This window comes from Homo sapiens, chromosome X (assembly GCF_000001405.40).
Source record: "Homo sapiens chromosome X, GRCh38.p14 Primary Assembly".
Taxonomy (NCBI): Eukaryota; Metazoa; Chordata; class Mammalia; order Primates; family Hominidae; genus Homo; species Homo sapiens.
In genome coordinates this window covers 56,707,833-56,850,198 of record NC_000023.11, presented here as the reverse complement: position 1 = coordinate 56,850,198, position 142,366 = coordinate 56,707,833, and the positions used below count along the sequence as shown (strand labels likewise).

General features: G+C 42.7%; 1 protein-coding gene and 1 pseudogene across 2 annotated transcripts, besides 23 other annotated features; one reads left to right on the top strand and one right to left on the bottom strand.

Moving 5' to 3' along the window:
* Positions 29,749–30,043: a silencer, noted in NCBI's record as "tiled region #15663; HepG2 Repressive non-DNase unmatched - State 24:Quies, and K562 Repressive non-DNase unmatched - State 24:Quies". NCBI's record gives its function as "represses a minimal TATA promoter and a strong SV40 promoter by Sharpr-MPRA in HepG2 and K562 cells {active_cell/tissue: HepG2 | K562}" and the evidence as "EXISTENCE:reporter gene assay evidence [ECO:0000049][PMID:27701403]".
* NBDY (negative regulator of P-body association) lies at positions 31,020–120,956 on the bottom strand. The gene is made up of 3 exons (NM_001348129.2): positions 120,610–120,956; positions 118,000–118,136; positions 31,020–32,879 (listed from the first exon to the last, which is right to left on the bottom strand). The coding sequence occupies exon 1, from the start codon at positions 120,843–120,845 to the stop codon at positions 120,639–120,641; it is 207 nt and encodes a 68-aa protein (NP_001335058.1). The 5' UTR covers positions 120,846–120,956; the 3' UTR covers positions 31,020–32,879; positions 118,000–118,136; positions 120,610–120,638.
* Positions 37,080–37,619: an enhancer, noted in NCBI's record as "active region_29700". NCBI's record gives its function as "activates an Ori minimal core promoter by ATAC-STARR-seq in GM12878 lymphoblastoid cells {active_cell/tissue: GM12878}" and the evidence as "EXISTENCE:reporter gene assay evidence [ECO:0000049][PMID:35858748]".
* Positions 46,617–46,756: an enhancer, noted in NCBI's record as "active region_29699". NCBI's record gives its function as "activates an Ori minimal core promoter by ATAC-STARR-seq in GM12878 lymphoblastoid cells {active_cell/tissue: GM12878}" and the evidence as "EXISTENCE:reporter gene assay evidence [ECO:0000049][PMID:35858748]".
* Positions 49,256–49,325: an enhancer, noted in NCBI's record as "active region_29698". NCBI's record gives its function as "activates an Ori minimal core promoter by ATAC-STARR-seq in GM12878 lymphoblastoid cells {active_cell/tissue: GM12878}" and the evidence as "EXISTENCE:reporter gene assay evidence [ECO:0000049][PMID:35858748]".
* Positions 66,751–66,830: an enhancer, noted in NCBI's record as "active region_29697". NCBI's record gives its function as "activates an Ori minimal core promoter by ATAC-STARR-seq in GM12878 lymphoblastoid cells {active_cell/tissue: GM12878}" and the evidence as "EXISTENCE:reporter gene assay evidence [ECO:0000049][PMID:35858748]".
* Positions 67,490–67,629: an enhancer, noted in NCBI's record as "active region_29696". NCBI's record gives its function as "activates an Ori minimal core promoter by ATAC-STARR-seq in GM12878 lymphoblastoid cells {active_cell/tissue: GM12878}" and the evidence as "EXISTENCE:reporter gene assay evidence [ECO:0000049][PMID:35858748]".
* Positions 70,440–71,338: an enhancer, noted in NCBI's record as "H3K27ac-H3K4me1 hESC enhancer chrX:56805294-56806192 (GRCh37/hg19 assembly coordinates)". NCBI's record gives its function as "activates a minimal SCP1, AML or CMV promoter by ChIP-STARR-seq in primed H9 embryonic stem cells {active_cell/tissue: H9 hESC(primed)}" and the evidence as "EXISTENCE:reporter gene assay evidence [ECO:0000049][PMID:30033119]".
* Positions 71,339–72,236: an enhancer, noted in NCBI's record as "OCT4-NANOG-H3K27ac-H3K4me1 hESC enhancer chrX:56804396-56805293 (GRCh37/hg19 assembly coordinates)". NCBI's record gives its function as "activates a minimal SCP1, AML or CMV promoter by ChIP-STARR-seq in naive and primed H9 embryonic stem cells {active_cell/tissue: H9 hESC(naive and primed)}" and the evidence as "EXISTENCE:reporter gene assay evidence [ECO:0000049][PMID:30033119]".
* Positions 76,780–77,371: an enhancer, noted in NCBI's record as "OCT4-NANOG-H3K27ac-H3K4me1 hESC enhancer chrX:56799261-56799852 (GRCh37/hg19 assembly coordinates)". NCBI's record gives its function as "activates a minimal SCP1, AML or CMV promoter by ChIP-STARR-seq in naive and primed H9 embryonic stem cells {active_cell/tissue: H9 hESC(naive and primed)}" and the evidence as "EXISTENCE:reporter gene assay evidence [ECO:0000049][PMID:30033119]".
* Positions 77,372–77,962: an enhancer, noted in NCBI's record as "OCT4-NANOG-H3K27ac-H3K4me1 hESC enhancer chrX:56798670-56799260 (GRCh37/hg19 assembly coordinates)". NCBI's record gives its function as "activates a minimal SCP1, AML or CMV promoter by ChIP-STARR-seq in naive and primed H9 embryonic stem cells {active_cell/tissue: H9 hESC(naive and primed)}" and the evidence as "EXISTENCE:reporter gene assay evidence [ECO:0000049][PMID:30033119]".
* Positions 77,963–78,554: an enhancer, noted in NCBI's record as "H3K27ac-H3K4me1 hESC enhancer chrX:56798078-56798669 (GRCh37/hg19 assembly coordinates)". NCBI's record gives its function as "activates a minimal SCP1, AML or CMV promoter by ChIP-STARR-seq in naive H9 embryonic stem cells {active_cell/tissue: H9 hESC(naive)}" and the evidence as "EXISTENCE:reporter gene assay evidence [ECO:0000049][PMID:30033119]".
* Positions 79,241–79,757: an enhancer, noted in NCBI's record as "H3K27ac-H3K4me1 hESC enhancer chrX:56796875-56797391 (GRCh37/hg19 assembly coordinates)". NCBI's record gives its function as "activates a minimal SCP1, AML or CMV promoter by ChIP-STARR-seq in naive H9 embryonic stem cells {active_cell/tissue: H9 hESC(naive)}" and the evidence as "EXISTENCE:reporter gene assay evidence [ECO:0000049][PMID:30033119]".
* Positions 79,758–80,274: an enhancer, noted in NCBI's record as "H3K27ac-H3K4me1 hESC enhancer chrX:56796358-56796874 (GRCh37/hg19 assembly coordinates)". NCBI's record gives its function as "activates a minimal SCP1, AML or CMV promoter by ChIP-STARR-seq in primed H9 embryonic stem cells {active_cell/tissue: H9 hESC(primed)}" and the evidence as "EXISTENCE:reporter gene assay evidence [ECO:0000049][PMID:30033119]".
* Positions 82,310–82,609: an enhancer, noted in NCBI's record as "active region_29695". NCBI's record gives its function as "activates an Ori minimal core promoter by ATAC-STARR-seq in GM12878 lymphoblastoid cells {active_cell/tissue: GM12878}" and the evidence as "EXISTENCE:reporter gene assay evidence [ECO:0000049][PMID:35858748]".
* Positions 82,870–83,099: an enhancer, noted in NCBI's record as "active region_29694". NCBI's record gives its function as "activates an Ori minimal core promoter by ATAC-STARR-seq in GM12878 lymphoblastoid cells {active_cell/tissue: GM12878}" and the evidence as "EXISTENCE:reporter gene assay evidence [ECO:0000049][PMID:35858748]".
* Positions 85,583–85,942: an enhancer, noted in NCBI's record as "active region_29693". NCBI's record gives its function as "activates an Ori minimal core promoter by ATAC-STARR-seq in GM12878 lymphoblastoid cells {active_cell/tissue: GM12878}" and the evidence as "EXISTENCE:reporter gene assay evidence [ECO:0000049][PMID:35858748]".
* Positions 85,938–86,439: an enhancer, noted in NCBI's record as "H3K4me1 hESC enhancer chrX:56790193-56790694 (GRCh37/hg19 assembly coordinates)". NCBI's record gives its function as "activates a minimal SCP1, AML or CMV promoter by ChIP-STARR-seq in primed H9 embryonic stem cells {active_cell/tissue: H9 hESC(primed)}" and the evidence as "EXISTENCE:reporter gene assay evidence [ECO:0000049][PMID:30033119]".
* Positions 85,938–86,522: a biological region, named in NCBI's record as "H3K4me1 hESC enhancer GRCh37_chrX:56790193-56790694".
* Positions 86,403–86,522: an enhancer, noted in NCBI's record as "active region_29692". NCBI's record gives its function as "activates an Ori minimal core promoter by ATAC-STARR-seq in GM12878 lymphoblastoid cells {active_cell/tissue: GM12878}" and the evidence as "EXISTENCE:reporter gene assay evidence [ECO:0000049][PMID:35858748]".
* Positions 86,543–86,592: an enhancer, noted in NCBI's record as "active region_29691". NCBI's record gives its function as "activates an Ori minimal core promoter by ATAC-STARR-seq in GM12878 lymphoblastoid cells {active_cell/tissue: GM12878}" and the evidence as "EXISTENCE:reporter gene assay evidence [ECO:0000049][PMID:35858748]".
* Positions 89,888–89,987: an enhancer, noted in NCBI's record as "active region_29690". NCBI's record gives its function as "activates an Ori minimal core promoter by ATAC-STARR-seq in GM12878 lymphoblastoid cells {active_cell/tissue: GM12878}" and the evidence as "EXISTENCE:reporter gene assay evidence [ECO:0000049][PMID:35858748]".
* Positions 112,615–113,411, top strand: UQCRBP1 (ubiquinol-cytochrome c reductase binding protein pseudogene 1; annotated as a pseudogene). Its single transcript, NR_002308.1, has one exon. The product of NR_002308.1 is annotated as a ubiquinol-cytochrome c reductase binding protein pseudogene 1 (transcript).
* Positions 116,477–116,556: a silencer, noted in NCBI's record as "silent region_20869". NCBI's record gives its function as "represses an Ori minimal core promoter by ATAC-STARR-seq in GM12878 lymphoblastoid cells {active_cell/tissue: GM12878}" and the evidence as "EXISTENCE:reporter gene assay evidence [ECO:0000049][PMID:35858748]".
* Positions 120,836–120,915: an enhancer, noted in NCBI's record as "active region_29689". NCBI's record gives its function as "activates an Ori minimal core promoter by ATAC-STARR-seq in GM12878 lymphoblastoid cells {active_cell/tissue: GM12878}" and the evidence as "EXISTENCE:reporter gene assay evidence [ECO:0000049][PMID:35858748]".

Genomic DNA, 142,366 nt, shown 5'->3' with positions numbered 1-142,366 from the left:
GTGTTTACAGTATTATCTGATGGTTGTTTGTATCTGTGGGATCAGTATTTGGATTCCCTTTATCATTTATATTGTGTCTATTTGATTCTTCTCTCTTTTCTCCTTTATTAGTCTAGCTAGTGGTCCGTCTATTTTGTTAATCTCTTCAAGATGACGAGTTAGTGGGTGCAGCGCACCAGCATGGCACGTGTATACATATGTAACTAACTTGCACGTTGTGCACATGTACCCTAAAACTTAAAGTATAATAAAATTTATTGAAGTGTTTTTCATGTCTCTGTCTCCTTCATTTCTGCTCTGATCTTAGTTATTTCCTGTCTTCTGCTAGCTTTTGAATTTGTTTGCTCTTGCTTTTCTAGTTCTTTTAATTGTGATGTTAGGGTGTCAGTTTTAGATCTTTTCCACTTTCTGATGTTGGCATTTAGTGCCCTAAATTTCCCTCTTCACACTGCTCTAGCTCTGCCCAGAGATTCTGGTACCTTGTCTCTTTGTTCTCATTGGTTTCAAAGAACATCTTTATTTCTGCCTTAATTTCGCTATTCACCCAGTAGTCATTCAGAAGCAGGTTGTTCAGTTTCCATGTAGTTGTGCAGTTCTGAGTGACTGTCTTAATCCTAGGTTCTAATTTGATTGCACTGTGGTCTGAGAGACTGTTTGTTATGATTTTTATTCTTCTGCATTTGCTGAGGAGTGTTCTTTTAATTATGTGGTTGATATTAGTATAAGTGCTATGTGGTGCTGAGAAGAATGTATATTCTTTTGATTTGGGGTGGAGAGTTCTGTAGATGTCTATTGGGCCCACTAGGTCCAGAGTTCAGTTCAAGTCCTGAATATCCTTGTTAATATTCTCTCTCGTTGATCTGTCTTATATTCACGATGGGGCGTTAAAGTCTCCCACTATTATTGTGTGGGAATCTAAGTCTTTTTGTAGGTCTCTAAGAACTTGCTTTATGAATCTGGGTGCTCCTGTACTGGGTGCACATATATTTAGGATAGTTAGCTCTTCCTGTTGCATTGATCCCTTTATCATTATGTAATGCCCTTTTTTGCCTTTTTTGATCTTTGCTGGTTTAAAGTCTGTTTTATCAGAGACTAAGATTTGAACCTCTGCTTTTTCTACTTTCCATTTGCTTTGTACATATTCCTCCATTTCTTTATTTTTAGCCTGTGTGTGTATTTGCATGTGAGATGGGTCTCCTGAATGTACCACATCAATGGGTCTTGAATGTTTGTCCAATTTGCCAGCCTGTGTCTTTCAATTGGGGCGTTTAGCCCATTTACCTTTAAGGTTAATATTGTTATGTGTAAATTTGGTCCTTTCATCATGATACTAGCTTGTTATTTTTCACATTAGTTGATGCAGTTTCTTCATAGTGTCTTGGGTCTTTATATTTTGGTGTGTTTTTGCAGTGGCTGGTACCGGTTTTTCATTTTCATATTCATTACTTCCTTCAGGAGCTCTTGTAAGACAGGTCTGGTGGTGACAATATCTCTCAGCATTTGCTAGTCTGGTAAGTATTTTATTTGTCCTTTGCTTATGAAGCTTAGTTTGGCTGGATATGCAATTCTGGGTTGAAAATTTTTTCTTTAAGAATGTTGAATATTGGCCCCAAGTCTCTTCCGGCTTGTAGGGTTTCTGCAGAGAGATCTGCTGTTAGTCTGATGGGCTTCCCTTTGTGGGTAACCTGACTTTCTCTCTGGCTGCCCTTAACATTTTTTCCTTCTTTTCAACCTTGGAGAATCTAACAATTATGTGTCTTGGGGTTGCTTTTACCGAGGAATATTTTAGTGGACTTCTCTGTGTTTCCTGAATTTAAATGTTGGCCTGTCTTGCTAGTTTGGGGAAGTTCCTCTGGATGATTTCCTGAAGTGTGTTTTCCAACTTGGTTCCATTCTTCCCATCACTTTCAGGCATACCAATCAAAAGGAGCTTTGGTCTTTTCACATAGTTCCATATTTCTTGGAGGCTTTGTTCATTCCTTTGCATTCTTTTTTCTCTAATCTTGTCTTCATGCCTTATTTCAGTAAGTTAATCTTCAATCTCTGATATCCTTTCTTCTGCTTGATTGATTTGTCTATTGATACTTGTGTATGTTTCACGAAGTTCTCGTGCTGTGTTTTTCTGCTCCATCAGGTCATTTATGTTCTTCTCTAAGGTGGTTATACTAGTTAGAAATTCCTGTAACCTTTTATCAAGGTTCTTAGCTTCCTTGCATTGGGTTAGAACATGCTCCTTTAGCTCGGAAGAATTTGTTATTACCCACCTTCTGAAGCTTACTTCTGTCAATTCATCAAACTCATTCTCTGTCCAGTTTTGTGCCCTTGCTGGTGAGGAGTTGCAATTTTTTGGAGGAGAAGAAGCATTCTGGTTTTTTAAATATTCAGAATTTTTGTGCTCTTTTTTTCTCATCTTTGTGGATTCATCTACATTTGATCTTTGAGACTGATGATCTTTGGATGGCGTTTTTGTGTGTGTGGGTGTCCTTTTTGTTTATGATGATGTTATTGCTTTCTGTTTGTTAGTTTTTCTTCTAACAGTCAGGCCCCTGTTCTGCAAGTCTGCTGCAGTTTTCTTGAGGTCCACTCCAGATCCTGTTTGCCTGGGTATCACCAGCAAAGGCTGCAGAACAGCAAAGATTGCTGCCTGCTCCTTCCCCTGGAAGCTTCTTCCCAGAGGGACACTTGCCTGATGCCAGCCAGAGCTCTTCTGTATGAAGCGTCTATTGACCCCTGCTGGGATGTCTCTTAGTCAGGAGGCATGGGAGTCAGGTTCCCACTTAAGGAGATAGTCTGTCCCTTAGGAGAGCTCAAGCTCTGTGTTTGGAGAATCCTCCTTGTTAGGATCTGCTGCTGTCTTCATATCTGGCAGGCAGAAGAGTTTAAGTCCACTGAAGCTGCACCCACAGCCACTCTTTCCTCCAGTTGCTCTGTCCCAGAGAGTTGGAAGTTTTATCTATAAGCCCCTGACTGGGGCTGCTCCCTTTCTTTCAGAGATGGCCTGCCCAGTGAGGAAGAATCTAGAGAGGCAGTCTGGCCACAACCTCCTTGCTGTGCTATGGCGAGTTCCACCCAGTCCTAACTTCCCAGCCCCCTTAGCACTGTCAGGGGAAAATCGCCTACCCAAGCCTCAGTAATGGTGGACACCCCTCCCCCTACTAAGCTTGATCATCCCAGGTCGACTTCAGACTACTGTGCTTGCAGCGAGAATTTCAAATCAGTGGTTCTCAGCTTGCTGAGCTCTGTGAGAGTGGGACCTGCTGAGCAAGATCACTTGGCTCCCTAGTTTCAACCCTCATTCCAGGGAAGTGAGCCGTTCTGTCTCACTGGGGTTCCAGGCACTGCTGGGGTATGAAAACAACAACAACAACAAACTCCTGCAGCTAGCTCAGTGTCTGCCCAAACAGCTGCCAAATTTTGTGCTTGAAACCCAGGGTTCTGGTTGTGTAGGCACATTAGGGAATATCCTGGTCTGCATATTGCAAAAACAGTGGGAAAATTGTAGTATCTGGGCCAGATAGCACAGTTCCTTATGGCTTTCCTTGGCTGGGGGAGGGAGCACCCTGGCTTCTTGCACTTCTTGGGTGAGGCGATGCCCCACCCTGTTTCTGCTTGCCCTCCATGGGCTGCATCCACTTCCTAACCAGTCCCACTGAGATGAACTGGGTACCTTAGTTGGAAATGCAGAAATCACCCACCTTCTGTGTTGGTCTTGTTAGCTGCAGACTGGAGCAGTTCCTATTCAGCCGTCTTGCCAGATCTCCCACACTTTTTTTTGTAAGGTGCTGTTAACTATATGGTTATTGGCTAGAAATCCTGAGTTATCAACTGTATATATCTATGGTTTGTAAAAAGAACAAAAGAACCAAGACAAACTCTTGATGCTCCTTGCTTGTTTGGCATTGAGGTTGTGGAGAAGATGCTTTTTGGAGGTGCTGTAGCTCAGGGTATCCACAAGGAGGCTGGACCTGTTGACTCTGCAGTGGGCATCCCTTTAGTCTCAGGTTGTCTTATTTCTGTATATAGTGATATAGCATTTTGCTGCCATCTTATCTGTGGACAGAGAGGGTGTCAACTTGCATGAGAAGTTTTATTTTGGTTTATTTATTTATTTAATTTTAATTAAGTGTGGTAGTTTTTAAACAAACTGTAGAACTCTTCATTGTCAGCAAAGTGAAGAGCCACATAATCAATGAAAGTTCAAAAGCCTTCTGTACTTAAACATGATTTGCAACGTTCCATTTTTTGTATGTTTAGAATGCTGAAATGTTTTTGAAGTTAAATAAACAGTATTACATTAAAAAGTAAAGGAGGGAGGGATATAAAACTACATATTGAGTACAAAGTACACTACTCGGGTGATAAGTGCACTAAAATCTCAGACTTCACCACTATGTGATTCATCCATGTAATCCAAAATCTCTTGTACCTTTAAATGACCTTTGAGTTCATTGATTTTTTATTATGCACAATTGACTCTGCCATTGAATCTCTCTTATTGTATTTTTAGTTCTGTTATTGTATTCTTCAGCTCCAGGATTTCTTCTTGTGGTTTGTAAAATGGTATATATTCAGTAAACTCATTTTTTTCATGCATTGTTTTCCTGATTTTGTTTAGTTGCCTATCTGTGTCTTCTTGCATCTCAGTGAGCTTCTTTAAGATTATTGTTTTGAATTTTTGACAGGCAATTCATAGATCTCAATTTTTTTGGGTCAATTACTGGAGGTTTATTGGTTTTATTGTTTTATTTTGTTTCAAGTGTGTCATGTTTGTCTGATTCTTCTTTGTGTAGCCTTGCATTGGTGCCTGTTCATTTGAAGGAGAAAACTCCTATTCCAGTCATTACTGACTGATTTTACCAGGTAAAGACCTTAGGTCCCTTTATGATGGATTTTCCTCTGAGACTGAAATTAAGTGGAGTTAGAGCTGTGTCATGCAGCTGCTGTTGGGTTCACAGTAGGCCTGTTATCAGTTGTGTAGATAGATATGACTCCCTCTGGGCCCCCAGGAGGCATATTTCTGGGACACTGGGTGGGTCACTGAATAGACAGAACTGGTCCCAGACCATGGTTTAGCAGAGCTGAAGCCATGACACAAGGCTGTTTCATAATCTGTAGTTGGATTGAGGTCACTGGGTCTGTCTCCAAAAAAACTAAAAAGTACATCTCTGGTGGGTCCTTGAGTCAACAGGATTACTTATTCTCTGTGGCTGGAGAGAATGGAGCTGGATTACAGAACTGCTTTGTACTGCACAAGGGCATTGAGGTCATTGGGCCTGGCTTTGAGCAGTGGTGTCTTCTGGAAGGTCCCTGGTCAGGCAACACTGCTCTTAAACAGCAGAAGAAAGAATCTGAAGCCAAGTAACATATTCGTTTGGGGATCTGCTGTAGGACTGAAATCTACAAGACTGCTTCTGGGGACATGGACAGGCATGACACCCTGCACATCCCTGAGCAAGAAAGACTACTTGTAGATGATGGCCAAGAGGAGATGGAGCTGGGTTACAGAGCCATTTTAGAGTTCACAGCTGGGACAAGATTTGGCAGGCCTGTCATCCAAGGCATAGTGAGTGTGACTCTTCCCAGGTCTCTTAGCAGGTGGTTCTGGTGGCAGCAACAGACCCAAATCATGTTATAATCAAGTCCACTTGAGGAAAATGTCATTTCTGGGTCGGTAGGTGAGACCATGGTTGGTGAGCCTACCACCTGGGTGCAAGCCTGTTCTCTCAAACAGCCCTCCTCAGTCTTGGGATCCACTGGGGTTTTGCAACATTCTAACTGGGACTCAAGGCTACAAAAAGGGCACTTCTCTTTGTGAATGGTTGCCAAATTTTTATTACTGTGGGAGGATGCTAGTGTTAAACATGCTACTGTGCTATCCTGCTAAAATTACTTCTCCATTTGTTACTTCTTAAGCTGCATTGTGTATTTTCCTTTTAGAAATCATTCTTTACAGAGAATGATGGCTTCCAGTCGGGAAGTGGGGGCCAGAGGAGAAAGAGCATTAGGACAAATACCTAATGCAGGTGGGGCTTAAAACCTAGATGATGGGTTGAGAGGTGCAGCAAACAACCATGGCACATGTATACCTATGTAATAAACTTGCACTTTCTGCACATGTATTTCAGAACTTAAAGTAAAATTTTAAAAAAAGAAATCCTTCTTTACCCATTTACCAATGACTTGGTGAAGTCGTCAATCAAGATACTGAAACTGAACTCTTCTTTCCATAATGGTAATTTCATAGCCTTAGGCTGACCAATCAGATCACCCACTCTGGTGGATTCATGAATTCATGAATGGTATGCAATCCAAGCAGGATCAACAACAGTATTATTTAAACAATTAATATGGAATATTGGGAAAGAGATTGCTTCTTCTCCTTAGTGTGTGAGCTTAATGTGATATAATCCTGAAGGTGCTGCAGGTGTCCTCTTTCTCACTACAAAGAGACAGCCTGGCAGAAAGTGAACAGTGAAAAAGTGAACTAAAAGATGTGAGATCTCTGAGTGTATAATTTTAGCACCTGAATTCAGCCATGTTTTATATCTTGTTTAATTATCTTCCCTCCATGTTATACTATAAGCTACATTGACTGTTATTTTACTCATCATTATACTCCCAGTACTTGATACAGCAATTGTGACATAGTAGGCTTTAAACTAATACATTTTGACAGAGTAAATTATTATTATCTCAGGGATTATACCTATCCTACAATAATATATTGACAAATATTATCTTTGTATATTTTTACAATTTGAGGCTGGGCATGGTGGCTCATGCCTGTCATCCCAGCAATTTGGGAGGCTGAGGCGGGTGGATCACCTGAGGTCAGAAGCTCAAGGTCAGCTTGGCTAACATGGTGAAACAGCATCTCTACAGGTGGTGGGCACCTGTAGTCCCAGCTACTTGGGAGGCTGAGGCAGGAGAGTCGCTTGAACCTGGGAGCCAAGATCGCACCACTGCACTCCAGCCTGGGTGACAGAGTGAGACCCCATCTCAAAAAAAAAAAATACAATTTGATGTTTTGCATTTATGCTTATGGTATGAGAAAAAAAACTAATTTGAGTTTTTCCCTATATGATTAGCCAAATGTTCTTAACACAATTTAATGAACGAAACAGTTTTCTCAATGAATTTGAAATCTCACCTCCATATCCTTATATAAGCTGATGTCCATTTCTGGGTTTTAGATCCTGTTGAACTGACTCATGTGCACATTTCTATGTCATTAATCCATTACTTAAATTATTGTGTCTTTCTTATATTTTAATGTACATAAAGATTTTTCTAAAATTAATTTTTTTGACAAAGGGTCTTGCTCTATCACCCAAGCTGCAATGCAGTGGCAAAATCTCGGCTCACTGCAACCTCCAGCTCCTGGGTTCAAAAGATTTTTGTGCTTCAACCTCCCAAGTAGCTGTGATTACAGGCGTGCACCACACCAGGCTAATTTTTGTATTTTTAGTAGAGACAGGGTTTTGTCATGTTGGCCAGACTGGCTTCGAACTTCTGGCTTCAAGTGATCTGCCTGCCTCAGCTTCACAAAGTGCTGAGATTACAAGTGTGAGACACCATGCCCGGCCTCCTAAAATTAGTTATAATTGTTTTTCCTTGACTATTTTACCACACTAATATTTGTAGTTAAAATTTATGGTCACATTGTTAAATTCCAAAACAAATCCTTTAGGCATGTTGATTAATATTTTAATTTGTATGATAGATTTTGAGAGAACATGGCTACAATATTATTTCTTTAAATTCAGAAACTTTAAAAATCTCTTCATGTAGCCTTGTTTTATGTATATTCATAATTTTTAATATTTTTGTTCCATATTTCTATAGTCTTGCATTTTATAAACTATATTAAATAATCAGGGGTGGAGCCAAGATGGCCACATAGGAACAGCACCAGTCTACAGCTTCCAGCATGAGGGAGGTAGAAGACGGGTGATTTCTGCATTTCCAACTGAGGTACCAGGTTCATCTCACTGGGGAGTGCCAGACAGTGGGTGCAGGACACTGGGTGCAGCACACTGTGCATGAGCCAATGCAGGGCAAGGCATCACCTCATCCGGGAAGTGCAAGGGGTCAGGGAATTCCCTTTCCTAGTCAAAGAAAAGGGTGACAGATGGCACCTGGAAAATCGGGTCACTCCCACCATAATACTGCACTTTTCCAATGGGCTAAACAAACGGCACACCAGGAGATTATATCCCGCACCTGGCTCAGAGGGTCCTATGCCCACAGAGCCTCACTCATTGCTGGCACAGCAGTCTGAGATCAAACTTTAAGGTGGCAGCGAGGCTGGGGGAGGGGTGCCTGCAATTGCCGAGGCTTGAGTAGGTAAACAAAGCAGCCAGAAGCTCGAACTGGGTGGAGCCCACCACAGCTCAGGGAGGCCTGCCTGCCTCTGTAGGCTCCACCTCTGGGGGCATGGCACAGACAAAAAAAGGCAGCAGTAAACCCTGCAGACTTAAATGTCCCTGTCTGACAGCTTTGAAGAGAGTAGTGGTTCTCCCAGCACACAGCTTGAGATCTGAGAAAAGGCAGACTGCCTCTTCAAGTGGGTCCCTGACCCCGAGTAGCCAAACTGGGAGGCACCCCCCAGTAGGGGTGGACTGACACCTCACACGACCAGGTACTCCTCGGAGACAAAACTTTCAGAGGAAAGATTTGCAGTTCACCAATATCCACTGTTCTGCAGCCACCACTGCTGATACCCAGGCAAACAGGGTCTGGGTTGGACCTCCAGCAAAATTCAAAAGACTTGCAGCTAAGGGTCCTGACTGTTAGAAGGAAAACTAACAAACAGAAAGGACTTCCACAACAAAAACCCATCTGTACGTCACCATCATCAAACACCAAAGGGAGATAAAACCACAAAGATGAGGAAAATCAGAGCAAAAAAACTGGAAACTCTAAAAATCAGAGTGCCTCTGCTCCTCCAAAGGAATGCAGCTCCTCACCAGCAACGGAACAAGGCTGGATGGTGAATGACTTTGACGAGTTGAGAGAAGAAGGCTTCAGAAGATCAAACTGCTCCGAGCTAAAGGAGGAAGTTTGAACCAATGGCAAAGAAGTTAAAAACCTTGAAAAAAATTAGACGAATGGCTAACTAAAATAACCAATGCAGAGAAGCCCTTAAAGGACCTGATGGAGCTGAAAACCATGGCACAAGAGCTATGTGACGAATGCACAAACCTCAGTAGCCGATGCGATCAACTGGAAGAAAAGGTATCAGTGATGGAAGATGAAATGAATGAAATGAAGCAAGAAGAGAAGTTTAGAGAAAAAAGAATAAACAGAAATGTACAAAGCCTCCAAGAAATATGGGACTATGTGAAAAGACCAAATCTATGTCTGATTGGTGTACCTGAAAGTGACAGGGAGAATGGAACCGAATTGGAAAAGTCTCAGCAGGATGTTATCCAGGAGAACTTCCAAAATCTAGCAAGGCAGGCCAACATTTAAATTCAGGAATACAGAGAACACCACAAAGATACTCCTCGAGAAGAGCAACTCCAAGACACATAATTGTCAGATTCACCAAAGTTGAAATGAAGGAAAAAATGTTAAGGGCAGCCAGAGAGAAAGGTCAGGTTACCAACAAAGGGAAGCCCATCAGACTAACAGCTGATCTCTTGGCAGAAACTCTACAAGCCAGAAGAGAGTTGGGGACAATATTGAACCTTCTTAAAGAAAACAATTTTCAACCCAGAATTTCATATCCAGCCAAACTAAGCTTCATAAGTGAAGGAGAAACAAAATATTTTACTGACAAGCAAATGCTGAGAGATTTTGTCATGACCAGGACTGCCCTAAAAGAGATCCTGAAGGAAGCACTAAACATGGAAAGGAACAACCAGTGCCAGCCACTACAAAAACATGACAAATTGTAAAGACCATCAAGGCTAGAAAGAAACTGCATCAACTAACGAGCTAAATAACCAGCAAATATCATAATGACAGGATCAAAATCACACATAAGAATATTAACCTTAAATGTAAATGGGCTAAATGCTCCAATTAAAAGACACAGACTGGCAAATTGGATAAAGAGTCAAGACCCATCAGTGTGCTGTATTCAGGAAACCCATCTCACTTGCAGAGACACACATAGGCTCAAAATAAAGGGATGGAGGAAGATCTAACAAGCAAATGGAAAACTAAAAAAGGCAGGAGTTTCAATCCTAGTCTCAGATAAAACAGACTTTAAACCAACAAAGATCAAAAGAGACAAAGAAGGCCATTACATAATGGTAAAAGGATCAATTCAACAAGAATAGCTAAGTATCTTAAATATATATGCACCCAATACAGGAGCACCCAGAATCATAAAGCAAGCCCTTAGTAACCTACAGAGACTTACCATTTGACCCAGCCATCCCATTACTGGGTATATACCCAAAGGATTATAAATCATGTTGCTATGAAGACACATGCACACATATGTTTATTGTGGCACTACTCACAATAGCAAAGACTTGGAACCAACCCAAATGTCCAACAACGATAGACTGGATTAAAAAAAATGTGACACATATACACCATGGAATACTATGCAGCCATAAAAAAATGAGGAGTTCATGTCCTTTGTAGGGACATGGATGAAACTGGAAACCATCATTCTCAGCAAACTATCCCAAGGACATAAAACCAAATATTGCATGTTCTCACTCAAAGGTGGGAATTGAACAATGAGAACACATGGACACAGGAAGGGAAGCATCACACGCTGGGGTCTGTTGTGAGGTAGGGGGAGGGAGGAGAGATAGCATTAGGAGATACACCTAATGCTAAATGGCGAGTTAATGGGTGCAGCACACCAACATGACACATGTATACATATGTAACAAACCTGCACATTTTGCACATGTACCCTAAAACCTAAAGTAAAATAAATTTAAAAAAAACAAAAATAATGGGAGACTTTAACACCCCACTGTCAACATTAGACAGATCAACGAGACAGAAAGTTAACAAGGATATCTAGGAATTGAACTCAGCACTGCACCAAGTGGACCTAATAGACATCTACAGAACTCCCACCCGAAATCAACAGAATATACATTCTTTTCAGCACCACACCACACCTATTCCAAAATTGACCATATAGTTGGAAGTAAAGCACTCCTCAGCAAGTGTAAAAGAACAGAAATTATAACAAACGGTCTCCCAGAACACAGTGCAATCAAACTAGAACTCAGAATTAAGAAACTCACTCAAATCCACACAACTACATGGAAACTGAACAATCTGCTCCTGAATGACTACTGGGTACATAACGAAATGAAGGCAGAAATAAAGCTGTTCTTTGAAACCAATGAGAACAAAGACACAACATACCAGAATCTCTGGGACACATTGAAAGCAGTGTGTAGAGGGAAATTTTAGCACTAAATGCCCACAAGAGAAAGCAGGAAAGATCTAAAATTAACACCCTAACATCACAATTAAAAGAACCGGAGAACCAAGAACAAAACACATTCAAAAGCTAGCAGAAGGCAAGAAATAACTAAGATCAGAGCAGAACTGAAGGAAATAGAGACACAAAAAACCCTTCAAAAAATCAATGAATACAGGAGCTGGTTTTATGAAAAGACCAACAAAATTGATAGACTACTAGCAAGACTAACAAAGAAGAAAAGAGAAGAATCAAATAGACGCAATTAAAAATGACAAAGGGGATATCACCACCAATCCCACAGAAACACAAACTACCATCAGAGAATACTATAAACACCTCTACGCAAATAAACTAGAAAATCTAGAAGAAATGGATAAATTCCTCGACACATATAACCTCCCAAGACTAAACCAGGAAGAAGTTGAATCTCTGAATAGACCAATAACAGGCTCTGAAATTGAGGCAATAATTAATAGCTTACCAACCAAAAAAAGTCCAGGACCAGATGGATTCACAGCCGAATTCTACCAGAGGTACAAGGAGGAACTGGTACCATTCCTTCTGAAACTATTCCAATCAATAGAAAAAGAGGGAATCCTCCCTAACTCATTTTATGAGGCCAGCATCATCCTGATACCAAAGCCTGACAGAGACACAACAAAAAAAGAGAATTTGAGACCAATATCCTTGATGAACATTGATGCAAAAATACTCAATAAAATACTTCAAACCGAATCTAGCAGCACATCAAAAAGCTTATCCACCATGATCAACTGAGCTTCATCCCTGTGATGCAAGGCTGGTTCAACATACGAAAATCAGTAAACGTAAACCAGCATATAAACAGAACCAAAGACAAAAACCACATGATTATCTCAATAGATGCAGAAAAGGTCTTTGACAATATTCAAAAACCCTTCATGCTAAAAACTCTCAATAAATTAGGTATTGATGGGACATATCTCAAAATAATAAGAGCTATCTATGACAAAATGACAGCCAATATCATACTGAATGGACAAAAACTGGAAGCATTCCCTTTGAAAACTGGCACAAGACAGGGATGCCCTCTCTCACCACTCCTATTCAACATAATGTTGGAAGTTCTGGCCAGGGCAATCAGGCAGGAGAAGGAAATAAATGGCAATCAATTAGGAAAAGAGGAAGTCAACTTGTTCCTGTTTGCAGATGACATGATTGTACACCTAGAAAAGCCCATCATCTCAGCCCAAAATCTCCTTAAGCTGATAAGCAACTTCAGCAAAGTCTCAGGATACAAAATCAATGTGCAAAAATCACAAGCATTCTTATATACCAATAACAGACAAACAGAGAGCCAAATCATGAGTGAACTCCCATTCACAATTGCTTCAAAGAGAATAAAACACCTAGGAATCCAACTTACAAGGGATGTGAAGGATCTCTTCAAGGAGAACTCCAAACCACATTTCAACGAAATAAAAGAGGATACAAACAAATGGAAGAACATTCCATGCTCATGGGTAGGAAGAATCAAATCGTGAAAATGGCCATACTGCCCAAGGTAATTTATAGATTCAATGCCATCCCCATCAAGCTACCAATGACTTTCTTCACAGAATTGGAAAAAACTACTTTGAAGTTCATATGGAGCCAAAAAAGAGCCTGCATTGCCAATTAAATCCTAAGCCAAAAGAACAAAGCCGGAGACATCACACTACCTGACTTCAAACTATACTACAAGTCTACAGTAATCAAAACAGCATGGTACTGGTATGAAAACAGAGATATAGACCAATGGAACAGAACAGAGCCCTCAGAAATAATGCTGCATATCTACAACTATCTGATCTTTGACAAACCTGACAAAAACAAGAAATGGGGAAAGGATTCCCTATTTAATAAATGGTGCTGGGAAAACTGGCTAGCCATATGTAGAAAGCTGAAACTGGATCCCTTCCTTACACCTTATACAAAAATTAATTCAAGATGGATTAAAGACTTATATGTTAGACCTAAAACCATAAAAACCCTAGAAGAAAAACTAGGCAATATCGTTCAAGACATAGGCATGAGCAAGGACTTCATATCTAAAACACCAAAAGCAATGGCAACAAAAGCCAAAATTGACAAATGGGATCTAATTCAACTAAAGAGCTTCTGCACAGCAAAAGAAACCACCATCAGAGTGAACAGGCAACCTACAAAATGGGAGAAAATTTTTGCAACCTACTCATCTGACAAAGGGCTAATAACCAGAATCTACAATGAACTCAAACAAATTTACAAGAAAAAAGCAACCCCATCAAAAAGTGGGCAAAGGATATGAACAGACACTTCTCAAAAGAAGACATTTATGCAGCCAAAAGACACATGAAAAAATGCTCATCATCACTGGCCATCAGAGAAATGCAAATCAAAACCACAATGAGATACCATCTCACACCAGTTAGAATGGCGATCATTAAAAAGTCAGGAAACAACAGGTGCTGGAGAGGATGTGGAGAAATAGGAACACTTTTACACTGTTGGTGGGAATGTAAACTAGTTCAGCCATTGTGGAAGTCAGTGTGGCGATTCCTCAGGGATCTAGAATTAGAAATATCATTTGACCCACCCATCCCATTACTGGGTATATACCCAAAGGATTATAAATCATGCTGCTATAAAGACACATGCACATGTATGTTTATTGTGTCACTATTCACAATAGCAAAGATTTGAAACCAACCCAAATGTCCAACAATGATAAACTGGATTAACAACATGTGGCACATATACACCATGGAATACTATGCAGCCATAAAAAATGATGAGTTCATGTCCTTTGTAGGGACATGGATGAAACCGGAAACCATCATTCTCAGCATATTATCGCAAGGACAAAAATCCAAGCACCGCATGTTCTCACTCATTGGTGGGAATTGAACAATGAGAACACATGGACACAGGAAGGGGAACATCACACTCCAGGTTCTATAGTGGGGTGGAGGGAGGGGGGAGGGATAGCATTAGGAGATATACCTAATGCTAAATAACAAGTTAATGGGTGCAGCACACCAACATGGCACATGTATACCTATGTAACAAACCTGCATGTTGTGCAAACGTACCCTAAAACTTAAAGTATAATAATAATAAAATAAAAATAAACTATATTCAGTCGTTTACATTAGCATGTTTAATATTCATTCCATATCCACAAAGGATTACAAAATGTTTCTGAGTGGAATTTTTTTTTGATTTAGAAAAATAATTTAATGCTGGTTGTGGTGGCTCACACCTGTAATCCCAACCCTTTGGGAGGCTGAGGCAGACAGATCACTTGAGCCCAGGAGTTCAAGACCCACCTGAGCAACAAGCAAAACCCCATCTTTACTAAAAACAAAAAAATTCACTGGGTGTGGGCCTGTAGTCCCAGCTTCTCAGGAAGCTGAGGTTGGAGGATCACCTGAGCCCAGGAAATGGAGGTTGCACTGAGCTAAGATTGCACCACTGGACTCCAGCCTGGGCCACAGAGCAAGATCTTGTCTAAGATATATATATATATATATACACACACATATACACATACATATATACATATATACATACATATATATATATATGATAATTTAATTCTACAAGAACAAGTTTCCAAGCTCAGTCTTGAATGGGAAGATTGCAATAAAGAAGACAAACCATTCCACAAATTACTGGTTTGGTGCAAATGTAATTTGCAGTTATTGTCATCTAAAGTAGTGTCAAAATCGCAATTACTTTTGCACTGACCTAATAAAAAGATTACTTCTCTGAGATGTAAATATTGCTGTCATATTTACTGATTTTTTTTTTTTTGCTTCCTTCTAGGTATCTTATAGTGAGTAGGGGCTTGAACTCTAAATAAGAATATGAGAAAAGTTTATATGAAGAGAGTGGTTTCAGGCACATGGCAACTCACTGAGTGCTAAAGATAGTCATGGCCAGTGGTCAGAGATGATCACTGTACTGGTTAGTTGTAAGCATCAACTTAACTAAGTTAAGAGATACCAACGTAGTGGGTAAAGCATTATTCCTTTTTATGTCTGTGAGTGTGTTTCCAGAAGAGATTGGAAGTTAAATAAATGGACTAAGGAAAATCTATCCTCACCAAATGTGGGTGGGCATCATCTTATTGGTTGGCGGCCCAAATATAGCAAAAAGGCAGATGAAAGGCAAACTTATCTCTCTTTTTTGAGCAGGGAAACCCAACTTCTTGTATGCTTGGAGGTCAGAACTCTACATTTTTCAGCCTTCAGACTCTGGTACTTGAAACTGTGTCCCCCCAGTGTCTCAGGCTTTCAGAATTGGACTGAGCTATAGCATAAACTTCCCTGGTTGTCCAACTTGCAAATGATATTTTGTGGGACTTCTCCATGTCCATAATCACATGACCCAATTCCCATAATAACTTCTTTCTTATATATATCTACTTTTCATTCTGTTTCTCTGAAGAACCATGAATAATACAGATTTTGGTACCAGAAGTGGTTCTAGAGCAACAAAATTTTAAGGATAAGTTTCCTGAATTGGCTTTAGAGTTTCTGGAATTTACTAATTTGGTTAGATTTTAAAATGCTAAGGACTCCCTATTCAAGATCATATAGAGAGCAGTAATAATCCATGGTGTGATCCGTCAATAGACATATGCAAAATATTACTATTTTATAGTTCTAATCAACCACATATAAGAGTCAAGGAATTTAGTGACTCTGTATATAATACTTTTGAACATTTGTGGAAAACTAAGAAATATAATGACATTGGTTGGTTTCTCCTAATGTCAATGGACAAAGTGATTAAAAAATTAAAGGATGAGCTCAGGGATTTGAATTCCTACCTTAGGAACTGCACAAATGACCTAAGAGCTTTAAGCTATGCTCTGAGAGAGAAGCTTATCTCCTGTAGCCACAGGACTGAACATAATGAAAATCAAACACATGTTCTTATCATGGAATTTCCTGAATTACAAAGAGAGTTTAAATGCCAGCCTCTCAGGGTATCTAATGTGAAAGTGAGTCACAGACTGGGAAAAAATGGGATCATGTAAATTGAGATGGTGATGCATAGAAAAACTCAATGACGCAAGAGACATTGAGCTTTTAAATTTTAATGAAGTGTTTTTTTGTTGTTGTTTTGTTTTGTTTTGTTGTTTTGCCGGTGGAAGTAGCCTTTCAATCTCCCAGTAGTAGCACTGTCCCCACTCATAGTGGTATTGGCCTTTCCACTTCTGTCTAATGGAATGATAATAGTCTCCATAGAGGCAGTTTCCAAGCATGACAATGCTGATTCTCCTTGGGACCAACCGTCACCACCCAACTTTGCTTCTAGATCCATAAATAGAATCAAGTTCCAGCAGATCCTTAAATGTATGGAATAAAGTGTGACCCATGAAGGAGTACTTCACACTTCAAAAATAAACCTAAGTTTTCTAATTGATACAAGTAGATATTCAGGGCACTTTTCTGGGAATGCATATTAAGGTATGAAATGGAGGTGGAAGAAATATAAAGTTGCATCAGGCTGAATTTGTTCATTTGTGACCACCAAGTAGAAATTCTGTATTGAATGTTGCAGCTTGGGGAGTTAGAAAGGGCTCTAACAGTTGGTGTAGTTTCCTGGCTGAAAAGTGGATCAAAAAGATAGACAATTGCTGGCTGGCAAGATGGCCAAATAGAAAAATCTCTGGTCTGCAGCTCCCAGTGAGATCAACACAGAAGTCAGGTGATTTCTACATTTCCGACTGAAATACCTGATTCATTTCATTGGGACTGGTTAGACAGTGGGTGCAGCCCATGGAGGGTGAGCCAAAGTAGGGTGGGGCATCACCTCACCTGGGAAGTGCAAGGGGTTGGGGAATTCTCTCCTCTACCCAAGGGAAGCTGTGAAAGACTGTGCCTGAGGAATGGTGCACTCCAGCCCAGATACTGGGCTTTTCCCACAGTCTTTACAACTCGCAGACCAGGAGATTCACTACAGTGCCCATGCCACCAGGGCCCTGGGTTTCAAGCACAAAACTGGGATGCCATTTGGGCAGAGACTGAGCTAGCAGCAGGAGTTTTTTGTTGTTGTTGTTGTTTTTTGTTTTTTGTTTTTTTTCCCCCCATACCCCAGTGGTGCCTGGAACTCCAGTGAGACAGAACTATTCACTCCCCTGGAAAGGGGGCTGAAGCCAGGTAACCAAGTGGTCTGGCTTGGCAGGTCCCACCTGCCAAGCAGTAAATACCCACAAGCAAAAGCAGGAAAGATCTAAAAGATCCCACCTCCACGGAGCCCAGCAACTAAGATCCAATGGCTTGAAATTATCGCTGCCAGCACAGCAGTCTAATGTCAACCTGGGACACTCGAGCTTGGTGGGGGGAGGGGCATCCACCATGGCTGAGGCTTGGGTAGGCAGTTTTACCCTCACAGTGTAAACAAAGCTGCCAGGAAGTTTGAACAGTGTGGAGCCCACCACAGCTCAGCAAGGCCACTGTGGCCAGACTGTCTCTCTAGATTCCTACTCTCTGGGCAGGACATCTCTGAAAAAAAAGGCAGCAGCCCTAGTCAGAAGCTTACAGATAAAACCCCCATCTCCCTGGGACAGAGCACCAGAGGGCAGGGGTGGCTGTGGGCACAGCTTCAGCAGACTAAAACATCCCTTCCTGATGGCTCTCGAGAGAGCAGCAGATCTCCAAGCACAGCATTTGAACTCTGATAAGGGTCAGACTGTCTCCCCAAGTGGGTCCCTGACCTCTGTGTATTCTGACTAAGAGACACCTCCCAGTAGGAACTGACAGACACCTCATACAGGAGAGCTCTGGCTGGCATCTGGCAGGTACCCCTCTAGGACGAAGCTTCCAGAGGAAATAACAGGAAACAATCATTTCTGTTCTGCAGCTTCCGCTGGTGATACCCAGGCAAACAGGGTCTGGAGTGGACCTCCAGCAAACTCCAGCAGACCTGCAGCAGAGGGGCCTGACTGTTAGAAATACAACTAACCAACAGAAAGGAATAGCACATCCACACAGAGTCCCCATCTGAAGGTCACCAACATCAAAGACCAAAGGTAGATAAATACAAGAAGATGGGGAGAAACCACTGCAAAAAGGCTGAAAATTTCAAAAACAAGAATGCCTCTTCTCCTCCAAAGGATCACAACTTTTCACCAGCAAGAGAACAAAACTGGACGGAGAATGAGTTTGACGAATTGACAGAAGTAGGCTCCAGAAGGTGGGTAATAAAAAACTCCTCCAGGCTAAAGGAGCATGTTCTAACCCAATGCAAGGAAGCTAAGAAACTTGATAAAAGGTTACAGGAACTACTAACTAGATTAACCAGTTTAGAGAAGAATATAAATGACCTGATGAAGCTGAAAAAACAGGACAGGAACTTCATGAAGCATATAAAAGTGCCAATAGCCAAATAGATAAAGCAGAAGAAAAGATATCGGAGATTGAAGATCAGCTCAATGAAATAAAGCAAGAAGACAAGATTAGAGAAAAAAGAATAACAAGAAGTGAACAAAGCCTCCAAGAAATATGAGGCTATGTGAAAAGACCAAATCTACATTGGATTGGTGTACCTGAAAGTGATGGGGAGAATGGAACCAAGTTTGAATACACTCTTCAGGATATCATCCAAGAGAACTTCCTCAACCTAGCAAGGCGGGCCCACATTCATCCCTTTACCACAATGGTAAAGGGATCAATGCAACAAGAAGGGCTAATTATCCTAAACATATATGCAGAAATACAGAAGCACTCAGATTCATAAAGCAAGTTCTTACCGACTTACAAAGAGACAGCCTTCCACACAATAATAGTGGGAGACTTTTACACCCCACTGTCAATATTAGACAGATAAATGAGACAGAACATTAACAAGGATATTCAAAACTTGAACTCAGCTCTGGACCAAGTGGACCTAATAGACATCTACAGAACTATCCACCCCAAATCAACAGAATATACATTCTTCTAAGCACCACATCGCACTTATTCTAAAATTGACCACATAATTGGAAGTAAAACACTCCTCAGCAAATGCGAAAGAATGAAAATCATAACAGTCTTTCAGACCACAGTGCAATCAAATTACAACTAATTACAACTCAGGATTAAGAAACTCACTCAAAACTGGACAGCAACATGGAAACTGAAAAACCGGATCCTGCATGACTACTGGGTAAATAACAAAATTAATGCAGAAATAAAAATGTTCTTAAACCAGTGAGAACAAAGAGACAAGGTACTAAAATCTCTGGGACATATTTAAAGTAGTGTAAAGAGGGGAATTGATAGCACTAAATGCCCACAAGCAAAAGCAGGAAAGATCTAAAATCGACACCCTAACATCAAAATTAAAAGAACTACTGAAGCCAGAGTAAACAAATTCAAAAGCCAGTAGAAGATAAGAAAAAACTAAGATCAGAGCAGAACTGAGGGAGATGGACACATGAAAAACCATTCAATAAATCAATGAATCCAGGATCTGGTTTTCTGAAAAGGTGAAAAACCATTCAATAAATCAATGAATCCAGGACCTGGTTTTCTGAAAAGGTAGAGAAGAATCAAAAAGATGCAATAAAATTGATGGAAGGGATATCACCAGTGATCTCACAGAAATACTAACTACCATCAGAGAATACTGTAAACCTCCTACACAAATAAACTAGAAAATCTAGAAGAAATTGATAAATTCCCAGAAATACACATCCTCCCAAGTCTAAACCAGCAAGACATCAAATCACTGAATAGACCAATAAGAAGTTCTGAAATTGAGGAAGTAATTAATAGCCTAGCAACCAAAAAAAGTCCAAGAACAGACAGATTCACAGCAGAATTCTAGATGAGGTATAAAGAGGAGCTGGTACCATTTCTTCTAAAACCATTCCAAACAATAGAAAAAGAAGGAATCCTCCCTAACTCATTTTATAAGGCCAGCAACATACTGATATCAAAACCTGGAAGAGATACAACAAAAAAAGAAAATTTCAGGCTAATATCCCTGATGAACATCAATGTGAAAATCCACAGTGAAATACTGACAAACCAAATCCAGCAGCACATCAAAAATCTTATCCACCAGTATCAAGTTGGCTTCATCCCTGGGATGCAAAGCTGGTTCAACATATGCAAATTGATAAATGTAATCCATCACATAAACAGAACCAATGAAAAAAACCACTTGATTATCTTAATAGATGCAGAAAAGGTCTTCAACAAAATTCAACAGCCTTCATGCTAAAAATTCTCAATAAACTAGGTATTGATGGAACGTCCCTCAAAATAGTAAGAGTTATTTATGACAAACTCACAGCCAATATCATACTGAATGGGAAAAAACTGGAAGCATTTCCTTTAAAAACTGGCACAAGACAAGAATGCCCTGTCTCACCACTCCTATTCAACATAGTATTGGAAGTTCTGGCCAGGGCAATCAGGCAAAAGAAAGAAATAAGACGTTTTCAAATAGGAAGAGAGGAAGTCAAATTGTCTCTGTTGCAGATGACATGATTGTACATTTAGAAAACCCCATCGTCTCAGCCCAAAATCTCCTTAAGCTGATAAGCAACTTCAGCAAAGTCTCAGGATCCAATCAATGTGCAAAAATCACAAGCATTCCTATACACCAATAATAGATAAACAGAGAGCTAAACCATGAGTGAACTCCCATTCACAATTGCTACTAAGAGAATAAAATACCTAGAAATCCAACTTACAAGGAATGTGATGGACCTCTTCAAGGAGAACTACAAACCACTTCTCAAGGAAATAAAAGGGGACACAACCAAATGAAAGAACATTCCATGCTCATGGATAGAAAGAATCAACATAGTAAAAATGGCCTTACTGCCCAAAGTAATTTATAGATTCAATGCTATCCCCATTGAGCTACCACTGACTTTCTTCACAGATTTGGAAAAAATACACTAAACTTCATATGGAATGAAAAAACAGCTCCCATAGCCAAGACAATTCTAAGCAAAAAGAACAAAGCTGGAGGCATCACACTACCTGACTTCACACTGCACTACAAGGCTACAATAACCAAAACAGCATGGTACTGGTACCAAAACAGATATATAGACCAAGGGAACAGAAGAGAGGGCTCAGAAATACCACCATACATCTACAACCATCTGATCTTTGACAAACCTGAGAAAAACAAGCAATGGGGAAAGAATTTCTTATTTAATAAACAGTGTTGGGAAAACCGGCTAGCCATATGCAGAAAACTGAAACTGGACCCCTTCCTTACACTTTATACAAAAATTAACTCAAGATGGATTAAAGACTTAAATGTAAGACCTAAAACCATAAAAATCCTAGAAGAAAACCTAGGCAATACCTTCAGGACATAAGCATGGGCAAAGACTTATGTCTAAAACACCAAAAGGTATGGCAACAAAAGCCAAAATTGACAAATGGGATCTAATTAAATGAAAAAGCTTCTACACAGCAAAAGAAACTATCATCAGAGTGAACAGGCAACCTATAGAATGGGAGAACGTTTTTGCAATCCATCCATCTGACAAAAGGGCTAATATCCAGAATATACAAAGAACTTAAACAAATTTACAAGAAAAATCAAACTACTCCATCAAATAGTGGGCGAAGGATATGAACAGACACTTCTCAAAAGAAGACATTATGCAACAAACAAACATATGAAAAAAGCTCATCATCACTGGTCATTAGAGAAATGCAAATGAAAACCACAACGAGATACCATCTTACACCAGTTGGAATGGTGATCATTAAAAGGTCAGAAAATAACAGATGCTGGAGAAGATGTGGAGAAATAGGAATGCTTTTACACTGTTGGTGGGAGCGTCAATTAGTTCAGCCATTGTGGAAGACAGTGTGGCAATTCCTGAAGGATCTAGATCCAGAAATACATTTGACCCAGAAATCTAAATACTGGGTATATTCCCAAAGGATTATAAATCATTCTACTATAAAGACACATGCACACGTATGCTGATTGTGGCACTATTCACAATAGCAAAGACTTGGAACCAACCCAAATGCCCATCAATGATAGACTGGATAAAGAAAATGTGTCACATATGCACCATGGAATACTATGCAGCCATAAAAATGGATGAGTTCATGTCCTTTACAGGGTCATGGATGAAACTGGAAACCATAATTCTCAGCAAACTAAAACAAGAGCAGAAAACCAAACACCACACTTTCTCACTTATAAATGGGAGTTGAACAATGAAAACACATGGACACAGGGAGGGGAACATCACACACGGGCCTGTCAGGGTGTGGGGGGCTAGGGGAGGGATAGAATTAGGAGAAATACCTAATGTAGGTGATGGGTTGATGGGTGCAGCAAACCACCATGGCATGTGTATACCTGTTCATGTGAAACTGCACATTCTGCACATGTACCCCAGAACTTAAAGTATAATTTTAAAAAATAATTATTTAATAATTACTTAATTGATCACTTAATTTAATCCTTATTAACAGTCTGTTACCACTATTCTTTCATTTTACTGCATAATCACCTTTTTGGTCACTTAGTTTAATCTTTATTAAGTCTGTGACCACTATTGTCCCATTTTACTGCATAACAGTCTACTAAAAGTAATATTTTTAAAAATTAATCATCAGATAACTATTTCCTGATTGTATTGCATTATCTATATTAAAGTCTTTCTCTGGGAATTTCCTCAAGTATGATCTTCATACCTTTGATACCTTTTCTCCTTTAATAACACTCATCTAAATTTTAGACTCACATATCTAATAAAACAGCTCATAGTTTTTCCTTCCCTACATTGCTCGCTCCTATTTCTTGAGCTGTCATTGCTCTTAAAGCCTATACCACACAGATACAGTCTCTGCTGTTTTTTAACTCTTTCATTTATGCAACTTCTGGAATTATGGGCTGAATAAATTCATGTTTTAAAAAAAAAGACAGCCAATTATGAGTGACTTGGAAATACCCAAACACCCTTGGTTTAATGGAGAAGAAGAAATTCACAGGATTAGGGAGATTAAAATACTAGAGTAGATTTGTCTTTTAAGGCTTAGTCATCAACACTGGAAGAGTCTAGAAAGTGTAACTTTCACCAGTGCTTTGGGAAATAGATTTGTGAGGGGATCCCCAGCATCCTTGAAGAGCTCCATGATTGCTTTTCTCTGTAGGACAGATCTTACGGTGAAACCTGCAATCACTCAATTGGAAAACTTAAATGCAATAGGTATAATTGGATCTTGAGATAGCAGGGGTGAAGTTGCGGCACACAATCATTAAAAGAAAGGTGAGTATAATTACTGTAATGGACAGCAGTGTAAAAGCCCCAATCAGAATAATCTGACTCACACAGAACTATGGTGTTGGCTAGTTTCCATAAGTGAAATAGATGAGAAAGCTACTAAGTCTTTACTTGATCTGTATAAGCAGAAAATGTCCAGGTCAAATAAACGAAAGTCTAATTTGAATCATAAAAGCAAAAAAAAAAAAAAAAAAAACACCACAACACTCAATTAATTTTCAGGCTTCATCCAGTTTACAAACACAGAAACCCTTGAATGAAGGGGAGGCTCTCTAGTCAGAGTAAGGGCTATGGGGGTCAGGTGATCAATGAAGTATTTGCTGAGGTCTATCTTGCGGTGAGTCCAGTAGGTCACTGATCCCATTCTGTGGTTATTTCTCTAGTTCCAGAATGCATCATTAGAATAGAAATAATTAGCAGCTGGAAGAATCTCAACACTGGTTTTCTAACCAGAAAAGTGAAAGCTATTATAGTGAGAAAGGCCAAATAGAAGCAATTAGAGTTGTGTATACCAAGGAAAATAGTAAATCAAAAGCAATACTGCATCTCTGGAAGGATTGTAGACATTAATGCCACCATCAAATACTTGAAAGATTCAAAGATGTTGATTCCTACCACATTCCCCATTCGACTCTTCTATTTTACCGTGCAGAAGAGAGATGGGTCTTGGAAAATTACAGTGGAATATCATAAAATTAAACAAGTGGTGATTCCAATGGAAACTCCTCCACTAGATGTGGATTCACTGCTTGAGCAAATTAACACATCTCCTGGTACCTGCTAGGCAGTTAATAATCTGGCAAACACCTTTTCTCCAAATTTGTCCATAATGTCCACCAGAACCAGTTTTCTGTCAGCTGCAAAGACCAGTAATAATCTTTATTGTACTATTTCAAGAGTGTCTTAACTCTATAGCACTACATCATAATTTAGTTTAAAGGGACCTTGATTGTTTTTCTCTTCCACAAGATATTTCACAGACCTATTACATCGAAGACATTTTCTGATTGGACTTAATGAGCAAAAAGTAACAAATACTTTGCACTTATTGCTAAGACATTTGCATTTCAGAAGGTAGAAAATAAATCCAACTAAAATTCAGGAGACTTCAACCTCTTTAAAATTTCTAGGGGTTATGTGGTGTGGGGCATGCCAAGATGTCCTTCCTAAGGCAAATAATAAGTTGTTGCATCTGATTCCTCCTGCAACCAAGAAAGTGGCAAATTGCCTAGTGACCTATGTAATTGGTCCAAACTACCAAGGAGAAGGTAGACTACCGTACCCCAGTGGAGGTAAGAAAGAGTATTTATGGAATACAGAAGATCTTCTAGGGAGTCTCTTAATATTACCACACCCTATGATTAAGGGTCAATGGAAAACTACAATGACCCAATCCAGGCAGAACAACAAATGGCCGAAACCCTTCAGGAATGAAGGTTTGGATCACACCAGCAGGTAAGGAATTACATTTGGCTGAGGTGCTTGCTGCAAGCAAAGAGAATACAGAATGGGTTGTAGAAATAGGTTGTTCAAAATACCAGCTATGACCACATGACCAATTAAGGAAAAAAAGACCATAATTGTCATGAGTATTTCTTTTCTATGTGTTAAAATTAAGATTATATATATGTATATGTATATTATGTATAATATACATTTATTAAGCAAATATCTTTGTTTCATTTCCTCTCTTATTCCTTTATAATGTAACAAAAGATGTATTGACTTTATATCAGTATGTGAGCTTGTTTTTTTTAATTATTATTCTACTTTAAGTTCTAGGGTACATGTGCACAACGTGCAGGTTTGTTACATATGTATACATGTGCCGTGTTGGTTTGCTGCACCCATTAACTCGTCATTTACATTAGATATTTCTCCTAATGCTATCCCTCCCTCATGCCCCCACCCCATGACAGGCCCTGGTGTGTGATGTTCCCTGCCCTGTGTCCAAGTGTTCTCATTGTTCAATTCCCACCTATGAGTGAGAACATGCGGTGTTTGGTTTTCTGTCCCTGTGATAGTTTGCTCAGAATGATGGTTTCCAGCTTCATCCATGTCCCTACAAAGGACAATGAACTCATCCTTTTTTATGGCTGCATAGTATTCCATGGTGTATATGTGCCACATTTTCCTAAACACTCATCTAATAATTTTGCATTCTCTTTAAGGTGCTTAATAGGGAAAGCAGGGTGTTTTCTGCTCAACAGACATAGCTGACCTGTATGATAATGGAATTTCTCATTATAAGTCAATAAACTTTTGTTCTCTTTCTGTGTCTTTCAGTCTTGTGATGTAATCAGTGTGATTCACATTATAGTATTTAAGTTAGAGGATATCAGAAGAAAAGTAAACAACACTCAGCAGTGAGTTTATCTCTCTTTATGGGGAAGGGATTAATATGTTTATATTTTCATATGTTTTTGTGTTAATAATTGGCATATATTTCTTTCAGATTGAAGAACTCCCTTTAGCATTTCTTGTAAGATAGATCTGGTGGCAATGAACTCCTTAAGCTTTGTTAATATGAGAATGTCTTTATCTCTTCTTTATTTCCAAAGGACAGCTTTGCTGGTTAAAATATTCTTGGTTAAGTTTTGTTTTTAGTACTTAGCATATATCATTCCACTCTCTCCTGGCCTGTAAAGCCTCTGCTGAAAGATCCACTTCTAGCCTTATTGAAACTCCCTTCTATGTTATTCGTTTCTTCCTCTTGCTGCTTCCAACATCCTGTCTTTGTCCATAATTTGTAACAGATTGAATATAATATGAATTAGTCCTCTTTAGACTGAATCTCATTGGAGACTTTTCACCTTCTTGTTTTTGGATATTTATTTCTTTTCACAGATTTGAAAAGCTTTCACTATTATTTCTTTAAATAAAATTTCTACTTTGTCCTTCTCTGCTCCTTTAAATCATATCACATGAAGACTTCTTCTTTTGATGTTGCCCTGTAAAATCTGTAAACTTTCTTAATTTCTTTTTTTTTCTGACTGTATATTTTCAAATAACCTGTCATCTAAATTCCTAGATCCTTTCTTCTGCTTCATAAATTCTGCTGTTCATGCGCTTTATTGCATTTTTCACTTAATTCATTGTATTTTTCAGCCACAGAATTTGTGGGCTTTTAAAAATAATTTCAATCTCTCTGTTAAATTTCTCATTCTGATCATTTATCTTCTGATTTTATTGAATTATCTGTAGTTTTTTGAAATTTGCTGAGCTTCCTTAAAATTAATTATTTTGAACTCTTTGTCATGCAGTTCATATATCTCTATTTTTTTTGTTTGTTTGTTTCAGCTAATGAGAAATTGTATTATTGTGGTGATGTTATGTCTCCCTGGCTTTTCCTATTTCTTACTGCCATATGTTTATTTCTACACATCTGAAGTAAGGGCTTATTCCAGTCCTTGCAGACTGGCTTTATCAGGTAAAACCCTTCAGCAGTCAGCCTATCCAGGGATTCTGAGCATGCCATCTGGCAAGGTTTGAGGGTGAGCTTGCTTGCAGAGTCCTCAGGCATGTAGGTCTGGTATCTGGGTCAGCAGGCAGCTGAGTATAGTGTCTGTGCCTGTGGTATTGGGTCTGACACTTGGACCCAATGGACTAGACTTCAACAAGGGTGAGGTTTGCAGGGATGAATCTGAAGCCTGGGTCCATGAGGGCAGGCCTAGAGCCTGTATCTATGATGGCCAACCTCAAGCCTAAGTCCACAGGGTCTGACCTGGAGCTGGGATGAGACTTGACCCTGAGTCTGCAGGAGCTGGCCAGGCACTTTGGCATCTGTTTCCACTAGGATGAGTCTGAAGTCTGAGTCCACAGAAACTGGACTGACACTGGGCCAGCCAGTAACCTAAGGATGAAGGAGTGGCTCTGGATCTTGGATCCACAGAAGCTGACCTGGATTCTGAGTCTACAGGGGTGTTCTTGGAACTTCAGTCCAAGGGGTATGGTCTGATACCAGAGTATACAGGAATAAGCCTGAACACTGAGTCTGCTGAAACAGGCCTGGACTCTGAGTTCTCTGAAGTGTAAGCCCACAGGGACCAGCCTGGAGCCTGAGGCTGGCCTACTGTTAAGTCTAGTGTGGAGCCTGGGTCTGCAGGGGCTAGTCTGGAGCCTGGAGCCCACTGGGCTGGCCTGAAGCCTGGGAATATGGGAACAAGCTTGGAGTCGTGTTCACTGATGTCAGCCTTGAGGCTGAGTATACAGTTGCTGGCCTAGATTCTAAGACAGCAAAGTCTGGCCTAGGTCCTGGGGTCTTGGATACTGGCCTTGTATATGGGTACACATGGACAACTCTGGAGTCTAAGTCTATGAGGGCCTGCCCAGCACTGAGGTCTATTTGGGAGGGCCTAGACCCTGGGTTAGCTGAAAGGTGGGACCATGAGACCAGCCTGGCACTGGGAAGGCATTGACCATATCTTCATGGGTCCCCACCTGGTGTTTGATGCCAGTGTGTTAATCTGGCACTGGGACAGGCCTGAAGTCTGGTGCTGGTACCAGTTTGAAGCCTGGGGCCACTGGAGCCAACCTGGTGCTGGGGCAGTTTTGGAATCCAAGTCTATTGTGCAGGCCTAGAGCCTGGGTCTGCAGGATCCTACCTAGTGCCAAGGTAGGCCTGGAAGTTCAGTCTGCATGTACCAGCCTGGAACCTGGGGCTAAGGGGGCCTCTCTGGTGCAAGGTTTTACTGGAATGGGCCCAGTTTGGGGGTTTGAGGAAGTCCAGTACTAAGCTTTTTCTTCTTCCCCTCATAGATGTGTATCTTTCTCCATGCTGTGCTACTTAGAGTTGGGGGAGGGGTGATGTGCATAATGTAAAACTGTCCTTTTTCCACTCTATTATTTTTTCCCCTTTGGAAATGGAGTCTTGCTCTGTCGCTCAGGCTGGAGTGCGTGGCGCAATCTTGTCTCACTGCAAACTCCGCCTCCCAGATTCAAGCGAATCTCCTGCCTCAGCCTCCCAAGTAGCTGGGATTACAAGTGCCTGCTGCCACATCCGGCTAATTTTTGTATTTTTAGTAGAAACAGGGTTTCATCATGTTGGCCAGGCTGGTCTCAAACTCCTGACCTCAAATGATCTGCCCTTTCTCCACTCTTAAATGCATCTTTCTTTATTTGCTACACCCAGGTGCTGTAATCTCTCACTTGGTTTCTTTAGGCCTTGTAAAGGTAATTTTGCGCATGAATAGTTGTTCAAATGGATACTTCTGCAAGGTTATGAGTGCTGAAGAATTCCATTTTGCCATCTTGCTGCATAGGAATTTAATAAGTTGGGAGAGGCTGGCCAGGCATGGTGGTTCACGCCTGTAATCCCGGCACTTTCGGAGGCCAAGGGGCGGGCGGATCACCTGAGGTCAGGAGTTCGAGACCAGCCTCAACATGGAGAAACCCTGTCTCTACCAAAAATACAAAATTAGCTGGGTGTGGTGGTGCATGCCTGTAATCCCAGCTACTCGGGAGGCTGAGGCAGGAGAATTCCTTGAACCTGGGAGGTGGAGGTTACAGTGAGCCAAGATTGCACTATTGCACTCCAGCCTGGGCAACAAGAGTGAAACTCCGTCTCAAAAAAATAAAATAAAAGTTGGGAGAGGCTGCCTTGGGAGGTGCTAGCCAGACATCTATTGTTTTAAACAACTTGAGATATGCACATATAATACAATCCGTGATTTAAAGTGTACAATTCAATGGTTTTGGATATTTATAGATAAGCATAGATATGTGTAAATATCACTACAGTCAATTCTTATGCATTTTCATTAACCCTGAATAAAATCACACAGTCCTTAGACATCAATTCTCAATCATAACTTAAGGGAAACTCCATCCTTAAGCAAATATTTTTTCTGAACCTATAGACTTGCCTCATGTGGACATTTTATTTATATGAAATTATATAATATATGGTACTGTGTGACTGGCTTTTTTCACATAGCATAATGCTTTTGCTTTTCCCAGACCACCAGGCAAGAATTATTTTCCTTTTTTTTTTTTTTGGCATAATGCTTTCAAGGTTTATTCTGGCAGTATGTATACTTATTTCCTGTATATGACTAAATTAATATTCCATTGTGTGAATATACATTTTGTTTTCCATTCACCAGTTGATGGGCATTTGAGTTGTTTCCACATTTTCCTAGTACAAATATTTCTGCTGTAAACCGTCCTGTACAATTTTTGTTTGAACACCTGTTTTTTAGTTATTTTGGCTATGTATCAGGAGTAAAATTGCTGGGTAGCATGTTATTTCTTTTTTTTTTCTTTTTTTTGAGATGGAGTCTTGCTCTGTCATGCCCAGGCTGGAGTGCAGTGGTGGGATCTCGGCTCACTGCAACCTCTGCCTCCCAGGTTCAAGGGATTCTCCTGCGTCAGCCTCCTGAGTAGCTGGGCTAATTTTTTATATTTTTTAGTAGAGATGGGGTTTCACCATGTTGGTCAGGCTAGTCTCGAATTCCTGACCTCAGGTGATCCATCCACCTCAGCCTCCCAAAGTGCTGGGATTACAGGTGTGAGCCACCACGCCCAGCCATTATTTTTAACTTAGAGAGGAACCACAAAATTGTTTGCCCAGTGGCTGCACATTTATCATTACCAGCAACAATGCCGCATGTTCCTGTTTTCCCACATTCTAACATTTATTATTTTGCTATTTAAAATAATAATAATAATAAGTATCCTACTGGGTATAAATTGCTGTCTCTTTGTGATTTTGATTTGCATTTCCCTGATGACTAATAGTGTTGAGCATCTTCTCATGTGTAATTTGTGATTTGTATGTCTTCTTTACAGAAGAATCTATTCAGATCCTTTCGTTATAAAATTGGTTTATTGTTTGTTTTATTATTTAGCGGTAATTACTGTTTATTTTATTTTATTATTTTGTTTTATTTTTTGAGATGGCGTCTTGCCCTGTTGCTTAGGCTGGAGTGTGCATTGGTGCAATTTTGGCTCACTGCAACCTCTGCCTCCCAGGTTCAAGCTATCCTCCCACCTCAGCCTCCTGAGTAGCTAAGATTACAGGCATACACCACCACACCCTGCTAATTTTTTTTGTGTGTGTATTTTTAGTAAAGATGGGGTTTCATCATGTTGGCCAGGCTGGTGTCAAACTCCTGACCTCAAGTGATCCCCCTGCCTCAGCCTCCCAAAGTGCTGGGATTACAGGATGAGCCACCATGCCTGGTCTTATATATTTTAGATACAAGTCATTTATGAGACATATTATTTGCAAAAATAATCTTGCACTGTGGCTGTCTTTCAAATTTCTTGACTGTGTTCACTGAAGCAAATTTTTTTTCAATTTTAATTATGTCCAGTTTATCTTTTTTTTCCTTTATTAACTTGTGCTTTGGTGTAAGAATTAAAAATCTAATACTTAATTCAAGGTCACAAAAATTTATTCTATATTTCCTCCCAAGAGTTTTATAGTGTAACCCTTATATTTGAGTCTTTGGCCTATTTTGAGTTAATTTTTGTATTTTGCATGAGGTAGGGGTGGAAGTTTTTTGTTTTTTTGTTTTTTTTTTGCATGTAGATACCAAGTTGTCCCAGTACCATTTATTGAAAATAGTTATTTCCCCTTTTGTCTTGCCTCCTTCTCAGAAGTTAATTGGCTGCAAATTAACTTTTGTGAGGGCTTATGTCTGGACTTTGGATTCTATTTCATTGATCAATATTTATATCCTATGCCAGTACCACATAGACTTGTTTATTGTAGCTTTGTAATAAGTTTTAAAATTTGGAAATGTGACTCTTCAAACTTTGTATACTTCAAGATTGTTTTGGCTATTCTGGGTCCATTACATTTTCATATGAACTTTAGAATCAGGTTATAAATTTCTTCAAAGTAGGCAACCTTAATTTTGATAAGGGTTGCATTGAATAGTTTGATTATTTTGAAGAGTGTTGTCATCTTTATAATACTGTGCCTTCTGATGCATAAAATGCCTTTCACCAGATGTCCTTTTAAAGAAGTCTGTGTTTACTGTTTGTGATGTTCAGCCTGGCTCAGAAGTTTTAAAACTCTAATGTGTGATTAGTAATATTATACAATCTTTAAAATAACTGTCTATAATTTATTAAGTGTGCATAACATAACTCTAGAATATACATAAATGTCACCATACCTCCATTTGTGATTTTTCAGATTCTTTAATTCTGATGCTAGGGACTAATTTCAGAGGATTGGGTAAAATACTCAGGTTTCACAATCTCTCTAAATATTCATTTTACAATGTAAGCTTTAATTACTTATTTGAACAAATTGTATTATTATTTTATATTTTAATTTATAAGCCAAGTTTATCTGACATTTTCAGATATAATATATGCTTTCAAGTCTGTTTATCTTTTATTATTACAATTCAAAGGTAGAAGCTTTATTTTTTTATATCCCTGGAAATTATTATAGTCTATAAATTTTTTTCTATAACCTTGTAATTCCTGAAACATTTATGAACTATATGAAATATTGAAAGCTGCTATCTAATGTTTTCCCATTTTACTTGTATTTTTTCACCATAATATTTATTACTGTTTTTAATTAGGATATTCTATTTGTTCAATACTAAGCATTTTAGAAGGAAAGTAGAAAATTACAAAAAACAAGCACATCAACCATTTCAGTCAGAAAAAAATAGTTAAGATGTAAAATACTAGGATGAGGATTAGCATAAAAAGATGTAGATTCCATGCAAAAACTGACAGCAAATTAAAGAAAGTGTACTGGAAACAATTCTTTTTTGGATTTAACCTTCCTCTACTTTCCTTATATTTTTCACTAAAATAAATGAATAAATAGACATAAATAAATGAATAAATGTAGGAAGAAGGTCATATTTCAACACTAATTTTAGTAATGCTTTACATAGGAGTTCTTATAAAATATTTACTTAAAATTCACAATTTACTAGATGTAGTCATATAGATCTAACACAGCGCTTAGAGACAAACTTTATTGGGGCCTTAATGGATTTATAGGAATATAAAGTTATACAACAAGAACAGGATGTCACCAAAAGAGTTCACTGGTTGGCTGCTGCAGGACCATCTCACAGGCATTGTTTGCTTTGGTAAGTTCACCATGATCCAGGGCATGGCCTTAAATCTCAGAGGTCTTACAACCCGATCTTGCCCATGTCTTAGAATTCATCGAAATTCAGGAAGTGAAATCGCGCTGATTACATCATAAGACTGAAAGATACAGAAAGAACAAAAGTTTATTGACTTATAATGAGAAATTCCATTATCATACAGGTCAGATATGTCTGTTGAGCAGAAAACACCCCAATTTCCCTATTAAGCAAGTTAAAGAGAATGCAAAATTATTAGATGAGTGCTTAATAAATATTAAATCAAAGGCATACAATGTCAATAACCTGCATCTTTTTGGTATCTAATGTATTTGAATGCAAAATAATTTATCTGTTAGGTGGACCAGATGTTTCTATTATCTTAGGCATATTTCTCCCCCAAAAAGTACAGGGATGTCTACCGCTATTACTCTTGTTTTATTAGGCTTCCAAAACTAATCAATCAGCCTCATTGTTCCCTCATAGCCCCTTGACAAACTCCTATATTCCTTGGAAATTTTATATTTATTTATTTATTTACACAAATAATACATGAATAAATACATGAATACAATCTAACTGTATATAATTCAAACAACATAGACATAATTCTTCTTACTGCTAAACTTTTACCATTCCTCAGTCTTTCTCCTATTTACAGAAGAAAACATAGTTATCAATTCTGTCTAGACCTTTTTATTTCTATTTAAATGTACACATATATAGTATTTATAATAATATAATAATTTAGATTTGGAGTTTATAATATAAATTAGATCATCCTAGCATACACTTCGGCAATTTGTTTTTATTCACTTATAAATGTCTTAATAATTTTTAATATAAAAATAGATCAGTCTCAATATTTCAATGGCTTCAAAATATTGCATCGTGTTACAGTATAATTTTAACTGTTGAAAGATGTTCAAATTCTGTTGAAAGATATTTAATATGCTTGCAACATTTTTACTACAAGCAAGCCAATTTATTGATATGTAGAATTATTTCCATATATTCTACAAATAAAACACAAGTCAAAACTTACAAACATTAAAATTACGATAGAGATAAAATACTTTAGAAACGTACAATTTTATAGACAGTAGATATTTAACCAAATCCTTTCTAAAACTGAGAATTCTGGAGACTTTTTTGATTGTGGCAAATATGATGACCTAATATTAAAGTCAACTATATTTATTATTATTATTGGCCATATATTTTTGTCTCCTATGAATTGCCTGTTCTTTGACTATATTTCTATCAGGCTTTGTTTCTGTATTAACATAAAGAAATGTATTATATATTCTATGAATTAATGGCATCCATTATCTATCTTTTAAATGGAACCACATTGTATATAAATAGTCTTTAAGTTTACTTATGCTGTTTTTCTTCGTATAAAATTTGCATGTTTTATAAAAGAAAATTATATTTAGAAATATAATACGAAGGCATTAAAATGAGGAAAACAACATGAAATGTATAAAAGAGAAGATTAACAATTTCTTCCAGAAAAACAATTCTAAATCTGTGGAGGTTAAAAGATGTTAAAAGTATGGAATAAATGCCTAATAATTTTTTCCATAACCAATCAAAGACACATATACTTACCAACATGTAACTCTTTCTGTTTGTTGTTACAAAAAATGAGTTTGTATTATACACATTACTCCGAACATGTTTTATTTATTTAATAATATCTCATAGTAACCACATAAACTTAAATATTTTAAAAATATCTGCACAAAATTCCAGCAAATGTGTCCACCAAAACATAGTAATTCTCAAAATGAACATAACTGAGACAGTTTCCAATTGTTTTCACAAATATGCAAACATATTCTCAGATGGTATAATAAAAAAGTTAAACAATTTGTGGATTACCATTTCAAATGTTTCAGTAAACAATTCTCCAAACACCAATGTATGAGAGACAAGCTAATCACCTCAACAAGAAATACCTGTTATCATACTTTAAATTTCTATAAATGATAAAGAAAACATAGTATATGTTTGATTTATTGTACCTTAATAGAATTTTAAAAGTGGACAATTTTTTAAGAATTTAGTAATCCAAAATTTCTTAGTCATGATGATCTCCTCATTTTGATGTAGAAAAATAAATTTTAATTTAAATGAATCTCTATAAAGGGTCATTGCGTATGAATCATTTTAATCATCTTTGCAACATAGGTTTAAATCTCTTTACCAGATACTATACTGTATTTTGGTTTAAAATTAAGTGTTTTTAGCATTTTTATTAAAATATTTTCATTATCAAAGAGTAAATAATTTATTGATGGCTTTCAAATTTTCCTGATTTCTCAGAAAGATCTATTTAAGCCAAGTCATATAGTCTATAAAATCATGAATTTATATTAAAATGAGTTGATTTATCACTACTTTAAGAATAAATTTCTCAGTGTAGTAAAAATTGTGTATAAGATATGACAGAAATGTAAAAAGCATTATAGAATGAAGTAAAGGTTAAATATATATTCCAAAAATATATTCTCTATTAGCTATTAATGACACATAAAATATGACATTTCTTACTATCACATTTGATCAAATTAAAAAAAAAAAGAAATACCCCAAAATATGATCAAGAGTCTAAGGTGAACAGCGGAAGAGAAGATGTGGTTCACCAGGTATGGTGGCTCAGGTCTGTAATCCCAGCACTTTGGGAGGCCGAGGTGAGCAGATCACGAGGTCAAGAGATGGAGGCCATCCGGGCCAACATGGTGAAACACCATCTCTACTAAAAGTACCAAAAAATCAGCTGGGCATGGTGGCATGCACCTGTAGTCCTAGCTGCTCAGGAGCCTGAGGCAGAAGAATCGGTTGAACCTGGGAGGTGGAGGTTGCAATGAGTCAAGGTCACACCACTGCACACCAGCCTAGACAACAGAGCGAGACTCCCTCTCAGAAAAAAAAAAAAAAATGTGGTTCATAACTTGGGTCACTTAAACAATAAGCAAAAGAAAATTAAAACATATGATGCAAAAGAGAAATGATCTTCTTAAAATAATGACTTAATAATCCCTAATTGATATATAATCAACTTTAATAAAACTGTTTCTTAAATGCCCTGATAAGCCACGAAAAAAAAAAGTTACAGAGTAAAATAAATGGAGAAAAAATATTTCATATAACATTCAATAAAGCCATTCAATAACCACTCAAAAACAACTCAATAAAAAAAGACTCAAAAACCATGAAATTAAAAGAAGATAAGATATCACTATGAATCCACCACTGGGAAGAAGAAAAATTCACCACCTAAAATGACTACCTTCGGTCCAGAAAAATTGATAGAAAGAAAATGCAAAAATCAATTACAATCTGAAAGTACTAAATAAAAAAGTAAAAGAACAAATTGAAAAACACAAAAGAAAAAAACTGAAACTGATACCAATTATGTTAAAAATAATGTAAAGCAGTGAAAATAAAAAATGAAAAACAAAAAAAAAGACAAAAGAATCAGACTGAGAAGAAGCAATGACAATGAACGGGAGTGGCAAAGAGACACCAGTGACATCCCCGTGAAAAAACACACAACCAAGAAGCTTTGTGATGATGGGATCCTTTCCGAGTGTAAGTTTTTAAGCAGTTTGACCAAGAAAGCTCCAGTTTCACACCAACTGCTGGGGCCTATCTGATAACAGACTTCCTGCATTCATTCTCAAAGGAACGCCCAAGTTACCCAATCAATGGCATGATGACCCAGGCCTGGAGACAAAAAAGCATGCCCATCGCAAGTGGTGATTCAGAGCCTGTATGGGAGAGTTTGTGGGCAGTGTTATGCCTGTGGGGGTGCATGTGCGTACATGTCTGTGTGGGGGAACACTTGGGCCCACACCCTTGTGCCCGTGTCAAGTTTCTTGTGTGTTTCTCTGCTTGTGTGTTTGTGATTATGTTTTGGGGTGTGGAGTCCCTTCTGAGTGCGTGTGTGGGTGTGTCTGTGGTCTGTGGGCATCTGCCTGTGTGAGTGAGAGTGGGAAAATGGGCACGTGGCAGAGACAGCCTGCCTGTACACACTGAAATGTGGATCGCTGTTGTGTTCACATGGCTGGGCTGGAAAGAAAGGCAACAGGACACAACTTGCCAAGGCTCCCACTGGCTCAGGATTGGACATTTACAGAGTCCACAAAAAGAATGGGGACAAACAGCGAGCCAAGAGGTACTGGGAAATCCATGAATTCACGATGACATTTCACTTAAAAGTAACTCCTGGGTGGTGTTTTATATATATACTTTAAGTTCTAGGGTACATGTGCACAATGTGCAGGTTTGTTACATATGTATACATGTGCCATGTTGGTGTTCTGCACCCATTAACTCATCATTCACATTAGGTATATCTCTAATGCTATCCCTCCCCCTCCCCTCACAGCAAGACAGGCCCCGGTGTGTGATGTTCCCCACCCTGTGTCCAAGTGTTCTCATTGTTCACCAGAGAAACTGAACTGGTGACTTTCATCTCTGCTTCTTTAAAAATGAAAGTGAAGCCTCCTTCCAGGCCTGGTGCTGCAAGGGGACACACCCATCACCAATGAGCAGAAGAAGCAGTCTCGATAGAACATTTGTCCCGCAGAGAGCTGAAAGTGAAAGGAAAAAGGAAGAAGAAGAAGAAAGAAAGAGGAGAAAAAGAACAACAACAAGTGGCAGCTTCGTGTCACCAAAGCTGTCCTGAAAGATCTAGTTCAGGGGTGTATCACTGCGTGGTGACATACACAACAAGTGACAAAGAGATATGAGTGACGTCCGGGTGAAAGGACACACCACTGAAAAGCTTCTCATTGATGGGGTCCTTTCTGAGTGGGATCAAGGGCTCTGATCCACAAGTAGCCTTGCAGGAGCAAAAGAGAACAAAGGTACAGGCAAAATCTTGCCCTCTGAATATCATCAGCACACTTCAAGGGGCCATCAAGTCCCTAGTACATAAGGCCAAGGGAGGGAAGGACTCTGGAAATGGGAGGAGAGATGAAAAATGGGGAGAAACCGGACACCAAGAAAAAGAGGTAATCAGCCACCTATGGCAATAGGGAGGGCAGAAAGAGGAGGGGGATTCTGATTATGCACTTCAGGGGTCAGCCAGGATCCATCTAATTTTCTTAGGAAAAGTAAGCATGTTCTCCCTAATGATGTGCCTGTGCCCACCCGACCCTCCCCAAACCACAAGTGGACTAAAAGTAAAGACAGTGAAGATAAAAAAAAGTGGGAAGCTGGCAAGATGGTGGAATAGGAGCAGTTCCAGTCTGCAGCTCCCAGCGAGATCGATGCAGAAGATGGGTGATTTCTGCATTTCAAACTGAGGTACCAGGTTCATCTCACTGGGACTGGTTGGATAGTGGGTGCAGCCCAAGGAGGGTCAGCCAAAGCAGGGTAGGGGTGTCACCTCACCAAGAAAGTGCAAGGTGTCAGGGAACTCCCTCTCCTAGCCAAGGGAAGCCATTAGGGACTATACCATGCACTCCAGCACAGACACTGCACTTTTCCCATGGTCTTCACAACCCGCAGACCAGGAGATTCACTCCAGTGCCCATGCCACCAGGGCCCTGGGTTTCTAGCACAAAACTGGGTGGCCGTTTGGGCAGACACCAAGCTAGCCACAAAAGTTGTTTTTTTTTCATGCCTCAGTGGCACTCAGAAGTCCAGCCAGACAAAACCATTCACTCCCTTGGAAAGGAGGCTGAAGCCAGGGGGCCAACCGGTCTGGCTCGGCGGGTCCCAACCCCATGGAGCCCAGCAAGCTAAGATCTACTGGCTTGAAATTCTTGCTGCTAGCACACCACTCTGAGCTTGACCTGGGACCCTGGAGCTTGGTGGGGGGAGTGGCATATGCCATTGCTGAGGCTTAAGTAGGCAGTTTTACCCTTACAGTGTAAACAAAGCTGCTGGAAAGTTCGAACTGGGTGGAGCCCACCGCAGCTCAGCAAGGCCACTGTGGCCAACCTGCCTCTCCAGATCCCCTCCTCTCTGCACAGGGCATCTCTGAAAAAAAGGCAGCAGTTCCAGTCAGGGACTTATAGATAAAACCCCCACCTCCTTGTGACAGAGCACCTGGGGGAAGGAACAGTTGGGGGTGCAGCTTCAGCAGATTTAAACGTCCCTGCCTGGTACCTCTGAATAGAGCAGCAGATCTCCCACCACAGCGTTTGAGCTCTGATAAGGGACAGACTGCCTCCTCAAGTGAATCCCTGACACTCATGTATCCTGACTGGGAGACACCTCCCAGTAGGAACTGACAGATACCTCATACAGAAGAGCTCTGGCTGGCATCTGGCAGGTGTCTCTCTGGGACAAAGGTTCCAGAGGAAAGAACAGGCAGCAATCTTTGCTGGTCTGCAGCCTCCGCTAGTGATACCCAGGCAAACAGGGTCTGGAGTGGACCTCCAGCAAAACTCCAGCAGACCTGCAGCAGAGGAGCCAGACTGTTAGAAGAAAAACTAACAAACAGAAAGGAATAGTATCAACATCAACAGAAAGAACATCCAATCAGAGACCTCAGCTGATGGTCACCAACTTCAAAGACCAAAGGTAGATAAATCCATGAAGATGGGGAGAAACCAGCACAAAAAGGTTGAAAATTCCAAAAACCGAACACTTTTTCTCCTCCAAAGGATCATAACTCCTCACCAGCAAAGGAACAAAACTGGACAGAGAATGAGTTGGAAAAATTAACAGAAGTAGCCTTGAAAAGGTGAGTAATAACAAACTCCTCCAAGCTAAAGGAACATGTTCTAACCCAATGCAAGGAAGCTAAGAACCTTGAAAAAAGGTTAGATGAATTGCTAACTAGAATAACCAGTTTAGAGAGGAAGATAAATGACCTGATGGAGCTGAAAAACACAGCACAAGAACTTCGTGAAGCATACACAGGTATCAATAGCTGAATGGATCAAGCAGAAGAAAGGATATCAGAGATTGAAGATCAACTCAATAAAATAAAGCAAGAAGACAAGATTAGAGAAAAAAGAGTAACAAGAAATGAGCAAAACCTCCAAGAAATATGGGACTATGTGGAAAGACCAAAACTACATTTGATTGGTGTACGTGAAAGTGACAGGGAGAATGGAACCAAGTTGGAAAAGACTCTTCATGATATTATCCAGGAGAACTTCCCCAATCTAGCAAGGCAGGCCAACATTGAAATTCAGGAAATACAGAAAACACCACAAACATACTCCTCGAGAAGAGCAACCCCAAGACACATAATTGTCAGATTCACCAAGGTTGAAATGAAGGAAAAAATATTAAGGGCAGACAGAGAGAAAGGTTGGGTTACAAGGGAAGCCAATCAGACTAACAGCAGGTCTCTCGGGAGAAACCCTACAAGCCAGAAAAGAGTGGGGGCCAATATTCAACATTCTTAAAGAAAAGAATCTTCAACCCAGAATTTCATATTCAGCCAAACTAAGTTTCATAGGCAAAGGAGAAATAAAATCCTTTACAGACAAGCAAATGCTGAGAGGTTTTGTCACCACCAGGCCTGCCTTACAAGAGCTCCTGAAGGAAGCACTAAACATGGAAGGATCAACCAGTACCAGCCACTGCAAAAACATACTAAATTGTAAAGACTGTCAACATGATGAAGAAACTGCATCAACTAACAGGCAAAAAAACCAGCTAGCATCATAACGACAGGATTAAATGCACACATAACAATATTAACCTTAAATGTAAATGGGCTAAATGCCCCAATTAAAAGCACAGACTGGCAAATTGGATAAAGAGTTAGGACCCATTGGTGTGCTGTATTCAGGAGACCCATCCCACATGCAAAGACACACACAGGCTCAACAAAAGAGATGGAGGAATACTTACCAAGCAAATGGAAAGCCAAAAAAAGCAGGGGTTGCAATCCTAGTCTCTGATAAAACAGAGTTTACATGAACAAAGATCAAAAGAGACAAAGAAGGACATTACATAATGGTAAATAAATCAATGCAACAAGAAGAGCTAACTATCCTCAATATATATGCACTCAATACAGGAGCACACAGATTCATAAAGCAAGTTCTTAGAGACCTACAAAGAGACTTACATTCCCACACAAAAACAGTGGGAGACTTTAACACCCCACTGTCAATATTAGATAGATCAACGAGAAAGAAAATTAACAAGGATATCCAGGACTTGAACTCAGCTCTGGACCAAGTGAACCTAATAGACATCTACAGAACTCTCCACCCCAAATCAACAAAATATACATTCTTCTCAGCAGCACATTGCACTTATTCTAAAACTGACCAAATAATTGGAAGTAAAACACTCCTCAGCAAATGCAAAAGAACGGAAATTATAACAGTCTCTAAGACCACAGTGCAATCAAATTACAACTCAGGATTAAGAATCTCACTCAAAACCGCACAGCTACATGAAAACTGAACAGCCTGCATCTGAATGACTACTGCGTAAATAACGAAATAAAGGCAGAAATAAATATGTTCCTTGAATGAATGAGAACAAAGACACAACGTACCAGAATCTCAGGGATGCGTTTAAAGCAGTGTGGAGAGGGAAACTTATAGCACTAAATGCCCACAAGAGAAAGCAGGAGAGATCTAAAATCAACAACCTAATATCACATTTAAAAGAAATAGAGAAGCAGAAGCAAACAAATTCAAAATCTAGCAGAAGGCAAGAAATAACTAGGATCAAATCAGAACTGAAGAATACAGAGACAAGAAAAACCCATCAAAAAAATCAATGAATCCAGGAGCTCGTTTTTTGAAAAGATCAACAAAATAGATAGACCTCTAGCCAGCCTAATAAAGAAGAAAAGAGAGAAGAATCAAATAGATGTGATAAAAAATGATAAAGGGGATATCACCACTGATCCCACAGAAATACAAACTACCATCAGAGAATACTATAAATACTTCTATGCAAATAAACTAGAAAATCTTGAAGAAATGGATAAGTTCCTGGACATGTACCTTCTCCCAAGACAAAACCAGGAAGAAGTTGAATCCCTGAATAGACCAATAACAGGCTCTGAAATTGAGGGAGCAATTAATAGCCTACTGACCAAAAAAGAGTCCAGGACCAGACGGATTCACAGACGAATTCTACCAGAGGTACAAAGAGGAGCTGGTACCATTCCTTCTGAAACTATTCCAAACAATAGAAAAAGAGGGAATCCTCCCTAACTCCCCAACTTTTATGAGGCCAGCATCATCCTGATACCAAAGCCTGACAGAGACACAACAAAGAAAGAGGATTTTAGGCAGCATTTGAAAAAGCTTATCCACCACGATCAAGTCGGCTTCATCCCTGGGATGCAAGGCTGGTTCAACATATTCAAATCAATAAACTTAATCCATCACATAAACAGAACTAATGACAAAAAACCACACACTTATCTCAATAGATGCAGAAAAGGCCTCCGACAAATACAACAGCCTTCATGCTAAAAACTTTCAATAAACTAGGTATTGATGGAATGTATCTCAAAACAATAAGAGCTATTCATGACAAACCCACAGCCAATATCATACTGAATGGGAAAAAACTGGAAGTACTCCCTTTGAAAACTGGCACAAGACAAGAATGCCCTCTCTCACCACTCCTATTCAACACAGTATTGGAAGTTCTGGCCAGGGCAATCAGGCAAGAGAAAGAAATAAAGGGTATTCAATTAGAAAAAGAGGAAGTCAAATTGTCTCTGTTTGCAGATAACATGATTGTATATTTAGAAAACCCCATCGTCTCAGCCCAAAATCTCCTTAGGCTGATAAGCTACTTCAGCAAAGTCTCAGGATACAAAATCAATGTCCAAACATCACAAGCATTCCTATACCCCAAGAACAGACAAACACAGAGCCAAATCATGAGTGAACTCCCATTCACAATTACTACAAAGAGAATAAAATCCCTAGGAATCCAACTTATAAGGGATGTGAAGGACCTCTTTAAGGATAACTACAAACTACTGCTCAATGAAATAAAAGAGGACACAAACAAATGGAAGGACATTCCATGCTCATGGATGGGAAGAATCAATATCATGAAAATGGCCATACTGCCCAGGGTAATTTATAGATTCAATGCTATCCCCATCAAGCTACCCCTGACTCTCTTCACAGAATTAGAAAAAAACTACTTTAAAGTTCAAATGGAACCAAAAAAGAGCCCAAATAGCCAAGACAATCCTAAGCAAAGAGAACAAAGCTGGAAGCATCACGCTGCCTAACTTCAAACTACACTACAAGGCTACAGTAACCAAAACAGCATGATACTGGTACCAAAACAGATATATAAACCAATGGAACAGAATGGAGGCCTCAGAAATAACACCACACATCTACAGCCACCTAATATTTGATGAACCTGGCAATAACAAGCCATGGGGAAGGATTTTCTATTTAATAAATGGTGCTGGGAAAACTGGCTAGCCATATGCAGAAAGGTGAAACTGGAACCCTTCCTTACACTTTATACAAAAATTAACTCAAGATGGATTAAAGACTTAAACCTAAAACCTAAAACCATAAAAAACCTAGAAGAAAACCTAGGCAATACCATTCAGAATACAGGCGTGGGCAAAGACTTCATGACTAAAACACCAAAAGCAATGGCAACAAAAGCCAAAATAGACAAATGGGATATAATTAAACTAAAGAGCTTCTGTACAGCAAAAGAAACTATCATCAGAGTGAAAAGGCAACCTACAGAATGGGAGAAACTCTTTGCAATCTACCCATCTGACAAAGGGCTAATATCCAGAATCTACAAAGAACTTAAACCAATTTACAAGAAAAAAACAACCCCATCAAAAAGTGGGCGAAAGATATGAGCAGAGACTTCTCAAGAGAAGACATTTATGCAGCCAATGAACATATAAAAAAGCTCATCATCACTGGGCTTTAGAGAAATGCAAATCAAAACCAGAATGAGATACCATTTCATGCCCGTTACAATGGTGATCATTAAAAAGTCAGAAAATAACAGATGCTGAAGAGGATGTGGAGAAATAAGAATGCTTTTACACTGTTGGTGGGAGTGTCAATTAGTTCAACCACTCTGGAAGACAGTGTGGCAATTCTTCAAGCATCTAGAACTAAAAATACCATTTGACTCATCAATCTTATTACTGGGTACATACCCAAAGGATTATAAATCATTCTACTCTAAAGAGACATGCACACATATGTTTACTGCGGGACTGTTCACAAAAGCAAAGACTTGGAACCAACCCAAATGCCCATCAATGATAAGATGGATAAAGAAAATGTGGCCCATATACATCATGGAATACTATGCAGCCATAAAATGGATGAGTTCATGTCCTTTGCAGAGACATGGATGAAGCTGGATACCATCATTCTCAGCAAACTAACAGAAGAACAGAAAACCAAACACCACATGTTCTCACTCATAAGTGGGAGTTGAACAATGAGAACACATGGACACAGGGAGGGGAACATCACACACCGGGGCCTGTCATGGGGTGGGGAGCTAGGGGAGGGATAGCATTAAGAGAAATACCTAATGTAGGTGACGAGTTGATGGGTTCAGCAAACCACCATGGCACGTCTATATCTATGTAACAAACCTGCGTGTTCTGCACATGTACCCCAGAACTTTAAGTATAATAAAAAAAAAGTGAAGGGAGAAAAACTCCAAAAGTACACAAAGAATTAGAGTGAGCAATGAGGATGAGAGTGAATTGGAATGCAGAGTGTACCAAGTAGACAGGTAGTAGCCCAAGTGGCCTCCTGTGGCCTCACAGAGGAGGAAGAGCCATCAGCCAAGAGAGTCAGCCCCTTAGTCCCAGGTCTGCACCACATTGGCACAGAGGCCTGGCAAGCCTGGAGGCTGCCCTGGTCCCCACTGCCCCCACCACCACCCCATCCTGCATCCTCTGCCAGCAAATATTGGAAAGCCACACAGATAGGGACAAGAAAGATGAACAAAAGAGAACCTGGAAGCTGAGGAACCCTGCCCAGTTAGAGTTGTCTAGACAATGGGATCCAGGTTTTACGGGAGGTGCCTGGGCCTACACTTTTGAGTGACTATGGGTGAGGATACATGTATGTGCCTGAGGATGTATGGAAGCACAGATAAAGACAGGAAAAAGGTGAGATGTGATGGGAGTTAAATGTTAAAAATGAGGACCTCTGACATTCAGACTCCCAATGCCACCCCGAAGAACTCTGTCCAGATCTTCCTGCATTCCTTTCTTCTTGCATTTTCCTTATGCAGGCACTGGAGGTGCCCCCATGGTGATTACTACACATGAGAAAAGGATCCACATTTGTTGACAAGTGACAGAAAGGGAGTGATTCCTGTTCCATGGTACTGTTGCCCTTCTTCCTGGAATGCCCTGAGAGTGCAAGCCCATGCATGAAACTGACGTTCGTGAGAGTAGGTCATACCCCTCTGAGTGTGGGAATCATAACCTGTAGGGTGAATTTTCTCTCCTCTAAAGCTCTGCACGTTCCCAGTGCAGCCTACACATCCAGGAAGACTTGTAACAAGCGAAGAAAGAAAACATTTGCAATATTCTGAGATGGTTGTGTTCCATGCTGCTCTCCAGTCACTGAGAGGCATGGGTAAGACATGCAACCTTTAGAGCAATGAGGCCACAGCTTTGCATCTCAACAAGTGTTCTGTATGAAGGACCCATGCATGGCTTTCCCATTTCTGCCTGGAGACCCAAAAGGGGTGGCACAATTTGTCCTCCACTGTCTCATCCATTTTCCAGGCTGAATAATCTGACAAGCAATAGAATTCAGCTTGAGGAGCCCAGAGTGCTCGGTATCAAACCAAGGAACAGCCACCTCACCATCTGCAAAGACACGCCAGCCTCAACCTTCACTTCCATGCCCAGCACAGGAACACAGAGGAGGCCCAGGCGAAAGTGAGCATGGCTGGGGCCTGGCTACCCATGTATTTGGCAGAATGACTAAGATGCCCGGGGAATTAACTGGTGAGCCATCACATTCAGTGAGCACACATGCTCCATCAGCTATGCCAAGTGGCTTTCTCTAGGAGAGCCGCCTGTGGAAGCCACCCAGAATACCCCTCCTACTCTTGGGCATGGATGAGTGCCTGGGCTCCAGTGAGAAAAGTAGCTGAAGGCCTGGGACAGGTGTCCAATCTGTCGAGTCTCATCCTGACAGACACCTGGCCCGACCTTCTTCTGCTAGAAGGGTCAACAATCTATGGATGCCTGTTGGACCTGGGTGCTTTTGATCCAAGCTTTTGTCCCTTCCCCAAGAAACAGTGTGTTCCCTATTTACAAGCGTAGTGCTCACAAGCAGGCAGCCTGGTCTCCTTAGGAGGCTTGTGCAAATTCAGAGAAGTAATCAGCAGTGGCCTACAAGCAGGCCCATGCACTCACACACCCCTCCCCCATACCCCTTCACATTGCCCCCAGTGCGACCTATCCCCACCATGCCACAGCCCCAAGGGTGGGATTTCTTGAGGATAGGCTCCTCTGGCTCACTGGGACCCCTGCCCAGAGAGGAATCCAGAGGGAAGGAGGGAGGCAGAGAGCCTTTCGCATGTTGCAGGTTTCCCCAAAGAGACCATGTAGGTGGGGAGTCCTGCTGTAGATGAGGTGAGCGCTCCTTGGCCGGTTTCTTTCTTTCTTTCTTTTCTTTTTGTTTTGTTTTGTTTTGTTGGAAGCAAAAGGAGAAAGAGAAAAGCAAGGGAAATAAGTGACTGCCATTTCTGGAGCCACACTGCCATCCAGCGGCAGTTGTTTCTGAACACGACCGGCTGCAGGGATACTTGCCTTCTGACAGGCACAGACTTCAGCGAGAATATGTCGGGCTGGGTGGACTCTGACTAAGCCAGAGTTTCCCCCATCGCGGTTTTAAACCTTTGAAGGAAGTGTGCCTGCCATTTGGACCCCACGGAGAAGCAGCTAATCTAGAGGCCCAGGGACAGAGCAGCCAGGCAGCCCCAAGACCAGTCAGTCCAGAGTGCGGAGGTGCCCTGGCAGCCATCTTGAGGTGGGCTTAAGGGAAGCCACTGACTACTGACGGCCGAGACTGGGGTCGTTTACACTGGTCTCTTTTGTGGGGAGTTCTGGGGTGCCCTTGCCTGGAATCACGCTGGGGCCAGAGGTCCCCTATCCTCCCAGTGAACCAAGGAGCTGTGGGGTGCTGTGGGCGGGACGACTCCTGCCCGGCAATTCCTGGAGATGGCCAGGGGAACCCATGGAGGGCCGCCCCTTCCTGCCCTTTTTTCGGAGAGGGCTGTGGAGCCCGGGTGCCATCCTGGTAATGAGCAAGGGCAAAGGGCCAGCCAGGAGTTCCTCTCTCGTCCAGCTTCAGCCTGGGGGCCCCACACCGCCACCATCTCTTTCGTGCTCCTGGGATTTCTCCAGCACTCATGCCCAGCTGCCTCCAGTTTCCAGAAACAGATTCCGCTCGATGGCACTATGGCTCTACAAAGGCCAACTACAAGCTTAACCCTGCCCCTCCAATCCGACGGCCTCCACCCTTTCCAATGTGAAAAAAAGAAAAGGGAAAGAGAAACAAAAAAAAGACAGGGAGGATAAAAAGGAGCCAGCCACCTGGTCTCAGGTTGACCACCAAACTTAAGGGACCCTACGACCTAGGACCAGTAGGCAGGAGACACTGCGGAAATCCTCTTTATGCCGCCAGCCTTTGCTTTTCCTTTGGCCCTCTCCAGGTTTCATGGCTCATGCTCATGCAGAAAAATAGAAGACAAATGATACATAATCATGGCCACTGGGAAACCACAGGAAGACTGGGATCATGGGGCTGCCGCCCCAGGACAAGGTGCTGGTCACCCAGCTGAATTACCCAAGGTTTTGCTGCAGGACTGGTGGTTCTCCCAAAGCCTGGAGCTCCAGATAGAGTTTACCACCTTGGGCTGGCACATGGAGGTCACCAAAATGAGCGAACAGCTCAACAGGCAGTCACAGGGCGTGTGGCAGGAATCTCCCTCAGAGGGGATACTCAGCAACTGACTGAAGTCTGACTCTGTGCAGGCTGTCCTGGCTTTCACATGGGGTGGGGGGGAGGGGTGACATGAGGGTGGCTTAGGGGAACTGGGGAAGGCCACCACGCAACACAGATTCCCATGGCATCACAGAGGGCCAAGGGTCCCAAGGGGACTGTCTGCCTCTACCCAAGGTGTGGTCCCTTTTTAAGCAGGTTGACCCAGGAGGCTCCAGTTTCACACTGGCTGCTGGGGCTTATCTGATAACAGACTTCCCGCATTCATTCTCAGGAGAAGGCCTTAGGTGCCCAATCAACAGCATAATGACCCAGGCCTGGAGCCAGGAATCCTCACCCATAGCCCATTGCCTGTGGCCGACTGAGAGCCTTTATGGGAGAGTTCGTGGGCAGTCTGGTGGCTATGGCGACACATGTGTGTGTGCGTCTGTGTGGGTGAATGCTTGAGCCCGCACCCCTGGGCCTGTGTGAGGATTTGTGTGTGTGTGTGTGTGTGTGTGTGTGTGTGTGTGTGTCTATGAGTTTGTGAGTGTGCATGTGTTAGTGTATGTCTTTGTGTCTGTGTGTGTATCTCCCTGTGCATGTGTGTTTGTGATTATATTTGTGGTTGTCGGGGTTTCCCTGTGAGTCCATGTGGTTGTGTCTGTGTCTGTGGTCTCTGGGTGCCTGCCTGTGTGAGTGAGAGTGGGCAAATGGGCACGTGGGAGAGACAGCCTGCCTATACACACTGAAATCTGGATCGTTGTGTTCACATGGCTGGATTGAAAGAAAAGACAAAGGGGGACAACTTGCCAAGGCTCCTGCTGGCTCAGGATTACACATTTAGAGCATCCACAAAGAGAATGGGAAAGAATGGTGAGCCATGAGGAACAGGTTAAGGGGTGGGTTCATGGTGACATTTCATGAAAAGTAACACATTGGCGCCTTTGTGGAACACCAGAGGGACTGAACTGGTGACCTTCATATCTGCTCCTTTAAGAACAAATGAGGCCTTTCTCACTTTTGTTCTGCAAAGGGGCATCCTGCATCACCAGGAGCAGAGGAAGAAGCAGTCTCAGTATAATGCTTGACCCGCCAAGAGCCAAAAGTGAAAGGAAAAAGAGAAGAAAGAAGAGAAAAATGAGAAGGAGAAGGAGAAGGAGTAGAAGAAAAAGAAAAAGAAAAAAGAGGAGGAGGAGGAAGAGGAAGAAGAACCAGAAAGACAATAAGAACAAGAAGTGGCAGCTTCACGCCACAGCAGCTGTCCTGAAGGACCTAGTTCAGGGGTGCCTCACTGCATGGTGGCATACACAACAAGAGGCAAAGAGAAACCTGTGATGTCCCGGTGAAAGGACACAACACCAAGAAGCTTCTTGTTGATGGGTTCTTTTCCGAGTGGTATCAAGGGCTTTGATCTACAAGTAGGCCTAGAGAAGCTACAGAGGACAGAGGTGCAGGCTGAGCCATGCCCTCCAGATGTCATCAGCGCACTGCAAGGGGCCACGGGCTTCTAATCTACAAGGCCTGGGTAGGGAAGTACCCCGGAAATGGGTGGGAGGAGAGATGTAAAACGGGGAGGAAATGGATACCAGAGAAAGGAGGTAATGAGCCACCTATGGCAACACTGACAGAAGGCAGATAGGGGAGGGGGATGCTGCTTACACCCCCAGGGTTCAGCCCGGGTCCTTCTGATTTCCTTAGGAAAAGTAGGCTTACTCTCCCTAAGGACATTCCTGTGCCCACCCGACCCTGCTTTTGCAGGCTGATCCTGAACTCCCTAAACCAGAAATTGATGAAAAGTAAAGAGTGAAGAAGAAAAAAGTGAAGGAAGAAAAACTCCAAAAGTACACAAAGAATCAGGGTGAGCAATGAGGTTGAGAGTGAACTGAAATGCAGGATATCCCAGGTGGAAAGGTGGCTGCCCAAATGGCCTCTTGTGCCTTCGTACAAGAAGAGTCACCTACCAGAGAAAAGCATCAGACCCTTAGGCCAGGGTTTGTACTGGGTCCACACAGAGGCCAGTGGAGCCAAGAGACTGCGCTGCTCCACACTGCCCCCACCCCCACACCATCCCACACACTCCACCAGCAAATACTGGGAAGCCAGACAGAAAGGGAGAACAAAAATGAATAAGAGAAAACCGGGAAGCTGAAGAACCCTTCCCATTGAGAGTTACCTAGATGTGGGGATCTGAGTGTGAGCACAGGTGCCTGGGCAGACACCTTTTAGTGAGTATTGGTGGGGATGCATGTATGTGCCTGAGAACATATAGAAGCACAGATGAAGACAGGAAAAAAGTTAGATGAGATGGGAGTTAAATATTACAAATGAGGATTTCTGACACTCAAAGTCACCTTGCCACCCCTAAGGACACAGTCCAGATCTTCCTGCATTCTTTTCTTCCTATGTTTTCCCTAGGCAGGCACCAGTCTCCTTCTGAGGAGACCTGTGCAGATTCATAGAAGAATCTGCAGCGGCCCACACACAGGCCTAAACACCCACACACCCCTCCCCCTTTACCCCCTCACACTGCCCCCGGTGCTACAAATCCACAGCAAAAGCATAGCATTTCTTGAGGATAGGCTCCTCTGGATTACTGGGACCCCCTGCCCAGAGAAGAATCCAGAGGGTAGGAGAGGCAGACATCACTCCTACTGTTGCAAGTTTCCCCAAAGTAACCACATAGGTGGGGAGCCCTGTTGAAGATGAGGTGGGTGCTGCTTGGGCAGTTTCTTTGTTTCTTTGTTTTTTTTGTGTGTGTTTGTTTTGTTTGGTTGGCAGCAAAAGGAAGGAGAGAAAGGCAAAGTGGAGGAAGGAAAAGGGGTGATTGCCATTTGTGGAGTCACAGTGCCATCCGGCGGAAGGTGTTTCTTGACAACAGACTACAAGGACACTTGCCTTCTTCCAGTCACAGATATCAGCGAGGATGTGCCAGGCTGGGTAGACTAGGCCCAAGCCAGGGTTTCCCCCACTGGGGTTCAGAGCCCTTAAGGAAGTGTACCTGCCATTGGAACTCCATGAAGAAGCAGCTAAGCTAGAGGCCCGGGGACAGAACAGTCTGGCAGCCCCAAGACCAGTCAGCCCAGTGGGCGGAGCTTCCCCATCTTGAAATGGGTTTAAGAGAAACCACTGTTCACTGACTGCCGAGACTGGGGCCATTTGCTCTGGTCTCTTTTGTGGAGAGTTCAGGGGTGCCCTTGGCTGGGGCCACGCAGGGACAGGGGCACCCTATCCTCCCTGGGAACAAAGAAGTTTTGGGATGCTGGGGTGGGGCAACTCATGCCAAGCAGTCTCTGGGGGCTGCCAGGGGAACCCATGGTGGGCCGCCCCTGCCTGTCCATTCTTACAAAGAGAGCTGTGGAGCCAGGGCGCTATCCTGGGAATGAGCATAGACCATGGGCCAGACAGGAGTTCCTCTCCCAGCTTCAGCCTGGGGGCTCCACACCACCATCTGTCTGGCACTCCCGAGCGTTCCTCAGCACATGAGCTCAGGTGCCTCCCATTTCCAGAAACAATTTCCACTTGATGGCACTATGGCTCCACAAACGCCAAGTACAGTTGTAACCCTGCTCCTCCACCCTGAGGGCCTCCACCTTTTCCAATGTGAAAAAAGCAAATAGGAAGGAGAACGAGAAAAAGACAGGAGGGAGAGAAAGGAACGAGCCAACTGGTCCCAGGTTGACCACCAAAACTCACAGGTCCCAATGACCAAGGACCAGTAGGCTGGAGACCCTGCAGGAATACTGTTTAGGCAGCCAGTCTTTGCCCTTCTTTGGCCTTCTCCAGGTTTCATGTCTCCTGCTCCTGCAGAAAGTAAAAGACAAATGACAGATAATCATGGGCACTGGGACACAAGAGGCTTGGGATTAAAGGGCTGCCGTTCCAAGACAAGGTGCTGGTCACTCAGCTGGCTTACACAAGGTTTTACTGCAGGACTAGGAGTCCTCCCAAAGGCTCTAGGTAGTTTACCGCCTTGGGCTGGCAGATGGAGGTCACCAGAACGGGCAGACTGCTCAACAGGGAGCCACAGGACCTGAGGCAGGTGTATCCCTTAGAAAGCACACTCAGCAACTCGTGCAAGTCTGACTCTGCACAGGCTGTCCTGGCTTTCACACAGGCAGGGGTGGGAGGATGTGGCTTAGGGGGACTCAAAAAGGCCACCACGTTGCCACAGATTCCCATGACATCACAAAGGGCTAAGGATCCCAACAGGACTCTCTCTGCCTCTATCTGAAAGGGGAGTCTGTTTTTAAGCGGGTTGACCCAGGATGCTCCAGTTTCACATCTGCTGCTGTGGCCTTTCTGATAAAAGATTGCCCGCATTCATTTTTGGGAGAAAGCCAAGTTGCCCAATCAATGGCATGAGGACCCAGGCCTGAAGCCAGGAATGCTTGCCCATAGCCCATTGCTTGTCAGAGATTAAGAGCCCGTATGAGACAGTGTGGGCAGTCTCATGCCTGTGGCTTTGTGTGTTTGTTTACCTCTAAGTGTGAGAATGCTTGAGCCCCAACCCCTGTGCCCATGTGAGGTTACCTGTTTATTGGTCTGGTTGTGTATGTGTGACTTTATGTGTCAGTGTGCCTGCGTGTGTGTGTCTGCATGTGTGTTTGTGTCTGCATCTGCATGTATCTCCATGTGTGTATGGGTTTTGTAATTTCATTTCTGGTTGTGGGGTTTCTTGTGAGTGTGTGCATGTGTTCTGTGTCTGTGGTCTGTGAGTTCCTGCTTGTGTGAGTGAGAGTGGGCAAATTGGCACATGGCAGAGACAGCCTGACTGTACACACTGAAATCCGTATCGTTTTGTTCACCTGGCCTGACTGGAAGGAAAGGCAATAGGGGAACAATGTAACAAATTGCTGAGGCTCCTACTGACTCAGGTTTACACATTTAGAGAGTCCACAAGGAGAACAGGAAAGAATGGTGGGCTATAAGGTACTAGGTACAGGGTGTGTTTACCATGACATTTCACTTAAAAGTAACACGAGGACAGCTTTTTGGTGGAAAAGAAGGACTGAACTGGTGACCTTCATCGCTGTTCTTTTAAGAAGAAAAGTGAAGCATTTCTTGAGGCCTAGAGCTGCAGAAGGACATTCCCCATCACCAAGGAGAAGAAGAAGCAATCTGCTAGAACATTTGCATGCAGAAATCCAAAAGTGAAAAAAAAAGGAAAGAAAGAAGAACAAGTAGAAGAAGAAGGAGAAGAAAAGTAGAAAAAAAGATGTAGAAGGAGAAATAGAAAAGAAGGAGAGAAAGAAAAAGAAGGCAAAAAGAGAAGTCAAAGAAGAAAAGAAGAAGGAGAAGGAGGAGGAAAAGGAAAGAAGGAGAGAAGAAGAGGAAGAGGAAGAAGAAGAAGGAGAAGGAGGGAAGGGGAAGAAGAGGAAGAAGAAGAAGAAAGAAGAAGAGGGAAAGAAAAAGAAGAAGAAGGAGAGGGAGTTGGAGGAGGAGGAGGAGGAAAGGAGGAAAAGAACAATAAAGAAGAGGAGCAGGAGTAGGAAAAGGAAGAAGAAACAGAAGGAGAAAAAGAATAGGAAGTGGGAGGTCCATGACACTGTAGCTCTCCTGAAGGATCTAGTTCAGGGGGACCTGAATGTGTGATGACATACACAACGAGTGGCAGGGAGCCACCGGTCATGTCCCACTTAAAGGACACACAACCGAGAAGCTTCTTGTCAATGAGATCTTTCCTGAGTGGGATCAAAAGCTTTGATCCACAAATAGTCCTGCAGGAGCTACAGAAGACACAGGTGTAGGCTGAACAGTGCCCTGAGGATGTCATCAGCAGACTGCAAGGAACCACTGAGCCCCAAGCCTACAAGGCCAAGGCAGGGAAGGACCCCCAAAAAGAGAGGAAGATGAAAAACGGGGAGGAAATATATATCAGGGAAAAGAGATAATCAGCCACAAATGGCAATATGGAGAGAGGGCAGAAAGGAAAGGGAAATGCCAATCACTCCTTGCAGGGATCAGCTGGGGTCCTTCTAATTTCCTTAGGAAAAATAAGTTTGTTTTCCCTAAGGGTGTTCCCTAGCCCAGTTGACCCTGACTTCCAGGCTGATCCTGACCTCCCCAAACAAAAGTGAATGAAAAGTAAAAAGAGTAAAGAAGAAAAAAGTGAAGGGAGAAAACCTCCAAAACTACACAAAGAATCAGAGTGAGCAATGAAGTTGAGAGTGAACTGGAATGCAGAGTGCTCCAGGTGGGCAGCTGGCAGCCCAAGTGGCCTCCTGTGGGCTCACAGAGAGGGAGCCATCAGCCAGGAGAAAGAGTCAGTCCCATAATCCCAGATCTCCACCACATCCGCACAGAGGCCTGTTAGGCCAGGGGGCTGCCCTGCTCCCCGCTGCCCCCACCCCAACCCCATCCTGAACATTATGCCAACAAATACTGGGAAGTCAGACAGAAAGGGACAAGAAAGATGAAGAGGGAACCGGAAACCTGAAAAACTGCCCACTGAGAGCGGCCTAGAGGACCAGACACAGGTGTGAATGAAGGTGTCTGGGCAGACACTTATGAGCATGGGTGGGGATACATGGATGTGCCTGAGGACCTATGCAAGCACAGATGAAGACAGGAAAAAGTTGAGACATAATGGGGGTTAAAAGTTAAAAACGAGAACCTCTGAAACTCAGAGTCACAATGCCACCCCTAAAGACACAGTCCAGATCTTCCTGCATTCTTTTATTCTCGCGTTTTCCCTAGGCAGGGCCAGAGGTGCGCCCGTGGTGGATGCTACCTACATATGAAAAAAGGACCTGCATTTGTTGACAATTAAAAGAAATCGGGTGAAGCCTGTTCCATGGTCATGTGGGTCTTCTCCACGGAATGCCCAGAGAGTGCAGGCCCATACACGAGATTGACGTTCCTCTTGTGAGAGTGGTTCACGCACCCCTGATTGTGGGAATCATTACCCATGGGGTAAATTTTCTGTCCTGTGAAACTCTGCCTGTTCCCAGTGCAGCCTACACATCAAGAAAGACTTGTAACAAGCAAAGACAGAGAACAGTTGCAATATTCAGAGAGCATTGTGTTCCAAGCTGCTGCCCAGGCACTGAGCAGCATGGGTAGCATATGTAACCTTTAGAGCAACACGGTCATGGCTTCGCATCCCAACATGGGCTTTGTATGATGGACCACGTCAGGCTTTCTTATGTCTGCCTGGAGACCCTAAAGGGCCGGCATAATTTGTCCTCGACCATCTCATTCATTTTCTGGGATGAATATCCAGCAAGCACCAGAGTTTACCTTGAGGACCCCAGAGAGCTCTGTATCAAACCAAGGCACAATTGCCCAACCACAAATTAAAACACTCCACATAAAATCTCTCCTTTCACACGCAGCACAGCAACACAGACAGGCCCAGGTGAAAGCGAGCTACCCATGCACTTTGGCAGAATGACCAAGATGCCAGAACAACTAACTGGTGAACCACCACGTTCCAGTAAGCATGCATGCTCTATCAGACATGCCAAGTGGCTCTCTCTCCAGAAGAGCCAACTGTGAAATTCACCCAGAAATACCCCTCCCACTTCTGGGCACGAATGAGTGCCTGGGCTCCAGTGAGAGAGGTCGCTGAAGGTCTCAGACAAGAGTCCCTCCCATCCAGTCCCATCACAAGAAATATCTGGCCCGAATCCCTGCAGCTGGATGGGTCAACAATGTATGGATACCTGTTTGAACTGGCTGCTTTCCATCCAAGCTTTTAACCTTTCAGCAAGAAAAAGACTGCTGCCTAGAGACAAGTGTGGTGTGCACCAGCATTCGGCCTGGTCTCTTCTTAGGAGACCTGTGCAGATTCATAGAGGAATCGGCAGGGGCCCACACGCAGGCCCACTCACCCACACACCCCTCCCCCTGTACCCCCTCACACTGCCCCCAGTGCAACCTACCCCCACCATGCCACCGCCTAAGGGTGGGATGTATTGAGGATAGGATCCTCTAATTCACTGGGACCCCTGCCCAGAGAAGAATCTAGAGGGAAGGGGGAAGGCAGAGAACCCTCCTACTGTTGCAGGTTTCCGCAAAGTGACCTCGTAGGTGGGGAGACCTGCTATAGGTGAGGTGGGTACTCCTTGGACAGTTTCTTTCTTTGTTTCTTTGCTTTTGTTTTTTTGTGTTGGTTTTGTTCAGTTGGCAGGAAATGGAGAAAGACGAAGGCACAGTGGGGGAAGAAGAAGACATGACTGCCATTTGTGGAGTCGCAGTGCCATCCAGCAGAAGGTGTTTCTGAACATGACAACAGGCTGCGGAAACACTTGCCTTCTGCTAGGCACCGAGGTCAGCAAAAATATGCGGGGCTGGGTGGACTCTGCCTGAGCCAGGGTTTCCCCGACCAGGGTTTAGAGCCCTAGAACAAAGCGTACCTGCCGTTGGGACCCCTTGGAGAAGCAGCTACTCTAGAGGCCCAGAGACAGAGCAGCCATGCAGCCTGCAGACCAGTCAACCCACAGGGTGGAGCTGCCCCAGCAGCCATTTTGAGATGTGCATAAGGGAAGCCACTGGCAACTGATGGATGAGAATGGGGCTGTTTACCCTGGTCTCTTTTGTGGGCAGCTCCGAGGTGCCCTTGGGGGGCCACAGGGGGAACAGGGAGCCCCTACCCTCCCGGGAGGAAAAGGAGCTTCAGGATGCTGAGTGTGGGGTGACTCATGCCTGGCAGTTCCTGGAGACTGCCAGGGGAAGCCATTTTCTGTCCTATGAAGCTCTGCTTGCTCACAGCCGGCCTGACTGCCCTTTCCTAAAGACAGCTGTGGAGCCAGGGTGCCATCCTAAGAATGAGCCCAGGCGAAGGGCCAGCAAGGGGTTCCTCTCTCATCCAGCTTCAGTCTGGGGGCCACACGCCACCATCTCTTTTGTGCCCCTCGGATTTCCCCAGCAGTTGTGCCCAGCTGCCTCCCGTTTCCAGAAATAGTTTCCGCTTGATGGCAGTATGGCTCCACAAATGCCAACTACTACCTCAACTGCCCCTCCAAGCTGAGGCCCTCCATGCTTTCCCATGTGAAAAAAGTAAAGAGGAAGGAGAAAAAAAAGACAAGGAGAAGACAAAGGAACCAGCCACCTGGTCCCAGGTTGACCACCAAATTTAGGGGACCCTAGGACCAAGGACCTGTAGACTGGAGATCCTGCAGAATGCTGTAGAGGCAGCCAGCCTTTGCCCTTCCTTTGGTCCTCTCCAGGTATTATGGCTCCCACCAGTGCAGAAAGTAAAAGACAAAGGACACATAATCATGGCCTCTGGGAAACCACAGGAGGACTGGGATCACAGGGCTGCCACCCCAGGACAAGGCGCTGGCCACTCAGCTGGATTACAAAACAATTTTCCCCAGAACTGAGGGTCCTCCAAAGCCTGGAGCTGCAGGTAGAGTTTACCACCTTGGGATGGCACATGGAGGTCACCAGAATCCCGGAGTCTCCCTCACGGGGGACACTCAGCAACTCACTCAAGTCTGACTCTGCTCAGGCTGTCTTGGCTTTTACACAGGCGGGGTGGGAGGATGGTGGCTCAGGGAGGCTGAGGAAGGCCACCACGTGCCACAGATTCTCATGGCATCCCATAGGGACAAGGCTCCTGAGGGGACTTTCTCTGCCCCTACCCTGGTTGCAGGGTCCGTTTTTAAGCAGCTTGACCCAGGATGCTCCAGTTTCACACCTGCTGCTTGGGCCTATCTGATAACAGACTTCCCACATTCATTCTCAGGAGAAGGCCCTAGTTGCCCAATAAATGGCATGATGACCCAGGCCTGGAGCCAGGAATGCTCGCCTGTCTCACATTCTGCTTTGCACATTTAGAACCAGTGTGGAAGAGATTGTGGGCAGTTTTGGGCCTGTGGTGGGGTGTGTGTGTCTGTGTCCAATAATGCTTGAGCTCACACCCCTTTGCTAGTGTGAGTTAACTTGTGTGTGTTTGTGTGTGTGTGTGTCTGCTTGGGCGTATTTGACATGAATGTTTGTGTCTGCACGTGCATGTGTCTCTTTGTGTGCATGTGTTTGTGATTTTATTTCTGGTTGCAGGGTCCCTTGTGAGTAAGTGCATTGTGTCTGTGGTCTGTGGGTGCCTGCCTGTGTGAGTGAGAGTAGGCAAATGAACACGTGGCAGAGACACCCTGCCTGCACACCCTGATATCCAGATCAATGTGTTCACATGGCTTGACTGGAAAAAAAAGAGACAGAGGACAAGTTGCCAAAGCTCCTAATGGCTCAGGATTACACACTTCCAACATCCTTAAGGAGAATGGGAAATAATGGCAACCCATGAGGTACGAGGTAAGGGTGCGTTCACCACGACATTTTACTTAAATATAACATGTGGGCAGCTTTTTGGTGGACCAGAGGGACTAAACTGATGACCTTCATCTGTGCTCCTGTAAGAAAGAAAGTGAAGCTTTCTCCAGGCCTAGTGCTGCAGACAGACATCCAGCATAACCAAGGAGCAAAAGAAGAAGCAGTCTCCTAGAACACTTGCCCACCCAAATCCAAAAGTGAAGTGAAAAAGAGAAGCATAAGAAGAGGCAAAAGCAAAGAAAAAAAAATTAAAAAGAAAAAAAAAGAGACAGAGGAGGAGGAGGACGAAGAAGAAGGAGAAAGAAAGGAAGAGGAAGAGGAAGAAGAAGAAGAACAACAACAACAATAAGAAGAAGAAGGAGGAGGAGGAGGAAAAATAGGAGTAGAAGAAGATGGAGGAGAAGATGAACTGGAAGAGGAGGAGCAAGAGGATAAAAAAAGGAAAATTAAAGAAAAAAAGTAGGAGGAGGAAGAGGAAGAAAAATCAGAAGGAGAACAAGAACAGAAAGGTCCATGCCACTGTAGTAGTCCTGAAGTATCCAGTTCAGGAAGACGTCAATGCATGGTGACATACATAATGAGGAACAAGGAGCCACTGGTCATGTTCCGCTTAAAGGACAAATAATCAGGAAGCTTCTTTTCGTTGGGATCTTTCCTGAGTGGAATCAAAACTTTGATCCACAAATAGGCCTACAGAAGCTACAGAGGACACAGGTGCAGGTTGAACATTGCCCTGAGAATGTCATCAGCCAACTGCAAAGAGCTACCCTGCCCCAAGTCTACAAGGCCAAGGCAGGGAAGGACCCCCCAAAAAAGAGGAAGATAATAAATGGGGATGAATCGGACACCAGGGAAAAGAGGTAGTCACCCACCAATGGCAATACGGAGACAGAGCAGAAATGGGAGGGAAATGCCAATTTCTCCCCACAGGGGTCAGCTAGAGTTATCCTAATTTCCTTAGGAAAAGTAAGCCTGTTTTCCCTAAGGGTGACCCCTCCCCCAGTAGACCATGACTTCCAGGCTGCTCCTGACCTTGCCAAACAAAAGTGGACAAAACGTAAAGACAGTGAAGAAGAAAAAAGTGAAGGGAGGAAAACTCCAAATGTACACGGAGAAACAGAGTGAGCAATGAGGTTGAGAGCAAACTGGAATGCAGAGTGCCTCAGGTGGACAGCTGGCAGCCTTGTGAGTGGCCTTCCGTGGCTTCACAGAAGAAGAGCCACCAGCCAAGAGAAAGCGTCAGCCCCTTAAGACTGGGTTTGCACCACATCTGCACAGAGGCCTGTTGGGCCAGGAGGCTGCCATGCTCCCCACTGCGCCCACCCCAACCCCATCCGCACGATCTGCCAGCAAATATTGGGAAGTGAGGCAGAAAGCGACAAGAAAGGTGAACAAGAGGGAACCTGAAAGCTGAGAAACTGCCCCTTAAGAGTTGCCTAGACAACCAGATCTGGGAGTGAATGGTGTCTGGGCAGGTGCTTGTTAGTATGCATGGTGAGATGTGTATGTATCTGAGGACCTTTGGAAGCACAGATGAAGACAGGAAAATGTTGAGACGTAATGGGAGTTAAAAGTTAAAAACGAGGACCTCTGAAACTCAGAGTTGCCATGTCACTCCTAAAGACGCAGTCAGATCTTCCTGCATTCTTTTCTTCTCCCATTGTACCTAGGCAGGGCCGGAGGTGCCCCGTGGTGCATGCTACCTACTTATGAGAAAAGAATCTGCATTTGTTGACAAGTGACCAAAAGGGGGTGACTCCTGTTCCATAGTCATGTGGGTCTTCTTCCCAGAATGCCCTGAGAGTAGAGGCCCACACACGAGATTGACACTGCTCTTGTGATGTGAGAGTGGTTCACACACCCCTGAGTGTGGGAATCAATACCCATGGGGTGAATTTTCTGTCCTATGAAGCTCTGCTTGTTCACAGTGTGGTCTACACATCCAGGAAGATTTGTAACAAGCAAAGAAAGAAAACATTTGCAATATTCGAAGAGCTGTGTGTTCCATACTGCTGCCCAGGCATCAAGCAGCATGGGTAGCATATGTAACCTTTAGAGCAACGCGGTCATGGCTTCGCATCCCAAAATGGGCTCTGTATGATGGCCCAAGTGAGGCTTTCTTATGTCTTCCTGGAGACCCTAAAGGGGCAGCATAATTTGTCCTCGACTGTCTCATTCATTTTTCTGGATGAATATCCGGCAAGCACCAGAGTTTAGCTTGAGGACCTCAGAGAGCTCTGTATCAAACAAAGGCACAGACACTCCACCACACCCCCCACCAACACACTCCAGGCTCAACCTCCATTTCGACACGCAGAACAGGAACAAAGATAGGGCCCAGGAGAAGGCAAGCACTGTCTGGGCTCTGGCTACCCATGCACATGGGAAGAATGACCAAGATGCCAAGGCAAATAACTGGTGAACCACCACGTTCCAGTGAGCATGCACGCTCAGTAAGACATGACAAGTGGCTCTCTCTCCAGGAGAGCCACCTGTGAAAAAACCTGGAAAATCCCTCCAACCCCTGGACCCCTATGAGTGCCTGGGCTCCAGAGAGAGAGGTAGCTGAAGGCCTCGAACAGGAGTCAGTCCCATGCAGTCCCATCTCAACAAACATCCGACCCAACTCCCTGCTGCTCCATGGCTCAACAATGTGTGGATGCCTGTTGGACCTGGCTGCTTTCCATCCAAGATTTTGTCCCTTCCCCAAGAGGAAGAGTGCTACCTAGGGACAAGTGTGGTGCATGCCATCATGAGGCCTGGTCTCTTGCTTTGGGGACCTGGGCCAATTCCTAGAGGAATCTGCAGTGGCCTGCATGCAGGCCCACACACTCACACATCCCTCTCCTGTACCCCATCATACTGCCCCCAGTACAACCTACCCCCACCATGACACAGCCCTAAGGGTGGGATTTCATGAGAACAGACTCCTCTGGTTCACTGGGTACCCTGCCCAGAGAAGAATCCAGAGGGAAGGAGGGAGGCAAAGAACCTCCTACTGTTGCAGGTTCCCCCAAAGTGACCACGTAGGTGGGGATCCCTGCTGTAGGTGAGGTGGGTGATCCTTGGCCAGTTTCTTCGTTGTTTCTTTGCTTTTTGTTTTTGGCATTTGTTTTATTCCGTTGGCAGCAAATGGAGAAAGACAAGGCAAGGTGGGGGAAGGAAAAGACGTGACTGCCATTTGCGGAGCCACAGTGCCACCCAGAGGAAGATGTTTCTGAACATGACAACAGGCTGCAGGGACACTCGCCTTCTGCCAGGCACAGAGATCAGTGAAAATGTGCGGGGCTGGGTGGACTCTGCTTAAGCCAGGGTTTCCCCAACTGGGGTTTAGAGCCCTAGAACAAAGAGTGCCTGCCACTGGGACCCCTTGGAGAAGCAGTTACTCTAGAGGCCCTGACACAGGGCAGCCAGGCAGCCCCAAGACGAGTCAGTCCACACAGTGAAGCTGCCCCCCAGCCATTTTGAGATACGCATAAGGGAAGCCACTGGCCACTGACAGCCAGAGAATGAAGTGGTTTACTCTGGTTTCTTCTGTGGGCAGTTACAGCTTGCCCTCCTTGGCTGGGGCCACAGTAAGGCCAGAAGGCCCCTATCTTCCTGGTAAAAAAAAAAAAAAAGGAGCTACGGGGTGCTGAGTGTGGGGCGACTCATGCCCGGCAGTTCCTGGAAACTGCCAGGGGAAGCCATGGTGGGCTGCCCCAACTGCCCTTTCTTACATGCAGCTGTGGAGCCAGGGCACCATCCTGGGAATGAGCCCAGGCCAAGGGCCAGTGAGGAGCTCCTCTCTCATCCTGCTTCAGTCTGGGGGCCCCATGCCACCATCTGTTTTGTGCCCCTGGGCTTTCCCCAGCACTTGTGCCCAGCTCCCTCCCATTTCCAGAAACAGTTTCCACTTGATGGCAGTATGGCTCCACAAATGCCAACTACAACCATAACCTTGCTTCTCTAAGCTGATGGTCTCTGCCTTCTCCCATGTGAATAAAGAGGAAGGAGAAAAAAATAAAAAAGATAAGGAGAAGAGAAAGGAACAAGCCACCTGGTCCCAGGCTGACAACCAAACTCAGGGGACTCTAGCACCAAGGACCAGTAGCCTGGAGACCCTGCGGGAATGCTATGGAGGCAGCCAGCCTTTGCCCTTCCTTTGGTCCTCTCTAGGTTTCATGGCTCCCGCAGGTGCAGAAAGTAAAAGACAAAGAACACATTATCATGGCCTCTGGGAAACCACAGGAGGACTGGGATCATAGGGCTGCAGCTCCAGGACGAGGCGCTGGCCACTCGGCTGTCTTATACAAGGATTTGCCCCCAGACTAGGAGACTTCCCAAGGCCTGGAACTGCAGGTAGAGTTTGCCAACTTGGGATCATAAATGGAGGTCACCAGAATGGGCCACTGGGGCCACCCACTCAACAGGCAGCTACAGGGCCTGAGGCCAGAGTCTCCTCACAGGGGACACTCAACACCTCACTCAAGTCTGACTCTGCTTTCACACAGGCAAGGGTGAGAGGAGGGTGGCACAGGTTGGCTGGGGAAGGCCACCACACACCAGATTCTCATGGCATCACACAAGGACAAGGATCCCAAGGGGACTTTATCTACCCCTACCCCAAAGTGGGGTCCCTTTTTAAGCAGCTTGACCCAGGATGCTCCAGTTTCACACCTGCTGCTTGGGCCTATCTGATAACAGACTTCCTGCATTTATGTTCAGAAGAAGGCCTTAGTTGCCCAATAAATGGCATGATGACCCACACCTGCAGCCAGGAATGCTTGTTTGTCCCCCGTTCCCCTTTGCACATTTAGAGCCCATGTGGAAGAGATTGTGGGTAGCTTCAGGCCTGTGGTGGTGTGTGTCTGTGTACAACAATGCTTAAGCCCACGCCCCTTTGCTAGTGTGAGCTTACTTCTGTGTGTTTGTGTGTGTGTGTGCGTGTGTCTGCTTGGGCTTGTTTAACGTGTGTGTTTGTGTCTGTGTGTGCATGTGTCTGTGTGCATGTGTGTTTGTGATTTCATTTCTGGTTCATGTTCCCTTGTGAGTGCGTGCATTGTGTCTGTGTCTGTGGTCTGTGGGTGCCTACCTTTGTTAGTGAGAGTCAGCAAATGGACGTGCAGAGACACCCTGCCTGCACACACTGAAATCCGGATCAATGTGTTCACATGGCTGGACTGGAAAAAAGGAGAGAGATGACAACTTGACAAATCTCATAATGACTCAGAATTACACACTTAGAGCATCCAGAAGGAGAACGGGAAATAATAGTGAGCCATGAGGTACTGGGTGAAGGGGGCATTCATTCACCACGACATTTCATTTAAAAGTAACATGTTGGCAGCTTTTTGGTGGACCAGAAGGACTAAACTGGTGACCTCAATCTGTGCTCCTTTAAGAATGAAAGTGAAGCTTTCTCCAGGCCTAATGTTGCAGAGGAACATCACACATCACAAAAGAGCAAAAGAAGAAGCAGTCTCCTAGAACAATTGCCCGCCCAGATCCGACAGTGAAGGGGGGAAAAAAAGCTGAAGCAGAAGCAAAAGCAAAAAAAGAAGAGGCAAAGGAGGAGGAGGCAGAGGCACAAGAAGAAGAAGAAGAAGAAAAAGAAGAAGCAGAAAGAAGGAGAAGGAGGAGAAAGAAGAAGGAGGAGGGAGGAGATGATGGAGGAGAAGGAGGAGGAGAAGGAGAAGAAGAGGATGTTGGAAGAGAAGGAGCAAGAGGATAAAAAAGAGGAGAAGAAGAATTAAAGATGAGGATTAGAAGGAGGAAGATGAAGAAGAACCAGAAGCAGAAAAAGAACAGAAAGTGGGAGGTTCACGCCACTGTAGCTGTCCTGAAGGATCTAGTTCAGGAAGACCTCAATGCATGGTGATGTACACAACAAAGGACAAAGAGCCATAGTCACAGCCCTTTAAAGGACAAACAACTAGGAAGCTTCTTGTCAATGGGATCTCTCCTGAGTGGGATCAAAACTTTGATCCACATATGGGCCTGCAGAAGCTACAGAGGACACAGGTGCAGGCTGAACCTTGCCCTGAGGATGTCATCAGCCGACTACAAGGGGCCACCCAGCACCAAGTCTACAAGGCCAAAGCAGGGAAGGACCCCCTACCCCACCTCCAAAAAAAAAGATAATAAACAGGGATGAATCAGACACCAGAGAAAAGAGGGAATCAGCCACCCATGGCAATATGGAGAGAGGGCAGAAAGGGGAGGGAAATGCCAATTTTTCCTCACGGGGTCAGCTAGAGTCCTTCTAATTTCCTTAGGAAAAGTAAGCCTGTTTTCCCTGAGGGTGTCCCCGCAACCAGTCAACCCTGTCTTCCAGGCTGCTCCTGACCTCCCCAAACAGAAGTGGACAAAATGTAAAGACAGTGAAGGAGAAAAAAGTGAAAGGAGGGAATCTCCAAAAGTACACAAAGAATCAGAGAAATCAATGAGGTTGAGAGGGAACTGGAATGCAGAGTGCACCAAATGAATAGCTGGCAGCCCTGTGAGTGACTTCTTGTGTCCTCACAGAAAAAGAGCCACCAGCAAGAAGAAAGTGTCAGCCCCTTAAGCCCGAGTCTGCACCGCGACTGCATAGAGGCCTGTTGGTTCAGGAGGCTGCCCTGCTCTCTACTGCCCCAACCCCAACCCCATCCCGCACACACCATCAGCAAATATTGGGAAGCCAGACAGGAAACAACAAGAAAGGTAAACAAGAAGGAAAGGGAAAGCTGAAAAACTGCCCCCTGAGAATTGCCTAGACGACTGTACCCGGAGGTGAATGAAGGTGTCTGGCCAGACACTTGTGAGTGTGCGTGGGGATACGTGTATTTGTCTGAGGAACTATGGAAGCACAGATGAAGATGGGAAAAAGTTGAAGCGTGATGGGAGTTAAAAGTTAAAAACGAGGTCCTCTGACACTCAGAGTCGCAATGCCACCCCAAAGACACAGTCCAAATCTTCCTGCATTCTTTTCTTCTCCCTTTGTCCCTAGGAAGGGGCAGAAGCACCCCCTGGTGCATGCTACCTACATGTGAAAAAAGAATCCGCATTTGTTGACAAGTGACAGAAAGGGGGTGACTCCTGTTCCATGGTCATGTGAGTCTTCTTCCTGGAATGCCCTGGGAGTGCAGGCCCACACCCGAGATTGATGTTCCTCTTGTGAGAGTGGTTCACACTCTCATGAGTGTGAGAATCATTACCCGTGGCATGAATTTTCTGTCCTATGAAACTCTGCTCATTCCCAGTGCGGCCTACACATCCAGGAAGATTTGTAACAAGCAAAGACAGAAAACATTTGCAATATTTGAAGAGCTGTGTGTTCCATGCTGCTGCCCAGGCACTGAGCGGCATGGGTAGCATATGTAACCTTTAGAGCAACGCGGTCATGGCTTCGCATCCCAAGAAGCGGGCTGTATGATGGCCCGCGTCAGGATTTCTTACGTCTGCCTGGAAACCCTAAAGAGCCGGCAAAATTTGTCCTCGACCGACTCATTCATTTTTAGGGCTGAATATCCCGCAAGCACCAGAGTTCAGCTTGAGGACCCCAGAGAGCTCTGTATCAAACCAAGGCACAGTTGCCCTACCACCATCCCACCCAACACATTCCAGGATCCACCTCTACTTCCACACGCAGAACAGGAACAAAGACAGGCCCAGGAGAAGGCGAGCACTGTCTGGAACCTGGCTACCCATGCACTTATGCAGAATGACCAAGATGCCGGGGCAAATAACTGGTGAACCACCACGTTCCAGTGAGCACGCATGCTCAGTCAGACATAACAAGTGGCTTTCTCTCCAGGACAGCCACCTGTAAAACAACCTGGAATACCCCTCCCACCCCTGGGCACAGATGAGTGCCTGGGCTCCAGAGAGAGAGAGGGAGCTGAAGGCCTCCAACAGGAGTCCTTCCAGTCCAGTCCCATCCCAACAAACATCCAGCCAAACTCCTTGCTGCTCCATGGGTCAACAATGTGCGGAAGCCTGTTGGACCGGACTGCATTCCATACAAGATTTGGTCCCTTCCCCAAGAGGAAGAGTGCTACCTAGGGACAAGTGTCGTGCACCTCAGCATACGGCCTGGTCTCTTGCCTAGGGGGAGCTGAGCACATTCCTAGAGAAATCTGCAGCAGCCTGCATGCAGGGCCACACATCCACACACCTCTCCCCCTGTACCCACTCACACTGCCCCCAGTGCGACCTACCCCCACCATGCCACAGCCATAAGGGTGGGATGTATTGAGGATAGGCTCCTCTGGTTCACTGGGACCCCTGCCCAGAGAAGAATCCAGAAGAAGGAGGGAGGCAGAGAACGCTCCTACTGTTGCACCTTCCCCCAAAGTGACCACGTAGGTGGGGAGCCCTGCTGTAGATGAGGTGGGTGCTCTTTGGCCCGTTTCTTTCTTTGTTTCTTCGCTTTGTGTGTGTGTTTTTGTTTTATTCTGTTCGCAACAAATGGAGAAAGACAAAGGCAAGGGAAGGGAAGGAAAAGACGTGACTGTCATCTGTGGAGCCACAGTGCCATCCAGCGGAAGGTGTTTCTGAACATGACAACAGGCTGCAGGGACACTTGCCTTCTGCCAGGCACAGAGATCCGCGAAAATGTGCGGGACTGGGTGGACTCTGCCTAAGCCAGGGTTTCCCCGACTGGGGTTTAGAGCCCTAGAACAAATCGTACCTGCCATTGGAACCGCTTGGAGAAGCAGCTACTCTAGAGGCCCCGAGACAGATCAGCCAGGCAGCCTGAAGACCCGTCAGCCCACAGAGTGGAGCTGCACCAGCAGCCATTTTGAGATACGCATAAGGGAAGCCACTGGCCACTGACAGCCAGAAAATGGGGCCGTTTAATCTGGTCTCTTTTGTGGGCAGTTCTGGGATGCCCTTGGCTGGGGCCACAGTGGGGCAAGAAAGCCCCTATCCACCCAGGAAACAAAGGAGCTTCGGCGTGTTGAGTGTTGGGCGACTCATGCCCGGCAGTTTCTGGAGACTGCCAGGGGAAGCCATGGCTGGCCGCCCCGACTGCCCTTTCTTACATACAGCTGTGGAGACAGGCCGCCATCCTAGGAATGAGGGCAGGCCAAGAGCCAGCAAGGAGTTCCTCTCTTGTCCCGCCTCAGTTTGAGGGCCACACGCCACCATTTACAGCCCCATTTACAGCCCGAGTGGAAGACATTGTGGGCAGTTTCGTGCCTGAGGTGTTGTGTGTGTCTGTGTACGATAATGCTTAAACCCGCACATTTGTACTAGTGTGAGCTTACTTCTGTGTGTGTGTGTGTGTCTGTGTGTATCTGTGTGTGTGTCCGCTTAGGCGTGTTTAATGTGTGTGTTTGTGTCTGTGTGTGCATGAGTCTCCATGTGCGTGTGTGTTTGTGATTTAATTTCTGATTGGGGGGTCCCTTGTGAGTGTATGTATTGTGTCTGTGTCTGTGGTCTGTGGGTGCCTGCCTCTGTGAGTGAGAGTGGGCAAATGGGCATGTGGCGGAGACACCCTGCAAAAACTGAAATCCGGATCAATGTGTTCACATGGCTGGACTGAAAAAAAAGGAGACACGGGACAACTTGCCAAACTTCCTAATGGCTCAGGATTACACACCTAGTGCATCCACGAACAGAACAGGAAATAACAGCAAGCCATGAGGAACTGGGTAAAGGATCTGTTCACCATGACATTTCACTTAAAAGCAACATGTGGGAAGGTTTTTGGTATACCAGAGAGACTAAACTGGTGACCTTCATCAGTGCTAAATTAAGAACAAAAGTGAAGCTTTCTCTAGGCCTAGTACTGCAGAGAGACATGCTGAATCACCAAGGAGCAAAAGAAGAAGCAGTCTCCTAGAACACTTGTCTGTCCTGATCTGAAAGTGAAGGGAAAAAGAGAAGCAGAGGCAAAAGCAAAAGACAAAAAAGAAGAAGAGGCAAAAGAAGAGGAGAAGGAAAGAAGAAGGAGGAGGAGGAGGAGAAGATGGAGGAGGAAGAGTAAGAAAACAAAAAAGAGAAGAGGAATTAAAAGAGTAGGAGGAGGAAGAGGAAGAATAACCAGAAAGAGAACAAGAACAGAAAGTGGGAGGTCCATGCCACTGTAGCTGTCCTGAAGGATCTAGTTAAGGAAGACCTCAGTGTGTGGTGACATACACAATGAGTGACAAGGAGCCCCAGGTCACCTCCCGTTTAAAGGACATACAAACGAGAAGCTTCTTGTCGATGGGATCTTTCCTGAGTGGGATCAAAACTTTGATCCACAAATTGGCCTGCAGAACTACAGAGTACACAAGTGTAGGCTGAACCTTACCCTGAGGATGTCATCAGCTGACTGCAAGGGGCCACCAAGCCCAAAGTCTACAAAACCAAGGCAGTGAAGAACCACCCAAAAGAAAAAGATGAAAAACGGGGAGGAATCGGACACCAGGGAAAAGAGGTAATCAGCCACCCATGGCAATATGGAGACACGGCAGAAAGAATAAGGAAATGCCAACTTCTCCTCGCAGGGTTCAGCTGGAGTCCTTCTAATTTCCTTAGAAACAGTAAGCCTGTTTTCCTTAACCATGTCCCCGTGCATAACTGACCCTGCCTTCTTGGCTGATTGTGACCTCCATAAACAGAAGCGGACGAAAAGTAAAGACAGTGAAGAAGAAAAAAGTGAAGGGAGGAAAACTCCAAAAGTACACAAAGAATCAGAGTGAGCAATGAGTTACAGAGTAAACTGGAAAGCAGAGTTCATCATATGGAAAGCTGACAGCCCTGTGAGTAGCCTCCTGTGTCCTCACACAGGATAAGGCGCCAGCCAGAAGAAAGCATAAGCCCCTAAATCCCGGGTCTGTACCGCGTCTGCACAAAGATCTGTTGGGCCAGGAGACTGCCCTGTTCCCTGCTGCCCACACCTCAACCCCATCCCGCACACTCCATCAGCAAATATTGGGAAGGCAGAGAGAAAGCAATAAGAAAAATGAACAGGAGGGAACGTGAAAGCTTAACAACTACCTCCTGAGGGTTGCTTAGATGACGGGAAACAGTTGTGAATGAAGGTGTCTAGGCAGAAGCTTGTCATTACTGGAGAAGATACTTGTATGTGCCTGAGGACCTATGCAACCACAGATGAAGACAGGATATAGTTCAGACGTGATTGATGTTCAAAGGTAAAAACAAGAACCTCTGACACTAAAACTAACAACACCAAAGTTCCTGCGTTCCTTACTTCACCCGATGTCCCAAGGCACAAAAGGAGGGGCCCCGAGGTGGATGGTATACACTTATGAGAAAAGGACACACATTTGTTGACAAGGAAACAGTTGAGATGTGATGGGAGTTAAAAGTTAAAACCGAGGACCTCTGACACTCACAGTCCCAGTGCCAACCCTAAAGACGCAGTCCAGATCTTCCTGCATTCTTTTCTTCTCGCGTTCTCCCTAGGCACCGCCAGAGGCGCACCCTGGTGCATGCTACCTACATATGAGGAAAAAAAAAAAAAAAAAAAAAAAAAATCCGCATTTGTTGACAAGTGACAGAAAGGGGGTGACTCCTGTTCCATGGTCATGTGGTTCTTCTGCCCGGAATGCCGTGAGAGTGCAGGCCCGCTCACGAGATTGACATTCCTCCTTGTGAGAGTGGTTCACACACCCCCAGCGTGGGAATCATCACCCGTGGGGTGAATTTTCTGCCCTAAGAAGGGCTGCTCGTCCCCAGGGTGGCCTACACATCCAGGAAGATTTGTAACAAGCCAAGACAGAAAACATTTGCAATATTCGGGGAGCGTTGTGTTCCATGCTGCTGTCCAGGCACCCAGCGGCATGAGTAGCCTATGCAACCTTTAGAGCAAGGCGGTCGCGGCTTCGCATCCCAACATGGGCACTGTATGATGTCCCGCATCAGGCTTTCTTATGTCTGCCTGGAGACCCTAATTATGGGCGGCATAATTTGTCCTTGACGGTCTCATGCATTTTCTGGGCTGAATATCCGGCAAGCACCAGGGTTTAGCTCGAGAGCCCAGTGAGCCCTCTACCAAACCAAAACACAGCCCCCCGCCCGAGCCCCTTCTCCCCCAAAATACTCAAGGCTCAACCTCCACCTCCACACGCAGCACAGGAAATCAGACGGGGTCCAGGCGAAGTGGGGCAGGCTGGGCCCTGGCTACCCATGCACTTGGGTACAAGGACCAAGATGCCTGGCAACTAAGTGGTGAACCACCACGTTCCACTGAGCACGCGTGCTCCGTCAGACATGCCAAGAGGCTCTCTCTCCAGGAGAGCCACCTGTGAAACCCACCCGGCATGCTCCTCCCACCACTGTGCACAGACGAGTGCCTGGGCTCCAGAGAGGGAGGGAGCTGAAGGCCTCAGACAGGAGTCCGTCCCGTCCAGTCCCATCATCCCAAGAAACATCCGGCCCGACTCCCTGCAGCTCCATGGCTCAACAAGGTGCGGATGCCTGCTGGACCTGGCTGCTTTCCATCCAACTTTGATCCCTTCCCCAAGAGGAAGAGTGCTACCTAGGGACAAGTGTGGTGCGCACAGGCATGCAGCCTGGTCTCTTGCTCAGGCGGCCTGCGCAGATTCCTAGAGGAATCTGCAGCGGCCCGCATGCAGACCCACACACCCACATATCCCTCCCCCTGTACCCCCTCACACTGCCCCCAGTGCGACCTACCCCCACCGAGCCACAGCCCTAAGGGTGGAATTTCTTGACGTTCTCTGGTTCACTGGGAACCCTGCCCGGAGAAGAATCCAGAGGGAAGGAGGGAGGCAGAGAACCCTCCTACCGTTGCAGGCTTCCCCAAAGTGACCACCTAGGTGGAGAGCCCTGCTGTAGGTGAGGTGGGTGCTCCTTGGCCGGTATCTTTCGTTGTTTCTTGGCTTTTTTTGTTTTTGGCGTTTGTTTTATTCTGTCGGCAGCAGATGGAGAAAGATAAAGGCAAGGTGGGGGAAGGAAAAGACGTGACCGCCATTGGCGGAGCCACAGTGCCATCCAGCGGAAGGTGATTCTGGACATGACAACAGGCTGCAGGGACAGGGACACTTGCCTTCTGCCAGGCACCGAGAAGAGTGAGGATGGGCGGGGCGGGGTGGACTCTGCCTAAGCCAGGGTTTCCCCGACCCGGGCGTAGAGCCCTAGAACAAAGCGGACCTGCCATTGGGACCCCTTGGAGAAGCAGCTACTCTAGAGGCCCCGAGACAGATCAGCCAGGCATCCCGAAGACCAGTCAGCCCACAGGGTGCAGCTGCCCCGGCAGCCATTTTGAGATACGCATAAGGGAAGCCACTGGCCACTGACAGCCAGAGAACGGGGCCGTTTACTCTGGTCGCTTTTGTGGGCAGCTCCGCGATGCCCTTGGCTGGGGCCACAGTGGGGCCAGAAAGCCTCTATCTTGCCGGGAAATAAAAAAGTTTCGGAGTGCTGAGTGTGGGGCGACCCATGCCTGGCAGTTCCTGGAGACTGCCAGGGGAAGCCATGGCGGGCCGCCCCGCCTGCCCGTTCTTACATACAGCTGCGGAGCCAGGGCGCCATCCTGGGAATGAGCCCAGGCCAAGGGCCAGCGAGGAGTTCCTCTCTCGTCTCGCTTCAGTCTGGGGTCCCACACCACCCTCCCTTTTGGGCTCCTGGCCTTTCCCCAGTACTTGTGCCCTACAGCCTCCGGTTTCCAGAAACGGTTTCCGCTTGATGGCAGTATGGCACCACAAATGCCAAGTACAACCACAACCCTGCCCCTCCAATCCGAGGGCCTCCGCCCTTTCTCGTGTGAAAAAAGCAAAGAGGAAGGAGAAAACATAATAATAAAAGAAAGACACGGAGAAGGGAAAGGAACCAGCCACCTGGTCCCAGGTTGACCGCCAAACTCAGGGGACCCTAGGACCAACGACCAGCCGGCTGGAGAACCTGCGGGAATGCGGTGGAGGCAGCCAACCTCTGCCTTTCCTTTGGCCCTCTTCAGGGATTTTGGCTCCCGCTGGTGCAGGAAGTAAAAGACAAAGGACACATAATCACCGCCTCTGGGAAACCACAGGAGGACTGGGATCATAGGGCTGCCGCCCCAGGACAAGGCGCTGGCCACCCAGCTGGCTTACACAAGGATTTGCCCCAGGACCGGGGGTCCTCCCAAGGCCTGGAGCTGCAGGTAGTGTTTACCACCTTGGCATGGCACACGGAGGTCACCAGAACGGGGCCGAAGGCTCAACAGGCAGCCACAGGGCTGAGGCAGGAGTCTCCCTCACAGGAGACACTCAGCAACACACTCAAGTCTGACTCTGCTCAGGCTGTCTCGGCTTTCACACAGGAGAGGGTGGGAGGGGGGCGGCTCAGGGAGGCCTGGGAAGGCCACCCCGCGCCACAGATACTCATAGCATCACACAGAGCCAAGACTCCAGGGGGACTGTCTCTGCCCCTCCTCCAAAGTGGGGTCCCTTTTTAAGCAGCATAACCCAGGATGATCCAGTTTCATACCTGCTGCTTGGGCCTATCTGATGACACACATCCCGCATTCATTCTCAGGAGAAGACCCTAGTTGCCCAATAAATGGCATGATGACCCAGGACTGGAGCCAGGAATGCTCGCCTGTCTCCCGTTCTGCTTTGCACATTTAGAGCCAGCGTGGAAGAGGTTGTGGGCGCTTTCGAGCCAGTGGCGGTGTGTAGGAGTCTGTGTCCGATAATGCTTGAGCTCACACCCCTTTGCTAGTGTGAGCTGACGTGTGTGCGCACGTGCGTGTGTTTGTGTATGTATGCGTGTGTCTACTTGGGCGTGTTTAACGTGTGCGTTTGTGTCTGCGTGTGCATGTGTCTGTGTGTGCGCGTGTATTTCAGTTTGGGTTGCCGGATCCCATATGATTGCGTGCCTGTGTACCTGAGTCTGCGGTCTGTGGGTGCCTGCCTGTGTGAGTGACAGTGGGCAAATGAACACGTGGCAGAGACACCCTGCCTGCACACATCTGGATCGATGTGTTCACATGGCTTGACTGGAGAAAAAGGAGACAGGGGACAACTTGCCAAAGCTCCTAATGGCTCAGAAAGGCACACTTAGAGCATCCACAAGGACAATGGGGAATAACGGTGAGACATGAGGTACTGGGTAAACGGTGGGTTCACCACGACATTTCACTTAAAAGTAACACGTGGGCAGCTTTTTGGTGGACCAGAGGGAATAAACTGGTGACCTTCATCAGTGCTCCTTTGAGAACAAAAGTGACGCTTCCTCCAGGCCTAGTGCTGCAGAGGGACATGTCGAATCACCAAAAAGCAAAAGCAGCAGCAGTCTCCTAGAACACTTGCCCGAACAGATCTGAGTGTGAAGGGAAAAAGGGAAGAAAAAGCAGAAGCAAAAGCAGAAAAAGAAGAAGAGGAAAAGGAGGAGGAGGAGGAGGAGGAGGAGGAGGAGGAGGCGGAGGAGGAGGAGGAGGAGGAGGAGGAGGAGGAGGCAGAAAAAGATTAAGAAGAAGAAGAAAAATGAGAAGAAAAAGAAGAAGGAAAAGGAGAACGAGAACGAGAAGAAGGAGGAGGAGGAGGAGGACAAAAAGGAGGAGCATGAGGAGGAGGAGAGGAAGTTGGAGGAGGAGGAGCAAGAGGTAAAATAGAGGAGAAAGGGAAGAATAAAAGTAGAGAAGAAGAAGAAGAAGGAGGAAGAGGAAGAAGAATCAGAAGAACAAGAAAGAGGGAGGTCCATGCCACTGTAGCTGTCCTGGAGGATCTAGTTCAGGAAGACCTCAATGCATGGTGACATGCACAACGAGGGACAAGGAGCCACCAGTCACGTCCCGCTTAAAGGACGAACAACCAGGAAGCTTCTTGTCGATGGGATCTTTCCTGAGTGGGACCGAAACTTTGATCCACAAATCGGCCTACAGAAGCTACAGAGGACACAGGTGCAGGCTGAACCTTGCCCTGAGGATGCCATCAGCCGACTGCAAGGGTCACCGAACCCCAAGTCTACAAGGCCAAGGCAGGGAAGAGCCCCCCCCCCAAAAAGAGGAAGGTAATAAACGGGGAGGAATCAGACACCAGGGAAAAGAGGTAATCGGCCACCCACGGCAATATGGAGACAGGGCAGAAAGGGGAGGGAAATGCCAATTTCTCCTCACAGGGGTCAGCTAGAGTCCTCCTAATTTCCTTAGGAAAAGTAAGCCTGTTTTCCCTAACGGTATCCCCGCGCCCAGTCGACCCTGCCTTCCAGGCTGCTTCTCACCTCCCCAAACAGAAGTGGACGAAAAGTAAAGAAAGTGAAGAAGAAAAAAGTGAGGGGAGGAAAACTCCGAAAGTACACAAAGAATCAGAGTGAGCAATGAGGTTGAGAGCGAAGTGGAATGCAGAGTGCCCCAGCTGGACAGCTGGCAGCCCTGTGAGTGGCCTGACAGAAAAAGAGCCACCAGCTAGGAGAAAGCATCAGCCCCTTAGGCCCGGGTCTGCACCGCGTCCGCCCAGAGGCCTGTTGGGCCAGTAGGCGGCTCTGCACCCTGCTGCCCACACCTCAACCCCATCCCGCACACTCCGTCAGCACATATTGGGAAGCCAGGCAGAAAGCGACAAGGAAGGTGAAGTGAACAAGAGGGAACCCGAAAGCTGAAAACCTGCCCCCCTGAGAGTTGCCTAGATGACCGGCCCCGGCTGTGAATGAAGGTGTCTGGGCAGACGCTTGTGAGTATGGGTGGGGATACGTGTACGGGCCTGCCTCAGGACCTGTGGAAGCACAGATGAAGACAGGAAACAGTTGAGATGTGATGGGAGTTAAAAGTTAAAACCGAGGACCTCTGACACTCACAGTCCCAGTGCCAACCCTAAAGACGCAGTCCAGATCTTCCTGCATTCTTTTCTTCTCGCGTTCTCCCTAGGCACCGCCAGAGGCGCACCCTGGTGCATGCTACCTACATATGAGGAAAAAAAAAAAAAAAAAAAAAAAAAAATCCGCATTTGTTGACAAGTGACAGAAAGGGGGTGACTCCTGTTCCATGGTCATGTGGTTCTTCTGCCCGGAATGCCGTGAGAGTGCAGGCCCGCTCACGAGATTGACATTCCTCCTTGTGAGAGTGGTTCACACACCCCCAGCGTGGGAATCATCACCCGTGGGGTGAATTTTCTGCCCTAAGAAGGGCTGCTCGTCCCCAGGGTGGCCTACACATCCAGGAAGATTTGTAACAAGCCAAGACAGAAAACATTTGCAATATTCGGGGAGCGTTGTGTTCCATGCTGCTGTCCAGGCACCCAGCGGCATGAGTAGCCTATGCAACCTTTAGAGCAAGGCGGTCGCGGCTTCGCATCCCAACATGGGCACTGTATGATGTCCCGCATCAGGCTTTCTTATGTCTGCCTGGAGACCCTAATTATGGGCGGCATAATTTGTCCTTGACGGTCTCATGCATTTTCTGGGCTGAATATCCGGCAAGCACCAGGGTTTAGCTCGAGAGCCCAGTGAGCCCTCTACCAAACCAAAACACAGCCCCCCGCCCGAGCCCCTTCTCCCCCAAAATACTCAAGGCTCAACCTCCACCTCCACACGCAGCACAGGAAATCAGACGGGGTCCAGGCGAAGTGGGGCAGGCTGGGCCCTGGCTACCCATGCACTTGGGTACAAGGACCAAGATGCCTGGCAACTAAGTGGTGAACCACCACGTTCCACTGAGCACGCGTGCTCCGTCAGACATGCCAAGAGGCTCTCTCTCCAGGAGAGCCACCTGTGAAACCCACCCGGCATGCTCCTCCCACCACTGTGCACAGACGAGTGCCTGGGCTCCAGAGAGGGAGGGAGCTGAAGGCCTCAGACAGGAGTCCGTCCCGTCCAGTCCCATCATCCCAAGAAACATCCGGCCCGACTCCCTGCAGCTCCATGGCTCAACAAGGTGCGGATGCCTGCTGGACCTGGCTGCTTTCCATCCAACTTTGATCCCTTCCCCAAGAGGAAGAGTGCTACCTAGGGACAAGTGTGGTGCGCACAGGCATGCAGCCTGGTCTCTTGCTCAGGCGGCCTGCGCAGATTCCTAGAGGAATCTGCAGCGGCCCGCATGCAGACCCACACACCCACATATCCCTCCCCCTGTACCCCCTCACACTGCCCCCAGTGCGACCTACCCCCACCGAGCCACAGCCCTAAGGGTGGAATTTCTTGACGTTCTCTGGTTCACTGGGAACCCTGCCCGGAGAAGAATCCAGAGGGAAGGAGGGAGGCAGAGAACCCTCCTACCGTTGCAGGCTTCCCCAAAGTGACCACCTAGGTGGAGAGCCCTGCTGTAGGTGAGGTGGGTGCTCCTTGGCCGGTATCTTTCGTTGTTTCTTGGCTTTTTTTGTTTTTGGCGTTTGTTTTATTCTGTCGGCAGCAGATGGAGAAAGATAAAGGCAAGGTGGGGGAAGGAAAAGACGTGACCGCCATTGGCGGAGCCACAGTGCCATCCAGCGGAAGGTGATTCTGGACATGACAACAGGCTGCAGGGACAGGGACACTTGCCTTCTGCCAGGCACCGAGAAGAGTGAGGATGGGCGGGGCGGGGTGGACTCTGCCTAAGCCAGGGTTTCCCCGACCCGGGCGTAGAGCCCTAGAACAAAGCGGACCTGCCATTGGGACCCCTTGGAGAAGCAGCTACTCTAGAGGCCCCGAGACAGATCAGCCAGGCATCCCGAAGACCAGTCAGCCCACAGGGTGCAGCTGCCCCGGCAGCCATTTTGAGATACGCATAAGGGAAGCCACTGGCCACTGACAGCCAGAGAACGGGGCCGTTTACTCTGGTCGCTTTTGTGGGCAGCTCCGCGATGCCCTTGGCTGGGGCCACAGTGGGGCCAGAAAGCCTCTATCTTGCCGGGAAATAAAAAAGTTTCGGAGTGCTGAGTGTGGGGCGACCCATGCCTGGCAGTTCCTGGAGACTGCCAGGGGAAGCCATGGCGGGCCGCCCCGCCTGCCCGTTCTTACATACAGCTGCGGAGCCAGGGCGCCATCCTGGGAATGAGCCCAGGCCAAGGGCCAGCGAGGAGTTCCTCTCTCGTCTCGCTTCAGTCTGGGGTCCCACACCACCCTCCCTTTTGGGCTCCTGGCCTTTCCCCAGTACTTGTGCCCTACAGCCTCCGGTTTCCAGAAACGGTTTCCGCTTGATGGCAGTATGGCACCACAAATGCCAAGTACAACCACAACCCTGCCCCTCCAATCCGAGGGCCTCCGCCCTTTCTCGTGTGAAAAAAGCAAAGAGGAAGGAGAAAACATAATAATAAAAGAAAGACACGGAGAAGGGAAAGGAACCAGCCACCTGGTCCCAGGTTGACCGCCAAACTCAGGGGACCCTAGGACCAACGACCAGCCGGCTGGAGAACCTGCGGGAATGCGGTGGAGGCAGCCAACCTCTGCCTTTCCTTTGGCCCTCTTCAGGGATTTTGGCTCCCGCTGGTGCAGGAAGTAAAAGACAAAGGACACATAATCACCGCCTCTGGGAAACCACAGGAGGACTGGGATCATAGGGCTGCCGCCCCAGGACAAGGCGCTGGCCACCCAGCTGGCTTACACAAGGATTTGCCCCAGGACCGGGGGTCCTCCCAAGGCCTGGAGCTGCAGGTAGTGTTTACCACCTTGGCATGGCACACGGAGGTCACCAGAACGGGGCCGAAGGCTCAACAGGCAGCCACAGGGCTGAGGCAGGAGTCTCCCTCACAGGAGACACTCAGCAACACACTCAAGTCTGACTCTGCTCAGGCTGTCTCGGCTTTCACACAGGAGAGGGTGGGAGGGGGGCGGCTCAGGGAGGCCTGGGAAGGCCACCCCGCGCCACAGATACTCATAGCATCACACAGAGCCAAGACTCCAGGGGGACTGTCTCTGCCCCTCCTCCAAAGTGGGGTCCCTTTTTAAGCAGCATAACCCAGGATGATCCAGTTTCATACCTGCTGCTTGGGCCTATCTGATGACACACATCCCGCATTCATTCTCAGGAGAAGACCCTAGTTGCCCAATAAATGGCATGATGACCCAGGACTGGAGCCAGGAATGCTCGCCTGTCTCCCGTTCTGCTTTGCACATTTAGAGCCAGCGTGGAAGAGGTTGTGGGCGCTTTCGAGCCAGTGGCGGTGTGTAGGAGTCTGTGTCCGATAATGCTTGAGCTCACACCCCTTTGCTAGTGTGAGCTGACGTGTGTGCGCACGTGCGTGTGTTTGTGTATGTATGCGTGTGTCTACTTGGGCGTGTTTAACGTGTGCGTTTGTGTCTGCGTGTGCATGTGTCTGTGTGTGCGCGTGTATTTCAGTTTGGGTTGCCGGATCCCATATGATTGCGTGCCTGTGTACCTGAGTCTGCGGTCTGTGGGTGCCTGCCTGTGTGAGTGACAGTGGGCAAATGAACACGTGGCAGAGACACCCTGCCTGCACACATCTGGATCGATGTGTTCACATGGCTTGACTGGAGAAAAAGGAGACAGGGGACAACTTGCCAAAGCTCCTAATGGCTCAGAAAGGCACACTTAGAGCATCCACAAGGACAATGGGGAATAACGGTGAGACATGAGGTACTGGGTAAACGGTGGGTTCACCACGACATTTCACTTAAAAGTAACACGTGGGCAGCTTTTTGGTGGACCAGAGGGAATAAACTGGTGACCTTCATCAGTGCTCCTTTGAGAACAAAAGTGACGCTTCCTCCAGGCCTAGTGCTGCAGAGGGACATGTCGAATCACCAAAAAGCAAAAGCAGCAGCAGTCTCCTAGAACACTTGCCCGAACAGATCTGAGTGTGAAGGGAAAAAGGGAAGAAAAAGCAGAAGCAAAAGCAGAAAAAGAAGAAGAGGAAAAGGAGGAGGAGGAGGAGGAGGAGGAGGAGGAGGAGGCGGAGGAGGAGGAGGAGGAGGAGGAGGAGGAGGAGGCAGAAAAAGATTAAGAAGAAGAAGAAAAATGAGAAGAAAAAGAAGAAGGAAAAGGAGAACGAGAACGAGAAGAAGGAGGAGGAGGAGGAGGACAAAAAGGAGGAGCATGAGGAGGAGGAGAGGAAGTTGGAGGAGGAGGAGCAAGAGGTAAAATAGAGGAGAAAGGGAAGAATAAAAGTAGAGAAGAAGAAGAAGAAGGAGGAAGAGGAAGAAGAATCAGAAGAACAAGAAAGAGGGAGGTCCATGCCACTGTAGCTGTCCTGGAGGATCTAGTTCAGGAAGACCTCAATGCATGGTGACATGCACAACGAGGGACAAGGAGCCACCAGTCACGTCCCGCTTAAAGGACGAACAACCAGGAAGCTTCTTGTCGATGGGATCTTTCCTGAGTGGGACCGAAACTTTGATCCACAAATCGGCCTACAGAAGCTACAGAGGACACAGGTGCAGGCTGAACCTTGCCCTGAGGATGCCATCAGCCGACTGCAAGGGTCACCGAACCCCAAGTCTACAAGGCCAAGGCAGGGAAGAGCCCCCCCCCCAAAAAGAGGAAGGTAATAAACGGGGAGGAATCAGACACCAGGGAAAAGAGGTAATCGGCCACCCACGGCAATATGGAGACAGGGCAGAAAGGGGAGGGAAATGCCAATTTCTCCTCACAGGGGTCAGCTAGAGTCCTCCTAATTTCCTTAGGAAAAGTAAGCCTGTTTTCCCTAACGGTATCCCCGCGCCCAGTCGACCCTGCCTTCCAGGCTGCTTCTCACCTCCCCAAACAGAAGTGGACGAAAAGTAAAGAAAGTGAAGAAGAAAAAAGTGAGGGGAGGAAAACTCCGAAAGTACACAAAGAATCAGAGTGAGCAATGAGGTTGAGAGCGAAGTGGAATGCAGAGTGCCCCAGCTGGACAGCTGGCAGCCCTGTGAGTGGCCTGACAGAAAAAGAGCCACCAGCTAGGAGAAAGCATCAGCCCCTTAGGCCCGGGTCTGCACCGCGTCCGCCCAGAGGCCTGTTGGGCCAGTAGGCGGCTCTGCACCCTGCTGCCCACACCTCAACCCCATCCCGCACACTCCGTCAGCACATATTGGGAAGCCAGGCAGAAAGCGACAAGGAAGGTGAAGTGAACAAGAGGGAACCCGAAAGCTGAAAACCTGCCCCCCTGAGAGTTGCCTAGATGACCGGCCCCGGCTGTGAATGAAGGTGTCTGGGCAGACGCTTGTGAGTATGGGTGGGGATACGTGTACGGGCCTGCCTCAGGACCTGTGGAAGCACAGATGAAGACAGGAAACAGTTGAGATGTGATGGGAGTTAAAAGTTAAAACCGAGGACCTCTGACACTCACAGTCCCAGTGCCAACCCTAAAGACGCAGTCCAGATCTTCCTGCATTCTTTTCTTCTCGCGTTCTCCCTAGGCACCGCCAGAGGCGCACCCTGGTGCATGCTACCTACATATGAGGAAAAAAAAAAAAAAAAAAAAAAAAAAATCCGCATTTGTTGACAAGTGACAGAAAGGGGGTGACTCCTGTTCCATGGTCATGTGGTTCTTCTGCCCGGAATGCCGTGAGAGTGCAGGCCCGCTCACGAGATTGACATTCCTCCTTGTGAGAGTGGTTCACACACCCCCAGCGTGGGAATCATCACCCGTGGGGTGAATTTTCTGCCCTAAGAAGGGCTGCTCGTCCCCAGGGTGGCCTACACATCCAGGAAGATTTGTAACAAGCCAAGACAGAAAACATTTGCAATATTCGGGGAGCGTTGTGTTCCATGCTGCTGTCCAGGCACCCAGCGGCATGAGTAGCCTATGCAACCTTTAGAGCAAGGCGGTCGCGGCTTCGCATCCCAACATGGGCACTGTATGATGTCCCGCATCAGGCTTTCTTATGTCTGCCTGGAGACCCTAATTATGGGCGGCATAATTTGTCCTTGACGGTCTCATGCATTTTCTGGGCTGAATATCCGGCAAGCACCAGGGTTTAGCTCGAGAGCCCAGTGAGCCCTCTACCAAACCAAAACACAGCCCCCCGCCCGAGCCCCTTCTCCCCCAAAATACTCAAGGCTCAACCTCCACCTCCACACGCAGCACAGGAAATCAGACGGGGTCCAGGCGAAGTGGGGCAGGCTGGGCCCTGGCTACCCATGCACTTGGGTACAAGGACCAAGATGCCTGGCAACTAAGTGGTGAACCACCACGTTCCACTGAGCACGCGTGCTCCGTCAGACATGCCAAGAGGCTCTCTCTCCAGGAGAGCCACCTGTGAAACCCACCCGGCATGCTCCTCCCACCACTGTGCACAGACGAGTGCCTGGGCTCCAGAGAGGGAGGGAGCTGAAGGCCTCAGACAGGAGTCCGTCCCGTCCAGTCCCATCATCCCAAGAAACATCCGGCCCGACTCCCTGCAGCTCCATGGCTCAACAAGGTGCGGATGCCTGCTGGACCTGGCTGCTTTCCATCCAACTTTGATCCCTTCCCCAAGAGGAAGAGTGCTACCTAGGGACAAGTGTGGTGCGCACAGGCATGCAGCCTGGTCTCTTGCTCAGGCGGCCTGCGCAGATTCCTAGAGGAATCTGCAGCGGCCCGCATGCAGACCCACACACCCACATATCCCTCCCCCTGTACCCCCTCACACTGCCCCCAGTGCGACCTACCCCCACCGAGCCACAGCCCTAAGGGTGGAATTTCTTGACGTTCTCTGGTTCACTGGGAACCCTGCCCGGAGAAGAATCCAGAGGGAAGGAGGGAGGCAGAGAACCCTCCTACCGTTGCAGGCTTCCCCAAAGTGACCACCTAGGTGGAGAGCCCTGCTGTAGGTGAGGTGGGTGCTCCTTGGCCGGTATCTTTCGTTGTTTCTTGGCTTTTTTTGTTTTTGGCGTTTGTTTTATTCTGTCGGCAGCAGATGGAGAAAGATAAAGGCAAGGTGGGGGAAGGAAAAGACGTGACCGCCATTGGCGGAGCCACAGTGCCATCCAGCGGAAGGTGATTCTGGACATGACAACAGGCTGCAGGGACAGGGACACTTGCCTTCTGCCAGGCACCGAGAAGAGTGAGGATGGGCGGGGCGGGGTGGACTCTGCCTAAGCCAGGGTTTCCCCGACCCGGGCGTAGAGCCCTAGAACAAAGCGGACCTGCCATTGGGACCCCTTGGAGAAGCAGCTACTCTAGAGGCCCCGAGACAGATCAGCCAGGCATCCCGAAGACCAGTCAGCCCACAGGGTGCAGCTGCCCCGGCAGCCATTTTGAGATACGCATAAGGGAAGCCACTGGCCACTGACAGCCAGAGAACGGGGCCGTTTACTCTGGTCGCTTTTGTGGGCAGCTCCGCGATGCCCTTGGCTGGGGCCACAGTGGGGCCAGAAAGCCTCTATCTTGCCGGGAAATAAAAAAGTTTCGGAGTGCTGAGTGTGGGGCGACCCATGCCTGGCAGTTCCTGGAGACTGCCAGGGGAAGCCATGGCGGGCCGCCCCGCCTGCCCGTTCTTACATACAGCTGCGGAGCCAGGGCGCCATCCTGGGAATGAGCCCAGGCCAAGGGCCAGCGAGGAGTTCCTCTCTCGTCTCGCTTCAGTCTGGGGTCCCACACCACCCTCCCTTTTGGGCTCCTGGCCTTTCCCCAGTACTTGTGCCCTACAGCCTCCGGTTTCCAGAAACGGTTTCCGCTTGATGGCAGTATGGCACCACAAATGCCAAGTACAACCACAACCCTGCCCCTCCAATCCGAGGGCCTCCGCCCTTTCTCGTGTGAAAAAAGCAAAGAGGAAGGAGAAAACATAATTATAAAAGAAAGTTAAGGAGAAGAGATAGGCGAGAAGTGGAGCACAGTAGCTGCTGGCCCAGTTGCTAAGCCCCTCACTGCCCTGGGCAGGCAGGTCCAACTGGCTGCTCGGAGTGCGGGGCCCGCCGAGCTCATGCCGACCGGCAACTCCCGGTGGCCCGCAAGCGCGGCGAGTAGCTCGTGTTACCGCCCGCGGCTCTCCCTCCACACCTCCCCGCAAGCTGAGGGAGCCGGCTCCGACCTTGGCCAGTGGAGACAGGGGCTCCCACAGTGTAGCGGCGGGCTGAGGGGCTCCTCAAGGGCGGCCAGAGTGGACGCCAATGCCGAGGGGGCGCCGAGAGCGAGCGAGGGCTGCCAGGGCTGCCATCAGACTTTCACCTCTTAAGGGGACCCTAGGATCAAGGATCAGTAGGCTGGAGACCTTGTCGGAACGCTGTGGAGGCAGCAAGCCTTTGACTTTCCTTTGGACCTCTCCAGGTTTCATCGCTTTCGCTGGTGTAGAAAGTAAAAGAGAAAGGACGTATAATCATGGCTACTGGAAAACGGCAGAAGGACTGGGATCACAGGGCTGCCGCCCAAGTACAAGGCAGTGGCCACCCAGCTGGCTTACACAAGGTTTTGCTGGAGAATTGGGGGTCCTCCCAAAGCCTGGAGTTGCAGTTAGAGTTTACCACCTTGGGATGGCACATGGAGGTCCGAAGAACGGATAGACAGCTCAACAGGCAGCCACAGGGCCTGAGGCAGGAGTCTCCCTCAGCGGGGACATTCAGCAACTCACTCAAGACTGACTCTGCTCAGGCTGTCTCGGCTTTCACAGAGGTAGGGTTGGGAGGAGGGTGGCTCAGAGAGGCTGGGGAAGGCCACCAAGTACCACAGCTTCTCATGGCATCACACAGGGACAAGGCTTGGGGGCCCTTTTTAAGCAGCTTGACCCAGGATGCTCCAGTTTCATGCCTGCTGCTTGAGCCTATCTGATAACAGACTTCCCGAATTCATTCTCAGGAGAAGGCCCTAGTTGCCCAATAAATGGCATAATGACTCAGGCCTGGAGGCAGGAATGCTCCTCTGTCTCCCTTTCCCCTTTGCATATTTCGAACCCCTGTCGAAGAGAATGTGGGCAGTCGCATGCCTGTGGCGATGTGTGTTTGTGTCCCATAATGCTTGGGCCCCTACCCCTTTGATTTTGTGAGCTTACTTTATGTGTGTGTATGTGTGTGTTTGTGTGGGTATGTGTAAGCGTGTTTTTGTCTGGGTGTGCATGTATCTCTGTGTGTGTGTTTGTGATTTTATTTCTTCTTCTGGGGGTCTCTTGTAAGTGCCTGCATGTGTGTCTGTGTGTGCCTCCCTGTGTGAGTGAGAGTGGGCAAATGAACACGTGGCAGAGACACCCTGCCTGCACACACTGAAATGTGAGCAAATGAACACGTGGCAGAGACACCCTGCCTGCACACACTGAAATTCAGATTGATGTGTTCACATGGCTTGACTGGAAAAAAAGGAGTTAGGAAACAACTTGCCAAGGCTCCTACTGGCTCAGGATTACACTTACAGCATCCAGAAGGAGAATGGGAAATAACAATGAGCCATGAGGTATTGGGTAAAGGGTGCGTTCACCATGACATTTCACTTAAAAGTAACACGTGGGTAGCCTTTTGGTGGACCAGAGGGACTAAACTCATGACCTTCATCTGTGCTCCTTAAAGAACGAATGTGAAGCTTTCTCCAGGCCTAATTCTGCAGAGGGACATCCCACATCACCAAGGAGCAAAAGAAGAAGCAGTCTGCTAGAACACGTGCCCACCCAGATCCGCAAGTGAAAGGAAAAACAGAAGCAGAATCAGAAGCAGAAGCAAAAGCAAAAAAAGAAAAAGAGGCAAAGGAGAAGGAAGTGCAGGGGGAGGGGGAGGAGGAGTAGAAGGAGGAAAAAGAAGAAAAAGAAAAAGGAGGAGTAGGAAGATAAGAAGGAGTTGGAGGAGGAGGAGCAAGAGGAGAAGGAGGAGAAGGAGAAGAATTAAAGAAGAGGGGTAGGAGGAGGAAGAGGAAGAAGAATCAGAAGGAGAACAGGAAGTGAGAGGTCCATGCCACTGTAGCTGTCCCGAAGGATCTAGTTTAGGAGGGCCTCAACGCGTGGTGACATACAACGAGGGGCACGGAGCCACTTCTGACATCCGGCTTAAAGGACACACAACCAGGAAGCGTCTTGTTGATGGGGTATTTCCTGAGTAAGATCAAAAGCTTTGATCCACAAGTAGGCCTGCAGAAGCTACAGAGAACACAGGTGCTGGCTGAACCTTGCCCTGAAGATGTCATCAGCTGACTGCAAGGGGCTACCAAGCCCCAAGGCTACAAGGCCAAGGCAGGGAAGGACCGCCCAAAAAAGAATAAGATGAAAAACGGGGAGGAATTGGACACCAGGGAAAAGAGATAATCAGCCACCCACTGCAATATGGAGACAGGGCAGAAAGGAGAGGGAAACGCCAATTTCTCCTCGCAGGGGTCAGCTAGAGTCCTACTAATTTCCTTAGGAAAAGTAAGCCTGTTTTCCCTAACGGTGTCCCCGCGCCCAGCTGACCCTGCCTTCCAGTCTGCTCCTGGAGCAGAAGTGGAGAAAAAGTAAAGAGAATGAAGAAGAAAAAAGTGAAGGGAGAAAAACTCCAAAAGTACACAAAGAATCAGTGAGCAATGAGATTGACAGCGAACTGCAATGCAAAGTGCCTCAGATGGACAGCTGGCAGCACTATGAGTGGCCTCTTGTGGCCTCACAGAGGAAGAGCCACCAGCCAGGAGAAAGCATCAGCCCCTCAAGCCCGGGTCTGCACCGCGTGGGCACAGAGGCCTGTTGGGCCAGGAAGCTGCCCTGCTCCCTGTGGCCCCCACCCCTACCCCATCCTACTGTTGCCGGTTCCCCCAAAGTGACCACATAGATGGGAAGCCCTGCTGTAGGTGAGATGGGTGCTCCTAGGCCAGTTTCTTTTTTTTTTTTTTTTTTTTGGTGTTTGTTTTGGTTTTTGGCACCAAAAACAGAAAGAGGGAAAGAAAATGGGGGAAGGGAAAGACAAGACTGCTGTTTGTGGAGCCACATTGCCATCTAGTGGAAGTTGTTTCTGAACACAACAGGATGCACGGACACCTGCCTTCTGCCAGGAACAGAGATCAGCGAGGATGTGCTTAGACTATGTCTAAGCCTGGGTTTCCCCCACCGGGGTTCTGAGCCCTTGAAGGAAGTGTACCTGGCATTGGGACGCTTTGGAGAAGCAACTACTCTAGAGGCCCCAGGACAGAACAGCCAGGCAGCCCCAAGACCAGTCAGCCCAGAGGGCGGAGCTGGCCCGGCAGCCATGTTGAGATGGACATAAACGAAGCCACTGGCCGAGACGGGGGCCGTTTACTCTGGTGTCTTTTGTGGGGAGTTCCGGGGTTCCCTTGGCTGGAGCCACGTGTTGGCAAGGGGGCCCCGATCCTCCCGGGGAACAAAGGAGCTTCGGGATACTGGAGACGTGGCAACCCAGGACCAGCAGTACCTGGAGATGACCAGGGGAACCCATGGTGGGTCGCCCCTACCTGCCCTTTTTTTCGGAGAGAGCTGTGGAACCAGGGAGGCATCCTGGGAATGAGCACAGGCCAAGGGCCAGCTTGGAGTTCCTCTCTTGTCCTGCTTCAGCCTGGGGGCTCCATGCCGCCATCTCTTTTGCGCTCGTGGGGTTTCCCCAGCACTTGTGCCCAGCTGCCTCCGGTTTCTAGATACAGTTTCCGCTTGATGGCAGTATGGCTCCACAAACGCCAACTACAACTGTAACCCTGCCACTTCAACTCCAGGGCCTCCGCCTTTTCCCATGTGAAAAAAGGTAAAGAGGAAAGAGAAACAAAAAAAAAGACAGAGGAGTGAAAGGAATCAGTCACCTGGTCCCAGATTGATCACCAAACTCATGGGACCGTGTGACCAAGGACCAGGACCAGTAGGCTGGAGATCCTGTGGGAATCCTGTTTAGGGAGCCAGCCTTTGCCCTTCCTTTGGCTCTCTGCAGGTTTCATGGCTCTTGCCCGTGCAGAAAGTAAACAACAAAAAACATGATCATTACTGGGACACCACAGGAGGACTAGGATCATAGGGCTACTGCCCCAGGACAAGGTGCTGGTCACCCAGCTGGCTTACACAAGGTTCTGCTGCAGGACTGGGGGTCCTACGAAAGCCTGGAGCTCCAGGTAGAGTTTACCGCCTTGGGCTGACACATGGAGGTCATCAAAATAGGTGGACTGCTCAACTGGAAACCACAGGGCCTGAAGCAGGAGTATCTCTCAGAGAGGACACTCAGCAACTTGCTCAAGTCTGACTCTGCTCAGGCTGTCCTGGGTTTCACACAGATGGGGGTGGGAGGAGGGTGGCTCAGGGGTGCTGGGGAATGCCACCACACACCACAGATTCTTATGGCATCACACAGGGCCAAGGCTCCCAAGGGAACTCTCTCTGTCTCTAACACAAAGTGAGGTTCCTTTTTAAGCAGCTTGACCCAGGATGCTCCAGTTTTACACCAGCTGCTGGATCCTATCTGTTAACAGACTTCCCACATTGATTCTCAGGAGAAGGCGAGAGTTGCCCATCAATCAATGGCATGATGGCCCAGGCCTGGAGTCAGGAATTCTCCCCTGTCTCCTGTTCCCTTTGCACATTTAGAACCTGTGTGGGAGAAATTGTAGGCAGTCTCGTGCCTGTGGTGGTGTGTATGTGTCTGTGTGGGAGAATGCTTGGGCCTGCACCCCTGTGCCCCTGTGAGGTTTCTTGTTTGTGTGTCTATGTGTGTGTTTGTGTGTGTCTGCATGTGTCTCTGTGTGCGGGTGTGTTTGTGATTTCATTTCTGAGGTCCCTAGTGAGTGTGTGTATGTGTATCTGTGTCTATGGTTTGTGGGTGCCTTCCTGTGTGAGAGTGGGTAAACTGGCACATGGCAGAGACAGCCTGCCTGTATACACTGAAATCCGGATAGTTGTGTTCACATGGCTTGACTGGAAGGAGAGGAAATGGGGGAAAACTTGCTGAGGCTCCTACTGGCCAAGATTACATTATTAGATCGTCTTCAAGGAGAACAAGGTAGAAGGATGAATCGTGAGGTACTGGTAGGAAGTGCATTCAGAATGACATTTCACTTAAAAGTAACACATGGGTGGTTTTTTAGAGGACCAGAGGAACTGAACATGTGACCTTCATCTCTGCTCCTTTCAGAACAAAAGTGAAGCTTTCTCCTTGCCTAGCACGCAGAGGGACATCCCCCATTACCAAGGAGCAGAAGAAGCAGTCTCCATAGAACATTTGTCTCGCCAAGATCTGAAAGTGAAAGGAAAAGAGAGAGGAGGAGGAGGAGGAGGGAAGAAAAGAAGAAGAAAAAGGAGGAGGAGGTGGAAAGAAAGAAAGAAAAGAAAAGAAAAGAGAAAGAAAGAGGAAGAGGAGGAAGAGGAAGAAGAACCAGATGGAGAAAAAGAACAAGAAATGGCAGCTTCATGCCACCTCAGCTGTCCTGAAGGATAGAGTTCATGGGTGCCTCAATGCGTGGTGACATACATAACGAGTGACAAAGAGACAACAGTGACATCCCAGTGAAAGGACACACCACCAAGAAGCTTCTTGTTGATGGGATCCCTTGTGAGTCGGATCAAAAGCTTTGATCCACAAATAGGTCTGCAGGGGCTACAGAGGACAAAGATGCAGGCTAAACCATACCCTCTGGATGTCATCTGCAAACCGCAAGGGGCCACGAGCCCCTAGTCTACAAGGCCAATGAAGGGTAGGACCCCAGAAATGGGAGGAGAGAGGAAAAACGGAGAGGAAAAGGACACCAGGGAAAGGAGGTAATCAGCCACCTATGGCACTAGGGAGAGAGGGCAGAAAGGAGAGGGGCACCCCGATTACATCTGGCAGGAGTCAACTGAGGTCTTTCTAATTTCCTGAGGAAAAGAAGGCGTGTTCTCCCTAAATATGTTCGCTTGCCAACCGGACCCTGCCTTCCAGGCGAATCCTGACCTCCCCAAACCAGAAGTGGACGAGAAGTAAAGACAGTGAAGAAGAAAAAAGTGAAGGAAGAAAAACTCCAAAAGTATACTAAGAATCAACGTGAGCAATGAGGATGACAGCGAACAAGAATGCAGAATGTCCCAGATGGACAGGTGGCAACCCGAGTGACCTTCTGTGGCTTCACAGAGGAAGAGCCACCAACCAGCCAGGAGAAAGTGTCAGCCCCTTATGCCCAGGTCTGCACTGCATGTGCACAGAGGCCTGTTGGGCCAGGAGGCTGCCCTGCTCCCTGCTGTCTCCACCCCCAACACATCCCGCACCCTCCGCCAGCAAATATTGGGCAGCCAGACAACAAGGGATGAGGAAGATGAACAAGATGGAACCGGGAAGCTGAAGAACCCTGCCCTCTGAGAGTTGCCTGCACAACAGGACCCAGGTATGAGTGGAGGTGCCTGGGCAGACGCTTGTGAGTGAGTATGAGTAGGGACACATATATGTGCCTGAGGACATTTGGAAGCACAGGTGAAGACAGGAAAAAGTTGAGATGTGATGGGAGTTAAACGTTAAAAACGGAGACCTCTGACAATCAGAGTCACAATGCCACCCCTAAGGATGCAGTCCAGATCTTCCTGCATTCTTATCTTCCTGCTTTTTCTCTAGGCACGCGCCAGTCTCCTTCTTAGGAGGCCTATGCAGATTCATAGAGAAATCTGCAGTGGCTGGAATGCAGACCTACACACCCACACACCCGCCACCCTGTAGCCCCTCACACCTTCCCCAGTGCAACCTCCCCACATCATGCCACAGCCCCAAGGGTGGGATTTCTTGAGGATAGGCTGGTTCATTGGGACCCCCTGCACAAAGAAGAATCCAGAGGGAAGGAGGAAGGCAAGTTTCCCCAAAGTGACCATGTAGGTGAGGAGCAATGCTGAAGATGAGGTGGGTGCTCTTTGGCCGGTTTGTTTCTTTGTTTTTTTTATTTTGTTTTGTTTGTTTGTTTGTTTTTTGAGACAGAGTTTCACTCTTATTGCCCAGGCTGGAGTGCAATGGTGCAATCTCGGCTCACCACAACCTCCGTCTCCCGGGTTCAAGCGATTCTCCTGCCTCAGCCTCCCCGTAGTTGGGATTACAAGCATGTGCCACCACGCCCAGCTAATTTTCTATTTTTAATAGAGACAGGGTTTCTCCATGTTGGTCAAGCTGGTCTCGAGCTCCTGACCTCAAGTGATCTGCCTGCCTCGGCTTCCCAAAGTGCTGGGATTACAGGCGTCAGCCACCGCACCCAGCCCCAGTTTCTGTTTTCTGGTCTTTGTTTTGTTTGGTTGCCAGCAAAAGGAGGGAGAGGAAGGCAAGGTGGGGGAAAGAAAAGGGGTGACTGCCATTTGTGGAGCCACAGTGACATCCAGTGGAAGGTGTTTCTGAACTACAGGCTGCAAGGAAACTTGCCTTCTTCCAGGCACAGACAACAAACAGTGAGGATGTGCCAGGCTGGGTAGACTCAGCCCAAGGCAGGGTTTCCCCCCACCGGGGTTCAAAGCCCTTGAAGGAAGTGTACCTGCCATTGGGACCTCATGGAGAAGCAGCAACTCTAGAGGCCCTGGGACAGAACAACCCGGCAGCCTCAAGACCAGTCTACCCAGTGGGCAGAGACACCCTGTCTTGTGATGGGCATAAGGGAAGCCACTGGGCACTGATGGTCGAGACTGGGGCTGTTTACTCTGGTCTCCTTTGTGGGGAGTTCCAAGGTGCCATTGGCTGGGTCCAAGCTGGGGCCAAGGGGTTCTTATTCTCCCTGGGAACAAAGGAACTTCGGGGTGCTGGGGGCGGGGCGATTCATGCTTGGAAGTCCCTGGAGACTGCCAGGGGAGCCCATGGTGGGGTGCCCCTGCCTGCCCTTTCTTTCAGAGAGAGCTGTGGAGCCAAGGCGCCATCCTGGGAATAAGCACAGGCCAAGGGCCAGTCAGGAGTTCCTCTCTCCTCCTGCTTCAGCCTGTGGACGGCTTGTCGCCATCTGTTTAGCACTCCTGGGCTTTCCCCAGCACTGGTGCTCAGCTGTATCCCAGTGCCAGAAACTGTTTCTGCTTGATGGCAGTAGGGCTCCACAAACACTAACTATAACTGTAACCCTGCTCCTCCACCCCGAGGTCCTCCGCCTTTTCCCATGTGAAAAAAAAAAATAGGAAGGAGAAAGAGAAAAAGTGGGGAGAAAAAGAAAACAGCCACTAGGTCCCAGGTTGACCACCAAACTCAGGGGTCCCAATGACCAAGGCCTGGTAGGCTGGAGACCCTGTGGGAATCCTGTTTCGGCATCCAGCCTTTGCCCTTCCTTTGGCCCTCTCCAGGTTTTGTGGCTGCTTCTAGTGCAGAAAGTAATGACAAAGGACACATAATCATGGCCACTGGGACACCACAGGTGGACTGGGATCATAGGGCTGCCATTCCAGGAGAAAGTGGGAGCCACCCAGCTGGCTTACACAAGGATTTACCCAAGGACTGGGGGCCTATGTAAACCTGGAGCTCCTGGTTGAGATTACCACATTGTCCTGGCACATGCAGGTCACCAGAATGGGCTGATGGCTCAATAGGCAGCCACAGGGCCTGAGGCAGGAGTATCCCTCAGTGGAGACACAGAAAACCTTTTCAATATTCTGAGAGCATTGTGTTCCATGCTGCTCTCCAGGTACCAAGCGGTATGGGTAGGACATGCAACCTTTAGAGCAACGGGGTCATGGCTTTGCACCCAACATGGGCTCTGTATGAAGGCCCTGCACCAGGCTTTTGCATGTCTGCCTGGAGACCCTAAAGGGGCAAAATAATTTGTCCTCCACCGTCTCATTCATTATCTGAGCTGAGTATCTGGCAAGCACCAGAGTTTAGCTTGAGGAGCCCAGAGAGCTCTGTATCAAATCAAGGCACAGCTGCCCCACCACCCTCAAAGACACTCTAGCCTCAACCTCCACTTCCACACCCACCACAGGAACACAGAGGGGCCCAGGAGAAACTGAGCACTGCCGGGGGCCTGGCTACCCATGCACTTCAGCAGAATGACCAAGATGCCGGGGGTACTAACTAGTGAGCCATCACGTTCCAGGGAGCCTGCATGCTCCATCATCAAATATGCCAAGTGGGTCTCTCTAGGAGAGCCACCTGTGGAACCCATCCGGAATATCCCACCCATTCCTGGGCACATATGAGTGCCTGGGTTCCAGTCAGAGAGGTAGCCAAATGCCTCAGACAATAGTCTGTCTCGTCCTGTCCTGCCCCATCCCGACAGATGCCTTTCTCGACCCTGTTCTGCTGGATGGGTCAACAATGTGCAGATGCCTGTTGGACCTGGCTGCCTTTCTTTTTTTCTTTCTTTTTTTTTTTTTTTTTCGAGACAGAGTCTCACTCTGTCACACAGGCTGGAGTGCAGTGGCACAATCTCGGCTCCCTGAAACCTCTGTCTCCTGAGTTCAAGCAATTCTCTTGCCTTAGCCTCCCAAAGTAGCTGAGATTACATGCTAATTTTTGTAATTTTAGTAGAGATAGGGTTTCACCATATTTGCCAGGCTGGTCTCAAATTCCTGGCCTCAAGCAATCTGCCCACCTTGGCCTCCCAAAGTGCTGAGATTACAGGTGTGGGCCACCATGCCTAGCGGACCTGGCTGCTTTTAATCCAAACTTTGATCTCTTTCCCAGGAGGGAGTGTGCTGCCTAGGGACAAGTGTGGTGCACACAAGCAAGTGGCTTGTTTTCCTGTTTATGAGACCTGAGCAGGTTCATAGAGGATTCTGTAGCCACCCTCCTCCAATACCCACACACACCTCCCCTGTTTCCCGGAAATACAAGCTCCCCTCACCATACTACAGCCCCAGTGGTTGTATTTTTTGAAGACAAGCATTCCTTCCTTCCTTCCTACAAGCTCCCCCCACCATGCTACAGCCCCAATGGTTGGATTTTTTGAAGACAAACCTTCCCTTCCCCGCTCCCTTTCTCCTCCCCTCCCCTCCCGTTCCCTTCTCTTTCCCTTCTCTTCTCTTCTTTTTCCCTTTCCGAGAGAATAATCTAGAAGGAATGATGGAAGCAGAGAATCCTCCTACTTTTGCAGGTTTCCCCAATGTGGTCAAGTGGGGGGAGCCCTGCTGAAGTGAGAAGGGTGTACCTTAGTTGGTTCCTCATTTTGTTTTTTAGGTTTTCTTTTGTTTTTCGGATGTCAAGTGCTCACTGCAAAGGGCCACTGAATTGATGGTGCACGAAGCGAAGGAAGGGATGCCCAGAATTAGTGTGTTTAGTGGTTACAATTTTTGTTGTTTATGAAACCACAATGAATAGTTATATATAGTTGCTGTGAAATCAATGCTGCCTTCTTATTTAATCAACGTGCATTTTAAAATTATTCCAATTAACCCTGAGTTCATTTGTCATCCTATTCCTCTGCAGAGTACAAGATGCACTTCTACAAACCTTCAGAAAAATCTAATATAAGGAAATATATTAATGTATTATGAAATAGAACATGTCTCTTGTGGACACTGAATTCTCACAATTAGAATTTTCAATTAACACCTTCCTAAAGTTCTTTAGCAATATATTCTAATTCTGATCATATTTGAGAATTATACTTATCAAAAGCCAGTCAATATTATTTATCGTTGTTATTACAGTTTAATCAGTACTGTTGTGTTAAATAATTTACATTATGTAAATACTAAAATGTGTCTAGGGTCATTTTCTTTTCTTTTCTTTTCTTTTTTTCAGGGAGAGTCTCACTTTGTCACCCATGGTGGAGTGGAGTGGCGCAATCTCGGCTCACTACAACCCCCGCCTCCTGGTTCAAGTGATTCTCATGCCTCAGCCTCCAGATTCACTGGGATTATAGGCATGCACCACCAAGTCCGCTAATTTTTTGTAGAGACAGGGTTTCACCATGTTGGACAGCCTAGTCTCAAACTCCTGACCTCAAGTGATCCGCCCAGCTTGCCCTCCCAAAACATTGAGATTACAGGAGTGAGCAACTGTGCCTGGCCATTTTAGTTTTCCTATATTTATTTACTAAATCTTGCACATTATTTTTCCTATTCGTCTGTTGCCTTCCTTAATGCACTTCGCTAATATGTTATTCTTTTTATTCATTGACAGAGGCAATGTTTTTAAGTACATTATACACTAACTCTTTTTTTATAACCTGATCTTGGTCTTGTTTATGTTTTCTTTCAGTGTAAGTATTTTCTTTATTTAGGTTGTCAATTGTGTTACTTTTTTTTTTTCTTTTTTAGCTGTTGTTTCATGTATCAGGCTTACTTTAATAGGGTGTATCCTTTTCCAAATGGATCTTTTAATTGTTTTTTATTTAGCTGTGGATAAATTAATATATTATAAATTTAACCATTTTATTATTTATTTATTTATTTTATTATTATTATACTTCAAGTTTTAGGGTATATGTGCACAATGCGCAGGTTAGTTACATATGTATACATGTGCCATGCTGGTGTGCTGCACCCATTAACTCGTCATTTAGCATTAGGTATATTTCGTAATGCTATCCCTCCCCCCTCCCCCCACCTCACAACAGTCCCCAGAGTGTGATGTTCCCCTTCCTGTGTCCATGTGTTCTCATTGTTCAATTCCCACCTATGAGTGAGAACATGCAGTGTTTGGTTTTTTGTCCTTATGATAGTTTACTGAGAATGATGATTTCCAATTTCATCCATGTCCCTACAAAGGACATGAACTCATCATTTTTTATGGCTGCATAGTATTCCATGGTGTATATGTGCCACATTTTCTTAATCCAGTCTATCATTGTTGGACATTTGGGTTGGTTCCAAGTCTTTGCTATTGTGAATAGTGCCGCAATAAACATACGTGTGCATGTGTCTTTATAGCGGCATGATTTATAGTCCTTTGGGTATATACCCAGTAATGGGATGGCTGGGTCAAATGGTATTTCTAGTTCTAGATCCCTGAGGAATCACCACACTGACTTCCACAATGGTTCAACTAGTTTACAGTCCCACCAACAGTGTAAAAGTGTTCCTATTTCTCCACATCCTCTCCAGCACCTGTTGTTTCCTGACTTTTTAATGATTTCCATTCTAACTGGTGTGAGACGGTATCTCATTGTGGTTTTGATTTGCATTTCTCTGATGGCCAGTGATGATGAGCATTTTTTCATGTGTCTTTTGGCTGCATAAATGTCTTCTTTTGAGAAGTGTCTGTTCATATCCTTTGCCCACTTTTTGATGGGGTTGTTTGTTTTTTCCTTGTAAATTTGTTGGAGTTCATTGTAGATTCTGGATATTAGCCCGTTGTCACATGAGTAGATTGCAAAAATTTTCTCCCATTTTGTAGGTTGCCTGTTCACTCTGATGGTAGTTTCTTTTGCTGTGCAGAAGCTCTTTAGTTTAGTTAGATCCCATTTGTCAATTTTGGCTTTTGTTGCCATTGCTTTTGGTGTTTTAGACATGAAGTCCTTGCCCATGCCTATGTCGTGAATGGTATTGCCTAAGTTTTCTTCTAGGGTTTTTATGGTTTTAGGTCTAACATTTAAGTCTTTAATCCATCTTGAATTAACTTTTGTATAAGGTGTAAGGAAGGGATCCAGTTTCAGTTTTCTACATATGGCTAGCCAGTTTTCCCAGCACCATTTATTAAATAGGGAATTGTTTCCCCATTTCTTGTTTTTGTTAGGTTTGTCAAAGATCAGATGGTTGTAGATATGTGGCTCCATTCTCATTTCTGATTTACTTATTATTTCAGGTATTTGGTAACGTTTTGTCAATTTTGTTGATATTTTCAAAAAAATCAACTTTTGGTTTGTTTTTCCCTTTATTGTTTTTCTATTCTCTGTTTTGTTTATCTCCACTCTAATCTTTATTATTTCCTTCCTTCTTCTAGTTTTGGGTTTGTTTTGCTATTATTTTTCTTGTTCCTCTAGGTGTAGAGTCAGGTTTCAAGATCTTTCTGCTTTTCTAATGTTGACATTTACAGCTACAAATTTCCCTCTGAGCACTGATCTTACTGTGTCCCTTAAGTTCTGGCATGTTTTCATTTTCATTTATTTCACAATTTTGTCTAATTTCCCTTAAGATTTCTTCTTTGAACCATTTATTAAAAATGTTATATGATTTTCCAGTTTTCCTCTGTTATTGATTTTTAGATTCCTTCCATTGTCATTGTAGAAGATATTGTATGACTTTCATCTTTTTAAATTTATTGAAGCTTGTTTTGTGGCCTAATATATGGCCTATCCTGGAGAATGTTCCATGGCACTTGAGAAAAATGTGTATATTCCTGTTGTTAGATGAAGTGTTCTATACATGCCTGTTAGGTCTATGGGACAGTGCTGTTAGGTCTTTACAGTCTGTTAGATCTACTGGTTTACAGTGCTGTTCAAGTTCACTATCGCTTTATTGATCTTCTGTTTACATGTCTTATCCATTATTGAAAGTAAGGTATTTAAGTCTCCAACTATTATTGTGGAACTGTTTATTTCTCCCTTCAATTCTCCTCCTCTCCTAAGGCATACTCTTCCACCTCTGCTCTGGATCCCATATAATCTCACTTCCTTCGAACTATTCATTATACTCACTTTTTCCTCTCTCTTCAGCTATTCCTCTTTATTTGATCTTTCCTACTGACATTTAAACAAGTTTAAGTCTTTTCCATCTTAAAAGATGGTTCCTTTAACCTTGTTCCCCTCCTATTATAACTTTCTTCCCCTTTTGCTACTCATCACAGCTCAAATTCCTGGAAGCAATGTCTTCCCTATCTTCACCCACTTCCTCACACTCCTCCATGCACTCTTCAATCCACTACAATCTTTTTTCTGTCCCTTCTATGCCAATAAATCTTCTCTTACCAAAGTCACTAATACAGGACCTCCTTTGATAGACTCAATGTTTTTTTTTCCTTCCCTTCTGTCCCCATCACCAATGGATGCTTTTAAATCCTTCTCTTATAAAAATATTTGACACTGTTAACCACACCCTCTTTCTTGAGATAGTTTCTTCCCTTAGGTTTCAGGAATCCTCATTTTCTGCTTACCTTTTTTACTTTTTTTTGTCAATTCAGTTTCCTTTCCAGGACCCACTTCCTCTCCCAGTCATTTCAATGTTTGTGTTCTTCAAAATTTTCTTCTTGACCACTTTTTCTTCTCACAATATACACTTTCCCATGGCTTCAACTCTCATCTATATGATGACAACTCTCACCTATATGCTGATTATCATTCAAGTCTGCATTCTTTGCCTATATTTCTGACATTCTAGTGGACATCTTCACTTGAATGTCTCACAGGTACCTCAAATTCACATGACTGAAAACTAAATACCTTGCTAACTTTCTTCACCTGAATGCCTCCTATTTATAATGTAAGTTTAATTCAAGCCCTATATCTTCCAAGAAGCCTTCTGTGTCTGGGATCACTATCTATCCTTTGTGCTTCCTAGCTTTAGCTTCTTCCTTACAGAAAGATCTTGTCTCCAGCATTAGACTGAGTAGTCTTCAAGAACAGGTGCATGGTTTAGTAATCTGGGTGTCCCCTTTGTCTCATATAGTGCCTAACACAGCAAGTGTTCAGTAAGTGTTGACTGAATAGAACTGAGTTAATTTCAAATTAACACCCTTTCTTTCTTGGAAACGTTTAAGATCTCTTCTTCCACAGTCTCTTCAAATTTCTGGATATTTCATTTTGCCTTCAAGTAGATAACACATTAGATAAACATTCTATTTCACTGTGAGGACACCCATCCAAATAATCATAGGCTTTCTGATTTTTATGATTCAATAGTTGCTGGCTGGGTACGGTGGCTCATGCCTGTAATCCTAGCACTTTGGGAGGCCGAGGCAGGTGGATCACTTGAGGTCAGGAGTTCGAAACCAGCTTGGCCATCATGGTGAAACCCCCGTCTCTACTAAAAATACAAGAGATTATCTGGGCATAGTGGTGTGCACCTGTAATCCCAGCTACTCGGAGGCTGAGGCAGGAGAATCACTTGAACCTGGGAGGTGGAGGTTGCAGTGAGCTGAGATCTTGCCACTGCACTCCAGAGTGGGCAACAGAGTGAGACTCCATCTCAAAAAAATAAATAAATAAAATAAAAATAAAAAGAGTTGTTGAAGTCTTGCCTTCCTCTTGGAGCATCCCCTCAAGAGCTGTTTCAATATCTCTTTCCTCACAGATATCATTAGGGTGCAGCAGAGTTCTAAGGTACTGATAAGGCTTCAAATAAAAACCTATCTGACAAAAGAGTACAGTCTTGTGAAGTGCAAATCAAAACCACAATAAAAAAAATCTCACACCAATCAGGATGGCTACTATAAAAAGTCAAAAAACAATAGCTACTGGTGAGGCTGTGGAGCAATGGGAACACGTATACATTGCTGGTGTGAATGTAAATTAGTTCAGCCACTGTGGAAAGCAGTTTAGATTTCTCAAAGAAATTTTTAAAACAGAGCTACCAATTGATCCAGCAATCCCATTACTGTATACATAACTGATAATAAATAGATCATTATACCAAAAAGACACAAGCACTCGTATGTTCACTACTGTACTATTCACAATAGCAAAGACATTAAATCAACCTAGGTGCCCATTAGTGGTAGACTGGATGAAGAAAATGTGTTTCATGTACACCATGGAATACTATGCAGCCACAGAAAACAATGAAATTATGTCCTCTGCAGCAATATGGATGGAGCTGGAGTCCATAATCCTAAATGAATTAATGCAGAAACAGAAAACCTAATACCACATGTTCTCACTTATAAGTGGGATCTAAACATTGAACACATATGGACATAAACTTGGGAGCAATAAACACTGCAGATTACTAGAGGCAGGAGGGAATGGATGTCAGTGCAATACATCCATGTAATAAACCTGCGTATGTAGCCCCTACAAGTAAAATAATAGTTAAAATTTTAAAAAGAGTACATATTCTGTGATTCCACTTAAATAAAGTTCAAGAATATGCGAAACTAATCAATGGTGACAGATGTTAGAATAGTGGTTACTTTTTGTGAATGTTAACTTGAAAAGGACACAAATGTGCTTTCTAGGGTATTGGAAGTGTTTTATATTTTGATCTAGGTGTTGTTTACACTAGTATATAAGTATATGTACAAATTCATTGAGCTATATACTTAAGATTTATGTACTTTACTATGACTTATACCACCATAAAAAGCAAAAACCTAGAAACAAATGAAGTAACTTCTGTTGTGCATTGTAATTCTTTTTAAAATTCCTAATCAACCAGATGGAAAGGTACTACACTGAGAATTCAATGTACATTCACCAAGTTATTGTTTGACATGTGCAATAATAGACAAATACCAGGCACAGAAATAGTAAAGAGGAAGCAATTATTTTTAGAGGCTGAAGACAGAGGATGAGGAAAAAAAATATTGAGGCTATGACAAATGAGCAGGAATTTGAAGAATGAAGTTCACTAGGTAAACAAGGGTGTAAAGATGTTAGAGGGAGTCAAATGTACAAAGAAATCTGCATGAAATAATAGTATGTTCAAGAAAACCCTAGTGGCACATAAAATCCAAAAAAAAAAAAAGTTGTGTGAGTTTGGGATGAGGTGTAGGAATTGGTGGCAACAGATAAGGCTTGATTAAGAGGTATGCCATACAGAATCTTTTAGGTCATGCTAAGACTTTAGACATTATCATAGAAAGCAAGAAATCATTAAAGGATTTTCATAGGAAGCAAAAAATCATTAAAGGATTTTAAGTAGGGGAGCAATGTGATCAGATATTTATTTTAGAGGCTATTCTAAAGGCTGTGCCAAGAGTCAGTACACAGTACTGGAGGCAGGAGATCAGTTAGAAAACTATTATTGTCATTCAGGAGAAAAATGTTGAGGGTCCAAACCGGGGAATGGGACTAGAGTTTTGGAAATGAAAGATAGAAGAAAAAATCATGGAATATTTTGAAGAAATAACCATTATGACTTGGTGACAGATTAAAAAGTGGAGGTAAGAGAGAAGAAACATGACATATACCCTAGTTTTTGCCTTAGAAGTACTAGTACAAACAATAAAGAATAAAGAGGTTTGTGGTGCTGCTGGTGGGGTGATGAAGAGTTCAGTTTTGGTAACATTCAGTCTAAGGTGATAAGGCAATCACACAGAAAGAGCAGGCAGGTGACTATATGAGTTTGAGCCTGGCATAAAGCTTGTGCTAGAAATACAGATTTGGAAGTCGTCTGCATATATTTTTTTTATTTAACCCAGGACAGTGGGTGAGATTGCCAAGAAGAAGTGAGGATTGAAATAGGAAGATTCAGGAACCACTCAATTTAAGGATCTAGGCTGAGGAGGTACTCAGAAAAAAATAGTTAGAAACAATGGCCAGATATGTAAAAGGAGAACTAGAAGAGAAGAATGTTGTAGAATGGAAGAAAGCAGAGAATTTTAAACGTTGCAGAAGGATCAAGATAAAACCCAAAATCCAGTCATTGGATTTGGGAATTAGAACTATGGTAACCTCTTCCACAAAGCATAATGCATTAGCCATTCTCACAAATCTCTTCATTGTTGTTTAAAAATCGGCATTTTCACTCATTCTTATCTTATTTCTCCTGTGCCAATGGTTTCCAATTCTATCTGGCTCCCTTTCTTAAATATTTTAATGCTTTATTATATTAAGATAAAAATTTCAAAACATCTATAATATGAAATAGAAATAACAAGAAAGTAATTTATAATAAAATATAATGTATTTTAAGACGTAAATGTGCAGCCAGGCATGGAGGTTCATGCCTGTAATCCTAGCACTTTGGGAGGCTGAATCGGACAATCACTTAAGCTCAGGAGTTTGAGACCAGCCTGGGTAACATGGCAAAACCCCGTTTCTACAACAAACGCAAAAATTAGCTGGGCATGACGGCATGTGCCTGTGGTCCCAGCTACTTGGGGGGTTGAGGCAGGAGGATCGCTTGAACCCGGGAGGTCGAGGCTGCAGTGAGATGGGACTGTGACACTCTACTCGAGCCTGGGTGTCAGAGTGAGACCCTGTCTCAAAAAAAAAAAAAAAGGATGCAAATGTGGGGACATGACAACACTAGAAGACAATGAAGTATGCAAAAAATATACAGAGAATGCCTGTAAAGGTGGCAGCTATAATTACTGACTGATGCATGTGTGTTGTTATCTGGATTTCAAATATCCAAGAGCAGCGTTTTTGTAGGTATCACGATTTTCCAAAATGATAAACATTCTTGATAAGATTCTGAACAAAACAAAGGTTTTTACCTTGGATTACATGGTAGTTACATTCCTGGAAAAGTTAGTGTGTATTAAAAACTTGCTTATATATATATAGAATGGAGTTCAATTCAAGGTCTAGATTAACAAAAATAAGTGTTTAATCTGATGATATATTTAAAAGTTGTATGGGATATAGAAAATTTCATTGTGCAGGCTGTCTTGCATATTGCAGGTTATTTAGCAATACTGACCCTGCCCACAATATGTCAGGAAGCACTTCAATAATGATTATCTTAAATGCCTTTCACAAACTTTCCAATCACCCTCTCAGGATTATACTACCTCCATTGAGTACCAATACCCTAGTCTTATCCAAAGAATAAAACAAGTCCTTCTCTTGTCACTGCACCCTCTCTAACAACCAGGCCTATTTCTTTTATTTCTCAGTAACTTTGAATTCTCTTATGTCCTATATCTTCAGTCTCTACCCCTTTTCTTGTTACTTTAAGTCAATAAAACTGCAAGTTCCTACCATTATTTTTTAATACTCCCTTGGCTCTTAATCTTCTTACAGTTATCATTTAATTATAAAATATTGTCCAATTTTTATCCTCCATTCTCATCCCATCTCGTATGCCAGCTACCCTCAACTTGGCACTTCCTAGTAACTCTTCAACCCACTGTAATCTGGCCTCTGCTCTCACAACACGGAAACCGTTAATGCTAAATTCACCAATAAACTTAATTTACAAATTAATAAATATTTTTCAGTACTGAACCCTCTAATGTATATTATGTTGCTGTTCACTACATTTTTCTTAATCGGCATCAGACTTTTTCAGGTTTCCCCCTCATCCTATTACTCCTTTATCTGTTCATCTTTCTCTAGATAATCCTTAAATGTTAGTGGTCCCCAGAATTTCCTTCTCAATCCATAACTTTTCTCTATATATACCTTCTTCTAGATTATTTAATTTACTCTCCTGGTTTTATCTATCACCTTTATGCTGATGGTTATCTAAATATATTTATATGGACAACACTTCTCTTGCAATCTCAGATCTTTACCTGCTTGCCAGGAACCTCCATCTAGGTATCTTACTGAAAATGTTGAAAACCTGCTCTTTTTCTTGTATTCTATAACTCAGTTAGTGATTTCATGTAATACTCAAGCCACATACTTGAGAACTACCCTCTATTATTCTGTTTCCCTTGACATCCCATCTGTGATTGTCTTTTGATGTGTTAATTTGGCTAGGCTAGAGTCCTCAGTTATTCAATTTAACTAGGTTTTGCTGTGAAGCTATTTTGTAGATGTGATTACTGTCTATAATCAGTTAACTTTAAGTAAAGGAGATTATCCTAAATAATTTGGGTAGACCTGATTCAATCAGCTGATGGACCTTAAGACCAGAGCTAAGGTCTCCCTGAATAAATTTAACCTGAGGACATCAGCTTCAGCCCATGTCCAGGAGTTCCAGTCTGTCCTTCCTGAAAGCCCACTCCACAGATTTCAGGCTTGCCTACACAGCCCCCACAAGCCAATTCTTTATAATACATTTCTTAATATATATCTCCTACTGGTTCTATTTCTCTGGTTGAACCCTGATTGATACACCATCTAATCAATAATACTTCATAAAACTTTCTCAAATTCACTGATCTGTGCTCCATCCCAACTACCATTGGCTGAGTTCAAGCCTTCATCACTTTTTGTCGGGATTTTCATACAAGCATCTTAAATGATCTTCTTACCCCAATCTTGCTCTACTATACTATCCTCCACATGGCCACTAGTATGACCTATATAAAATATAAATGTGAACACAGCACTCTCTTTCAAGATTGTCAGTCACATCCCATTTCCTACAGATCTATCTTGAGCCTTTGTAGTGCACAAAGTCTTCATGTTTATGCTTCAGCTTGCTGATCTAGCTCCATCTCTCCACTCCAGGAAAACTACCTACCATACATCTCACCTCCTCCAAAAACCAGCCTACCTCGAGTTCTGTAACTTTGGTCATTATTTTCTCACTGCTTGAAGTTCTTTACCCATCTACAATCATCCATCCTTACTTAGTACCTCATTTCATTTCAAAGACTGAGCTTAGATATTGATCAATACAGGAGGCCATTCCTGGCTCTTCTAGTCTTGCTCATGTGCCTTCTTGTATTCTCTTATAGAACTCTGTGCCAATCTCTATCTACAGAACTTACCAAACCAGTTTATGAACTCCTTGGTGAGTTAGATGTTATATTTTTGTAACCCTGGCACATAAAACAATGCCTGGAATTTAATACATGCTCAATTTAATAGGCATTCTTTAATATTTGTGTTGGTTGAATAAAAGAATGGATGAATCACACACTCGGTGTCAGGTTATGGCTTGCTGCTATAATAAAATCTGTGGTAGGCAAAATGATGGCCACCCAAAGATGTCCACACCACAATTACAAGAATCCATGACTATGTTATTTTACAAGGCAAAAGGAACTTTACTGATGTGATTAAGTTAAGGATCTTGAGATGGGGGAGAATATTCTGAATTATTTGGGTGGGCATACTCTAATTGCATATATCTTTAAAAGCATATCATCTGAGTCAGTGAAAGATGTAATGACAAAAGAAAATGGAGAAATTCTAAGTATGAGAGGGACTCAATTTGCCATGGTTGGCTTTGAAGATGGAGAAAAGAGATGACAATCTAAGGAATTTGGGTGGCCTCTAGAAGCTAGGAACAGCTCTTAGCTCATAGCCAGCAAGAAAGGGATCTCAGATCTACAGATCTACAGTGGCAAGGAACTGAGATCTACAGATCTCAGATCTACAGTGGCAAGGAACGGAATTCTGCCAATAACCAAATGAGCAGGACATATCCCCCCAGAGCCTCTAGAAAGGAATGCAGCCAGCCAACAGCTTGACTTCTCATCAGGTCTGATGAGACCCATAGCAGGCTTCTGGCCTCCAGAACTATAATAAATATGTTCTTTTAAATTTCTAAATTTGTGATCATTTTGTTATGGTAGAAATATAAAACTAATACAGAATCCATGCAATAAAATCTGGCTTATCTTCCCAGAGACAGAAGACCCAGATGCTATGATAACATGTCAGGAGGTAAGAATAACAGGAGAGGAACTCGATCATATCATATTTGCCTCTTAAAAATGATCAATATAGAGTAGTATGAGAAAGTCTTTATACAATGAGAGGGAGAAAAGTGACCAAGTCATAGGAAAAAGTACTTAAGGAGACTGCACATGAAGCTGCTGAAAAAAAAAACTTTATTCCCTATTGAGTTGATTGTGAAAGTTTGTGAATACACAGACAGACAACCAACCGGACTAAGTAAATGCTCTGAAGTAGGAAAATGTGATGGCAGAACAGATATAGAAACTCCTCTTCATGCTGAGCATTTCTGTAAACAGGTAACCTAGACATGGAATATGGTGCAAATTATAAACCATAATTTGACCCGTGTCCAGAAAAGTAACTTTCTTAAGGGGGAAGTAAAAAATACCCACCTAGCTATCTGTAAAATCCCCAAAGGTATCTATGCTCTTGGGATAAACTAGAATTTTGTGCCTAAGAAGGACAGAACATCGCCCATGTAGTCTTCTTGCTAAAAACGCTTAAACTAATCATGGGAAAACAATCAGACACATTTCATACTGTGAGACATATAGAGGAAAACTACCTGGACTCATCAAAAATGGCAACGTCACAAAAAAAGGACAAGAAAAAAAAAGGGAGGGTGCTATTCTAGATTTAAAAAGACTAAAAAGGAGCATGACAACTAAATACAATGCATGACCCCTGACTGGATCCTGGACCAAAACAAATAAAAAGCTATAAAGGATATTGTTAGGAAAATTGTGAGAACTTGATATGGATAGTATATTAGATAATAGTATTGTATCAATGTTAAATTTCTCTGGGTGTAATAGTAATTTAATTGTTCTTAAGAGATATATGATTTAGTGTTTAGGGTTGAAGTGTCATGATATCTGCAAGTTACTTCCCAATGGCTCAGCAAAAAAATCTGTGTATGTATATATACATATATGTATATAGTATTTAGAAAAAGAGATAAGCCATATGTAGCCAAATTGATGCCCTGATGAATCTAAAGTGGTCCCCCCTCATCCACAGTTTCAGTTACCCATGATTAACTGCAGTCTGAAAACAGTAAATGGAAAATTCCATAAACGACTCATAAGTTTTAAATTTCACACCACTGTGAGTAGTGTGATGAAATCTCATGTTTGCTCCAGATGTGAATCATCCCTTTGTCCAGCACATCAACGCTGTATTCCTTACCCGCCCATCAGTCACTTGCTAGCCATCTTGGTTATCCAATAAACTGTTGCAGTATCACAGTGCTTATGTTCACGTAATCCTTATTTTACTTAATAGTAACCCCAAAGTGCAAGAATGATAATGCTGGCAGTTCACATATGCTAAAGAGAAGCTGTAAAATGCTTCCTTTAAGTGAAAAGGAGGAAGTTTTCAACTTAATAAGGGAAGAAAAAAATCATGTGTTGAAGTTGCTAAGACCTATGGTAAGAATGAGTCTTCTATCCATGAAACTATGAATATTGTAATAATTGTTCTATTTTATTACTGTTGTTGTTAATCTTGTATTGTGCCTAACTTATAAATTTAACTTTATCATACATATGTATGTATAGGAAAAAAACATAGTTTATATAGGATTAATTACTCTTCATGTTACCAGGCATCCACTGGGGATTTTGGAATGTATCTCCCTTGGAAAAGAATGGCACTACAATACATGAAAGATATCTTTTGACTTTTCTGTAGAGTTTAAATTCTATAAAATAAAAAATTAGTAAAGAAAGATAATGTTTGGATATATAAAGCTTATCCTTAATACTAATTATAAATTCTATTGGTAAATTCAGAAACAAACAAATCAATGCATTGATTTTTTGGCAGAACATTTTGTAAAAGATAAAAGAAAGAAAAAAGTGAATGAGTAAAACAATGGAAAAAGAAATACCACCAAAAAAGGAAAGGTGGAGTAGCTATGTTAACAGCAAGGAAACATTGGACAGGTCTTCCGAACAGAAAATCAACAAAGAAACATCACACTTAATCTGTACTGTAGACCAAATGGACCTAACAGATATTTACAGAACATTTCATCCAACGGCTGCAGAATATACATTCTTTTCCTCAGCACATGGATCATTCTCTAAAGCCACCATGTTAGGTCACATGACCATATGTTAGGTCACAATACAAGTCTTAAAACATTCAAAAAAATTGAAATAATATGAAGCATCTTTGACCACAATGGAATAAAAATAGAAATCAATAACAAGAAGAATTTTGGAAACTATACAAATACCTGGAAATTAAACAGTATGTTCCTGAATAAGCAGTGGGTCAATGAAGAAACCAAGAAGAAAATTGAAAAATTTCTTGAAACAAATGATAATGGAAACACAACATACAAAAACCTACGGGATAAAGCAAAAGCAGTACTAAGAGGGAAGTTTATAGCTATAAAGTTTAGTTATATATAAGTTTAGTTATTTAGTGCCTAAATAAAAAAAAAGTAAAACTTAAAATAAAGAAACCAATAATGAATCTTAAAGAACTAGAAAAGCAAGAGAAAACTAAACTCAAAATTAGAGGAAGAAAAGAAATAATAAACACCAGAGCCGAAATAAATGAAATTGGAATGAAGAAAACAATACAAAATAAATAAGTAAATGAAATAAAAAGTTGGTGTTTTGAAATGTGAAACAAATTTGGCAAACCTTTACCCAGACTAAGAAAAAAAGAGGGAAGATCCAAATAAATAAAACCAGAGATGAAAAAGGACACATTACAACTGATACTGCAGAAATTCAAAGGATCATTAATGGCAACTATGAGCAACTATATGCCAATAAAGTGGAAAATCTAGACTAAATAGAGAAACTCCTCTACACATATGACATATCAAGACTGAACCATGAAGATAATCCAAAACCTGAAAAGACCAATAAAAAGCCATAATAAAAAGTCTCCCAGTAAAGAAAAGCCTGGGACCTGATGGCATCACTGCTGAATTCTACCAAATATTTAAAGAAGAACTAATATCAATCCTACCTGAACTATTCTGAAAAATACAGGAGGAAGGGATACTTCCAAACTAATTCCATGAGGCCTGATACCAAAATCAGACAGAAACAAATTAAAAAAAAACAGGCCAATATCTCTGATAAATATTGATGCAAACATCTTCAACACACTACTAGCAAATCAAATTCAACAATACATTAAAAAGATTATTCATCATGACCAAGTGGGATTTATCCCTGGGATGGAAGGATGGTTCAACAGTGGTGATACATAGTATCAACACAATGGAGGACAAAAACCATATGGTCATTTCACTTGATGCTGAAAAAGCATTGGATAAAGTTCAACATGCCGTCATGATAAAAACCTTCAAAAATGGGTATAGAAGGAACATACCTCAACATAATAAAACCCATATATAACAGACCCACAGCTAGTATCATACCAAATAGGGAAAAACTGAAAGCTTTTCCTCTAAGATCTGAAACATGACAAGGACGCCCATTGTCACCACTGTTATTCAACATAGTACTGCAAGTCCTAGTTAGAGCAATCAGACAAGAGAAAGAAATTAAGGGCATCCAAATTGGAAAGGAAGAAGTCAAATTACCGTTGTTTGCAGAGGATTTGATCTTGTGTTTGGAAAAGCATAAAGATTCCACAAAAACTATAAGAACTGATAAATTCAGTAAAGTTGCAGGATACAAAATCAACATACGAAAATCAGTAGCATTTCCACATGCCAACATTGGGCAATCTGAAAAAGAAATTTAAAAGTAATTCCACTTACAATGGCCAAACATAAAATTAAATACCTAGCAATTAACTCAACCAAAGAAGTGGGAGATCTCTTTAATAAAAACTGTAGAACACTGATGAAAGAAATTGAAGAGGACACCAAAAAATGGAAAGATAGTCCATGTTCATGAATTGAAAGAATCAATATTGTTAAAACGTCCATGCCACAAAAAGCAATCTACAGGTTCAATGCAATACTTATAAAAATACAAAAAACATTCTTCACAGAAATAGAAAAAACAATCCTAAAATTTATATGGAGCCACAAAAGACCCAGAATAACCAAAGCTATCCTAAGCAAAAAGAACAAAACTGGAGGAATCATATTACCTGACTTCAAATTATACTACAGAACTACAGTAATCAAAACAGCATGGTATTGTCACAAAAACAGACACATAGACCAATGAAAGATAACTGAGAACCCAGAAACAAATCCACACACCTAACAAACTCATTTTCCACAAAGGTGCCAAGAACATACACTATGGAAAAGACAGTCTCTTCAATAATTGGTGCTGGGAAAACTGGATATCCATATGCAGAAGAATGAAACTAGATAGCTATCTTTTGCCATACACAAAAATCAAATCAAAATGTATTAAAGACTTAAGTCAAAGACCTCAAACTATGAAACTACAACAAGAAAATATGGGAAAAATCTCCAGGACATTGATCTGGGCAAAAATTTCTTAATTAATACCCCACAAGCAAAGGCAATCAAAGCAAATATGAACAAATGGGATCACATCAAGTAAAAAGCTTCTGCACAGCAAAGCAAACAGTCTATAAAGTATAGGTGCAATGGGAGAAAATATTTGCAAACTACACTTTTGACAAGAAATTAATAACCAAAATATATAAGGAGCTCAAACAACTCAATAGGAAAAAATCTAATAATTTGATCAAAATTGTGACAAAGATTTGAATAGACCTTTCTCAAAAGAAGATATACAAATGGCAAACAGGCATGTGAAAAAGTACTCATTGTAGTTGATCATCAGGGAAATGCAAATCAAAACTACAATGGGATATTATCTCACTTCAATTAAAATGGCTTATATCCAAGTGACAGGCAATAACAAATGCTGGCAAGAATGCGGAGAAGAGGGAATGCTTGTACACTGTTGATGGGAATGTAAATTAGTACAACCACAATGGAGAACGATTTGAAGATTCCTCAAAAAACTAAAAATTGAGCTACCATATGACCCAGCAATCCCACTGCTGGGTATATACCCCAAACAAAGGAAATCAGTATTATCAAAGAGATATCTGCACTCCCATGTTTGTTGCAGCACTGCTTACAACAGCTAAGATTTAGAAGCAACCTAAGGGTTCATCAACAGATACATGAACGAAGAAAATGTGGTATATATACATAGTGGAGTACTAATCAGTCATAAAAAAGAATGAGATCTAGTTATTTACAACAGCATGGATGGAACTGGATATCATTATGTTAAGTGAAATGGGCCAGGCACAGAAAGACAAACATCACATGTTCTCACTTATTTGTGGAATCTAAAAATCAAAACAATTGAACTCATGGAGATGGAGAGTAGAAAGATGGTTACCAGAGGCTGGGAAGGGTAATGGGTGGTGGGGGAGAGTGGGGATGGTTAACGGGTATACAAAAAGAATGAATAAGACCTATTATTTGATAGGACAGCAGGGTGACTATAGTCAATAATAATATAACTGTATAATTAAATTGTCTGTAACACAAAGGATAAATGCTTGAAATGATGGATACCCCATTGTACATGATGTGATTATTACACTTTGCATGTATCAAAACATCTCATATACCCCATAAATGTATACAACTACTAGGTACCCAGAAAGATTTTACAAAATTAAAAAGACCCAGCAAACAAAAAAAATTTACATTCAAAAAGATAAAAAGAGTTCCTAAAATTGTAAAATATGTATCTATTCTAGACTTGTATGTACATACTAACAATGCCTCAAGTATACAAAGCAAAAATTGTCAAAAGTGTAAGAATTTGACAAATACACAAATACAGTGGGAGATTTTAACTCTCTTGGTAACTGATAGGTCCAGCAAACAAAAAACTTAGGAATAGAGAAGATTTAAACAACACAGTTAAATTTAATGAACAGAACACTACACGCAAAAATTAGATACACAATCTTTCCAGGCACACATAAAACACTAGTTGATCATGTTCTCTAGGACATAAAGCAAGTTTCAACAAACACTAAATAATCATTATCACATAAGCAATATTGTCTTTTAAATGGAAAACAATGACAAAATGTTAAGCTAAAAAACAGCTATATACAATGACTTAGTTTCTAAATACTGTCTCCATAAAAGATAACAGAGGTCTATAGAGAAATGATTAATGGGGTAGGAAGTACAAGACAAGCTTGAAAGTAAGGAAGTAAAAAAATTTTAAAGTAAGTAAAAAGTGTGTTTAAGAATGATGACACATGTCAAAAGACAGGGGAGCCAACTTGAATGGGCAGCCAGTCACTAAATCTGAGACAATTTGGGTATTAAAATAAATAATAACAATAGGGTATTTTTAAAATAAAGTAAAAATCTATGTGTCCAAAGTAATTAATAAACAAATAAATGGAGAAAAAGCTCTACCTTGATGTAGAATATAAACTAATAAATGTACTAAAAATGATGGAGTTTGAAAATTACCATTTTGCATTCATCATAGCAATATCTGATTCAGTCAAGAATTATCAATGGATTTGAAAACCAGTGGATGATAATTTAATGAGGAACAGGATATTTACATAGTCTCAAAGTATCCCCAGCAAAATCATTAATTATAAAGAGGAAAATGATAACTGTAAAGTGGATTAATCTAGCAACTATTCACCACATTAACCAAGTAATCAAAGTTAACTTTACTACTAAAGGGTCAAACCAGCATCATGTACCACCATTATGATGCCCTGAGAACAATACATTACTTCTGTGGTGCTTTTGCTAATATGCGTACTCTGAATAATGGGGAAATGGCACACAAATTTAAATTAAAGGACAATCTATGAAATAAGTGTCCTGTATTTACCCAAGTGTCAATTGTCGATGTGTGATATTGTGATATATATATATTGGTTTTTGTCCATGGTTCCTGGCTTATAACTCCCAAATCTCTTGTTATTTCCTAAGTGACTAAAGAAATAAGCATATCTCTTGTTAAAGTATTTGGTCTTTTGTCTTTGGTTCCTGAAGCAGCTTTGAAACAGCTTCAGAGAAATAAAAGTGAGAGACAGTTTCTCTCTCTCTCTCTCTCTCTATATATATATATATAAAAATATATATATATACATACATATATATATATATATATATATATACACACACAAACACACATATATATGTATAATGTTGGGGCACTTTAGGCTTCACAAAACAGAATCTCTCTCTGACTTTCTCCTGCCCTCCTTTTACCTGCTTTTTTTTTCTCCCAAAGGCAAGCCATAGAAACTAAAAATATACTCTAATCTTCACCCAGCTTTCTGGCTTGGAGCTGGTCGTAAAGAAATTCTCTGACCTACCTAGTTTGACTGTGGGTCATAAGACTCCCATTTCAGAAAGAGTCCTGCCCCATACCCAGGAGGAAGGAATGCTGCACAGAGAAACCAAGAAGAATCTGAACAGACAAGCCTTGCTGGGTTTCTCCACCAAGTCTATTGGTATTAGATCATACCCTTTAGTCCAGTCACATTTCTACATGGTTGTTCATGCTTCATTAGTGCCTATCAGATAAAGTCTTCATAAAAAGCACAAGAGGACAAAGTACAGCTGAATTTGTGGAGGATTTCAGAAAGGTGACAAATAACTCATCCACATGCCAGGAGGGTGGCACACCCTAACTCCACAGGAATGGAAGCTCCTGTGCTCAGTAGCCTTCCAGACCTCACTCTATGTATCTCTTCATCTGGCTGTTAATGGGTAAATGTAAGTAAGTGTTTCCCTGAGTTCTGTGTGTTGTTCTAGCAAATTATTTGAGCCTAAAGAGAGAGGTTGCGGGAACCCTAACTTGAAGCTGGTCAGTTAAAAGTTCCAGAGGCCCAGATTTGAAACTGATGTCTAAAGTTGAGGCAGTCTCGTGGGACTAAGCCCTCAATCTGTGGGATCTGATACTTTCTGTAGGGAGATAGCTTCAGAATTGAATTGGATTGGAGAACACCCAGCTGGTGTCCACTGCAGAATTGTTTACTTGCCTGTCGGTGAGAAAAAATCCCAATACATTTGTTCACAAGCTTTCTGTGTTGGTTGCTGTGGTACAAGAGCCAAAGAAAAACTTTTTTTCCACACAATCAGTGTCAGAAGTGGGGTTGTGAGAATATAATGAGAGAAACTAAGTTTGTTTTTCTATAAACATAAAAGACAAAGAAAGGTCAAGGAATTGTTCCATATTAAAAACTGAAGAGACATGACAAGTAAATGTAATGCATCATCTTGGATTAGCACTTTGACCAAGGAAAGAAAATAACCACAAAAGACATTATTGGGACAACTGATAACATTGGAATATGGCGTAGATTATGATATTGAAACAATGTCAAATTTCTTGATTGTGACACATTTACTGAGGATGTATAAGAGGAAATCATCATTCTGAGGAAATACACACTGACATATTAAGAGGTAAAGGAGAATGATATTTGCAAACTACTGTCAAATAGGAGAAGGAGGAGAGGAAGAGAAAAACAGAATGATAAGGCAAACGTGATAAAATGTTAATTGGTGAATCTGGGTAAAGGACATTCTGGGAGTTCTTTGTAATATTCCTGGTTTTTCAAGTGTGAAATTAAATAAAAATAAAAATTTTAAAAACACAAATATAAAATTCAATAATAACTACATCAATAAATATCAATAACCACACTTTTTCTATGTATTTAATGAAAGAAAATGTTTTATATTGCCAAATTCTGTTGGGATGAGCAGCCAGTGTATAATTTTTGTATCTTGTTATAAGAAGGATTAAAAAAAATTAAAGCAGGTCAAAATGGCTGGCAAGCAGGCCATTTCAGCATCAGGCAAGTGGCTGGATGGTATTCGAAAATGGTATTACAATACTGCAGGATTCAATAAACTGGGGTTAATGAGAGATGATACAATATATGAGGATGAAGACATAAAAGAAGCCATAAGAAGGCTTCCTGAGAACCTTTATAATGACAGGATGTGTCACATTAAGAGTGCATTGGACCTGACCATGAAGCATCAGATCTTGCCTAAAGAGCAGTGGACCAAATATGAAGAGGAAAATTTCTACCTTGAACTGTATGTGCAAGAGGTTATTCGGGAAAGAAAAGAAAGAGAAGAATGGGCAAAGAAGTAATCATGTAGTTGAAGTCTGTGGATGCAGCTGTTATGAAGATGGTTAAACTTGAAACAAACAATTTTAAGAATTATTTGGTCTGCAGATGTTTTACTTTAAATAAATGTCTATTGTAATGGCTGGAGTTATTCCAAACCTTATACTGAATAACTACTGAATCCATTTACTGTTAAATTTTTTTCCAAATTTTCAAGATGTTTTTAGTAGTGTTTAACTACTTCCTGGAGCTCAGAGGCCACTTTATCAGTTTTCCTCACTGGTTGGATAGCCCATCAGTTTATGTAAGGATGTAACTTCCATGAGTTATAGCCTTATGGAAGCTACTAAATAAAAAAGGGGGTATGCACCCCCTAGTTTGCCAGGATTGAAAAACAGCCTCTTCACTGCTATCCAAATAGATTTGATTTTGCATCCTATCATTTAAAAAGAAATTCTGTATGCACTCCAACATAGGTATACTTAAGTAATATATATACTCCTGTGCTAACATGTAGACTAGAAAACAAAAAGTAGACATTAGAAAAATAGAAGTACAAAAACAAATCATACTTTTCCCCATATCCCAGTGACTTTTCCACTTTGGAAATGATTGTTATAAAGTTTAAGGGTTGGATACTCATCAGTTAAAAGTTTTAAGATTATAAGGTAATTTTTAAAAATATAAATTAGAATCATTGGCCGGGCGTGGTGGCTCACGCCTGTGGTCCCAGCACTTTGGGAGGCCGAGGCAGGCAGATCTCCTGAGGTCAGGAATTTGAGATCAGCCTGACCAACATGGTGAAACCCCGTCTCTACTAGGGATGCGGAAAATTGGCCGGGCATGGTGGCGGGCACCGGTGGTCCCAGCTGTTTGGGAGGCTGCGGCAGGAGAATTGCTTGACCCCGGGGGGCGGAGGCTGCAGTGGGCCTAGATTGCGCCACTGCACTTCAGCCTGAGCGACAGTGGCTCTGTCTCAAAAAAAAGAAAAAAATAGAATTATTCAATGTTGTCATCATTTCCACCCCTAAATTCTGAAATGCTTTCTTTGGTGGAGGTGAGAGTGTGGAGCCACAGCTAGTAGAGAAGGAACAGTAGGATATGCAGCCTCCCTGGTTTTCCAGGACGAGTCATTGCTGCGTGCGGCAGGAATGCCTTACCTCAACTAACAAAACAGTGTGAAAAACAAATTTGTGTTACATTTAAAATTTGTAAAGCAACGAGAAATGTGTGTATCATAAAGAGCATATTTAAATTTTTGCTAAAATATCAAGTCTCATATTCCCTAGGAACCACCCCCCATTTTTTTTTTTTTTTTTGCTAGTCAGATTATTTTTCTAAACCTATCTTGAAATCATGTCAATTTTCTTTTGTCTGGTTCAAGACAACTAAATCACTTGATAATGGTTTTGCTCAGGTCACATTGTGACAAGGTTTTAGTGTAGCCCTACTTCGCAGAAGGAGGCAGAAAAGACGGACTGTCTAGAACCCCCTTTAAAAGCATTTGTCTATTCAGAAAATTTTCCTGAGTAGATCTCTCCAAAGTCTCTTTTAATTGTGATTTCAAGATCACTTTTGCAGGACTCTGGTCTATTTGTTCAGACATCTACTGTGCACAATTACAAGGAGACTAGAACTGAGGCATCTCAAAGAGCACTGTCAAGGTGTGTAGGGAGCCGGGTGGGTGGAGGGAGGCTGGGCTCTGACCCTAGAAACCATGCTTATGAATGCTGTTAATGTTTAAAGCAAGCCTAAGGGCACTGCTGAAGGACAGGGGAACAAATAGAATGGACCAAGATTGAGGTATAACAAGAACTCCCAGGCTATCCACCTGCTCAAGGTAAAAAGTGTGATATTACATAGGGCAACCTCTGATTTTGTGAGAGTTCTTCCTAAAGTCACAGTGTATGCCTATTCTATGTTTCCAGATTACTTCATTCTTCCAAACGAGACCAAGTGTGCAAAAGTTCTTTGAACACTATATCAATGTTTTGTGTTCATTATAAATTATGGTTATCGTCCTGCTTGTTATGAAGACTAAGAAAGTAGATCTAGTATTTGGCTCACATAGGTGAAAAGGTGAGAATTTGTTAATCCATCAGTGAAGTCCTTTCATTTGAAAGAGAGGGCCTTTCTATTATCAAAAGCTGTCCTGTGTGAAAAATCACCATGAAAGTACCTGAAACACACAGGCTTGTTGTCCTGTAGACAGAATGGTAGAGTGATTCAGAGCTAATTCTGGGTTAGACTGCACAGGTCTGAATCTATTTGCTCACTGTGTAGTGCTTTAGGAATACAATTTAACCTCTCCGTGCTTCAGTTTCTTTGGCCCTAAGATAGAGCTAATGATAGAAACCAACTTTACACAGTTGTGAAAATTAACTGACTACATGTCAAACAGTCTCTGGCACATAGTATGCATAATGTAAATTATGTGATGAGAAGCGAGAAAAAATAACTTGGGAAAACACTGAATATCATCAAAGTTGAATAGCTAACCAGTAGCTAAAGTCCAAGGTCCCCTCTCTTCCTTCTATGTGGCACTCTTGTTTTTGGTCCATCTACTCCCCTTGGGTGTTACCTCCTTGAGTGAAGTACCTGCTGGAGATGAGAAGAGTGGAACTGGATCTGCATGACAGCTTTGATTAGGATGGAGCTAAGACTTGGTTATCTCCCTGTTTTGTGTTTTGGATGGGTGACATTTTAAAACTGCCAACATTAAAATCTTGCTAATTTGCTTTGTACAGTTTAAAATGTTTGATATCTTTTATTGTTTAAAGTTTGAGATTGGTTTTGAATATATGGTTTTCCTACATCTTGAAGAAGGATATGTTTGTTTGCTCTGAAGTGGTCTATGTTCTGTTTTTCTATTTTATTATACTTTGCAAAAAACAGATGGCTGGCTTATGTTCACTGTTGTAGTGCACTACCTAGTATCACTCAGCCTTCCTGTTGTCAAGGTGTAGGAAGCAGTGTAAGGGATGTTGGGCCTTCAGACCCCCAATTGCCAACTCTGGTCCTAGTTCCAGATTGCATGGACATATTTGATAACATTCCTGCACTGAGTTATCACGGTCTGAATATTTATGTGATGCTCTACGAGTGGTACCAAAATGTTAGTGATGGAATTTTCACTAATGGCACCTTTTCCTGTTTTTAAATTCTAGAATCTTAATAAATCCAAAGTGTACATTTTGGTAATGATTTCATTTAGCTATTTACTCTAAGGACTGCCTTTTAAAGCATTAACTCTGCAATAACTTTAACTTATGAAAAGATTCAGCAGTAAGAATAAAAACTAGGCCAAAGCACAAAGTAATAATCCTTCACAAATAAGATGGAGTTATAAAAATATGGGCATCCTGTGTGTAGCTTTGAAAATAACCGAAGTACTTGGAACTAAAAAGTTAGGTGAACATAAAAATTGTCATAACCAAATCCTTGACAGCTTGATGGATGAAAAGCAGATGGGTTTACACTGTATGGGAGGAGGCATGGATTTTAGGAAGGACAGCATCAGAGAGGGATGGTTAGAAAGTGAACAAGACACATTGCTCTTTGGAAAACAAGGAAAGTCCCTTAATTAGAACAAGGCATGAAATTCTGCCACTAGGTGGCGATGCCCTATAACTTTACAACTTAGGGTACATCACACCAGCACTATGGAAGGTTTCTCCATTCTGCACCCCACCAGCTCCCTCCCCTCCTTCATTTTTCAGGATGACAACACCTTAGAGGTTTATGGCCATCAGGAGAGTTTACTACTAAGCTATATACTGATCTAATGAAACCTAATATATGTTGTGCAATGAATTATGAGTTATTTAGTTTCAGGATTTTATTAATTCAATCAGTTATGACCATATTTCCTTTTATATGATTGTTCACTCTTTATACATACCAGATGACTGTATAAAGAACATCTAATAAAGTCTATAGATGTAAAAAAAATTAAAAAAGAAAAATAAGATAAAGTTAAACTAGAATGGGAATAATGTAATGATTTCATAATATATTTTTTAAAAAAGGAATCCCATATGATTAGAAATTGAAAAAAAACAAACCATGGGTCAAAAAAATCATAAGAGAAATTTAAAAATAATAAATATTGAATGATAAAAATACTATATATAAAAGTCTGTGAAATATTTCTAAAGTGGTAGAAGAAAATTTATAGTTCTAAATTCTTATTTTACAGAAGAACATTGAAAATTAAGATGCTAAAGATTCAACTCAATAAATTAGAAAAAGAACAATAAAAGGAAAGTAGAAGAAAGTTCAATATAAAAATAAAAGTCAAAATGATTAAAATAGGAACCAAATATCCAATGACGAGGCTCGATGAAAGCAAAAGCAAGAAATACATTAGAAAATTGATTATTGTAATTTATCACATGGTCACACTGTGATATTAATGGTGAAGAAAGGATATGAAAGTGGCAGTACATATAGACGGGAAAAAACTTCATAATATTTGTAATAAAACCTCTCAGCAAACTAGGAACATTAAGAAAGTTCCTTAACTTGAGAAAGACAATCTACTAAAAAAGGTGAAACTTTTGTAGAATTTAGGAACAAAATAAGGAAATCCTCTACCAATGCTGTTGTTCCTCTTTGTACTGAAGATCCTAGCTAGCACAGTAATATAAGGTAAAGAAATATTGTAAAGAAACTGTCATTATTCAAAATATAATTAATTAACAGATAATCCAAGAAAATCTATACATTATTAGAATAAACAGAATTTAAGAAGGCTCCAGCATATAAAATAAATATACAAAAATATCAATCATGTTCCCATTTACTAGAAACAATTAGAAAATGTAGTTAAAAAGATGATATATTTCACAGTAATAATAGAAACTATAAGTACAAGTGAATCTAACAAAACATTTCTTCAGATTACACTATTATTATGAATATGTTTTCATATAATGTAGAATATAGTTTCAATTTTATCATTTGCTGCTATCTTTTTGAGTTTTGTTTGGCTACTTTTTAATGTGTCAAAACCAACTCTTTTTTTTCTCTTCCTCCTCTTAATAATTTTTGGTAAAGAGATTACCTTAAAAAGCACAACTTCCAGGTTCAGGACACCAGAAAAAGCAGGGTAGCATTGTAAATAATCTTCATTGTTTTCACCAGGTGAACTATTATATGAATGCACCAGGGAAATGGAGTCATACTGCAATCACTCAAAGACTGAAAAATAGTAAAAAATATTGTGGCATCATTTTTTCTGTTTTTGTCCATCTCTTTGTCCCTTGGTCTCCTCAAATCATTATCCTTCCCATACCTCTATTTCAATGATTTATTCCTATAAAACAGTTGTATACATAGTATTAGAAGGGATGTATTATATAGAAGTTTAGAGCATAAACTCTGGAATCAGGTGTTCTGGGTTCAAAGCTCAGCTCAGCTACTTCTTGCTGTGTAACTTGTGGCAAGTCATACAACTTCCCTTGGTCTATACAAACTTCTCTAGTAGAGTTGTGATTAAATAAATTATAACATGCAAAGCCCTTTAGAAAATTGGCACATAAATCTTCAGTAAATATTGGCTATTATTACAATTATCAGTGATTTGAATCACTTGGAGGGGAAATTATGTAGCTACTGCACTTATTGTTTTGTTCTTTTGTTTTCTTTTCTTTTTCCTTTTTATTTTTTAAAATTATTTATTTATTTATTTTTTACACCGAGTCCCGGTCTGTCGCCCAGGCTGGAGTGCAGTGGCATGATCTCGGCTCACTGCAATCTCTGCCTCCTGGATTCAAGCGATTCTCCTAATTCAGCGTCCCGAGTAGCTGGGATTATAGGCACACAACACCATGACCGGCTATTTTTTTTTTTTTTTTTTTTACTTTTAGTAGAGATGGGGTTTCGCCATATTGGCCAGGCTGGTCTCGAACTCCTGACCTTAGGTGATCTGCCCACCTCAGCGGCACAAAGTGCTGGGATTACAGGCGTGAGCCACTGCGCCCGGCTGCTCTTTTGTTTTCTATCTGAGCAATTTTCTCCCTACTCCCTGCAACCTTCCACTCCACTACCCCTTTGAATAGAGGTAAACATGTGAGAAGTAAAACTGTATGGAATGACAGGGAGATGCTTTCAAGTAAAATAGATTTCTATTTTTTTTTTTCTATGCATTACCACCAAACCCAATGTCTAAAACTTTTTTGGTCGCCAAAGTTGTCCCATCATTCATTGATTTATTTATTGAAATATCTGTTTCACTCCTATTATGTACTAGGCACTATGCCTTGGCCATCCATCCCCTACAGCTCTCAGAATAATTCCTACCCATTGCAAGGGCTTCATAAAGGTTTACTGCACGAATGAAGAAAAGATGCTTCTCTCCTTTGAATTAAAAGGATCTATAAAACTTGGGTCAGATTCAGTTTTATAATTTGCATTCTATAAAGTTCATCTAAATATCAGAGATTCCTTTTCTGATAGTAAGAATAGGAATCTTAAAATACAAATAGTAGCACTTGATGGATATTGGAATGAAGTATATGCTCAGCATAACATTTAAGGCCCTGAAGCACTTTATCTTCACCTCCTAGTCCTTCTTGTAGATTCAAAATTATAGCCAAGCTGTTTCCAGAAGAATTCTGCCTTTTCTCTGGAAACCCTCGGCCTGAAAAGCATTCCCTGCCCCTCCACATGGCAGATGTCACTCAACCTTTAAGGCCCACCCAAAGTTCCTCCTTCCTTTTTTTTTTTTTTTTTTTTTTTTTTTTTTTTTGAGACGTAGTTTTTTGCTATTGTCGCCCAGGCTGGAGAGCAATGGCGCGATCTCGGCTCACTGCAACCTCTGCCTTCCAGGTTCAAATGATTGTCCTGCCTTAGCCTCCCGAGTTGCTGAGATTACAGGCGTCCACCATCACGCCTGGCTAATTTTTGTAACTTTAGTAGAGACGGGGTTTCACCGTGTTGGCCACGCTGGTCTCGAACTCCTGACCTGATCTGCTCACCTCGGCATCCCAAAGTGCTAGGATAATAGGCGTGAGCCACCGCGTCCGCCCCCCTACTCCTCCTTTTTGATGGCTCATGATTACTACCAGGCAGTGACTTGGTCCATCCTCCACCCTTCCTGAATACCTTGAACAAGCAAACATTATGGCACTTGGATTTGACTATCACATTGTAGCTTTAAAAAAAAAAATTCAACTCTCCTGCCTTACACAGAGAAAGACATACACTTCTGAAGGCTGGCCTTCAACAGATGCTTTTTATTGGCCTTGAACCAGCCTTTTTTTTTTTAACAAAAAAATTTTCCAATGCACGCAAAAGTAGAGAGAATAATATAATAAATCCCTACATATACATCACCCAGCTTTAAATTATCAACTCATGAGCATTTTTATTACACTTTCCCTCCACCTTGGCACCAATGACTTACTTTCAAGCAAATCAAAAGATTCAAGTCTATTTCTTAGAAAATATAACTACAATTATTTCATCTAAAATATTACAAATAATTATTTAATGTCGTTAAATATCCATCATTTCATTCAAGCATATTTTGTGAAAGAGCTGCTTAATCCCTGCATGTTATTTTTTCTATTTTGAAATCATGGAAAGAACAGGGAAAAGGGGAAGGAAATTTGTGAGAATGCATAAATAAGTTTCAAAGAGCCTAGATGTCCTAGATGAGAAAGAATCTGACCTGGTTTAGGGTGGGAGAAATTTATTTCTCTACTTCTCCGGAGGAGGAGGGTGCGACTTCAGGCCGGCTGATGCAGGAGGAGGTGCGGAGGGTAGAGTGGTACTACCTCCGTTGGGAGTTCCTTCCGGATAATCCCAACGCGGAGCGAGGAGGCAGCGCTTTTTTGGAGGCTTGGCTTCCCGTGCGTTTCCAGGTGGGAGAGTGGATCTCCCGGAGGCACAAGGTTGGTCTCCCATAAGGATTACAGAAACGGGTCGTCAGTTTTCTCCGGTGGGCCCTGGCAAAGCCAAGAGACCTGAGATGGCGGCGAGTCCCCTCCAGGCACAGAGCTGGCTTCCTCCTGTTTCGCTCTTACCGTATTTCCTGTATCCTGAGACGTACATCCCTTCTCCGCCTCCACCCCTCCTCCCTACCCCATTCTATTTTAATGTTTCTATTAGGATGGGTGTTAAAAACCGATGTCGTTATTTAATATAGTGTTTTTCCATCGCGCCCCACCCCCACTAAATGTAAATAAATTTATTGAGAATTTAATATAATTTATGCAATTTTAAGATGAGAAGAAATTCAAGTTTACCTTTAAGTGGTAAACTCTGAATGGCTTATATGTGTGGGAGGGACGCGGGGGTGGGCGGTAACCAAATAAATTATTGAAGAGCTTTACAAGCCAGCTGCAGATGCACATCACAGAGCTGTGAAACTAGCTACAAACATTTAAAAAGCAATATGCAAACATGTAAGTTGACTAGAGTGCAGAATAGCACACTAGCACAAACCATGGAAATTGAATGTGGAAAATGAATTCACCGTATGTCATAGAATCTAAGATCATTTTTTCTTTATTTTTTAAGCAAATTTGTAATTTTTGAAGGCTTATTATGTTTTTCCCCAAATTTGAATATCTAGGAAATCTCTGCGACCTAACAATTGATGGTACACTATACTTTAGTTGGCAGCTTTTTTTTTTCTTTCTTGTAGGTATGGAAAATAATGACCCATCTTACTAGTGATGATATGTTATATTCTATGATTTATGGTAACCAGAAGAAAGTACCACGTGTCTCAGAAGAAAAGGCTTCTGGAACTTCTTAGACCTTCATTATTAAAATAGCCTACACATCCATCTCCCTTTAGCTATGGACAAACTAGATCACACTTCTTCAGCTTTGTTCTCAGTGCTTTTTGTTTGTTTTTTGTTTTTTTAAATGGAGAGAGCTTAGTCCTTAATGCCAGAGTAGAAGTGCCTGTTAAACTCTGCTGTTTACAAGCTCTGAGCTCTTTGAGTAATTATTTAAATTCTTGGAACTTTGGTTTCTAGGCCATAATTTTTTCCTTGCAAAGGTGTTTCCATAACCAGGGATAATACATGTAAAGCATTTACTACTATAACTATCTCTTATCTCCACCCTTCTACCTTCCTCCAAGTAACCAGCACAGCCCTTTACACAAATTAGGTACTCAGTAAATATTTGGGAAATAAATGACCCCGTGGTTTTGTGCCAAATGCTACTAATAAAGACAGAAAAGTCAGATGTAGCTGTAGCTTAATGAAAAGATGTGAGGGAGGCATTGAGAGAGGCAATATTTTAGAGCTAGAAGAGTAGTTGGAACTAGACATACTGATGTGGGAGACAGCAACATAGAGGTGATAGTTAAAGACAAGGGAATGGATTATATCCCCAAGAGAAAATCTAAAGGAAAAATAATTGAGCTAAAAACAGAATATTGAGTAATTAGAGACAGATAGAAGAAAAGAAGTCTGCTGCAAAGGCTGAGAAAGAGTGGTCAAAGTCAGCGAAGAAGATTCTAACCCAGAGTTTCTCAATCTTGGTGCTATTGACATTTGAGGCCAAATCAATCTTTGTAGTGGTTGCCAGAGTTTACCGTTTAGCAATGTCCTAAGCTAAGCCTCTACCAACTATATGCCAGTACTACTCCCTACTCCTCAAGTTGTGATAACCAAAAAGATTTCCAAACATTGCCAGATGTCCCCTCGGGTACACAATTGTCCCCAGTTGAGAACCATTGGTCTATCCTTAATCCACCAAATTTGCTCCTTTCCTAGTTTTTTTTTTCTTTCATCTCAGTGAAATGTTATGCCTTCCACTCAGATATACAAGTCAAACTTTGGAGTCTTTATTTTTAGAAACTGAAGAATATTTTATTATTTATTCAAGTAAATGAAGTAACAATTTCACAGTCTTTTTACATAGGTCTCTAAATCTTCACGACTAAAGACATTAAGAGTTGCAGTTAAGTCGTTCTATAGCTATAGTTTTAGCAAATTAAGAGAAATATGTGCCTCGTTAGTAAAGTAACAGGAATTAAAAATTTTATCAACTCCAGCTAGGTTTAATTTACGGTAAACATTTGACTTGAGGTGAAAACAGTCCCAACTTAGAGTTGCTTCTATCAACATTGACTATTTATACCACAATTAGATTTATTTATTTATTTGTTTATATGCTTTGTGGTAAAGCATACATAACATAAACTTTACCATCTTAACATTTTTTAAGTGTACAGTTCAATAAGGTAAAGTATATTCTCATTGTTGTACAACCAATCTCGAGAACTTTTCCATACCTATCAAACAACTCTCCATTTTACCCTCCTTCCAGCTGCTGGAAACCACCATTATACTTGCAACTGGAATTTTGTTTGTTTTCATTATATTAAAACGGAGATCTAAAGCCTTTATTATTCCAGGTTTCAAAACAGGTTTTTTTTCCATCATCTTTTTTTTTTCAACATCAGTGAACCAGCTGAATGTGAATCATGAAGCCAGAAGAGGGCACTGTTAGGTTGGAGGAACATAGAGGCCAATTTGAGAAGTGCTACAGATCCAACTCTCATAATTTACAATGATCAAAAGATGACAATAGAAAATAAAACTAAACCCACCTCTGAGTGATAGTAAATGGTTTTCATTTAGTTTTTTAAATTGAGAAGTTGGGTGATTAATTTGATTTCTTTTGAAAATTAGCTTTTCTTTTTAAAATTTTCTTAATTTTTAAATTTTTTTATTTCTATAGGTTTTTTGGGGAACAGGTGGTATTTAGCTACATGAGTAAGTGCTTTAGTGGTGATTCGTGAGATTTTGGTGCACCCATCACTCGAGCAGTATACACTGAACCCAGTTTGTAGTCTTTTATCCCTCATGCCCCTCCCACCCGTTCCCTGAGTCCTCAAAGTCTATTTTATCATTCTGATGCCTTTGCGTCCTCATATCTTAGATCCCACTTATGAGTGAAAACATACGATGCTTTGTTTTCCATTCCTGAGTTATTTCACTTAGAATAATACTGTCCAGTTCCGTCCAGGTTGCTGCAAATGCCATTAATTCGTTTGTTTTTAAGGCTGAGTAGTATTCAATCATATATATATATATACACACACACACACACACACACATACATATATATATAACAATATTGTTATATATATATAACAATACATATATTGTTATATATATATAACAATACATATATTGTTATATATATAACATATATTGTTATACATATATTGTTATACATATATATAACAATTTTGTTATACATATATATAACAATATTGTTATAGTGTATATATTTATACATATATGTGTATATGTTTATACATATATATGTATATATTTATACATATATATGTATATATGTATAAATATATATATGCATATGTGTCTATATACCCATATATGTGTATATGTATATATACACATATATGTACACACATATATGTACATATATGTGTATATATACATATATGTGTATATGTGTATATACATATATGTGTATATGTGTATATATGTATATATGTTATATATATGTGTATATATGTGTATATGTGTATATATGTGTATATATGTTATATATGTATATATACATATATTGTTATATGTATATATAACAATATAACAATATTGTTATATGTATATATAACAATATAACAATATTGTTATATGTATATATAACAATATAACAATATTGTTATATGTATATATAACAATATAACAATATTGTTATATGTATATATAACAATATAACAATATTGTTATATGTATATATAACAATATAACAATATTGTTACACACACACACACACATATATATATATATGTATAACAATTTTGTTATCCTCTCGTGTGATGGGCATTTGGGCTGGTTCCATAGTTTTGCAATTGTGAATTGTGCTGCTATACACTTGCATATGCAAGTATCTTTTTCGTATAATGACTTTTCCTCTGGGTAGATATGCAGTAGTGGGAGGATTGCTGGATCGAATTGTAGTTCTTCTATTAGTTCTTTCAGGAATCTTCACACTGTTTTTCATAGTGTTTATACTAGTTTACATTCCCTCCAGCATTGTAGAAGTGTTCCTTTTCAATGGCATCCACACCAACGTCTATTATTTTTTTGATTTTTTGATTATGGCCATTCCTGCAGGAGTAAGGTGGTATCACATTGTGGTTTTGACTTGCATTTCCCTGATCATTAGTGATGTTGAGCAGTTTTTTATATGTTTGTTGGCCATTTGTATATCTTCTTTTGAGAATTGTCTATTCGTGTCCTCAGCCCACTTTTTGATGGGATTTTTTGTTATTTCTTCTTACTGATTTGTTTGATTTCATTGTAGATTCTGGGTATTAGTCCATTGTCAGATGCATAGATTGTGAAGACTGCCTCCCACTCTCTGGGTTGTCTGTCTACTCTGTTCGCTCTTCCTTTTGCTGTGCAGAGGCTCTTTAGTTTAATAGTCCCACCTATTATCTTGGCTTTTGTTTTAATAGTCCCACCTATTATCTTTGTATTTAGTCCAACCTATTTATCTTTGCTTTTGTCGCATTTGCTTTTGGATTCTTGGTCATGAATTCTTTGCCTAAGCCAAAGTATAGACGGATTTTATCAATGTTACCTTCTATATATATACATTTTTTTTTTTGAGACGGAGTTTTGCTCTTGTTGCCCAGGCTGGCGTGCAATAGCGTGATCTCGGCTCACTGCAACCTCTGCCACCCGGTTTCAAGCGATTTTCCTGCCTGAGACTCCCGAGTAGCTGGGATTACAGGCATGCGCCACCACCCTCGGCTAATTTTTTGTATTTTTAGTAGAGAAAGGATTTCTCCATGTTGGTCAGGCTGGTCTCAAACTCCCGACCTCAGGTAATCCACCCACCTTGGCCTCCATGGTGCTGTCATTACAGGCGTAAGCCACCGCACCCAGCCATCTTCTAGAATTTTTATAGTTTCAGGTCTTAGATTTAAGTCCTTGATCCATCTTAATTGGATTTTTGTATAACCTGAGAGATGAGGATACAGTTCCACTTTCCTACATGTGGCTTGCCAATTATCCCAGCACCATTTGTTGATTAGGGTGCCCTTTTCCCACTTCATGTTTTTGTTTGCTTTGTCGAAGATCAGTTGGGGGTAAGTATTCGGGTTTATTTCTGGATTCTCTATTCTGTTCCATTGGTCTCTGTGCCTATTCTTATACTAGTACCATGCTGTTTTGGTGACTGTGGCATTATAGTATAGTTTGAAGTCAGGTAATGTGATGTCTCGGGATTTGTATTTTTTGCTTAGTCTTGTTTTGGCTATGTGGGCTCTTTTTTAGTTACATATGAACTTTAGAATTGGTTTTTCTTTCTGTGAAGAATGTTGGTGTTATTTGGATGGGAATTGCGTTGAATTTGTACTTGCTTTGGCAGTATGGTCATTTTCACAATATTGATTTTACCCATCCATGATCCTGGGATGTGTTTCCATTTATTAGTATCATCTATGATTTCTTTCAGCAGTATTTTGTAGTTTTCCTTGTAAAGGACTTTCACCTCCTTGGTTAGGTATACTTCTAAGTATTTTGTTTGTTTATTTATTTATTTTGCAGCCATTGTAAAGAGGGTTGAGTTCTTGATTTGGTCCTCAGCTTGGTATCTGTTGGTGTATAGCAGAGCTACTGATTTGTGTACTTAATCTTGTATCCTGAAACTTTACTGAATTCATTTATCAGTTCTAGGAGCTTTCTGGAGGAGTCTTTAGTGTTTTCTCGGTATACAGTCATATCATCAGCAAACAGTGACAGTTCAACTCTCTCTTTATTACTCTGGATCCCCTTTATTTCTTTCTCTTGTCTGATTGCTCTGGCTAGGACTTTCAGTACTATGTTGAATAGAAGTGGTCAGAGTGGGCTTCCTTGTCTTGTTCCAGTTCTCTCATGGAATGCTTTCAACTTTTCCCTGTTCAGTATTATGTTGGCTGTGGATTTGTCATAGATGGCTTTTATTACATTGAGGTATGCCTCTTGTATGCCGATTTTGCTGAGGGTTTTAATCACAAAGATGTGCTGGATTTTGTCAGATGCTTTTTCTGAATCTATTGAGATGATTATATGATTTTTGTTTTTAATTCTGTTTATATAGTGTATCACATTTATTTATTTGCCTATGTTAAAGCATCCCCCTGCATCTTTGGAATGAAACACACTTGATCATGGTGGATTATCTTTTTGACATGTTGCTGGATTTGGTTAGCTACTATTTTCTTTCTTTCTTTCTTTCTTTCTTTCTTTCTTTCTTTCTTTCTTTCTTTCTTTCTTTCTTTTTCTTTCTTTCTTTCTTTCTTTCTCTTTCTTTCTCTTTCTTTCTTTCTTTTTTCTGAGATAGAGTTTCGCTTATGTCATCCAGGTTGGAGTGCAATGGCACAATCTTGGCTCACTGCAACCTCCTCCTCCTGGGTTCAAGTGATTCTACTGCCTCAGCCTCCTGAGTAGCAGCTGGGATTACGGCCACCTGCCACCACGCCTGGCTAATTTTTATATTTTTAGTAGAGACGGGGTTTCTCCATGTTGGCCATTCTGGTCTTGATCTCCTGACCTCGTGATTAGCCTGCCTCGGCCTCCCAAAGTGCTGAAATTACAGGCATGAGCCACCACACGCGGCCAGTTAACTAGTATTTTCTTAAGAAATTTTGCATCTATGCTCATCAGAGATATTGGTCTGTAGTTTTCTTTTTTTTTGTTATGTCCTTTCCGGGTTTTGGTATTAGGGTGATACTGGCTTCATGGAGTGATGTAGGGAGGAGTTTCTCTTTATCTTGTGGAACAGTGTCAATAGGATTGGTACCAATTCTTTTTTGAATGTCTGATAGAATTCAGCTGTGAATCTGTCTGTTCCTGGACTTTTTTTGTTGGTAATTTTTAAAATTACCATTTCAATCTCGCTGCTTATTATTGGTCTCTTCAGGGTTTCTGATTCTTCTTGATTTAAGCTTGGAGGGTTGTATATTTCCGGAAATTTGTCCATCTCCTGTAGGTATTCTACTTTGTGCACGTAAATGTTTGCATAGTAGTCTTGAATGATCTTTTGTATTTCTGTGTTGTCAGTTGTAATATCTCTCATTTTTGTTTTTAATTGAGCTTATTTAGATCTTCTCTCTTTTCTTGGTTAATCTTGCTAATGGTCAATCAATTTTATTTATCTTTTAAAAATACCAGCTTTTTGTTTCATTTATCTTTTGAATTTTTTTGTTTCAATTTCTTTTAGTTCTGCTCTGATCTTCATTATTTCTTTTCTCCTACTAGGTTTGGGTTTGGTTTGTTCTTGTTTTTTTATTCTCTTGAGGTGTGACCTTAGATTGTCTATTTGTGCTTTTTCAGACTTTTTTGATATAGGCATTTAAGGCTATAAACTTTTAGCACCATCTTTGCTGTATCCCAGATGTTTCAATAGATTGTGTCACTATTATCATTTAGTTCAAAGAATATTTTAATTTCCATCTTGATTTCATAGTTGACCCAATGATCATTCAGGAGCAGGTTATTTAATTTCCATGTATTTGCATGGTTTTGAGGGTTCCTTCTGGAGTTGATTTTCAATTTTATTTCAATGTCGTCTGAGAGAATACTTGACTTAATTTCAATTTTCTTAAATGTATTGAAATTTGTTTTGTGGCCTATCATGTGGTCTATCTTGGAGAAAGTTCCATGTGCTGATGTATAGAATGTATATTCTGTGGTTGTTGGGTAGAATGTTCTGTAAATATATTTTAAGTTTATTTATTCTAGGATATACTGTAAATTTATTGTTTCTTTGTTGACTTTCTGTCTTGAGGACCTGTCTAGTGCCATCAGTGAAATATTGAAGTTCCCCACTGTTATAGTGTTGCTCTCTACCTCATTTCTTAGGTCTAGTAGTAATTGTTTCATAAATTTGGGAGCTCCAGTGTTAGATTCACACATATGTAGATTGTGATATTTTCCTGTTGGACAAGACCATTATAAAATGTCCCTCTTTGTCTTTTTAAACTACTGTTGCTTTAAAGTTTGTTCACTTTTGGTGTCCATTTCCATGGAATATCTCTTTCCATCCCTTTACCTTAAGTTTATTTGTTTCCTTATGTGTTAGGTGAGTCTCTTGAAGGCAGCAGATAGTTGGTTGGTGAATTCTTACCCATTCTGCAATTCCGTATCTTTTAAGTGGATCACTTAGGCCATTTACATTCAACGTTAACATTAAGATGTGAAGTACTATTTTCTTCATTGTGCTATTTGTTGCCTGAATATCTTGGTTATTTATTTATTTATTCATTTATTGTATTTTTGTTTTTTAGGTTCTGTTGAATTTATGTTTCAAAGAGGTTCTGTTTTGATATGTTGCCAAGATTTGTTTCAAGATTTAGAGCTCCTTTTACTAGTTCTTGTAGTGTTGGCTTGGTAGTGGTGAATTCTGTCAGCATTTGTCTGTCTGAAAAAGACTGTATCTATCTTTCATCTATGAAGCTTAGTTTCACTGAATACAAAATTTTTGGCTGATAATTGTTTTGTTTAAGAAAGCTGAATAGAGGGCCCCAATCCCTTCTAGCTTGTAGGGTTTATGCTGAGAAACCTGCAGTGAATCTTACAGGTTTTCCTTTGTAGATTACCTGGTTCTTTTGCCTTACAGCTCTTGGGATTCTTTTCTTCATCTTTACTTTAGATAAACTCATGACTATGTGCTTAGACAATGATCTTTTTTTCGTGAATTTTCCAGGTGTTCTTTGAGCTTCTTGTATTTAGACGTCTAGATCTCTAGCAAGGCCAGGGAACTTTTCCTTGATTAATCCCTCAAATATGTTTTTCAAACTTTGAATTTCTCTTCTTTCTCAGGAACACCAATTATTCTTAGGTTTGGTCATTTAACATAATCCCAAACTTCTTGGAGGCTTTGTTCATTTTTAAAAATTCTTTTTCTTTGTCTTTGTTGGATTGGGTTAATTTGAAAACCTTGTGTACGAGCTCTGAGGTTCTTTCTTCTGATTGTTTGATTCTATTACTAAGACTTTCCAGTACATTTTGCATTTCTCTAAGTTTTTCCTCTCTTGCTGAAGTTGTGGTTGTTTTATGTTTATGCTATCCATTTCACTGAAGATTTTCTTAAGTTGGACTTCACCATTCTCTGGTGTCTGCTCGATTAGCTTAATGATCGACCTTCTGAATTCTTTTTCTGACAATTCAGGGATTTCTTCTTGGTTCCATTTCTTCTTGCATCCATTGCTGGTGAGCTAGTGTGATTCTTGGGGGGTTGCTAAAGAACTTGTTTTATCTTACCAGAATTATTCTTCTGGTTCCTTGTCATTTGGGTAGGCTATGTCTGAAGGAAGATCTGAGATTTGAGGCTGGTTTTCAGATTCTTTTGTCCTCTGGGGTGCTCCCTTGATGTAATACTCTCCCCTTTTTCCTAGGGATATATCTTTTTGAGAGCTGAACTGTATTAATTTTTATTTATTTTCTGGATCTAGCCACCCAGCAGGGCTACCATGCTCTGGGCTGGTACTGGGGGGTGTCTGCAGAGTCCTGTGATATGAACCATCTTCAGTTCTCTTAGCTGTGGATACCTGCACCTTCTCCAGTGGAGGTGGCAAGAGAGTAAACTGGACTCTGTGAGGCTCCTTAGTTGTAGTTGTTTAATGCACTAGTTTTGTACTGGTTGGCCTCCTGCCAGGAGGTGGTGCTTTCAAGAGAGGATCAGCTGTGGTAGTATAAGGGAGGATCAGGTGGTGGGCAAGGCCTTAGAACTCCCACGAGATTATGACCTTTGTCTTCAGCTACCAGCATTGGTAGGGAAGGACCATCAGGTGGAGCCACGGTTAGGCCTGTCTGAGCTCAGATTCTCCTTGGGCAGAGCTTGATTTGACTGCTGTGGGGAGTAAGGTTGTGGTTCCCAGGTCAATGGAGCTATGTTCCCAGAATTATGGCTGCCTCTGTTGTGTCATGCAGGTTGTCCAGGAAGTGGAGGAAAGCTGGCAGTTACAGGCGTCACCTAGGATCCACACAACCCAAAAGGCTGGTGTCACTCCCACCGTTCCCCCCACCCTCCACAGCACTGAGTTTGTTTCTAGGCAGTGGGCAAGGAAGGCTGAAAACTTGTTTCATTCAGCCGGGCTTTTGTGCTTCCTCATCTGTCAAGTCTGCACAACCGATTCATGCCCTCTTCTAAGTTCTGGCCAGGAAACTGAATTTGGTTGGAATTGTCATAAAGTCTAGCTGGAGATTTTCTTCTTTCTGTGTTTTTTTTTCCCAGTTTCTCTGGCAGTGCTCCCCAAGGACCCCTGTGAGACAAGTTAGAAATGGCTTCTCTGGGTACCCAGAGAGCCCACAGGGCTTTTCCTGCTGCCTCCTCTAACCTTGTATTTTGCTCAGCTCTTCAGATTGTCTCAGCTCCAGGTAAGGTCAAATCCTTCTTCTGTTATCTGAACCTTCAGGTTCCCCAGTGAGGGTGTGTATTCAAGGGCAAACAATTCCCGTTTCCCACTCTCACAGTTTGGGCACTCAGAGTACTTGGGCTGTCTTCTGAGTATTGCAGAAGCAGTCTGCTTCTTTCAAAGGGTCTGTTAATTCTCACAGCTTTCCTGGTATTCCCACAGTAGTTCTTGGAGCAAAAGTTTACAATGTGAGTCTCCACATGCTGCTCTGTCCATCTAACTGGGAGCTGCAATTTAGTCCGCCCTTCTGTCTGCCATTTTTATAAATCTTTTGTTGAGCTTTTTAAAATATGTTTGCTGGCCACATGCATGTCTTCTTTTGAATGGTGTTTGTTCCTGTCCTTTGCCCACTTTTTAATGGGATTGTTTTTTTCCTTGTAAATTTGTTTAAGTTCTTTAGAGATACTTGATAGAAGACATTTGCCAGAAGCACGGATTGCAAAAATGTTCACTCATTCTGTAGGTCATCTGTTTGCTGATAGCTTCTTTTGCTGTGCAGAATCTCTCTAGTTTAATTACATCCCATTTGTCAATTTTTGTTTTATTGCAATTGCTTTTGTCATGTTCGTTATGAAATCTTTGCCCATTTCTATTTCCAGAATGGCATTGCTTAGGTTGTTGCATTAGTCTGTCCTCATGCTGCTGATAAAGACATACCCCAGACTGAGTAATTTATAAATAAAAAGAGGCTTAATAGACTCACAGTTTAACGTGGCTCAGGAGGCCTCACAATCATGGTGGAAGGTGAAAAGCAAGTCTTACATGGTGGCAGGCAAGAGATAAATGAAAACAAGTGAAAGGGGTTTCCCCTTATAAAACCATCAGATCTTGTGAGGCCTATTCACTACCACCAGAACAGTATAGGGGAAACTGCCCCCATGACTCAATTATCTCCCACTGGGTTCTTCCCACAACACGTGAGAATTATGGGAGCTACAATTTAAGATGAGATTTGGGCTGGGACACAGCCAAACTATATCAGTTGTTTTCCAGGTTTTTTATAGTTTTAGGTTTTACATTTAAGTCATTAATCCATCTGGAGTTAATTTTTGTATATGGTACTAGGAAGGGCTCCAGTTTTCATCTTCTGCATATGGCTAGCCAGTTATCCCAGCACCATTTATTGAATAGGGAATCATTTCCCAATTGCTTGTTTTTGTCAGGTTTGTCAAAGATCAGATAGTTGTAGGTGTACAGTCTTATTTCTAGGTTTTTTATTCTGTTCCATTGGTGTATATGTCTGTTTTTGTACTAGTACCATGCTTTTTTGGTTACTGTAGCCCTGTAGAATAGTTTGAAGTCAGGTAATGAGATGCCTACAGCTTTTTTCCCCTAGTTTTGTGAAGAAAAGTCAATGGTAGTTTAATAGGAATAGCATTGAATCTATAAATTGCTTTGGACAGTATGGCCATTTTAATGATATTAATTATTCCTATTCATGAGCATGGAATGTTTCTCCATCTGTTTGTGTCATCCTTTATTTCTTTCAGCAGTCTTTTGTAGTTCCTCTTGTAGAGATCTTTCACTTCCCTGGATTGCTGTGTTTTTAGATATTATATTCTTTTTGTGGCAATTGTGAATGGGACTGCATTCCTGATTTGGTTCTCAGACTGATTGTTGTTGAGGTATAGAAATGGTAGTAACTTGTGTACATGCATTTTGTATCCTGAGACTTTGCTGAAGTTCTTTATCAGCTGAAGAAACTTTTGGGTCAAGGCTATGAGATTTTCTACATATAGAATCATGTCATTTGGAAACAGGCATAATTTGACTTTCTCTATTTCTATTTGGATGCCCTTTATTTTATAATCTTGCCTGATTGCCCCGGCCAGGGTTTTCAAACTTGTGTTCAATAGGATTGAGAGAGGATATTCTTGTCTTGTGCCACTTTTCAAGGAGAATGCTTCCAGCTTTTGCTCATTTGGTATAATTTTGGCTGTGGGTTTGTAATATAAGGTTCTTATTTTTGAGGTACGTTTCTTTAATACCTAGCTTATTGAGGGTTTTTTTTTTAACAAGAAGGGGTGTTGAATTTCATTAAAATACTTTTCTGCATCTATTGAGATAATCATGTGGTTTTTGAATTTAGTTCTGTTTATGTGATGAAATATATTTATTGATTTGCGTATGTTGATATGTTGACCTAACCTTCCATCCCAGGGATAAAGTTTACTATATCATGGTGGATAATCTTTTTGATGTGCTGCTGGATTTGGTTTGTGAATACTTTATTGAGGATTTTTGCATTGAGGTTCATCAAGGATATTGGCCTAAAGCGTTTGTTTGTTTGTTTGTTTGTTTTTTTGTTTTGGTGTCTGTGTGTGTCTGCCATGTTTTGGTATCAGAATAATGGTGGCCTCATAGAATGAGTTAGGGAGGAGTCCCTCCTCAATTTTTCAAAACCGTTTCAGCAGAAATGATACCAGCTCTTCTTTGTGCATCTGGTAAAATTCAGCTGTGAATTCATGTGTTTCTGAGCTGTTTTTGGTTGGTAAACTATTTATCACTAATTTAATTTTAGAGCTTGTTATTGTTCTGTTCAGGGATTCTATTTCTTCTTGGTTCAGTCTTGGGAGGGTGTATGTGTTCAGGAACTTATTTTTTTCTATGTTTCAGTTTATGTGCATAGAGGTGTTCATAGTATTCTCTGATGGTTGTTTTTATTGCGGTGCAGTCAATGTTTATATTTTCTTATTTATTTCTAATTTTGCTTATTTGGATTTTCTTTCTTTTCTTCTTTAATAGTCTAGCTAGTGGTCTACTTATTATTTTTTTCCAAACAAACCTTCCTGGATTGATCAATTTTTTGATTAATTTATCGTGTCTCAATCTTCTTCAGCTCTGAGTTTGGTTATTTCTTGTCTTCTGCTAGCCCTGAGGTTGGTTTCCTCTTGGTTCACTGGTTCTTTTAGTTGTGATGTTAGCTTAGTAATTTGAGATCTTTCTAACTTTCCGATGAGGACATTTTGTGCTATAAATTTCACTCTTAACACTGCTTTATCTTTGTCCCAGAGATTCTGGTATGCTATTTTCTTTGTCTCATTGTTTCAAAGAACTTAATTTCTACCTTAATTTCATTATTTACTCAAAAGTCATTGAGGAACAGGTTATTCAATTTCTATATAACTGTATGGTTTTGAGTGTATTTTTTTTTTGAGTGTCTTTCTTAATGTTGATTCCTAATTTGATTGTGTCTGAGAGATTAGTTGTTATAATTTCAGTTCATTTGCATTTACTGAGGAATTTTTTATGTCTGATTATGTAATTGATTTTGGAGTATGTGCCATGTGGCAATGAGAAGAATGTGTATTCTGTTCTTTTTGGGTGGAGAGTTCTGTAGATGTCTATCAGGTCCATTTGATTCAGTGCTGAATTCAGGTCCTAAATACCTTGGTTAATTTTCTGCTTTGATAATCTGCCTAATACTGTCTGTAAAGTGTTGAAGTCTCTTACTATTACTGTGTAGGAGTTTAAGTCTCTTTAAAAGTCTCTAAAAGCTTGCTTTATGAATCTGGGTGATCCTGTATTTGGTGCATATGTATCTAGGATAGTTAGGTCGTTTTTAATTGAACTGTTTTCCATTATGTAATGCCCTTCTTTGCCTTTTTTGATCTTTGTGGGTTTAATGTCTGTTTTAGAATGGCAACCCCTGCTTTGCTGTTTTCCATTTGTTTGGTAGATTTTTCTCCATTCCTTCATTTTGAGCCTGTGGGTGCTATTGCATGTGAGATAGGTCTCTTAAAGACAACATACCAATGGGACTTGGTTCTTTATCCAGCTTGCCACTCTGTGCCTTTTAATTGATGTATTTAGACCATTTACATTCAAGGTTAGTATTGATGTGTGTGGATTTTTTCCTGTCATCATGATGTTTGCTGGTTATTATGCACACTTGTTTATGTGGTTGCTTTATAATGTCACTTGTCTATGTACTTGAGTGTGTTTTTGTAGTTGCTGGTAATGTGCTTTCTTTTCCATATTTAGTGCTTCCTTCAGGAGCTCTTGTATGGTATTACCCAAAGCATTTTATAGTGCAGTGACAGCAGGATCCATCCTTGTTCACACATGTCATCAGTACAGCCTTGGAAGCACAGCATAATGCACACTCATTGGCTGTAGCAGGGTGCTAGTGGGTGCCAGGGTGTTTGCCTCTGTGCAGGATAAAGCTGCCTCAGAGGACATTTGCAGAACTGGGTATTTATAGTCACTGAAAAAATAACGTTAAAATAAGCCTGTTATTAAATACAACACTGTTTAATATCCTACAGGGCAATAAACTATAACCTTTGGGGTAATGTTTATAATCAGACTAAAGTCTGCAAGTTAACATGTAACCTCACAGAGTCTAGGCTCTAACTGACATCAAATAGCAGAGTCAAAGTTATGTACATTCACTGAGAGAATTAAATAATTTGGTGGGCCTATTTAACAATGCTTTATTTAAAGAACGTATCTTCTCTTTATTTTTAAGTTTTGTATTTTTTTTTTTACTAACACATGTATCACCACAAGGCAGGCTTTTTGCTTGATGATATCATTTTGTTTGCTCTATCAATTCTAGAGCTGCAATCTCTGAATGATATTAAAATGCAGCATCTCAGAGGCTAACATTGATGATGGTTTCATGGATCAGAATTTAGCCCTCATCTTTCTATATCAAAAAAACTTCATTTTTAGGACACCTGATTGAATTCTAGGACTAACTCCAAGCAAATGAAGTGAGCAACCTATAAATAAGACTACAAAGTTAGTGATTCCATTGAGAAATACATTTGCTGAACAGATTTCCAATATCTGAATAGTGCATTCATTCATTTATAATCAGTAGGACATCAGTATGTGTGGACTAACAGCAAGGGAATTAGTTGATTGTATTAATGGATGGTGTGATTAGGCAAAAATAAGAGGAAGATGCAAATAAACCAGGTTTTGCAGCTTAAAGAAACCAACATTATTATCTCATAGTTTCTGTGGCTTAGAAATTCAGGTGCAGCTCAGCTGGGTTTCTTTGTCTCTAGGTTTCTTATGAGGTAGCAGTCAAACTGTCAGCTATGGCTGCTGTCATATCTGAAGGCTAGATTGGTGGCAGATCCTCCTCCAAGCTCACTCATATGATTATTTCAAGGCTTGATCTCTTGCCACTTGGACCCTTCTACAAGGTTGCTGGAAGCTCTAGCTTTTCCCAAGGTTGGTGATTAGAGAGAGAATGTCAGAGTTCTAATGATTAAAGCTACAGTCTTTTTACAACTTAATTTTTAGAAGTGATATCCCATTACTTACAGCATATTCTATTAATCAGAAGTTAATCACTAGGTCAAACCTACACCCAGAGAGAGGAGTTTGCACATGGTCATGAATAGCTGAAAGTGGAGTTCATTGAAGGCCAGATCACAAACATCTGTTTGTGTCTACCACAAACAGAAACACACATTTTTTGAAAAGGAAAAAACAACAGACTGTCCAATACTGGAAAGTATGCAACCAATAAGTTGTCAAATAAATGCAAAATTTTTAATTTGCAAATCATAATTGTATATATTTATGGAATACCTGTGATGTTTTGATACATGTGTACAATGTGGAATGATTAAATGAAGCTAATTAACATATTAGTCATTTTATTTACCTATCATTTTTATGGGGAGACATTTAAAATGTACTCTTTTAGTTATTTTAAAATGTATTTATTATCATTGACTATAGTCACCCAACTGTGCAATTGATCTAAAAACTTATTCCTCTCTTCTATCTGAAACTTTTTACCCTTTGACCAACAACTCCCCAATTCTTTTCTCCACCCCACCCACCGTCATTCTACTCTCTACTTTTATGAGTTCAATGAACATTTCTTACAATTAAAAATTAAAAATAAATGTGAATTTAAAAAATGTAGACACTATTTTCACCAACTAATTTAGGAAAAAGACACACAATGCTACTGACAATGCAGAAAAGTGGTACTATAATATATTGTAATTTTTAGTTTATATATGTACAACACTTTTAGAAAGCATATTAAAAGTAGGTGTAAAGTATTTATTTCTTTACCAAGTAATTCCAAATTTCAGAATCTGTCTTTAGGAAAGAAATTTAAGATTTCCAAAAATTTTAACACAAAAATATTTACCACAGTATTACTTTTAATGGTAAAAAATTGGAAAAAAATGTTAAATAAGGGAGGGGCCAAGATGGCTACTTAGAAGCAGCTGCAGTTCATGGCACTTACAGAAAGGAAAAAAAAGGGGCAAGTGAATTCAGCACCTTCAACTGAAATATCCAGGCTCTCACATTGGGACTGACAAGGCAAACAACTCTACCCACGGAGAAGAAAAGCAGGGTGGGGTGATGGCCCACCCAGAAGTGGCACAAAGCCAAAGCAATCCCCACCCCCAGCCAAAAGATGCAGTAAGTAATTGTGCGACTCAACCTGGGAAACCACACTTCTCCCACAAATCTTTGCACCCCACAGATAAGGTGATACACTTATAAGCCCATGCCACCAGGGCCTTGGGGTGCAATAAGTGTGTGTGTAGTCTCAGCAGAGCTGCGTTGAGTCTCAGCAGAGCAGTCACTCAGGCACACACAGAAACCCAGTTATTTTACTTACTCTGGCCCCAGAATCCCTGGCAAGGTGGGAAATCTGTTTGTACATATTCCTAGGAAGGGGGCCAAATCCAGGGAGCCAAATGACATTATTCTGTTGACCCCACTTCCATGGCACCTCACAACTTAAGATCCACTGGCTTGGAATTCCAGCCAGCCAATAGCAACAGACAGGACTCTGCTTGAGATGGGTCCAAGTTCCCAGGGGGAGAGGTGGCTGCCATTTCTGTGGTTTGGTAGACTCAGACATTACAACCTGATGGCTTTGGAGAATACAGATGGTCTAGAAAAGGAAGGTTCCCCCACAATCCAGCAAAGCTGTCTTGCCAGATCATGGCCAGACTGCTTCTTTAAGTGAGACCCCAATTCATTATTTCTTTCTGGGCAGGACTTCCCTGCAGAGGCTTCAGCTACTCCAGCCAGGGTTCTATAGATAGAGCTCTGATCTCTCCCTGAAATGGAGCTCCCAGGAAGAGGGTCAGCCACCATCTCTGCAGTTCAGTCAACACAGCCATTCCAGTTTGCTAGTTTTGGAGAATCCAAACAGTCAGGACAAGGAAGAATTCCCCCTAATGAAGCACACTTGCTCTACCAAAAAGCAGCCCAATTGCTTATTTATTTTTTTACTTATTTTTATTTCCATAGGTTTTGGGAGAACAGGTGGTATTCGGTTACATGGGTGAGTTCTTTAGTGGTAATTTCTGAGATTTTGTGTACCCATCACCTGAGAAGTATACACTGAACTCAATTTGTAGTCTTTTATCTCTCACCCTGCTCCCACTCTTTCACCTGAGTCCCCAAAGTCCATTGTATAGTTCTTATGACTTTGTGTCCTCATAGCTTAGCTCCCACTTATGAGTGAGAACATATAATGTTTGTTTTTTTATTTCTGAGTTACTTCACTTAGAATAATAGCCTCCAGTTCCATCCAGGTTGCTGTGAATGCCATGCATGTTTATGGTTGAGTAGTATTTCATCATATGTATAAATATACCACAATTTTGTTATGCACTCATTGATTGATGGGCATTTGGACTGGTTCCACATTTTTGCAATTGCAAATTGTGCTGCCATAAATATGCATGTGCAAGTATCTTTCTCATATAATGACTTCTTTTCCTCTGGGTAGATACATAGTAGTGGGATTGCTGGATCAAATGGGAGTTTTATTATTAGTTCTTTAAGGACTCTCCACACTGTTTTCCATAGTGGTTATGCTAGTTTACATTCCCACCAAAAGACTGCTTCTTTAAGTGGGTCCCTGATCCTGTTACTCCTTACTGGGTGAGACCTCCAAACAGGGGCCTCCAGCCATTTTCCTGGTTGTTGGGCCAGCAACAGGTCAGTATACCCCAGGGATGGAGCTTTCAGAGGAAGGAGCTGGCTGCCATCTTTGCTGTTTTACAGCCTTTACTGTTGATTCCTCCAGGTATGGGAATAAACCAAGGCAACTACAGTCTGGAGGGAAACCCAGCAAACCACAGCAGCCCTATGGTAGAGTGGCCTGACTATTAAAAGAAAAGCAAACCAACAGAAAGGGAGAATGACAACATCAACAAAGTAGAGCCCATACAAACCCTATTTGAAGGTCAGCAACCTCAAAGATTGAAGGTAGATAAGCCCATAAGGATGAGAAAGAATCAATGTAAAAATGCTACAAACTAAAAAACCAGAGTGTCTCTTCTGCAAATGATTGTGACACTTCTCCAGCAAGGGCACAGAACTGGGCTGAGGCCGAGATGGCAGAGTTGACAGAAGAAGGCTCCAGACGGTGGATAATAATGACCTTCACTGAGCTGAAAGAGCATGTTGTAACTCAATGCAAAGAGGCTAAGAGTCATGATAAAACAATACAGGAGCTTGTAGCCAGAAGAGCCAGTTTAGAAAGGAATATAACTGACCTGATGGAGCTGAAAAACACAGCATGAGAACTTCACAATGCTACCACAAGTATCAATAGCAGAATAGAACAAGTGGAGACAAGAATCTTAGATCTTGAAGACTATCTTTCTGAAATCAGAAAGGCAAACAACAATAGAAATAAGAAGAAATGAACAAAACCTCTGAGAAATATGGGTATGTGTAAAGAGATTGAAACTATGACTGAATAGGGTACCGAAAAGAGACAAGGAGAATGCTGCAACCAAGTTGAAAAACATACTTCAGAATTTCATCCAGGAGAACTTTCCCAACACAGTAAGACAGGCCAACATTCAACTTCAGGAATTGCAGAGAACCCCAGTAATATACTCCATGAGTAGATCAACACCAAGACACATAATCATCAGATTATCCAAGGTCAAAATAAAATAAAAATGTTAGGGGCACCAGAGAGAAAGGCCAGCTCATCTACATAGGAAAACCCATCAGACTAACAGTGGGACCTTTAGTCGAAACCCTACAAGCCAGAAGAGATTGGGGGCCAATATTCAACATACTTAAAGAAAAGAATTTTTAATCCAGAATTTTATATGTAAGAATGTAATGAGCTAAATTTATTGAGCTAAATACCCCAATTAAAATATAAATGAAATAAATACCCCCAATTAAAAGACACAGAATGGCAAGCTTGATAGAGCCAAGACCGATTGGTATGCTGTCTTTAAGAGAACCATCTCACGTGCAAAGGTTCAAAATAAAGGGATGGAGAAAATTTTTCCACGTAAATGGAAAACAAAAAATCAGGGAATTCAATCCTAGTTTCTCACAAAACATATTTTAAACCAACAAAAATAAAAAAAGGCAAAGAGTAACATTACATAATGGTAAAAAGTTGAATTTAACAAGAAGAGCTAACTATCCTAAATACATATGCACCCAATACAGGAGCAGCCAGATTCATAAAGCAAGTTTTTAAAGATCTATAAAGAGACTTAGATTCCCACACAATAATAGTGGAAGACATTAACACCTCCACTGACAATATTAGACAGACCATCGAGACAGAAAATTAACAAAGATATTCAGGACCTGAACTCAGCTCTGGATCAAGTGGGCCTGATAGATATCTACAGAACTCTCCACCTAAAAACAACAGAATATAGATTCTTTTAATCACCACATGCCACTCACTCTGAAATTAATTACATAATCAGAAGTCAAATACACCTCAGCAGATGCAAAAGAACTGAAATCATAACATTCTCTCAGACTATAGCACAAACATAACTCAAAATTAAAAAATTCAGTCAAAACCAAACAACTACATGGATATTGAACAACCTGCTCCTGAATGACTCTTGAGTCAATAATAAAATTAAGGCAGAAATTAAGAAGTTCTTTAAAACCAATGAGAACAAAGAGACAAAATACCAGAATCTCTGGGACATAGCTGAAGTAGTGTTAGGAGGGAAATTTATAGCACTAAATGCTCACATCAATAAGCTAGGAAGCTCTCAAGTTAACAACCTAACATCTCAACTAAAAGAACTAGAGAATCAAGAGCAAATAAACCTCAAAGCTAGCAGAAGAGAACAATTAACAAAGAATAGAGCTGAATTGAAGGAGCTAGAGATACAAAAAACTCTTCAAAAAATTCGTGAATCTAGAAGCTGTTTTTTGAAGAAAGTAATAAAATAGACTTCTAGGCAGACTAATAAAGAAGAAAAGAGAGAAGAAGTACATAGACATAATTAAAGAGGAGAAGGGGGATATTACCACTGACCTCACAGAAATACAAACAACCATCAGAGAATACTATAAACACCTCTATGCACATAAACTAGAAAATCTAGAAAATATGGATGAATTCCTAAGCACATCCACCCTCCCAAGACTGAACCAGGAAGAAATTGAATGCCTGAATAGGCCAATAATGAGTCCTGAAATTGAGACACTAATAAACAATACCTACCAACCAAAAGAAGCCCAGGACCATATGGATTCACAGCTCAATTCTATGAGAGGAACAAAGAAGAGCTGGTACCATTTCTACTGAGACTATCAAATAAAAAAAAAAAAAAAGAAAGAAAAAGAAAAGAAAAAAAAAGAAAGTACTTCTCCCTAACTCATTCTATGAGGCCAGCATCATTCTGATATTAAAATCTGGCGGATATATAACAAATAAAGAAAACTTCAGGACAATATTCTTCATGAACCTCAATGCAAAAATCCTCAATAAAGTACTCACAAACAGAATCCAGCAGCACATAAAAAAGATATCCACCATGATCAAATTGCCCTCATACTTGAGATGCAAAGTTGGTTCAACATACACAAATCAATAAATGTGATTCATCACATAAACAGAGCTAAATACAAAACCACATGATTATCTCAATAGATGCAAGAAAGTCTTTCAACAAAATTCAACATTCTTTCATGTTAAGAACTCTCAATAAACTAGGTATTGAAAAACACACCTCAAAATAATAAGAGCCTTATAGACAAACCCACAGTTAATATCATATGGAATGAGCAA

Excerpts from the sequence above, each read along its gene's own strand:
- NBDY (NM_001348129.2), bottom strand. The coding sequence starts at position 120,845 with ATGGGAGACCAACCTTGTGCCTCCGGGAGATCCACTCTCCCACCTGGA.